The 144179-nt window shown below is 44.2% G+C and overlaps 2 protein-coding genes across 3 annotated transcripts in view; both read left to right on the plus strand.

The window, feature by feature from the left end:
- The first annotated feature begins 36917 nt into the window (after nucleotides 1-36917).
- LOC122935080 (phosphatidylethanolamine-binding protein 1-like) lies at nucleotides 36918-93165 on the plus strand. Its single transcript, XM_044290822.1, has 4 exons — nucleotides 36918-37075; nucleotides 79159-79265; nucleotides 81296-81396; nucleotides 92109-93165. Exons 1-4 carry the CDS (start codon nucleotides 36941-36943, stop codon nucleotides 92324-92326), a joined length of 561 nt encoding a protein of 186 aa, XP_044146757.1. The 5' UTR covers nucleotides 36918-36940; the 3' UTR covers nucleotides 92327-93165.
- Nucleotides 93166-138892: 45727 nt separating this feature from the next.
- Nucleotides 138893-144179, plus strand: part of LOC122924578 (phosphatidylethanolamine-binding protein 1-like) — a 16852-nt gene continuing 11565 nt past the window's right edge. The window contains exons 1-2 of one of the 2 annotated variants that reach the window (XM_044275821.1): nucleotides 138893-139096; nucleotides 142657-142766. In XM_044275821.1, the coding sequence (XP_044131756.1) occupies nucleotides 138962-139096; nucleotides 142657-142766 (245 nt within the window). In that variant the 5' untranslated portion in view covers nucleotides 138893-138961. The remainder of the gene's footprint in view (nucleotides 139097-142656; nucleotides 142767-144179) is intronic. The other variant, XM_044275822.1, reaches the window with a different exon arrangement.

Genomic DNA, 144179 nt, shown 5'->3' on the forward strand with positions numbered 1-144179 from the left:
GTGTCCACAGGTTGGGAGGGGGGGGGCGCAATACATGGCTCGCCCCGGGTGCTGGCAACCCACGCTACGCCACTGCATGTGTGACACTTTTTTGCAGCCTAGGTGCGCAAAGGGGCCCAAATTCCAATGAGTACCTTTAGGATTTCACAGGGCATTTTTATGCATTTGGATTCCAAACTACTTCTCACGCTTTAGGGCCCCTAAAATGCAAGGGCAGTATAAATACCCGACAAGTGACCCCATTTTAGAAAGAAGACACCCCAAGGTATTCCATGAGGGGTATGGTGAGTTCATGTAAAATTGTATTTTTTGTCACAAGTTAGTGGAATATGAGACTTTGTAAGAAAACAAAATAATTGCCATTTCCGCTAACTTGTGACAAAAAATAAAAACTTCCATGAACTCACTATGCCCATCAGCGAATAACTTAGGGTGTCTACTTTCCGAAATGGGGTCATTTGTGGGGTGTTTCTACTGTCTGGGCATTGTAGAACCTTAGGAAACATGACAGGTGCTCAGAAAGTCAAAGTGCGTAATTATTTTTTTTTTGCACCATAGTTTGTAAACGCTATTACTTTTACCCAAACCAATAAATATACACTTATTGCATTTTTTTTTATCAAAGACATTTAGAACAATACATTTATAGAAAAATGTATATAGAAATGTAGTTTCATTTGAAAAATTTTACAACAGAAAGTGAAAAATGTCATTTTTTTGCAAAAATTCTGGTAATTTTTGATTAATAGTCAAATAAAGTAAAAATGTCAGCAGCAATGAAATACCACCAAATGAAAGCTCTATTAGTGAGAAGAAAAGGAGGTAAAATTCATTTGGGTGGTAAGTTGTATGACTGAGCAATAAACCGTGAAAGTAGTGTAGTGCAGAATTGTAAAAAGTGGTCTGGTCATTAAGGGGGTTTAAGCTAAGGGGGTTTAAGCTAGGGGGGCTGAGGTGGTTAAAACAGATAGTGATACCTCCTAAAATAGTTATCTCTTTACATTTCCCATATGTCTACTTCATGTTTGGATCATTTTCTAAATGACATTTTTTTGGGGGGTACGTCAGAAGGCTTAGAAGTTTAGAAGCAAATCTTAACCTTTTTAAGAAAATTTCCAAAACCCAATTTTTAAGGACCAGTTTATGTCTAAAGTTACTTTGTGGGGTTACATAATAGAAACCACCCATAAATGGCCCCATTTTAGAAACTACACCCCTCAAGGTATTAAAAACAGATTTTTACAAACTTTGTTAACCCTTTAGGTGTTCCACAAGAATTAAAGGAAAATGATTTTCCATTTTAATCCAAAGCAAGGGATAACAGCCAAATAAAACTCAATATTTATTACCCTGATTCAGAATTTTACAGAAACGCCCTACTTGTGATCATCAACTGCTGTACGGGCACACGGCAGGGCGCAGAAGGAAAGGGACGCCATGTGGTTTTTGAAGGGCAGATTTCACTGGGAATTTTAAGCTGCCATGTTACATTTGAAGACCCCCTGATGCACCCCTAGAGTAGAAACTCCAAAAAAGTGACCCCATTTTGGAAACTACGGGATAAGGTGGCAGTTTTGTTGGTACTATTTTAGGGTACATATGATTTTTGGTTGCTCTATATTGCACTTTTTGTGAGGTAAGGTAACAAAAAAGTTGTTTTTGTACCGTTTTTATTTTTAGTTTTTTTACTGTGTTTATCTGACCACTTAGATCATGTACTATTTTTATAGAGCAGGTTGTTACGGACGCGACAATACCAATTTTTTGGTTGTTTGTTTCAGTTTTTTGGTTGTTTGTTTCAGTTTTACATACTGCAGCACCGCTCAGCACCGCATTCTTTTCGTAGATTCTCCATATTCTGAAAGCCATAGTTTTGTTTTGTTTTTGGGAGCCATTGTCTGATGTAGGGTCTAATTTTTTTCGGTATGAGATGACAGTTTGATTGGTACTATTTTAGGGTGCATATAACTTTTTGATCGCTTGGTATTACACTTTTTGTGATGTAAGGTGACAAAAAATGGCTTTTTTTTACACTGTTTTTATTTAAAATATTTTACGGTGTTTACCTGAGGGGTTAGGTCATGTGATATTTTTATACAGTAGGTTGTTATGTACGCGGCAATACCTAATGCATACTTTTTATTTATTTAAGTTTTACATAATAAATACATTTTTGAAACAAAAAAAATCATGTTTTAGTGTCTCCATATTCTGAGAGACATATTTTATTTTTTGGGCAATTGTCGTAAGTAGGGTCTCATTTTTTGCAGGATGAGATTACGATTTGATTGGTATTATATTGGGGTGTGTAAGACTTTTTGATTACTATGTATTATGCTTTTTGTGATGTAAGGTGACAAAAATTGATTTTTTGACACAGTTTTTATTTAATTTTTTTACGGTGTTGACCTGAGGGGTTAGGTCATGTTTTTTTTTATACAGCAGGTTGCTACGGACGCGGCAATACCTAATATGTATACTTTTATTTATTTATTTAAGTTTTACACAATAATATCATTTGTGAAACCAAAAAGAAATCATGTTTTAGTGTCTCCATATTCTGAGAGCCACAGTTATTATTATTTTTTTTTCGGCGATTGTTTTATGTAGGGGCTAATTTTTTGTGGGATGAGATAACGGTTTGATTGGTATTATTTTAGGGGCATATGCCTTTTTGATCACTTTTTTGTGATGTAAGGTAACAAAAAATGATTGTTTTAGCACAGTTTTTATTTTATTTTTTCTACAGCATTCAGGTGAGGGGGTGGATCATGTGATCATTTTATAGAGTTGGTCGTTACAGATGCGGCAGTACCCAATATGCCTGGTTTTCTTTTTTTTCTCTTTTATTTTTACAATTTTATCTGTTTTATTTTGGGAAATTAAATTTATTTTTTACCTGAAACTTTATTTTTTTCTATTATGAAAAACTTTTTTTTTACTTTTATTTTTGTCCCACTCTGGGACTTCAATTTCTGGGGTCTGTTCCCCTCTAAACGCCGGCATCAGTGTTTTAACTGATGCTGGTGTATGCAGCAGGGGCCCGCAGTCAGGGCCGGGTCCGTGCCGCTAACCGGGCGGGTGCAGGAGCTGCATGTACGGCTCTGGTCCTTAAGTGACCTCCACCAGCGCCGTACATGTACTGTGCGGGTCCTCTATGGGTTAAAGGCAGCTAGAGTGTGGGATAGAGCTGTCTGTGTTAAGGTATGAGGCTTGTGCCTGGATGAAGGTTTGTGATCTGTTTGGGGAAGACAGGACGACTACATCCTGGACTTAAACTTTGGCGTGGACTTGATTGGCAAAGTGTGAACACACGCCTTGACTTGGACTCTTTATGCAGAAACTGCTACATGGTGTGAATGAACACCAGGACTTTCAACTATGGTGTTAAAACTGCTTGTGTGAATAAAACAGTTTAATCAAGAACTGTTCTTGTTGCCACTGTTCTGTGTCCGCTCACCCTGCCTACCAGAGCAAATTCCCACAATATATAGTTTGACACTCTCTTGAGTATATGCACAGTACATCCAGAAGAGTAGCAAGGTTTTCCTTCCCCTGGGGCAAATATTCAGTTTGCAGCAACCACAGGGAGTGACTTCGGCCAGGGGGGTCCCTTTAAGATGTTGTCAGTGCTTAAAAGTTTGTTGTGACGCCAGTTGCATTTCAGCAACAAGGGACTGGGTCCCCCTAAGTAGATGGCACTGGTGATACCCAGGTGTAGGAATTCCAGACTGGTGTAAGGGTTGCTTATGGTGTCCCTTTGGGTGTGGCTGTGCATGTGTTACAGTGCTCTTACCTGGATAATCTGGAACCCCAGGTGTAGTCGTCCGCAGTAGTGCAAATAAAGGGTGGTTAGTTGAGGTATTTTTAGAATGAGTCCAGACTTGCATTAACGTTGAAAACAGCTTTACTTGAATAAACTTTCATCAGAGAAACAATCTTCCAAACTTTATCTTGGTCACCAGCAAGCTTTGGCATAAGTTTTGGCAGACAAACAGTTTTGCTACACATGTCACTCTCTTTAGCTCTGTTGTGCTATCAGATTAAATAGAAACTTTTCCTCTCTGCTGTACTTAGCTTTCTGTAGTCTGACTATCTCTATTTCTTTGTCTTGATATCTTTAGCTTTATCTTTAGCTTTATCTCTGTATCTTTAATTCTGTCTTTATTCAGGGAATCTTTGCTCTCGACTCTAGAGGCATTCAGCTTTGGCCTCCGGGCCTCTGCTGGCTGGAACACAGCCTTCCCCTTCCAGGGAACTAGACCTTCACTAACTAGAACTCCTCCATCTCTATAGAGGGGGGCTAGAATGGAAAGTAGGTTCCATTCCAGACAAACTAGCTCTGCCAAGACTGCTGCCATCTGCTGGTGAACCAGGCACATTACACTTAAACATAACATTTACATGGAAAAGAATATGCATATGATACAGGACCTGGAAATTATTATATATGATGACATTATATTAACCATAGGAGATAGTGGGGAGCACAAAGAGGTGGTAATACCACTCTGGGGTATTACAAGTTTTACTGCCCCAGACTTGTATTCAGATACCCTGAGCAAGGGAAAACACTTGGTTTTCCCTCAGTCACCCAGGGCACATGCCCATCCAAATTTCAAAAAGGCCCTATTGCTGCACCCCTAATGGCTGAATAAAGCTATACTTTTCTCACTTGTATTCCTGGATTGTGGCCAAATCTTTATTTAAAATATATCTATGCGGAACCTGCAATTGGTGTACCTGTGGCTTGTACCCTTCTATATCCTTCTGCCTTTGGACTTGGTATTCTGCTGCTATTTTGTGGTGATTAGATACAGTAGATAGACAGACAGACAACTACAGCAGATACAGTGTGTGTGTGTGTGTGTATATATATATATATATATATATATATATAGAAATGGAAGACACCGCAGCACATCCGTTGGTGAAAAATAGTGGATCTTTATTCACCCAAGCGACGTTTCAGTCCTCTTACTGGGACCTTTCCATTTCTATACCATACACCTTGGTAAGGTGTTTTTTCCGCTGGCACCCTATTTTTCCTATTTGGAGTGCTGCCCTGAATTATCGTTTATATATATATATATATATATATATATATATATACTGTATATATAGAGCAAAAATCTGGCAGCACTTAATCAAAGCTTAAACAAAAAAAGGGTGCACACCTCAGGAGACTAGACTATTGCCCAGTAAACAAAATAGCAAAAAGGCAGCACAATAGCAAAAAGCATTTGGAGTGCTGCCCTTTGCTAATATATATATATATATGTACACTGCCTGTCCAAAAAAAAAAAAGTCGCCATCTGAATTTAACTAAGCAAATAATTATGAGCCCCCTTTTGGATAAGAATTGGATAATTCTCATTTCTTAAACAACCGTGTCGAAAGACACATCTCGTGGTCGTGGAAAAGATGTTAGTCTGTTTGAGAAGGGTCAAATAGGTGGCATGCATCAAGCAGAGAACACATCTAAGGAGATTGCAGAAACTACTAAAATTGGGTTAAGAACTGTACAACACATTATTAAAAACTGGAAGGATAGTGGGGACCCATCGTATTCGAGGAAGAAATGTGGCCGGAAAAAAGTCCTGAATGATCTTGATCGGAGATCAATTAAACGTTTGGTGAAATCAAATCGAAGAAAAACAACAGTAGAACTCAGGGCTATGTTTAATAGTGAAAGTAAGAGCATTTACACATGCACAATGCAAAGGGAACTCAAAGGATTGGGACTGAACAGCTGTGCAGCCGTAAGAAAACCACTAATTGGTAGGGCAAACCAGAAAAAAAGGCTTCAATTTGCTAGGGAGCATAAAGATTGGACTCTGGAGCAATGGAAGAAAATCATGTGGTCTGATGAGTCCAGATTTACCCTGTTCCAGAGTGATGGGCGCATCAGGGTAAGAAGAGAGGCAGATGAAGTGATGCACCCATCATGCCTAGTGCCTACTGTACAAGCCTGTGGGGGCAGTGCTATGATCTGGGGTTGCTGTAGTTGGTCAGGTCTAGGTTCAGCAACAGTATGTGCTCCAAGAATGAGGTCAGCTGACTACCTGAACATACTGAATGACCAGGTTATTCCATCAATGGATTTGTTCTTCCCTGATGGCACTGGCATATTCCAAGATGACAATGCCAGGATTCATCAGGCTCAAATTGTGAAAGAGTGGCTCAGGGAGCATGAGACATCATTTTCACACATGGATTGGCCACCACAGAGTCCAGACCTTAACCCCATTGAGAATCTTTTTTTTTTTTTTGGTGGCGACTTTTTTGGACAGGCAGCGTACATATATATATATATATATATATATATATATATATATATATATATATATATATATGTATATATTTGCTTAGAGGTTACCGTGTGTTCCTTTGTGACCTTGCAAACTACTGCACACCTTGCTCTTTGTGTGAACTTTGTTGGTCAACAACGCCTGGGGAGGGTAAAGCCTGTATTACACTGCCCTATTTTTCGGCAGTTAAATGCAAACGAGGGTTTGCATGAACGCTCGTTAGCAATCATCCGCCGACTGCCCGATGAACAAGCAAATCCAAATATTTTTATAACAAGTGAGAGTGAATCTGGACTGCACATCCTCAATACTATGCTTTTGATATAACAACAGTTTTTCAGCATTATAAAACATGGCTTCTTGGCACAATAATAATAATAAATATAACCTTATGCTATGCACTAAAAGGAAGCATTAGTATACAGTCTGATCAAAGAGCATAGGCCCTCTTACCGCAACAAGGTTGCCTCTTCAAGTGGGGACCTACTCTAACTTTAGCACGGCACTGCGCAGTGACCTCCGGCACCTCCGCACTGCGACCCAGTAGCCACACAGCACCCTCACTGTGCGGCAAAGCCACCTTGGCCCTGGGTCCCATCGCTCCACCAGCACAGCACAATAGCAGCAATGGCCACCACTCAGCACCGCATAATGTGAACAGGTGCAAAAGGCTAACCTGTTCACAGACTCTCAGGGACTCCAACTGAGAGATCGTAGGAATTTATAGACCCTTAGCAGAATCCAAATATTTTGACATGTTAAAAAAATTATCATTTACAGGTGTCAGATTGTGGTGTCTAATCACGATATGCAGCCTGCAAACCATTATACTGCAATGGCATAGCGATCGCTCCTCCCCATGATGCGGAAGAGATCACTACATGTAATAGCAGTGGTCTCCTCCGCTAGAGAGCAGGTGAATGCCGGGAGGGAAGACTTCCCTCTTGACAAACATCTGCCACACCGGGCTGTTTAATGATGAGCATCAACATGTCTTATGTCCTTGATATAATTTCACAAACGTGTTGTGAACATCAAACTTTCATGGGTCTTAAAGAATTAAATAAAACACTTGACTCTAATTTTACTGTCAAATTATCCACTAATCCTAAAGGTTCACATACTTTGGCCATGCACAGACATGATATTGGCTCATTTTCACCTGGTTTCTGTTATAATAAAAAGTTTTCATGTCATGATGAGATTGCATTTCTGCTATGTCAGTCAGTAGTAGTACCTCGCAGTTGTATGAATATTATGCCAAGTATACACAAGAAAGAATGAATCCATATTATCTTGGCCCCCTTCCTAAACACAGATGGGTGTATTCATTTTCATGCTGAAGCTAAACAAATATTCAAATTACTCATTGTTGTAGCTCCTTACAGTTTAAGGCTTCCTTTACACACAAATTTGCTCTAGCTTCTTTATTATTAGGGGAAAAAAGCCATAAAAACCCAAGATTCAGATAGAGGATACAACTCACTCTTTGGTTTATATGTGTCCTCTGTTTACAATCTGTTTTTGGCTTTGGCTTCTGCATCAAAGAACCCCAGTGTGTAAACCCAGCCCAATCAGGTTTATCTGTTCATTCCTTTGAATGGGTTTGTTTTGGTGGAAAGCACATGGATTTCTGCAAGCCCAAAAGATTTTCAGTTGCAAAAAATGTCATCGAAAATTTGCCACACGTGAAGGCACCCAGAGTTGTCACAAAATCATCCATCACTCTCATGACCATATAAAAAGTGTGAGGCTGCAGGAACTCCAAGGTAACCTATGCTGCAAGCAGTTTAGCAGAAGGTACATTAAAATACACACATCAGCTGCATAATAGGTGGCGATCATTTTCCACCCTTGATTGAAAGTGATTGTTCAGCAGATCTTTTTTGTTTTAACACTTTGCTGTCATTCATGCACATGTAGGGCAGAAGATTGGAGTTTAAATATAGTGCGGCCTCAGGAGCAGGGCTAGTGCCGTAGCTGTCGGATGATTTTATTATTTTTTTACAGCAGACAACCACAGCCAGTAGACAACTCTAATCATCAACATTCAACCCCTCTGATGCTGTTGTCAATTGTAACCATGGCATCTAAGAAGTCATTTACAGCTAGGGGTCCCTCTCACAACTGAATCCCCCACTCCCCAGGCAGGATTGCAGGAGCCATTCAGTTACTATGGCAGCCAGTAGCCTTGTCAAGGCTCCGAGGCCTGCCATTGTAAGGTTCCTATTAAGCCCTACCTCAGGCAGAGCTTAAAGGGGTTGTCCATTATATATATCTATCTATATATATATATATATATATATATATATACATATACACATTTCTTTCATGTTCCCTCCCTTGATTACAGTAACAGCTTTTTCATTCGTACTTATTAAATGTTGCTTACCAGGCCAGTGCTGCGCTCCTGCTCCTTAAATGCTACTTGCACTTCTGGGATCACATGTCGTACATAGTGAATGTGTAAGAATGAATCTCTCGCTAGACCTGTGGTGAGAGATTCATTCTCACACCGTTGTGGGTTGAAAGGATTCTCACACATGTGCTGTGGTGTGCTAGGATCATGTGCACAATGTATGGCACATGATCGCAGAAGTGCAAGGTCTGGGCATGTAAGGACCTGGAGGGCAGCACTGGCCTGGTAAGCAACATTTAATAAACCTGAAAAAGTTGTTACTGTAATCAAGAAGGGGTGACATGAAATAAAAATATATATATATTGGATAACAGGATTTTTACCATAGACTGCAATGCAATTTTTTGCCATCTATAGTATACAGTTGCAAGAAAAAGTATGTGAACCCTTTGGAATGATATGGATTTCTGCACAAATTGGTCATAAAATGTGATCTGATCTTCATCTAAGTCACAACCATAGACAATCCCAGTCTGCCTAAACTAATAACACACGAATAATTAAATGTTACCAGGTTTTTATTGAACACACCATGTAAACATTCACAGTGCAGGTGGAAAAAGTATGTGAACCCCTAGACTAATGACATCTCCAAGAGCTAATTGGAGTGAGGTGTCAGCCAACTGGAGTCCAATCAATGAGATGAGATTGGAGGTGTTGGTTACAGCTGCCCTGCCCTATAAAAAACACACACCAGTTCTGGGTTTCCTTTTCACAAGAAGCATTGCCTGATGTGAATGATGCCACGCACAAAAGAGCTCTCAGAAGACCTACGATTAAGAATTGTTGACTTGCATAAAGCTGGAAAGGGTTATAAAAGTATCTCCAAAAGCCTTGCTGTTCATCAGTCCACGGTAAGACAAATTGTCCATAAATGAAGAAAGTTCAGCACTGCTGCTACTCTCCCTAGGAGTGGCCGTCCTGTAAAGATGACTGCAAGAGCACAGCGCAGACTGCTCAATGAGGTGAAGAAGAATCCTAGAGTGTCAGCTAAATACTTACAAAAGTGTCTGGCATATGTTAACATCCCTGTTATCGAATCTACGATACATAAAACACTAAGAAAGAATGGATTTCATGAGAAGATACCACAGAGGAAGCCACTGCTGTCCAAAAAAACCATTGCTGCATGTTTACAGTTTGCACAAGAGCACCTGGATGTTCCACAGCAGTACTGGCAAAATATTCTGTGGACAGATGAAACCAAAGTTGAGTTGTTTGGAAGAAACACACAACACTATGTGTGGAGAAAAAGAGGCACAGCACACCAACATCAAAACCTCATCCCAACTGTGAAGTATGGTGGTGGGGGCATCATGGTTTGGGGCTGCTTTGCTGCGTCAGGGCCTGGACGGATTGCTATCATCGAAGGAAAAATGAATTCCCAAGTTTATCAAGACATTTTGCAGGAGAACTTAACGCCATCTGTCCACCAGCTGAAGCTCAACAGAAGATGGATGTTGCAACAGGACAACGACCCAAAGCATAGAAGTAAATCAACAACAGAATGGCTTAAACAGATGAAAATACGCCTTCTGGAGTGGCCCAGTCAGAGCCCTGACCTCAACCCGATTGAGATGCTGTGGCATGACCTCAAGAAAGCTGATTCACACCAGACATCCCAAGAATATTGCTGAACTGAAACAGTTCTGTAAAGAGGAATGGTCAAGAATTACTCCTGACCGTTGTGCACGTCTGATCTGCAACTACAGGAAACGTTTGGTTGAAGTTATTGCTGTCAAAAGAGGTTCAACCAGTTATTAAATGCAAGGGTTCACATACTTTTTCCACCTGCACTGTGAATGTATACATGGTGTGTTCAATAAAAACATGGTAACATTTAATTCTTTGTGTGTTATTAGTTTAAGCAGACTGTGATTGTCTATTGTTGTGACTCAGATGAAGATCAGATCACATTTTATGACCAATTTGTGCAGAAATCCATATTATTCCAAAGGGTTCACATACTTTTTCTTGCAACTGTAAGTGATCCAATGATTGCATGTTCAAGTCCCCTAGGAGGAGCTAAAAAAAAACCCTACAGACTGGAGAAAACATGATGCCATTAACTGTAATTGATAAAGCTGGTCGGGGGCTGATTGATACGGGGGCAGTATAGGACTGGGGTGCCAAGGGCCCACCAGTAGGTGACTCTAGGAGCCCACCCTATAGTTTCATACAAATATTGACACTTAAGGGGGTTATCCAATTTGCATCAACATTCTTTAAAATAATCCTTTATATAGGAAGCTGTAGTGTAATAGCGCACATGACTGCTGCAGCTAATCACTTGGCTTGGTGCTGTACACCACTAAGGCCAGTCATTAGTTACAGCAGTCAGGTGCAGGTACACAGGCATTTTACCGCGGCAGCCAAAACATTATGTCCCAGCTGCAGCCCGACGGAGAGAACAGAGTATTGGTGCTGGATCAACTAGTGATCAGGATGGTGAGTTTTGTTTTTTTCATTTTTATTTTAACAGCATCCCTGTAGTTTGGCCTCAAAAATTTCTACTTAGGCATCCCCTTCAAGCTCAGTACTTAGATACCATAACAATACCAAGCTCAGTACTTAGATACCATAACAATACCAAGCTCAGTACTTAGATAAGGTAACATAACCAAGCTCTGTGCATAGATACACACACATACTTCTACACATGCTGGCACTATTTCATACACACACTGTCATACATGCAAGCACCCTTTGATGCACACACTGTCCTACATGCAAGCACTCTTACATACACACACTGTCATACATGCAGGTACTCTTACATACACACACTGTCCTACATGCAAGCACTCATGCAGTCATACATGCATGTACTCTTACATATAAACACTGCCATACATGCAGGTACTCTTACATACACACACTGCCATACATGCAGGTACTCTTACATACACACACTGCCATACATGCATGTACTCTTACATACACACACTGCCATACATGCATGTACTCTTACTTACACACACTGTCATACATGCAGGCACCCTTTCATACACACACTGTCATACATGCATGTACTCTTACATACACACACATACTTCTACACATGCAGGCACCCTTTCATACACACACTGTCATACATGAAGGCGCCCTTTCATACACACACTGTAATACATGCAGGCACCCTTTCATACACATACTGTCATACATGCAGGCACCCTTACATACACACACTGTCATACATGCATGTACTCTTACTTACACACACTGTCATACATGCAGGCACCCTTTCATACACACACTGTCATACATGCATGTACTCTTACATACACACACATACTTCTACACATGCTGGCAGCCTTTCATACACACACTGTCATACATGCAGGCGCCCTTTCATACACACACTGTAATACATGCAGGCACCCTTTCATACACATACTGTCATACATGCAGGCACCCTTACATACACACACTGTCATACATGCAGGCAGTCATGTATGGCATTATGTGCACGCATTTGTATGGAATGGGCTGCTGCAGCAAGCCCCTCCCCCAATACAGCAGCCACCTGGCCGCAATGACGGGGAATAACGATTGCGCCAAACCTGTCACTTAATCCTTCAGATGCCGCGTTCAACACTGATAGCGGCATATGTGAGGTAAGACAGAGGGATGTGGCTCCTTGTGCCTTCCGATCTAAGCCCCCACAGTGAAATCGGAGGGTTCCAATCGGTTACCATGGCAGCATGGATGCTTCTGAAGCCTTCTAGGCCTGCCGTGGTAAGTTCCTGGCTGAACTATGCACGAGACACAGCTCAGCAGGGACAGTACCATAATCCTATTGACTCTGATAGATCTCTATTACGGTGAATAGGACAAGGGATCAAAATATGCCAGGTTCAGGCCCCCTAAGGTGGCTAATAGTTAAATAAAATGTAAAACAAAAACAAAAAACACCAAAATATAAAAAGTTTAAATTACCCCTTTTCCCAATTTTAAATATAAAAATATATAAACAATAAAAAAATAAACATATTAGGTATCACTGCTTCTGAAAATGTCTGAACTATTAAAATATATATTTTTTAATTTTCCTGTTCGGTAAATGCTGTAACACAGGATTTACCATGTTTTAGTCGTTTTGTCCCTCTCCAAAAATTGAATAACTGATCAAAAAGTCGTACATTTCACAAAAGTGGTACCAATAAAAACTACAGTTTGCTATGCAAAAAACAAGCCCTCATACAGATCTGTAGACCGAAATATAAAAAAAAGTTATGTCTGTCAGAATATGGCAATGCAATTTAGATTTTTTCAAAGTTATATATTTTTTTTAAGTAATTAAACAAAATAAAAACTATATGAGTTTGGTATCGCCGTAATTGTATTGAGACGCAGAATAAGGCAGTCCACAAGTTGGTAAGGCTGATTAGTCAGCCTGCATTTGTGGGAGGGGCGGAGAATCTATATATATGAGCCACAGCCTCACTCACAGGGGTGTGTTCTCAGGTGCCCCACCCTCCCTCCCTTATCTTCTCATTTCCACAGGGTATGCCCAATTACAGGCCTACCCACGATCATGGCTTAGGGCACACAACAAGCCATTTAGTCAGGTTAGCTAAGACACGCCTAGCTGGGTTAGGTTGTTTCTCTCCTTAGGGTTCTTCGGATATCTCTTGGCCGTAGCTATGACCACAAATAATGTTTTTCCCCACTTTCCAATATAGGACATGGTAAATTAAATGGTGGCATTAAAAATTGCATCTTGTCCTGCCAAAAATAAGCACTCACATGGCAATGTAAACGGAAAAAAAAAAAGTTATAGCTATTGGAACTTGGGGAGGAAGAATCAAAAATGCAATCGGAAATGTGCAGAAAATATTTCTAATATACTTTTATTTATTTTTTTGGGTACTTTTCCTAGTAAAATCAGCACCGCTGTCTATGGGAGTACAGACTCACCTGTAGTCGCACTGAGAGCTGTACAGGGTGGTGCATCGCTGCTCTGCCTATACCAGTGCAAAAAAAAAAATCAAGGGGTCCTGGAAGTGATGATATAGCACCCACAGGACCCTGATCTCAATGTCGAGCCTGTCTGGGATTACGTGAAGAGACAGAAGAATTTAAATGGGTATTCCCATCTAAGACAATGGGGGCATATCGCTAGGATATGCCCCCATTGTCTGATAGGTGTGGGTCAGTGGCGTAGCTAGAAATGACTGGGCCCCATAGCATAGCAAAAAAATGTATGGCCCCTCCCGGATCTGACACCCCACATACCGCTAGGGTCTGAAGACATCTGGGGCACAAGCCCACGTGAAGCCACGCCCCACCCCACGAAGCCACGCCCTCATCCGCATCGGGGGGGGGGGCTTCACAGTAGTTATTAACCCCTTTCAGCAGGCACCCCTTCAGTGAATGGGGGACTGCTGAAAAGGGTTAATAACTACAGTGAAGGTCCTAGCCGTCTGGGCAACCCCACAGATCATCCTAACCTATGGTCAGCCTAATTTAAAATTAAGCAACCCCCCAACTATAAACTAATCACAGAAGTTGGAACCCATCAACCCCCCTTGTACTTGTTCCGCTACTTGCAGGCTGTGCGGGCATGAGTTCAGAACTTAGGACCAAAATGACTGAAGTTCTGAACTCATGCCTACGCAGCCTGCAAGTAGCAGAACAAGTACAAGGGGGGTTGGGGGGATGATCTGTGGGATTGCCCAGATGGCTAGGAATAGCCTTATACAAAAAAAATCACACCAGCATAGGCGTGCGCAGCCTATTGCATTAGGGTGTGCACCCTAAAGAACAAACACACACGCCGCGCGCGTGTACAATATGTATGTATATATTATATACACATATACGCACACACACATATATATATATATATATATATATATACAGTACAGACCAAAAGTTTGGACACACCTTCTCATTCAAAGAGTTTTCTTTATTTTCATGACTATGAAAATTGTAGATTCACACTGAAGGCATTAAAACTATGAATTAACACACGTGGAATTATATACATAACAAAAAAGTGTGAAACAACTGAAAATATGTCATATTCTAGGTTCTTCAAAGTAGCCACCTTTTGCTTTGATTACTGATTTGCACACTCTTGGCATTCTCTTGATGAGCTTCAAGAGGTAGTCACCTGAAATGGTTTTCACTTCACAGGTGTGCCCTGTCCGGTTTAATAAGTGGGATTTCTTGCCTTATAAATGGGGTTGGGACCATCAGTTGCGCTGTGGAGAAGTCAGGTGGATACACAGCTGATAGTCCTACTGAATAGACTGTTAGAATTTGTATTATGGCAAGAAAAAAGCAGCTAAGTAAAGAAAAACGAGTGGCCATCATTACTTTAAGAAATGAAGATCAGTCAGTCTGAAAAATTGGGAAAACTTTGAAAGTGTCCCCAAGTGCAGTCACAAAAACCATCAAGCGCTATAAAGAAACTGGCTCACATGCGGACCGCCCCAGGAAAGGAAGACCAAGAGTCACCTCTGCTGCGGAGGATAAGTTCATCCGAGTCACCAGCCTCAAAAATCGCAGGTTAACAGCAGCTCAGATTAGAGACCAGGTCAATGCCACACAGAGTTCTAGCAGCAGACACATCTCTAGAACAACTGTTAAGAGGAGACTGTGTGAATCAGGCCTTCATAGTAACATAGTAACATAGTATATAAGGCCGAAAAAAGACATTTGTCCATCCAGTTCGGCCTGTCATCCTGCAAGTTGATCCAGAGGAAGGCAAAAAAAAAACTGTGAGGTAGAAGCCAATTTTCCTCACTTTAGGGGAACAAAAATTCCTTCCCGACTCCAATCAGGCAATCAGAATAAATCCCTGGATCAACGACCCCTCTCTAGTAGCTATAGCCTGTAATATTATTACGCTCCAGAAATACATCCAGGCCCCTCTTGAATTCCTTTATTGTGCTCACCATCACCACCTCCTCAGGCAGAGAGTTCCATAGTCTCACTGCTCTTACCGTAAAAAATCCTCTTCTATGTTTGTGTACAAACCTTCTTTCCTCCAGACGCAGAGGATGTCCCCTCGTCACAGTCACCGTCCTGGGAATGAATAGATGATGGGATAGATCTCTGTACTGACCCCTGATATATTTATACATATTAATTAGATCTCCTCTCAGTCGTCTTTTTTCTAAAGTGAATAACCCTAATTTTGATAATCTTTCAGGGTACTGTAGTTGCCCCATTCCAGTTATTACTTTAGTTGCCCTCCTCTGGACCCTCTCCAGCTCTGCTATGTCTGCTTTGTTCACTGGAGCCCAGAACTGTACACAGTACTCCATGTGTGGTCTGACTAATGATTTGTAAAGTGGTAGGACTATGTTCTCATCACGGGCATCTATGCCCCTTTTGATGCAACCCATTATCTTATTTGCCTTGGCAGCAACTGCCTGACACTGGTTTTTGCAGCTTAGTTTGCTGTTTATTAAAACTCCTAGATCTTTTTCCATGTCAGTGTTACCGAGTGTTTTACCATTTAATAAGTACGGGTGACTTGCATTATTCCTTCCCATGTGCATAACTTTACATTTGTCAGTGTTAAACCTCATCTGCCACTTATCTGCCCAAGCCTCCAATCTATCCAGATCCCTCTGTAGTAGTATACTGTCTTCTTCAGTGTTAATTACTATACACAGTTTAGGGTCATCTGCAAAAATTTATATTTTACTATGCAAGCCTTCTACAAGATCATTAATAAATATATTGAAGAGAATAGGGCCCAATACTGACCCCTGAGGTACTCCACTAGTGACAGTGACCCAATCTGAGTATTTACTATTAATAACCACCCTCTGTTTTCTATCATTGAGCCAGTTACTTACCCACTTACAGACGTTTTCTCCCAATCCGAGCATTCTCATTTTATATACTGTACTAACCTTTTATGTGGTACAGTGTCAAATGCTTTGGAGAAGTCCAGATACACGACATCCATTGATTCACTGCTGTCAAGTCGAGAACTTACCTCCTCATAGAAACTGATTAAATTTGTTTGACATGATCGATCCCTCACGAAGCCATGCTGATATGGCGTTATTTGCTTATTTCCGTTAAGATGCTCTAACATAGCATCTCTCAGAAAACCTTCAAACAGTTTACCCACAACAGATGGGTATTCATGGTAGAATATGTGCTAGGAAACCACTGCTAAGGACAGGCAACAAGCAGAAGAGACTTCTTTGGGCTAAAGAACACAAGGAATGGACATTAGACCAGTGGAAATTGTGTCCTAAAACAGGCATAGAAAATGATGAATGAGAACCCCTTCCAGACCCACTTTTTTAGACATGGTGTGAGTGGGGAAAAGTCACACTTTGGAGCACAAATAATCTTTGAGCCACAATCAGCACCAGAAATCTGCCTAAGATTTTAGTTTTTTGCAAATACAAATTGGCATGGAATTTTTTAATAAAATTTTTGTAAACAACTACAGTTGCAAGAAAAAGTATGTGAACCCTCTGGAATGATATGGACTTCTGCACAAATTGGTCATAAAATGTGATGTGATCTTCATCTAAGTCACAACAATACACAATCACAGTCTGCTTAAACTAATAACACACAAAGAATTAAATGTTACTATGTTTTTATTGAACACACCATGTAAACATTCACAGTGCAGGTGGAAAAAGTATGTGAACCCTTGGATTTATTAACTGGTTGAACCTCCTTTGGCAGCAATAACTTCAACCAAACATTTCCTGTAGTTGCAGATCAGATGTGCACAACGGTCAGGAGTATTTTTTGACCATTCCTCTTTACAGAACTGTTTCAGTTCAGCAATATTCTTGGGATGTCTGGTGTGAATCGCTTTTTTGAGGTCATGCCATAGCATCTCAATCGGGTTGAGGTCAGGACTCTGACTGGGCCACTCCAGAAAGCGTATTTTCTTCTTTTTAAGCCATTCTGTTGTTGATTTACTTCTATGCTTTGGGTTGTTGACCTGTTGCAACATCATCTTCTGTTGAGCTTCAGCTGGTGGACAGATGGCCTTAAGTTCTCCTGCAAAATGTCTTGATAATCTTGGGAATTCATTTTTCCTTCGATGATAGCAATCCGTCCAGGCCCTCACACAGCAAAGCAGCCCCAAACCATGATGCCCCCACCACCATACTTCACAGTTTGGATGAGGTTTTGATGTTGGTGTGCTGTGCTTCTTTTTCTCAAAACATAGTGTTGTGTGTTTCTTCCAAACTACTCAACTATGGTTTCATCTGTCCGCAGAATATTTTGCCAATACCGCTGTGGAACATCCAGGTGCTCTTGTGCAAACTGTAAACATGCAGCAATGTTTCTTTTTGGACAGCAGTGGCTTCCTCTGTGGTATCCTCCCATGAAATCCATTCTTGTTTAGTGTTTCACGTATCGTAGATTCACTAACAGGGATGTTAGAATATGCCAGAGACTTTTGTAAGTCTTTAGCTGACACTCTAGGATTCTTCTTCACCTCATTGTGCAGTCTGCGCAGTGCTCTTGCAGTCATCTTTACAGGACGGCCACTCCTAGGGAGAGTAGCAGCAGTGCCGAACTTTCTCCATTTATAGACAATTTGTCTTACCATGGGATGATGAACAGCAAGGCATTTGGAGATACTTTTATAACCCTTTCCAGCTTTATGCAAGTCAACAATTATTAATTGTAGGTTTTCTGAGAGCTCTTTTGTGCGAGGCATCATTCACATCAGGCAATGCTTCTTGTGAAAAGCAAACCCAGAACTGATGTGTGCTTTTTATAGGGCAGGGCAGCTGTAACCAACACCTCCAATCTCATCTCATTGATTGGACTCCAGTTGGCTGACTCCTCACTCCAATTAGCTCTTGGAGATGTCATTAGTCTAGGGGTTCACATACTTTTTCCACCTGCACTGTAAATGTTTACATGGTATGTTCAATAAAAACATTGTGATATTTAATTATTTGTGTGTTATTAGTTTAAGCAGACTGTGATTGTCTATCCTTGTGACTTAGATGAAGATCAGATCACATTTTATTCCCAATTTGTGCAGAAATCCATATCATTCCGAAGGGTTCACATACTTTTCCTTGCAACTGTATATGTTTGAAATAAAAGCCTCATTTAAAGGGAACCTGTCATGTGGATATTTGATTATAATCTAACTAATTATATACAATCATTAACTACTAAAAAGTACCTTAGATGTATTCACTTACTGGTGTGACAGATGGTTACCTCATAATATACACACAAAGATGCCACATGCCGCATGCTAATGAGCTGATTTGAGTCCAGCATGATGTCAGTAAGTCCAGCGTTTTTTTAAATCAGAGCTATAGCCACTCCCCTGCCCACCCGCTGCTGATTCATATGGAAAATAACTGTCAATCAGCAGCAGGTAGGCAGGAAGAGTCAGGAGCTCATGAATATTCAGGACTCATCATTATCAGCTGGAGCTTTTCAATACAAGATGTTGGCAGATTGACTGGGTCAATTAGTTAGGACACCATAAAACTGGTGACAGGTTCCCTTTAAACCAGTGGTTATCAACCTTTTCACACCAAGTACATGCTAGTGACAAGAATTTTGAACTGTCAAGGAGGCGAACAGTGATACCAAAAGAAGACTATTCTCACGCAGCAGTCATAGATTCTGTTTTAAGCCAATGTCAGCAGTTCCTTCATATTTGACAGAAAGAATAGCACAGGATGCAGATAATATCTAATCTTCCTGTCAAAATTACAGACATCACATTAGGATCCATGATGAATGACTAATACTATTGGAATTACATTTCATGCTACAAAACATACATAAAAACACAGCACTACATACCTCTTAGATCCAGTCATGTTTCCTCTGATTATACATATAATTGTGCTACACTATGCCAGGGTGCCCCAACAGTAATAGTGCTCCCAAAAGTCCCACCAATAGTAATAATTCTCTCACAGAGTAGTCTTAGTAGTAACAACACCCATACAGTGCACCCAATAGTAATAATGTCTCCCGCTGTGCCCCAGAAGTAATAATGCCTCCATAGTGCCCATAGTGGTAATAATGTTCCTAGTATTCCCCAGTAGTAATTAAGCTCACTCGCCATAATGCCCCCCCAGTAGTAATAATTCCCACTATTGTGACCCAGTAGAAGTAGAACCCACCATAATGCCCTAAGTAGTACTAATGTACTTGCCCGCATAAGTAGTAATTCCTTCCTTTAGTTTCCTTAAGTAGTACTAATGTCTGCAATAGTGGCCAAAGAGTTATAAAGCCTACAATAATGCCCCCAGTAGTATTAAAGCACCCACTGTGTGCCCTGGGTGGATATGTTCCTTTATAGTGTGCCAAGTAGTACTAATTCCCCCCAGTAGTAATGACACTCACACTACTGTCTTCTAGTAGTAATAAAGCCCTCATAGTATCCACCAGGCATAATAATGCCTGCCTATAGTGCTCCCAGTAGTACTAATGTCCCCAAAATATATCCCAGTAGAAAAAGAAGGCCCCTTATAGTGCTGCTAGAAGTAATAAAGCCCCCATAGTGCCCCCAGTAGTATTAAAACCCCCACAGTGTGCCTGAGTTGGGTATGCTCCCTTATATTGTCCCAAGTAGTACTAAAGCCATCCAGGGTTATTGATACTCATCATACTGTCCCCTAGTAGTAATAAATCCCCAATAGTATTGCCCCATAATAATACTTACATATAGTGCTCTCAGTAGTACTAATGCCCCCATAATGTGTCCCAGTAGAAACAAAATGCCCCCTTCTAGTGCTGCCAGTAGTAATAAAGCCCCACAGTGCCCTCAGTAGTAATAAAGCCCCCATAGTGTTCCCCAGTAGCACTAGTACCCTCCTATAGTGCACTCAAAGTCATAATGGTCACCATAGTGCCCCTAGTAGTAATGAAGGCCCCACATTGTGCCCCAGTAGCAATAATGTTCACTATAGTGCCCCCTGTAGTACTAATAGTGCCTCCAAAAGGAGTAAAGCCCTCCATAGTGCCTCTCATTAATAATAGTAGTGGCCTGACAGTCTGCTTTCCCAATGAAAAATAACAAAATCATGTACTCACCTTACTGCCATTCCATGCCGTCATCCTGAGCTGGTTTCATCCCGGCTTAGACAGCATACCCCACCGCAGTATTTAACAGCAATACTGTTTAATGTGGAGTGGTCCACTAATGAAATACTGCTGTATGCTAAGCCAGCTCTGCGTACCCCTTCATCCTGTGGTGTGTACCCCTTGTGGTACACATACTGCAGGTTGAGAAACACAAATTTTCTGAAAACACTCTCCCTTTAAGACAGAGAAAGCATTAATCTTGATACTTGATAAGCTTATTTGAAATGTGAGAAGCTAGTTTTGTTTGGACAGGCCCGGCTCATTCTTTTTTTGGCAGACCTGGTAAACATTTCAGAGACTGCCTCCTATATTCAGTGTTACGTAAATTGAATTTTAGTAGTGATTTTTGTTCAACTGCAAGAATTCGTAAGCTACATAGTTTATTTGAATACACACATAGAGACAGGATTGGGTTAAGGCCAGCAAGGAGGAAAAATAAATGAGACCCTGCCAACAGGGCGTAGCTGGGTTCATGTAAGGATAAAAATTCACAAATGGCAAGGATAATGGGAAGGGCTCAAACATGGAGCAGGACCAAGTGAAATGTAGTGTTGAGATCACAGATGCTTAGAGGGAATACTCTAAATCTCTGGTATCTTCTAAAGCATTTATCAGCCTGCAACACAGCTGTAAAGTAGTCTACTAATACTATAGTATGTAAAAACACAAAATGCAATCGCACACTGCAACCAGCACTCTGCCCTGCCTTTATGCTGGATGTTGAATAAGGCATTGGTGTACATTTTGGCCAAAGCGTAATAAGCCACTCACCACGTCAAGGTCGCCTTCATGAGTGGTCCCTAACACTAGTTCCTACCTTTTATGGGCCATGACAGCCACATAAAGTCCAGGGAGCGCAGGTACAGCATGCACGCCAAGCACACTCTGCTTTTAACCCCGTCCGGTGCCATTACAGCTTTGTCGGATCCAGGGATGCAAGTACTCACATGCATGCTGAGCCCACTTTATACTTCTCCTGGAGCCTAATGGCTACTGGTAGGTGCTGTATAAGCAGACTCAGTTTTATACTGACTTTAAAACCAGCCTCCAGGGGGCAGATTAACTGGACAGGTGTGCTTGACTGCTTGGAGATCGCCACGCCTCCAATACGTACTACAAAGAGAAAAATATGGAAAATTCAGCCCGCACAACCCCTAGCAGGTGCAGATTGCTATGGCGAAATAGAGATATAAATGTAAAAACACAAAATGCAATCGCACACTGCAACCAGCACTCTGCCCTGCCTTTATGCTGGATGCTGAGTCTGCTTATACAGCACCTACCAGTAGCCATTAGGCTCCAGGAGAAGTATAAAGTGGGCTCAGCATGCATGTGAGTACTTGCATCCCTGGATCCGATGAAAGCTGTAATGGCACCGGACGGGGTTAAAAGCAGAGTGTGCTTGGCGTGCATGCTGTACCTGCGCTCCCTGGACTTTATGTGGCTGTCATGGCCCATAAAAGGTAGGAACTAGTGTTAGGGACCACTCATGAAGGCGACCTTGACGTGGTGAGTGGCTTATTACGCTTTGGCCAAAATGTACACCAATGCCTTATTCAACATCCAGCATAAAGACAGGGCAGAGTGCTGGTTGCAGTGTGCGATTGCATTTTGTGTTTTTACATTTATATCTCTATTTCGCCACAGCAATCTGCACCTGCTAGGGGTTGTGCGGGCTGAATTGTCCATATTTTTCTCTTTGTAATACTATAGTATGTGCCTACAAATACTCCTCATGGCGCTACACTTTCATATTGTATAGTTAGCACTACGAAAACAGACAGATCATGTATCTGTCACCATGAAATTCAATGTTAAAACCAGGCACCATGCTTTGTAGGGCTAGCTCAGCTGAATGTAATGATACCTCTCACTTAGCCATCCATTGCTTCATTCTGGAGAAAAGGTACTTTAAATTCATATGCAAATGATTACTTAGGTGCACCAAGGGTGGGTCCAAGTACCTCTGTGCACCCTCAATCTGTCTTATTGCTGTGCCAGCTCCTCCCTCTCCTTCTTGATTAACAGGGCCAGCCAGGCAAGATGATTATGTAGGTACCTGGCTTGTCAATCAAGGAGTGGATCTAAAAGGTTCCTTAGATCCACCATAGCAATCCAGCTGTAATTATTTGACCTTATGGCCACTGGGATATGTGAACCCAGCATACGGTATAGTGTTAGTTCAAGAAATTGGCATAATGTGGGGGAAGGGGGCTGTTTCAATTTTTGAGTCAGGCAACATGAAGGGTATATGCTTTCCTGCCCCTGGCTATTATTACTGCAATATATGTTGTTAGAAATAAGCTCTTTGCTAAAACATGTTAACGGGTGTGGACAATAAGTAGATGGATAAAGGAGCATTAAAGAAAGGAATGTGTTGCACCTTATGAATACATTGTGTTGCTAAAGACAAACAGAGATTCAGTGTCATGCTCCAAGAGTAAAATTTAAAGGGGTTGTGTCAATAACAACTTTTTTTCAAATTAACCTAATTTACAGTTTTCTCTTATCTCCCATGCTTCAGTTCTACTTCCAGGTTAGTCATGTAACTGCTGCCCCATCATGCCTTAGGGCACTGAAATATGTCCTGACAGCAGATCATATGACCCTAATCATACCGCCAGGGGCGTAGCTGAAGGCTCATTGGATGGGCCCTGATGCAAGAGTTTAGCTTGGGACCCCCTTCCCTCGGTGCTTTGTGGCCAGGGGCAGGGAAGCATATAGCCTTCATGTTGCTTGACTCAAAAATTGAAACAGCTCCCCTCCCCCCCATCATGCCAATTCCTTGACCTAACCCCTTCTCTCCAGCCAGAGGTGTAACTTGACCTGTCTGCACTTTGTATGTATAATACTGGTGTCTTATGTGGCACAAAGGTCTTTGGGCCCCCTCAGGCTCCTGGGCCCCCTCAGTGACTGCTACCATCTGCACCCCCTATAGCTACGCCTCTGCATGCCACTTGTTCTTATCAATGAGGATTCCTACTCCCTACTTTATAAGGCTCCAGTGCAGGACGTAACCAACAGCAATTGAAAATCAAAATGATAGGCTAATAACTTTTGAAAATTGCAGTTTTGATAAATGGTGGTATTTGGAAAAAGTGATATAACAGCGATGCTACCAGAAAACAAGGAGGTATGGTACCATTATGGGGGAACGTTTGGTCAGCCATGTGAGGTGCTGGAGGGTCTGTGCATGTGAAAAGCTGAAACCTGGTCAACTGGCTTGTTCTTCTGCAGTGAGGTAGGAGAGACTGGAAGATGCTTCTGGTCAGGGGCGTTGCTAGGGTCTGTAGACATCCGGGGCACGAGCCCACGTGAAACCACGCCCCCATCCCATGAAGCCACGCCCCCATCCCATGAAGCCACGCCTCCATCCCATGAAGCCACCTCATCGCCACCAAAAGGGGGGGCCTTCACAGTAGTTATTAACCCCTTTCAGCAGTCCCCCCTTCAGTGAATGGGCCCTGAGGGACTGCTGAATGGGGTTAATAACTACTGTGAAGGGCCTAGCCGTCTGGGCAACCCCATAGATCATCCATAACAGTTCCATCCACAGATCCCCCTCCCCATAACAGTGCCATCCACAGATACCCCGGCCCTCCCCATTACAGTGCCATACCATCCACAGATCCCCCAGCCCTCCCTATAACAGTGCCATCCACCACAGATCCCCCTCCCCATAACAGTGCCATCCACAGATCCCCCTCACCTCCACTCACAGGAGTGTACAACTGTACATGATTTTAAACTGGAATAATCCTAGTATAGTGACCTAGTCTTACTGACATCAGAGTCTCAGCTAGTCAGATCCAGGCAGTGCGGGCGGCGCTCACTCACTGACGTCACGCGCCTGCGCCGCCTAGTGGGACTAGCAGGCGCCTGACGTCAGTGAGCGAGTGCCGCCCGCACTGCCTGCTGTTACCGGAGGCGGAGCTGCAGTGCAATCTAGTGAGATGAGCAGCCGGCTGCAGAATCGGCGGATGATTTTTCAAGTTAAGTTAAATCTGCACTCTGCAGGCACAGGGCAGGCGGCGCCGTGGCGGATTAGGATTATTTACACATGATCGGCGGGGCCGGTGTAGTGCAGAAGACTCAGAGCACAGGCCGGCCCTGCCAGTGGCAGCAATACATTCGGGGCACTGGTCAAAACATCCGGGGCTCAAGCCCCGAATGTTTTGACCTAACGACGCCCCTGCTTCTGGTGGTACACGGAGGTCAGGAGATTGTGATGTAGGCCTGTGCAGAGCTGTGGTCACCTACCAAGAGTCAGCAAATCCTTACAGGGATACATTACGGCTACTTTATAAAGCGCAGCCTGCGGTTGTGAGCAAGCAGTTGACCATTAGTGATCTGGAAGCTGTAATACCTGGGATCACAGATAACACCTTTCTCAGCTGTTCAACCCCTTATATGCCATGGTTAATAGCGACTGCAGCATCTATGTGGTTTGGCACAGCTCCCTCTGTCACACGCCCTGCAAAGGCAATCACAAGACGCCTAACAAGTGCTTCCAGGCCTTAATTATTTCAATGATCATCATATCATATTGTGATGTAACCTAGTAGGACTAACTAAATCAATATTATAAATTATTATTAACCCCTTCAGAACCCTGCCATTTTTCAACGTAAGGACCAGAAATTTGACATTATGTGGTAATAACTTTTGAACACTTTTACTTATCCAAGTCATTCTGAGAATGTTTTCTCGTGACACATTGTACTTCATGATAGTGGTGAATTTCAGTCAATATTTTTCATTTTCATAAAAAAATCCCAAATTTACCCAAACATTTCAAAAATTCTCAAATTTCAATTTCTATGGCTTTTAAAACATAGTGATACCTCATATAATAGTTATTACTTTACAGTTTCCATATGTCTAATTTATGTTTGGATCATTTTGTGAATGCCATTTTATTTTTGGGGGACATTAGAAGGCTGAGATGTTTAGAAACAAATCTTGACATTTTTCTGAAAATTTCCCAAACCCACTTTTTTAAGGACCAGTTCATTAATGAAGTTACTGTGAGGCTTATATAACAGAAATCACCAATAAATGAACCCATTTTAGAAACTACACTCCTCAAGGTATTCAAAACTGATTTTACATACTTTGTTAACCCTTTAGGTCAGGGCTGGCCAACCTGCCTTCAGCTGTTGTAAAACTACAATTCCCACCATGCCCTGCTGTAGGCTGATAAGTGTAGGCTGTCTGGGCTGGGAGTTGTAGTTTTGCAACAGCTGGAGAGCCGCAGGTTGGCCATCCCTGCTTTAGGTGTTCCACAAGAATTAAAGGAAAATGTAGATGAAATTTCATAATTTCACATTTTTGGCAGATTTTCAATTTTAATTAAAAAAAATCCGTAAACAAAGCAAGGGTTAACAGCCAAACAAAACTCAATATTTATTAGCCTGATTCTGTAGTTTAAGAAACACCCCATTTGTGATAAATGTGTAAACTGCTGTACAGGCACATGGCAGGAAGCAGAAGGAAAGGAGCACCATATGCTTTTTGGAGGGCAGATTTCACTGGGATCATTTTAAGTTGCCATGTCACATTAGAAGACCCCCTAAAGCACCCCTAGAGTAGAAACTCCATAAAAGTGACCCCATTTTGGAAACTACGGGATAAGGTGCCAGTTTTGTTGGTACTATTTTAGGGTACATATGATTTTTGGTTGCTCTACATTACACTTTTTGTGAGGCAGGGTAACAAAAAATAGCTGTTTTGGCACATTTTTATTTATTTTTTTACAATGTTCATCTGGCAGGTTAGATCATGTGCTATTTTTATAGAGCAGGTTGTTACGGATGCGACAATACCAAATATAACTTTTTTTGGTTGTTTGTTTCAGTTTTACATAATAAAGCATTTTTAAGGCCTCTTTCACACTACCGTATGGCTATTTCAGTGTTTTGTGGTCCGTTTTTTCACGGATCCGTTGTTCCGTTTTTTGTTTCCATTGTGTTTCCGTTTCGATTCCGTTTTTCCGTTCCGTTTTTCTGTATAGCATATACAGAATACAGTAATTACATAGAACAAATTGGGCTGGGCATAACATTTTCAATAGATGGTTCAGCAAAAAACTGAACGGATACGGAACACATATGGATGCATTTTCGTATGCATTGAGTTTTTTTGTGGACACATTGACTTTAATGGAGCCACGGAACGTGATTTGCAGCCAAATATAGGACATGTTCTATCTTTGCATGGAACGGAGATACGGAAACACGGAAATGGAATGCATACGGAGTACATTCAGTTTTTTTGCGGACCCATTGAAATGAATGGTTCCGTATACGGAATGCAAAAAACGGCCCGCAAAACGGAAACAACAACGGTAGTGTGAGAGAGGCCTAAAAGAAATGTTTTTTTGGGCGATTGTCTTAGGTAGGGTCGCATTTTTTGCGGGATGAGATGAAGTTTTTTATTTTTTATGGTGTTCATCTGAGGGGTTAGGTCATGTGATATTTTAATAGATCTGGTTATTACGGACACGGTCAACACAATAAAAGCATTTTAGAAACAAAAATAATCATGTTTTAGTATCTCCATATTCTGAGAGCCATAGTTTTTTTTATTTTTTGGGTGATTGTCTTAGGTAGCAATTCATTTTTTGTGGGATGAGATGACGGTTTGATTGGTACTATTTTGGGGTGTGTATGACTGTTTGATCAGTTAGTATTACACTTTTTGTGATGTAAGGTAACAAAAAATAGCTTTTTTGACACCGTTTTTATTTTTATTTTATTCACTACGTCGTTCAGGTGAGGGGGTGGATCATGTGATATTTTTATAGAGCCAGTTGTTACGGAAGAGGCAATGCCAATATGTCATTTTTTTCTATTTTGTTTTACAATTTTACGTGTTTTATTTTGGGAAAGGGGCTTTTTTTTTTTTTTTTTTTACTTGAAACTTTTCTTTTTTTTTATTAGGAAAATCACTTCTTTTTAACTTTTTATTTTGTCCCACTCTGGGACTTCAACTTCTGGGGTCTGATCCCCTCTGCAATGCATTATAATACATCCTGTATTGTAATGCATTGACTGTCAGCTTGTATCCTGACAACTTGCCTGTGAGACCCAGCCTAAGGGGCTGGATCTCACAGGCTTCCGTAGAAAGCAAGCCCCAATGCATATGGAAGGCATCGGGCTGCCTTCTCTGCCATCGGTTTCCCGTCACTGCAGCGCGGGGACCTGATGGAGATGCGGAGGGCACCTGTACCCTCCGGAAACCCTCTGCATGCCGTGGGCAAAGCTATAAGGGGTTAATATGCCAGCATCGGTCTTTTTACCGATGCTGGTGTATGCAGCAGAGGGCCGGCTGTCAGTGACTGCTGGTTCCGTGTTACTGATCGGGCAGGCACAGCTCCTGCATCTGCCCTATCCTCCCGCCATACATGTACGGCGCTGGTCTTTAAGTCACGTCCACCAGCGCCGTACGACGGGGGTCCTTAAGGGGTTAATATATTAGTTATATGTTTATAACATGTCCAATGTCAAAAATTTTATTTAACCATAAAAAGTGGATTTGTTTAATAAAAGTGGTAAAAGAATAAACATATGGTATTGTTGTGACATAACTACCAGGACAATGCATGGTTAACGCTGAAAAAAAAAAACATAAAATACAGTAGCACATTTTTTTCCACCCCCCTCCCCCCCAAAAAAAAATCATCAATAAGTTCTACTGTATGTACCCCATAATGGCACCAATCAAAGCAACATCTCATCCTGCAAAAAGACAAGCCCACATTCTGATATGTTTCTTGGAATGTGTCACCATAAAAAGGAATTAACATGAGATGTGCTATTATTGTGCAAAAACAGTAAAACACAAAAACAAACAAAAAATATGATTTGGTATCACCGTATTTGTATTGAACCATAGAATAAAAGCAACAGCTTAGATATTCCACATCGTTGGTGAAGTGGGAGCAGGACCTCAGCAGTCCAACACATTTAGCAATATGTGCACCAGTAAACTGACGCACATTACAGCACCACCTGTAGTAAAAATAAATTGCTTTATTAACGTTTAAAAAAAAGTAGATGCCCAGCGTCACAGATAGGTTAAGAGTAGGTTCTGCCTGACGGAGACCACCTTGGTGCGGGTAGTGAAGCAATAAAGAAACAATTGGAAGAATCGGTGAGTGCCGCCTCTTATCTTCATATTTTCATGTTTCTTGGACTGAATTAAGACTGAGCACCACCAAGGTCCGGTATAAGCCTCTAAGGCTACTTTCACACTAGCGTTCGGAGCGGGTCCGTCTGATGTTTCATCAGACGGATCCGCTCCTATAATGCAGACGTTTGCATCCGTTCAGAACGGATCCGTCTGCATTATAACTTAGAAAAATTTCTAAGTGTGAAAGTAGCCTGAGCGGATCCGTTCAGACTTTACATTGAAAGTCAATGGGGGACGGATCCGCTTGAAGATTGAGCCATATGGTGTCATCTTCAAGCGGATCCGTCCCCATTGACTTCCATTATAAGTCTGGACGGATCCGCTCACCTCCGCACGGCCAGGCGGACACCCGAACGCTGCTTGCAGCGTTCAGGTGTCCGCTCACGGAGCAGAGGCTGAGCGCTGGCAGGCGGATGCATTCTCAGTGGATCCGCCTCCACTGAGAATGCATTAGGGCCAGACGGCTGCGTTCAGGGCCGCTTGTGAGCCCCTTCAAACGGAGCTCACGAGCGGGCACCTGAACGCAGGTGTGAAAGTAGCCTAAGCCATCACCACAAGGAATGTTCCTTTTTGAATGTGGAGGAGTGCCGGAGCAGTGCCGTCCTATTACTTGATCTATCCATGGTTATTCAGAAGGCAGGCACAGAAGTGTTTTGATCAAAATATATTGGCTGAGAGTCAGAGTGAGGCCTTAGTCCATATATAATGTTCGCATCTATTGTGTTAGTGCATTATTTTCTGTGATTTTTAAAAAATTTGTGTGGCCATGTACATCAGCATATTTATTTTTCATATTGTGCAGGATGTTTTGTATCTTTTTATGTGATTTTTGATTAGTTTGTAGTATACTTTTGGCACCTTCAAGTGTGAATGCGCTTCTATTTTATCTCGCGAGTAGCATTCTTGTCCATATATAATGTTTGCATCTATTGTGCATTATTTTCCATGATTTTCCTTTATTAAAGTGTAACTGTCATATTTTTATTTTATTTGCTAGTTTATTAGAGCTAGGCATGTATACCTGAGTTAGTCTGTCAATAATTGTCAAAAGATCTGTAATTACCTTATAATAGCAGCTTTTATTAATGGTCCCTGTCCCTTTCCAGTGCTCCCTTAAAAGACAGTTGCTATTGCTTGTCTGTCTCCAGCTAAGAAGACAGGAAGACGGAGGGGCGGTCCTTTACACTGCATGCCTGCATTAGGCTTCAGAGTGAGGAGGCGTGTCTCTCAGTAATCCAATCTGATTGGTTGGCAGGGAGCTGCTGGCTATAGCAAGTGCGTATGTGAAGTGAGGGAAGGCAGTATTGGCCTCAGAGAACTGGCAGAGGAGCCATCTTGAGAAGGTCCTCATATTGTAAATGTTAAAACAGCCATAACTAAGGGAAAAACTCTAATAAAACAGTGGTATGTGAAGAAACTAAAGATTGCTTTATGCATAATGCTGCTGCAGCAACAGTAACATATGTTAAAATATATTTTATGATAAAAACATGACGGTTACACTTTAACATCCATTAAAAACCCCACAACTGGCACTTCTGTTAAATTAACACATAGGAATCCATATTTGATTGGCCAACCCACTTCATAAATGTCTCTCAACAGCTGTTAATTAAAGGGACATTATACAAAACTTCATACAGGATTATTTAAAATGTAAACACTTGCTGACAGCCAGTTGATTATATACGTCCAAGCGGTCGGCATATATCGCTGCACAGACGTTTTAAAATGACCTCACAGAGACCACAGCTGTGCGCTAATCATGCGGCTGCATGAGCAGGGAGTCTGCTGTCAGTGAGAAGGCAGGGATGACTTTTTTTTACCATCCCTTTACCACCTTCCCGATCGCTGCATACACAGTGCTTAACAAGCTCTGTGTGCAGGGAGTCTGTGGAGCTGGTTGGGTTGTAGCAGACCTAGATCATCTCTGTACTGAGGCTGTACTGCGATGTACAACCTCTCTGGGGGCAGTATTCCCGCTGTTACTGGGGCTACTAAGTTAGCTCCAGTTACAGAAGAAATCAGCAATAATTAAAAAAAAAAGACAAAAAATACAGCAGCACAGGTCCTGAGAAGAGATGAGAGCTGGGAAGACAGCCTGACTGGGAGAGGAGCAGCAAAGCAGGAGAGGTAAGTTTATTTATTTTATAGTCTGATCTGGCATCTGAAGGGTCTGATTAGGGGCCTGAAGGGTCTGATTAGGGGTCTTATTGAGGGTCTAAAGGGTCTGACTGGAGGTCTAGAGAGGTCTAATGGGGTTCCAATTGGGGGTCTAGAGGTCTAATGGGGGTCTGAAGGTCTAATAGTGGTCTTATATGGAGGTCTGGAGCTTTAACTGAGGTCTTATCTGAGGTCTGATATTGGAGCGGGGTCTGACATGGAGGTCTAATGAAGGTCTGATATGAGGTCTGACAAGGGTCTAAAGGGGGTCTGGTCTGAGATGTGGGGGGGGGGGCAGGATGGGGTGTTGGGAAGGTGAGGATGATGGAAAAGTAGGAAAGTAAGATGTCTGTTTGTTAAACTCTGCAGATACGATGCGGCTAAAAGAAATCATCATGGCGGTCTAGTCTGAAAGGAGAAGATGAGGAAAGAGAATATCTACATCAGAGGAGACATCGCTGGATGTAAGAGGTACATATGTGGCACTGTATTACCCTGTATTTTCTGTAGCACTGTATGTAATGTTTTCCAAGTATGTCTTTAAAGGGGTTGTCCACTTTTTTTTCGTATGATCACAGCCTTCTCTGCTTTGTTTAGGCCTCTTTCACACTTGCGTTGTCCGAATCTGGCGTGTACTCCACTTGCCGGAATTACACGCCAGATCCGGAAAAACGCAAGTGTACTGAAAGCATTTGAAGATGGATCCGTCTTCAAAATGCTTTCAGTGTTACTATGGCACCCAGGACGCTATTAAAGTCCTGGTTGCCATAGTAGGAGCGGGGAGCGGTATACTTACCATCCGTGCGGCTCCCGGGGTGCTCCAGAATGATGTCAGAGCGCCCCATGCGCATGGATGACGTGCCATGCGATCACGTCATCCATGCGCCTGGGGCGCCCTGACGTCACTCTGGAGCGCCCCGGGAGCCGCACGGATGGTAAGTATGCTGCTCCCCCGCTACACTTTACCATGGCTGCCAGGACTTTAGCGTCCCGGCAGCCATGGTAACCACTCTAAAAAAGCTAAACGTCGTATACGGCAATGCGCCGAAACGACGTTTAGCTTAAGGCCGGATCCGGATCAATGCTTTTCAATGGGCATTCATTCCGGATCCGGCCTTGCGGCAAGTCTTCAGGGTGTTTGGCCGGAGCAAAAAGCGCAGCATGCTGCGGTATTTTCTCCGGCCAAAAAACTTTCCGTTCCGGAACTGAAGACATCCTGATGCATCCTGAATGGATTTCACTCCATTCAGAATGCATTAGGATAATCCTGATCAGGATTCTTCCGGCATAGAGCCCCGACGACGGAACTCTATGCCGGAAGACAATAACGCAGGTGTGAAAGAGCCCTTACCTGCTCACCACTGCAATTGTAGCGGCGAGCAGGTGAACAGAGCAGAGAGCTCTTATATGAGCACTGCCCTCTCTTATAACAGCTGATCTGTGGGGGTGTCAGAAGATGTCCGCCGGTCTAATATTGATGACCTATCTTGAGGATAGGTCATCAGTAGTAAAAATGGGTTAGGGAATGGGTTAGGTTGAGAATTTGGCATGGGGGGGGGGGGGGGCTTTCAATTTTTGCCTAAGGCAGCAGAAAGGCTAGGTGCACCCCTGCTCCTTGCCATAAGGCACAGAGGGAAGGTGGGGGCAAGCTGAACTCTTGGACCAGGGCCCATGAGCCTTTAGCTACGCCCCTGGTGTGGTTAAGCTATGTTAATGAGCTTCACGTCAGATTTATCATCGCAGTCTCATTCCAGTAGCAGGCTGGAGTGGGAAAACTGGAGGAGCTTTTCTAGAGAAATGTGTTAGGTCTAAGGATAAGACAAATTTATCAAACAACATGAGGCATTTCAAATGTGACCATAAAGTAGGCCAACGCAGACTCATTCAAAACTGATTTCAACTATTCCCCTTATAAGAAATTTCCCCCTTTAACCTCATACTTGTTTCTTTCCTCATTATACATCACAGATCTCGTTTTTCGAGAATATTTACAACAACTACGTACACAAGTGTGCTCTACATAACCAGTCATTTACCAGATTCAATGAATGTCGATGACAATTGATGAATCATAATGGACATTAATATAGGAAATAGACTTTAATAGAAGTGGTGCTAGACCTCCTTTGGATGGATGTGCAATCCATACTATTTTCTATTTTTTGGAATTATAGTTGGATCTCCTTTGGACTCTTTACACATATGGTACTCTGGAAGATGCTGAAGGACCGTGCTTAGGGAGTGTTGAGCTGGCATTAGCTATTTATTTGTGATGCCCATTACACCTGAAATGTACTCTAGCTCCAGGCTGGAGTAGATTTCAGCTCTGACGCAGACAGCCTGAAATGTGTCGCTATTGTTAAGAGGCGTATGCTGCGGAAGAATAAATTAACACTGGTGTACACAGCGCCAATCCTAAAAAAAATGTATAGAAATACTATGGTCACCATCTGGAATCACAGTCAGCAAACTCAGAAACTGCTACCAGGGGTTCTCCGGGAATTAAGAAAATGAAAATACATATTACTTTATTATAAATATATTCTCAAATACCTTTCATTATTTATAATGGCTCATTTTGTCTGGGGAGCAGTCATCAGGGGAAACAAAATGGCCACTGTCCCATTATTTCACACAAAACCTTACTGGAGTGCCGATCTGGGCTATTTAACACTTCACATGCCAAGGGCAATGGCGCCTGCCGCATGTAAAGTGCTGACAGAGGGAGCAGACTCCCTCTGTCTCCCATTGGCACCCTGCAAATGCGGGGTCCCGATGTGTGTGAAGCCTGGATGGGGTCTGAGGTAGGCCCCAGATCAGCCTTGAGTAATTTCCAGCAGGCTGCACCTCTCTGGTGCAGCCTGCTGGTCAATGTCAGAATAGCATTGCCATTAAAATGTAATGCACTATAGGGAAGGTGTATTGCATTTTAAAAGCAATTAAAATACTGCCTGTTATAGTCCCTTTGTGGGACTATTAAGTAGTAAAAAAATTAAAAACACATTTATTAAATAAAAAAATTCCATTAAAAAAAAAATGCTTTTTTTTTCTATTAAAAATACGCTTTTTAATTTAAACAATCTCCCCCACATGTTTGGTGTTTCCGCGTCCGTAACGACCAAGACTACATAAATATAATGTAAATTATCCCCTATGGTGAACGCCGTAAAAAAAAAAAAAAAAGCTGAATTGCTAATTTAGTCTTAGTTGCTACCAAAAAAACTTTATAACAAGTGATCAAAAAGCGTCATTTACTCCAAAATGACCTATGAAAAGAACAAGTTGTCCTGCAAAAATCAAGCCCTCACACAACTCCATAGAAAGAAAAAGAAAAAAGTTATGGGTCTTGGGAAGCGGCGATGCAAAAACATTTTTTTTCCTTAAAAAAAGGGGTTTTATTCCAAAAAAGTAGTAAAACATAAAACAAAAACTATATGTATTTAGTATCACTGTAATTGTACTGACCCAGATCATAAATATATTATGTTATTTATACCCAAAAATGAACGCCATAAAATAACGTAAAAACGCAGTGGCAGAATTGCCGTTTTTCACATGTCCCTCGCAGAAAGAGTTAATAAAAGTTAATCAGAAAGTTATGTGTACCGTACCCCAAAATGGCACCATTAAAAACTACAACTTTTCCCACAAAAAACAAGCCCTCATACAACTATATAGACGGAAAAATAAAAACGTTATAGCTCTTGGAATGCGAGGATGAAAAAAGGAAGAAAAACACTTGGTTAGTAAGGCCAAAAACAGGCTGATCACTAAGGGGTTAATGCCAAATAATAATTTGAAAAATCACTAAAATAAAGTGGCCTAAATTGGAGGAAATGCTCCTCCTCCCGATTTATTCAAATAATAATTTGGCATAAAAATGATGTGAATGTTTTCACTCTGCCTGTACTTGGATCTGCACTGAAGCTTACCGGGAAATGCTTTGCTCTGAACATGTGTGATACATTATTCCAATAATGAAGCATTGTTTAATTTGGACAGCGAAACATTCAAACATCTGACATTACACTCAGATGGGTTCACAAGGGGTTACATTAATTAAACGTGGAGATGAGCGAATTTCATGCTATGAAATTCGTTAACGCTTCGTTTGGTGGTAAAAGCAGAATTGCGTTATGGATCCTGTTACCACGGACCATAACGCAATTCTATGATGGAATGCATAACGGAATGCCTCTAAAGGCATTCTACGAAAGATACGACGGCAGCATCTCCAATCCAATAAGGCTTTATTCACACACGGTGCATGAGACAGGACACACGGTCCGGTTACAGCAACGTTTCGGTTACATAGTAGCCGGTTACAGCAACGTTTCAGGTACATAGTAGCCTTTATCAAGCTACTATGTAGCTGAAACGTTGCTGTAACCGGACCGTGTGTACTGTCTCATGCACCGTGTGTGAATAAAGCCTTATTGGATTGGAGATGCTGCGTTCGTATCTTTTGTGGTTGATGACGTCATAACCCCTATGGATCAGGGTAATTGGACTGGCTGATGCATTCCTGACACTCCATAATTGAAGGTATTGTGTGCTGCTCTACAAATATCCTATTTAAAGGCATTCCGTCACAATAGAAGTCTATAGCCTGCATAATGGATACGTCCCGTTTCCGTTATGCAGGAGACGTGGCGTAACCACTCTGAGGGGGCTCATATCTGGCATAACTACTGTGAAGAGGTACATATCTGGTATAACCACATATATCTGGCCATAACTACTGTGAGGGGGCATATCTGGGCATAACTACTGTGAGGGGGCATATCTGGGCATAACTACTGTGAGGGGCACATAATCTGGCCATAACTACTGTGAGGGGGCACATATCTGGCCATAACTACTCTGAGGGGGCATATCTGGGCATAACTACAGTGGGGGGGGGGGGGCACATATCTGCGCAAAACTACTGTGAGGGGGCACATATCTGGCCATAACTAGTGAGGGGGGCATATGGAGGCATAACTACTGTGAGGGGGCACATATCTGGCCATAACTACTGTGAATGTTGGGGCACTAAGGGGACTTCTGTTTTGGGCAGAGTTAAAGGTGTGGCCTAGTATGGAAAAAATTGTGCCACACATAATGTCCCTTTTTGTGTTTTTCTAAAGTTAGGTGGTATGCAGTGGGTTAATATGCGACCGCTACTTCCTAATATGTGACCTGCGCATCCTCTCAGAATTAGGGTACAAGCACAAGGGTGTCAATAGCCAAATCTGTTACCCGTCATGGATGTTGCTGTGGACCCGGCACTTAACCATATGCATTGTAAACTTGGAAATCTGCAGCACACATTGAGGGGCAGCAGATTTACTCCATACTGCTGGCGATTTCTCCTGTGGATGGGAGTTGGGAAAACCTCCTCCTTTGCAGGGAACTGTAATAGGCTGCAGATTGTCCACCTCATGGGCACATGCTCTTCCTGATCATATCCATAAAGTAATACACCAATAGGTCTCTATTTCTGTTCCCTGAGCTGTGCCCTACTCTCTGCCATCCTGAGGGTGAGCCTCAGCTGCGGGCATCAGTCCTGGTAACAGCCCGAGTGCCCGCTGCCAAGCCAAACACAGCAAGGGCTGACAGCCCGCTCCGTCCTGAGCCTGGGAGCGCGGCATCAGCATCCACCAATCACCAGCCAGCCTGGATTCTCTGCGCGTCAGCCATTGGCTAGGGGCAGCGGGTGGGCGTGGCCTTCGCTCTTATACAGGACGCACTGGCAGTGCCAGCGCTACAGCGGAGGAGTTATCGCAGGGCGCGCACCATGGTGTTCAATGTCAGCGAGTGGGACGGACCCCTGAAGCTCAGTGATGTGGACGAGAGACCAGCGTTTCCTCTGACGGTGACCCATGAGACGGTGTGCATAGACCAGCTGGGCAAAGTGCTGAAGCCTTGTCAGGTACGTACATCATTGCCCCATCTGTCCCTTACACAAGTGAGCGGGCGTGCAATGGGGCACTGCAGCTGACAGGAGAGTAATAGTACCATTGTATGGATAAAAGATGCAGTGCCCATGAGGATGCCCACATACCATAGATGCCTATCAGCTATGAGACTCCTATCCAGAGGTGTAGCTAATCTTTCCTGCACCCCAGGCAAAGATCCAGACCCCCCACCCCTTAAGCTTAGAGCTGTTCAGACAAGTTTTAGCAAATACTTGAGTTCCTCATGTGATGACAATTCAGAAGCAGCAATTCTTGCGATGTACCTTGCTTTTACTAATCCAGCTTAAAGTATATAACATTACCAGCAGACTGCTATAAAGGAGTACCCCCCACCAAATGGAGCCCAGAACTTGAAGACTGCCACCTCTCCTGACTAGGGATGAGCATTATGGATTCCGCTAGCACAGACCCTTATGGTCCTTGGTAGCGGAATCCATAACGAAATTCTTAGATAACACGAACCTTGTATGCCGAACTTGAAACGCAAGTTCACTCAACACTACTCCTGACATGTCAGTTTTAGCAGGGGCGTACCTAGAGCATTTGGCACCTGGGGCGAACCCTTTGTTTGGCACGCCCCCCCCCCCCCCCCCCAATTTCCGCTAACTTGTGCCCAAAAAAAATGTCTGAATGGAGCCTTACAGGGGGGTGATCAATGACAGGGGGGTGATCAATGACAGGGGGGTTATCAGGGAGTGTATATGGGTGATCACCCCCCTGTCATTGATCACCCCCCTGTAAGGCTCTATTCAGACGTCCGTATGATTTTTTACGGATCCACGGATACATGGATCGGATCCGCAAAACACATGCGGACGTCTGAATGGAGCCTTACAGGGGGGTGATCAATGACAGGGGGGTGATCAGGGAGTCTATATGGGGTGATCAGTGGTTCATAAGGGGTTAATAAGTGACAGGGGGGGTGTAGTGTAGTGGTGTTTTGTGGTACTTTACACAGCTACCTGTGTCCTCTGGTGGTCGATCCAAACAAAAGGGACCACCAGAGGACCAGGTAGCAGCGTCTAATATACCTGTTAGGGGTTAAAAAAATCACATCTCCAGCCTGCCAGCGAGCGATCGCCGCTGGCAGGCTGGAGATCCACTCGCTTACCTTCCGTTTCTGTGAGCGCGCGCCTGTGTGCGCGCGTTCACAGGAAATCTCGCGTCTCGCGAGATGACGCGTATATGCGTTGCTGTGCGCAGCGCTGCCACCTCCGGACCGCACATCTGCGTTAGGCGGTCCGGAGCTGGTTAATAAAATAAAAACCTGCACCCCCTTAAAAAAAATCACTTTCCATCTGCACCAAAAAGAAAAAAAAATCCAAACCCCCATCAATAAAATGAACAAATCCTGCACCCCCCCCCCCTAATTACACCCTCTCTTCTCCCCTTAATTACACCCCCTCCCTCCCCACCTTAATTACACCCCCTCCCTTAATAACACCCCCCCCTTAATTACACCCCCTCCCTCCCCACCGGCGGCGTACCGCCCATAGAGGCAGACCACGCCACTGCTATGGGGCCCGCGGCACTGGGGGGCCCGTAGCGCAGATAAGGCCCCGCCCACTGATGACCTGCAGCCGGCTATGCGGCTGCTTTTCTCCCCAGGGCCGGGCCCCCCCCATGTTTAGCTGAATCGCCTCCCAGAGGCGCTGCTAAGTCCTCAACACCCGCCCCCCTCCTCAGCGCTGCGCTCTGAAACACCCGATCCTCCTCTCGTCGGCGTCCCAAATCCCGCGCAGGCGCAGTGCCGGCGATTGCCTGCGCCTGCGCTCTGATAATACGGCTGAGGGCAACAGCTTCAACATCGTCACTGGGCTCGGCGCATGCCCAGTGACGATGTTGAAGCTGTTGCCCTCAGCCGTATTATCAGAGCGCAGGCAATCGCCGGCACTGCGCCTGCGCGGGATTTGGGACGTCGATGAGAGGAGGATCGGGTGTTTCAGAGCGCAGCGCTGAGGAGGGGGGCGGGTGTTGAGGACTTAGCCGCGCCTCTGGGAGGCGATTCAGCTAAATGATGGAGGCGTTAGTAGTTTTGATATTTAGGCGGGCACGGCACTAATCAGAGGGGCACCGTTCCTGGGCACCGTGGAGAAAAAAAAACGCCCCTCTGGGCTCCAGTCCTTACAGCGTCATTTGCATGTCCTAAGAATCGATTTTTAGAAGAAAGGACAAGACTGACATGGAAAAGAAGAACACAGATGGAAAAAAGGTACTTTATTAAACATGGATCCATGAGTACCTTTTTTCCATCTGTCTTGTTCTTTTGATTGTGAGTCTTGTCATTTCTTCAAAAAATCGATTCTTATGAGATGTAAATGACGCTGTAAGGAGCCCAGAGGGGCGTTATTCTTTCTCCACTGTGCCCAGGAACGCCCCTCTGAAGTGCCGTGCCCGGCTAAATTTGAAAACTAATAACGCCTCCAAGTTCATCTAAATCGCCTCCCAAATCCGATCCTCCTCTCGCTGGCATCCCAAATCCCGCGCAGGCGCAGTGCCGGCGATTGCCTGCGCTATGATAAGATGACTGACGGCACTGCGCCTGCGCGGGATTTGGGATGCCGGCGAGAGGAGGATCGGGGTGTTTGCCGCAGAGCGGCACTTAGCCGCGCCTCTGGGAGGCGATTTAGATGAACTTGGAGGCGTTATTAGTTTTCAAACTTAGGCGGGCACGGCATTTCAGAGGGGCGTTCCTGGGCACCGTGGAGAAAGAATAACGCCCCTCTGGGCTCCTTACAGCGTCATTTACATATCATAAGAATCGATTTTTTTGAAGACATGACAAGACTCACAATCAAAAGAACAAGACAGATGGAAAACAGGTACTCTGTTAAACATGGATTCATGAAAAAAAAATTGGGGGTAAATTGCTAGTGACAGATTCCCTTTAAGGCTACTTTCACACTTGCGTTCAGAGCGGATCCGTCTGGTGTCTGCACAGACAGATCCGCACCTATAATGCAAACGCTTAGATCCGTTCAGAACGGATCCGTTTGCATTAACATGAACAAAAAAAAAAACAACATATTTTTTTTTTTTGTTCATGATAGTGCAAACGGATCCATTTTGACTTTACATTGAAAGTCAATGGGGGACGGATCCGTTTGAAAATTGAGCCACAGTGTGTCATCTTCAAACGGATCCGTCCCCATTGACTTCCATTGTAAGTCTGGACGGATCCGTTTGCCTCCGCACGGCCAGGCGGACACCCGAACGCTGCAAGCAGCGTTCAAGTGTCCGCCTGCTGAGCGGAGGACAGACGGAGCCATACTGATGCATTCTGTGCGGATCCGCATCCACTCAGAATGCATTAGGGCTGGACGGATCCGTTCGGTGCCGCTTGTGAGAGCCTTCAAACGGAACTCACAAGCGGAGACCCGAACGCAAGTGTGAAAGTAGCCTAACATGGCACCCCAAATAAGGAGACCTGCAGGCTGCAGCAGATATCCCATGTGACAGGTCACCCCCAGGAAACCCCTAACAGTTTCTGTAGGTCATGTATAAATTTATTTAATGGGGGTGTGGCATGGGAGGAGCAAAGTCAGGAAGTGGGAGGGGCCATGGTGGGTAGTGGGCGGGGTTAAGGGGCCCAATTCAGATTTTTGCTATGGGGCCCAGTGATTCCTATGTACGCCTCTGCTCCCCACCTTAATTACACTGTACACCCCCCCTTAATTACACAATTATTTACTTTACTCGTCTCACATTTATTTTGATGATGCCCGTCCGGCCGTCCGACTGCTGGTATAATGCATGGATCCTTCCGCTTCTGATCCGTGAAGGCGGCGCGGCGTCAGCGTCGTGACGTCACGTCATGTTGCACGCCGCCCGCCACCGCAATAATCCTTCCACCGGACCGAAGCCTGCGCCTGGCGGAGTCGTGTCGCGGTGCAGCAGTGGATGGAGCCGGGGACGGGTGACTCAGTCATGGCACCCCCCTTGTGAGTGGCACCCGGGGCGGCCCGCCCCCCCTTGGTACGCCACTGAGTTTTAGTAAATAGTTTTTGCGCCAGATTTTTCATTTTTAATAGGGGTAACAGGAGAAAATGCCAAGCACAATGTGTTATCCATTTTCTCCTGAATACAGCAACGCCCCATCAGGGGCGTACATAGAGAAGTAAGGGCCCCATAGCAAGGATATAACCAGCCATCCCCCCCACCCCCAGGACAGAAGGGTTTCCTCCTAAATCCTTTTCAATGGCCCTTGGGTCACTTTTCCACCAGTTATTTACTGGAGACTGAACTTTTTCCTCTCCAGTCGGAGGCAGTGCCAGTAGTAAGAGTAGGGATGTTTCGTCAAAGTGACAGGTACCACGCCCCTTTTACACGCCCCCTTTTTATATAGTTTTATATAGTTTGATATCAATTTTATATCAAACTATAGACTTTTTATATCTATTTATATAGCTTGATATCAATTTGATATTAAAATATAAAAATTTATAGGACTCGCTATTAAAATTTATAGGGCTCGCTATTATTTATAGGTCTAGCGATTAAAATATTTAAATTTATAGGGCTCGCTATTATTTATAGGTCTAGCTATTAAAATATTAAAATTTATAGGGCTCGCTATTAAAATTTATAGGTCTAGCTATTAAAATATTAAAATTTATAGGGCTCGCTATTAAAATTTATAGGGCTCGCTATTAAAATTTATAGGGCTCGCTATTATTTATAGGTCTAGCGATTAAAATATTTAAATTTATAGGGCTCGCTATTATTTATAGGTCTAGCTATTAAAATATTAAAATTTATAGGGCTCGCTATTAAAATTTATAGGTCTAGCTATTAAAATATTAAAATTTATAGGGCTCGCTATTAAAATTTATAGGGCTCGCTATTAAAATTTATAGGGCTCGCTATTATTTATAGGTCTAGCTATTAAAATATTAAAATTTATAGGGCTCGCTATTAAAATTTATAGGGCTCGCTATTAAAATTTATAGGGCTCGCTATTAAAATTTATAGGGCTCGCTATTATTTATAGGTCAAGCCATTAAAATATTAAAAATTATAGGACTCGCTATTAAAATTTATAGGTCTCGCTATCGCTATTAAAATTTATAGGACTCGCTATTAAAATTTATCGTGTTTGATATTAAAATGTATAATGCATGATATTTTAATATAATAGTATTAAAAATCAAAACAATGACAAATATAATTTGGTTAAAAAGCTTTATTCATTTTCCTTATTTACAAAATCCCCGTAGGGACAGACACGTTTGACTGTAATTATAGCAGCGTATACATAACCGTTTCATGCGTTTTGTTACAAATGATAGCACAATACGGTCATTTTTTCTAAAATCGTTAGTGAACATTTTTAACACATTTTCAAAAGAGCTCCCTTTAGCGAGGCATTGCAAGATATAGATACAGTAATGGCCGCAGACCGTACTAACGGCGTCTTGTATTTGTCTGTTTTGGTACCTTATAGTCTTAGAATTTTTATATAAAAACTGCATAAACTCGCCCGGAAATATTTCATTTTCGGGGGATAAACCATAACTATCAAAAAAAATAGATATATCATTCGGGTATAATATAATTAAAATCCAATGCTTCCCCCGCTGATACGAATTATCCGTATTTACAATGTAGGCCGCGGGCCTGTCGATGATCTTACCCCCCGGTAATAAATCACACGGGAATACACCTTTAAATATGCGCCTGGCGTTAATATCAGCTTTAATAACACATGCAATTTCATAATTATTCATGTCTATTGAAAATCATATAATACCTCACGACGATTATTTATTTCAATAATATTTTCATGAACGTAATATACAATCATATTAATTGTGTTCGCAATCGGCTCGGCAAATCTAATTTCAGCTCGCAGATTGCCAGTTTTTACTAGAGAGAAATGACCGCCGGGCTCCTGATCCGGCGATAAATCAAAAGCGAACAAAGTGTAACCGTTCAAAAACTCGTGTCGATCGACTGATAAAGCGTTGTCGGCCTTGTGTTTCCCCGAAATATGTACTAGTGACATATATTCACGAACAGCTGACTCGTCTTGGAAGTTAGGTTGAAAAGGTTTTGCAGGTATCTGTTGACCATCCAAATATAAGGCTGCATAATTCACATTATAGTGGTTGAAGCACAAAGGGTTTCTTTGGTAACTCCCGGAAAATGATTCGTTATCCACAAATGCTAGTATTACTGTTTTTGGTAGGTTGCCGAGGAAAAGATTCTCGTGGTTACATATGCGAGTACCGGCGGGGACGCTATACACTTTAAGCGACGCCCGATCGATCGAGTACTTTGCGTTAGCGGTTAACAGAGCACGACTGTGACCGATTCTTACAGCGGGCGATACTTGTACTCTTTTGACAAACAGGGAAGCGTGCTGTATCTGTACTTTAAAATGTGCCGCCTCGGCCGACATAAGGCAGAAAGTGTCTTTGTTTCTTGTCAATTTTATCTTTAGATCTAAACCGTTCAGTATTAACTTTGGTTGATTAAATATATCGGCGTAAATGGGGCCCATTAATTCAACACTCCTAGAGCGGGCTGAATACTTTGCTCTCTTGCTGAAGCCGTCATTACGCCCGTCGAGAACCCGGTCATCATGATGTCCCGCTGTGTCTTTATAGAATAAACCGGCTGTAAATTGGGACGCTAAAGTTTGTGAATTATAATTTATTAGGGACTCTATATACGCTCTATACGTATAAAGGTTGTCGCTTCTTGAAATCAACGTGTCGCCGAGCGTTATATCCAGCTGATTAAAAAGACTCGCTATAGGGTAGTTAATAAGTGCAACGCGGGATCCTTCCGGTATGGGGGTGTTGTCAGGACTAACGATTTTGCAAACGACGTGTAACAATGTGTTATTAAGGTCGTAACAATATTCACCGCTGCCCGTGATGTAGAATTCCAAAGGTGCATTGTCAGTTATTGCGGCGATTGGCTGCACCTCTACATAAAGCGATTTTTCAATGCTTGTTTGGGTAGGTGGTATTTGAAAGATATCCAACTCTGATTTGGCGTACTCGGCGGAGGCGTCATGCACGAAAGCCATAGCGTCTAACTAGAAGATGTCACTCGGTGAGCGACTTCTTGTTTTCTGGCGGCGACGTCTCTTAGGTTGTGCTACTTTATTCATAAAAGATGGTAAGACAAAGGCCGCTCGTTCACGTTTTCTTTTACGCGTTTTTTTACGTATTTGAACGACACCAGAGCCCTCCTGGTTCTGCGCCGACCTATTTACACGATCCATAAAGGCGGTCGAAGCCGTAGTAACAACGTCTTTAGCGATGTTACGGGCGGCTGTTTTCACATGTGGTTTTGCAAGCTCCAAACCTCTCTTAAATAGGGGAACGACACGGCGGAACAGACCCCGAAATAACCCGGCGAGTCCAGAACCATGCATGAATTCAGTACCGTGGAAGCCGTCCAAGCCATGACCGGCTTGCGTTATGTAATAATGCGTATAAGCGTCCGGGTCACCGTACACTCTCTGGGACAACATTTTAGTGCGTCGTCACCGCGCGCGGTCTAAAGTGTAATCGCACAATAGTCTTACCGTATTTGAATTTAACAGGTTTAGCCTGATCCGTCAGTATCGATATTGTAACCGTGTCAAAATGATGTTTACAAACGGGTATATAGTCCGGCCGGTGATACTTTTGCGTGACGATATCACCATTCTTGCCGCCTAACTCGACAGTTCTTAAAAGTTGTACGTAACTATCGCCAACAAGTTGATGTTGGACGATATCGGTACACACAAACAATGTATAAAAACCGGCTTTAATATCGGCATTAATTTTTTTCTCTTTTGATGAAACTAGAGCAAGCCCCTTTATACCACCAACATGATGTTCTAAAACAGGTAATCCGGGTCCTTTGTAGCGGAGAGTGATGTGCTCGGTGTCGACATTCTTGAGCGGCGGAGCTTTCGAATACCCCGTAAGCCCCAAAATATTCCCCAACTTCACACAAGGCATGAACTTGTATGCTGGTGAATTCAGTACATAAACGGTTCTGTCAATATCATCGTATCTTAGACGCAATTGATCGGGAGGTATTTTTATAGATTCAAGCTTGCTATTAATGGCTTTGATGAGATCTTGCATATTGGAGTAATAACCCGATTTAACAAAAAGTTCGCTGATCGTCTCGTCGCGCTGGGCGACGTAGAATACACCATCTCCGGGGCCAAAGGTTTCCCACGTATGTGGATACTGAATCTCCACTAAAGCTACTTCGTAAGGGCCGCGAAGATGCACCGCTTTTTCTAACTTAGTGGTGTAATCGGCGATGCTGTTTTCGGGATAAAGTTTGGCGGAGGCGTTGCAAGGCAGCGTGATAAAAAACGATCCGTCCTCCATAGTTTACAGACGCATCAACTGTTTTTCAGGCACCCAAGAGTTAAACTTGTCAGGGTAACCTATCCACTTTACAAAACACAACGTTTTACCCCGAACTTTCTTCTTTTTCAGTATTTTGTCTATCCTGTAAACGCGTCGCTTGTCGAGAGTTACTTTTTGGACTTCTTCCGGGTAGAACGAGCCTTCAATGAGCTCATCGGACAGGTCTTTCAGCTTATAAAGGGGTCTGAGGCCCCTAGTGTTTACAGCATGAATTGTAAATATCTCGTCCGTATAGGTTTGTTCATACCCCTTTGTAAAAACACCCTTATAACGAACAATTCTGACATGGTCACCTATTTTTAATACCTGTTTAACTTTTTTAATAGTATCGTAACACCCGTAGATATTTTTCCAAACGGTTAAAGAGTTCTCTTTTGACACATCGATGGGGCGCCGCCTTATAGTTCTGTGGTATGTGTGGTTATAACTATACACCAAGTCTTGCAACTTGTCGATGTACCTGTACGTGTTTTGTTCTCTAAGATAGCGCCACATTTTAGTTTTCAGCGTTCTATTAAAACGCTCGACCAACGCTGCCTTAACAGCGTTTGTAGTTAAAAAATGATGTATTTTATAGGTTTCACAAAGATGCCGCATAGGTTTGTTTATAAACTCACGGCCCCGATCAGTCTGTAGCTTTTGGGGGGTTCGGCCGCTTAACTTAAATATCTGCTCAAAAGCGGTAGCCACGGTCGCCCCGGACTTATTTGAAAGGCCCGACACCCAGGCATATTTAGATAGAATATCAACGACCGTCAGCAGGTATTTTACACCATTATTTTCTTTAGAAAAATCCATCATCGACACAAGATCTGCCTGCCATTGCGCATCTATATCAGACACCACAACCTTGTTTCTTGTAAAGGTTTTTTTAACAGGTTTGTATAATGTGTAAGTATCCTCGTTACTCAACCAGTTTTTGACAGAGTCTTTTCTTATTCCAAATTTCCGTACTTCTCTGAATAAGGCGTCAACGCCCCCATAAGAGCCGACAGCTTTTGGCGTGTAGTACTGTTTTCGCAATATTTTGCTTTTTGCAGGCATTTTAGCTGTGTTTTAAACAGCGTCTACTCAACAACACGTCCTAACTGTTTATACAATTTTAAATAATCAAGCTATTATATTTATTGTAAAAAGAAAAAACTGAATACATTTTTATTTTAAACAGTTTATGTATAGTAAATAAACATTATAAGACATTACACACAAATACATTTTATATACAGGCACAGTAAAAATTTATGTAAAACAAATAAAAGTATTATAACATGTTTAATACAAACAAAATTTATATACAATCGCCAAAGTAAGAAAATTTACAACGTTAACCAAGCAGCTTGCAACAAGGGCGGTGGCCTCTTTTTAGGTAGTAATGACCCACGCGGCGATACAGTAGGAGCACTTAATAACCCCGGGGGTGTAAAAGGGCTTCGAGCCACGTCAAAGGGCTCACTCAGCGACCGTTTTTTCAAATTATTTTTGGCGCTCTTTAAGGGGGATCTTTCCTTTAAGAATGTTGAGAGCTATCTCGCCAATAGCCGATATCAAATCATTACTGGCGTTACGTAATATTGATTTTCGGGCCTTCAGATTTGATTTGACTAATGCTTTTAAAAGGTCCCAATTACGCCGGATCCTGATCGACATCCTTACAGCACCAGCGCATCTAACAAAAATAACCGTAAAGATGTGCGCTACCTCATTTTAGAGCTTCTGTTTGCACACATAAGCTACAGGCAGATCTGGTGGGAACAGACCGGTTCTGAGTCGCAGGTCCTCAGGCGTGTCAGATCTTAAATCTACAAGTAAATAGCCGTAAGGCTTGTGTGTAGCATCTTCAAAAGCTTCTAAAAAGAAACGTGTTTTACCGGGGTACATCTGCCGAGCCAACGTAATAACCTGTAATTTATCACGAGGGTTCTTAAAAAGGACCATGTATTTAGTGTTTAAATTTATGGTTCGGCTTTTCTTACCCTGACAAAAAACGTTTTGAACGAGATACATAATGCTCAAATTTCTGTGGTGCACGTATTTGGTGAATGCGTTTTGTATTTCAAGATTTTCACAAGCCGCCTCCATAAGATCATCAACAACCGCCAAATTTACCTTGTCCGTCGGAAATAGATCCGCGTCTGTAAAATTTTGCGGGACCCCCTCGATAAACCTGATATTTGTAAACAAACGGGTTAGTTCATCATACAATTTCTGCCAACAGGCGTAAAACCAAATGACATTATCAGGTTTGTGCGACATTAACGTATCCTTGTGCATTAATACATTTTTAACAAAAAAACTCTTTCCGGAATTTGAGGGTCCTGCTAGAATACATGAAAAAGGGTGTTGAAATTGTGCAGTCATATTTAATAGCCAAAAGGCAGCGTTGTAAAGTCAACCGTCAGCTGTCTCTTTGTGTAGACGCACTTTTGCGTTTTACGTAACGGTCTTGTCTCTATGGTCAAGCGCTTCCTATTTCTGATAATTCCGTCTTGCTCGATGCCTATTGTTTTCTGCGTCTCGGGGTCGCTGTTGTGTGAGTAATCCAACACAAGGTCTTTTAAACTGTCAAAATTAACAAGCCTTGTGTTAGCGACATTGAGTGTTATACCCTTAACCTTCAATACGGTTTTGCCGTTGTTAAGTTTGTAGCCGTAAGTCTTTGGGCCTGCGGACACAAACTCGGTAATGTGGGCATCGTCGGGTATTTCACTAGTTAGTTCACCGAGAAAATCACCCAAGGGTGGTGTCCATTCAGTCCCCTTACTCACGAATATGACTGAGTCTGTGTCATGATAAAGGCAACGTTCCTGTAGCCTGTCTAGTAGCGTGTATAATTCGAGTCTGGCATAGGCGGTTGTAAAACAGGCTATAAAAATGTTTGTGTTTGTTGTGGGTGTAGCGCTCTTTTACATAGCGCCAATTGACTAAGGCCGTATCGTCATCGATGAAATTAACCTCGGAGAGGTTGTAGTACGGCACAAAAGCTAATTTGAAAAGCTCGTCAGGGTCCGTGACTATGCTGGTACGTGACAAGTTAGAACGCTGGCCAAACTTACCCCACAAAGAGTTTAGGAACAGTTTTGAAATTTGTCTTTTTGCGGGGTTTACAGCTATCTTATCAGAGCGCAGGCAGACATCTTCTTTTTTTAAAAATGCCTCTATGTAAGCGGCTTTTTCAGAATCCGTTTTACACCAACTGGGATAACCGGAAGCCTCCTGTTTATCTCTGAGGTGTAATTTGATGTATGGGGCGAACAAATTGTCTGTTGTATTCGGAAAATGCCAGATCTCGTAGATCTCGGCAATCCTGTAACCTTTTTCAACAGCTAAAACTAGATCTATGGTGCACCATGTCCCGGTTAGGGACCGCTCATCGTCTGTGTGACTGCAAATGTCTTTCTGACAACCCAAGGCACATGTGTAACATAGCGGAAACATTAGTTTTTTATTTAGCTTTACAGGGAGGACCGGAAAAAATAAGTCTCTTGGCGGGTACACTTTAACTCGTGCAATGCCAAAGTATTTTTTGATGTATCCAAAATGATCATAAATGATTTTTGGGTGCCCCGCAGGGTATGTCTTAGTTTTATTAACAAAAGGGTACAGACTGGTGAAATCGTAATAATGCAATGTTTCATCGGCCTGCACCTTGTGGTAAAGTTTAATGGCGTTAGTTCGCCCGCCGTAAAGCGCGTCACGAGGATCCAAAGGAGCTGGGAATTTCATTTTAATCAGAAAGTCTTTGACCCCCGAATCGTTTGCAATCATTTCCCGCCACTCGTGTTCCCACAGGACGCGGACCGTAAAGCCTTGTCGCTGTAGTCGACTTTTCCTGACTAGGTAAGATTGGTATAGCTGCCCGTAGGTCGATTTAGTAAGCTCGTTGCTGTCCTGCTCGTTATAACACACAGGACACCCATGATAAAAACAGCCCTGAAATTCAAAAGCGGTGTGCTTACCGTTAACTAAAGCATACCCGTCCAAAAAATATTTATCAACCTTTTTTTCACCGCCCTTTAACGCGTGTTGTATAGAAATGCCTTCAGCATGTTCAAGGTACATGAGCCAATGTATAGCGGGTGTTGAAAAGCGTTTCTGGGTCTTGTGGTAATTATCTGCAGGGACAATCGCTATGGTATTTTTGGGTAGAAATTTAAACCGATACATGGCCATGCACACGGATGCCAATGTGATAAGCTGGAGTGGATCAATACATTTAGTGACCGTTCTGTATTTGTTTTCACTTTTAATGTATTGCAACACTTTTTGTTCCGTCATGGCCATAATCGTGTCCCTGTAACACTCACAAGCCCTTCTCAAAACCTCAACATCCTGCTTACAGTAAGCTTTTAACTCTTTTTGAAAATTGAAGGTATCATTTTTATGTTTCTCATACCAATCTGTGAATTCTTTTTTATCACCGGGCATCATGTATTCGACACCATAATACATAGCGGCCGGTAGGGCGCCTATGTAGTTTTGATTTTCAGGCCGTGTTGAAAAAATGCGGGAAGTGCCCCTTGGCGCCTGAAAAACCCATAGCCTCGGGCATCTTGCTGAGTTTCATAGGCATGAAATTCAGAGAGTCTATGAACCTAATTTTTAAGTCCCTAAGGGTAACGCACATTAACCGACCACCTTGATTTATAATATCAATTTTAAATTTTTCATTAATCAACGCCTGTAAAACAAAATAAGCGTCGTAGCGGCCTGCATTGTGCGCTATGAACGTGTAACCCGAAAACTTACCGTCGGCAAAAAATCGCACAAAGTCAAACGTACAGGTTTTTCCGCTAAACTGCCAGGAGTCGGGTCCGTATAGTGTGGTTGCGTAAATGAAATTGGGTACATGCAAGCCTGTTTCTTGCATGCATTCAAAATCGTAAAAGATGTACTTGTCAGTCATTTTTTTGGGGGTGTATGGCTGCATGTAACAAACATGGTCGTCAAATTTGTCAACCTGGCCGCCGCAGATGGGGCATTTTAAACCGTTACATTTGTGCTCCTCGCCGTTGTCTATATATTTGTAACAAAATCCGCAAAAAGTTTTTTTCTTACAAAGAGCTTTATCACTAAGTGACAGGTTTCTATGTGTTTCAAAACATGCAGCTGATCGGCAGTACGTCCTACATATCGGGCAACGTGTATTATTAGACTGCTCCGCACAATTCGGGCTCTGGCACGCTTTACAAAACTGCATGCACCCGTGTCGGTATTTATGACTGTATACAGTGCAACAAACATCGCAAAAATAATCGCAGCCGATAAAGGCTTTTAGATTTTTTATGCCATAATAATGCTTTTCATGGTGCAATATATAGACGGTCTTTTCTTTAGCTGTGCGGGCTGTGTGATAATAACGCCACTGACCCCTATTGTGGTACAAAATTTTAATTGTGATGTTTAATTTTTTTTCAAATTCAGCAACGTCTGTAAAAGACACCAAATACCCCTCAGGTATTTGTAAGTCTCTATGCAGTTGTCGAGCTTTCTCTAACAAAGCAACATCGCCCAAAGCAGCACCCTCCAAAATAGCGTAAACACTAGCGGCCAGACAGACGTTATTATCGTAATTATTGAAATCGTATAAATGTTGTTTTTTACGATCAATAATACGACTATACGCGACACCGCCCAAACGTCTTCGGGCCCCACCACGGCGGCACCTGACAATGATGACAACTAGTTTAAGTGTATTACCGGCTATGCACTCCGCGTTACTCTGTAAAGCGTTAGCGATATTGTTCAAAAATGTTTCGGCGCTAAATCCATCTCTAGAATACCTATTAGAAAAAATCGAATCAAACGTTTCACCGCCGTCTAAACGCAATTGTATGAAATCACCCTGCTCGGCGTCCCGTAAAATCCTATCTAGCAATGTCTGTACAGCAAGCGTGTATTGCATCAAGAGCGTCAACAAATGAACTAATGGCTTCGAGGTTAGCGAATCTGAAGTGTTCCGTGTACATGGTACTGTTAAAATTCACTAAGTCACGCTGTTGCTGATATACACGTTCTAGATAAACAGATCTAACATTTTGTGTTTCAGGGGGGTCGTCTGTAATAGCCGTGTTATATGGCCCGTCGCCTGAATGACGGCGCTTTGATTGTGTGTTAGAAGGTCTATTAGCGGGCTCGCTGTTTGGCCGACTGTGCTCCGCTTGCGCGGGCTGCGGTTGCTGATGTGTTTGTCCAGCGTTCAGACTAGCTGCAGCACCAGTCTTGTTACGACACTCCTGTCTTTTTTTGCTAACTTTGTTCGGACGTGCCGGCGGCCCATTGTTACGCCGGCTACGCCTTTTTTCTCTAGCTCTTTTAGAGCGTTTAACTGAAAAACAGATTTTTATAGCCTTTTTTAACTTTCTAACCCTAGCACTTACAGTTGTTTTTGTGCTTTTAAAAGGGGGTCCACCACCCCCACCAGTCATGACTAGTCAGTCTCGCCGTAGCAGCTCTTTTTCAAGAGCGTCAAGATGCGTAATCAGTCGTCTGCATTTGTCACGCGTAGCGTGTATTTGTCCCTCAGTATTTTTGCTGGGACTGTTAAACGCTAGAGACGTAGAGTCTTTAACGTAACATTTTAAATGCAACGCCACGCGTGCCATTTTGTCATTACATTTCGCGATATCCCTCAACGCGTCGTACGTCTTTCCACCCCGACAATAACAGGAATGGACAAGAGGCGCGTCGCGCTGTTGGGGTTCGCTTATCTGCTGTACGTTGCTGCATGTGTCTGGCGTATCAAATGTGATGCGCTTTTTACAAGGTACTACATCCTGTGTATTGGGTGCTGGTGTTATGTCGCATAAAGCTGTAATATCATTTATTACGCTAGTTGGCTCACCACTCTGTAGACCCGGCAGCGGCGTTGTTAGAACTCCCGCTATCGACGAAAACTGCTCCTGATGCTGTTTACTGGTCGATCGTTGTCTCTCTTTAGCGATTCGGGCTTTGTTGTTTTGTTTTCTTTTGGCTGAAAATTAAAGACAAACATTAAGATATAGTATTAAGAATTTTAAAGCGATATAATTAAAGTGCTATTATAAAAATATTGAAAAATGCTAGAATTTACATAGTTGTGTTATTTAGATGTATAGCTACATAGCTAGATAAATGGGTATATCGATAGATAGATAGACTGATAACTATATATGTCATTATGACTTTTATTAAAAATTTAAAGACAAGCAGCCAGCTGTATGCCTTAAGAACATAAAGCGGCGCTAATTACATCAGAGCACCCCGTGTAATATTAACTTACGGGCATCAGGACAACGGATGACCGACATTGCTGTATTTTCCGCAAGCCAACTGTCGCGGGCGTTAGTGATCGCCTCTGGTGGTTCGGTAAATGAAGCTGTTCTGTTGGTACGGGCGCTACTACCCGGCAGGCGGGCGTTGGTGATCGCCTCTGGTGGTTCGGGGAATGAAACAGTCCTGTTGGTACGCGCGCTACTACCCGGCAGGCGGGCGTTGGTGATCGCCTCTGGTGGTTCGGGGAATGAAACAGCTCTGTTGGTACGTGCGCTGCTACCCGGCAGCTGAAAAACTATAAATTAAAAGGTTTGATTAAACAACATTGTTTTATACCGGTTTAAAAGTTATAGACATTGTTTTTTGAGCCGCTGTAGCTGGATCATTACCCTTTGTGTTAGCTTTCTTTGTTTCCGTTTTGGAGCCGCCAGTCGTGGCCATTTTTCTTTTCAACGCTGCATTTAAAGAAAGTATTAGACTTATAGCCATTGTTTAAAATATATTACAGCCTCAATGCATTTTGATCCTTACGCTGTTTGCCCCGCTTGCGCTGCTTTTGTAGGGCCTCCTCGGATAGTGTCGCGATGTCATCAATTGTATAGACTTTTCTTTCCAGCGCTGTGTTTTTAAAAAGTGTATTAGAAATATAGATAATGTTTAAAACAGCCAACATCAAAGAAGTCGATCGAGCCTTACGGGTTTTGGCTAGCCTGGTCGTCTGTTTCATTTCAGGGCGCCCTGGGGTTGTGAGATCGATAACTCGCGACGGATCGTTCTCCTTTAGCTCGGCAGAATTGTTGTTGCTAGTAACTTCAATGTTTGAATGCACTGTATTTTCAGTATCAAGGTCTCTGGTAGCGATTCCTAAAATGTCGCGGATTTGCGTGTCTGTAATAAATGTACATGAAATATAGCGAGCTCTAAAACTACATATGTAATAAAAGCATAAGCTGGTTATACTTACCGGGTAGGCAAGGTGATGTCGGATTGTAATCGGGGTCGCTTGAAATATAGGTATGAACTAGCCCCATACTGGGCGACTCGTCTGAAAACAATTGCGCACCACCACCGCTAATGTACGACTCATAGTAATCATCGACCGCCATAAGCAGCTGCGCATCGGGCATGTTGTCATCCCCCCATAAATCTTGGTACGAATCCATCTATACGAAAATGTATATTGTTAGTTAAATTACAACTATATAGCTGACACGTTCGAAAGATTAATTGTAGTTGCCGTATTTGTCTGTATGTAAACATAGATGGATAGCTAGGTACCTAGCTAACAGATAGATGTAAAGCTAGATAGTTAGCTAGTTAGATAGATAGATAGATAGATAGAGGGATTGATAGAATTTAGATAGTTGGGGGTCTTTGGCGGTGTGCACACATAGATAAAATGGGTAGATAGATAGATATATAGACGTTACATAGATTCAGATAACATAAGACATATAGAATAGATAGATACATAGATAGATGTATAGATGTATAGATAGATAGATAGATAGATAGATGGATTGATAGAATTTAGATAGTTGCGGTATTTGGCGGCATGTACACATAGCTAAAATAAGACATATTGAATAAATAGTGAAAGATATTGCTAGTTAAAATACAGTCTAATTTGTATGTGGTAAAAGAAAAAAGCCAGTTAGTAAAGCATTACGAATATAAATAAGCAACGTTACATAGCGGCAGCTAAAATAATGCATATTCAAAATAGTGAAAGCTTTAAAAGCACAAGTGCCAATAAATCTTACCTTAAATGTATTATGACTTGCTGGTCTCTGCGTCTATGTGTCCAAGTCTCTCTGTGATAGCCATGCAGAGACTGGACCCCTGTTTATATAGGCGGTCCGTGTTGTAACACTTGTCAGGTGGTAGCGATTAGCATATTGCAGAGTTGCAAAAAAAAATAAAAATAAATAAATAAAATCAAGCTATATAAAAGGATATAAAGAGATATCAATGTGTTTAGCCTTTATATCAATGTTATAAAATTACAAAAAATATTATTTATAATACCTAATTAAATTATAGTAGTTAAATTATGTTTTATAAGAATTTATATGTTTATTATAGGTCTTTTTATGCATTAATCTTAATTTTATATCAATAGCTTCTGGGAGTGCTATAAAAGGACTTGTGGTTTAGCCTTTTGCTTTTATTTAAAATGAAAGTTATAAAATGTATAAAATGATATAATGTGTTTTTGATGTCCCTGACAGGGGGCTATGGCCTTGTAGAGCAACACGATGACAGGGGCTGGGGCAATCTTGAATTGTGCAATGTGTTTGTAGATAAGCCATTTAGGCCCGTATCGATTGAAAATGTGCTTTGCAAGCGGGCGTGTCGATGACAGTGTCTGGGGCACTCTTGAATTGAACAATGTGTCTTGCAAACATTTGTGATCAGCACTTTGAAGGGAAATAAACTTGATATCAAGCTATTTGAAAAATTTGTGATCAGCAGTTTCAATATTGAAAATGTGCTTTGCAAGCGGGCGTGTCGATGACAGTGTCTGGGGCACTCTTGAATTGAACAATGTGTTTTGCAAACATTTGTGATCTTGAATTGAGCAATGTTGAGCAATGTGGTTGCAAACATTTGTGCTCAGCAATTTAAAGAGATATAAACTTGATATCGCACATTTGTGCTCAGCAATTTCAAGAGATATAAACTTGATATCAAACTATATAAAACTATATAAAAAGGGGGCGTGGTACCTGTCACTTTGACGAAACATCCCTACTCTTACTACTAGTGCCCCTTTGTCTTTTGAGGGCATTTTACATGGAACAGTTTTTCACCGTATTTGTTATATGGCCCATTTATATATTTGTATAGGTTAATCATGTTCCCCTTTAGACGTCTTTTCTCAAGACTAAATAAATGTAATTTTTTTAAATCTTTCTTCATAACTAAGACCCTTCATACCCCTTATCAGTGTAGTCGCGCTCCTCTGTACTTTTTCCAGAACTGAACTGCATGTTCCAGATGAGGCCGCACCGACGCTTTGTGAAGTGGTAGCATTACATCCCTGCCCCGCGAGTCCATGCCTTGTTTAATGCATGACAATATCCTGGTGGCCTTAAAAGCAGCTGATTGACATTGTATGCTGTAATTTAATCTACCATCCACAAGGACACCCAAATCCTTCTCTATAAGTGACTCTCCCAGTACTACATAACCTAGGACATATGAAGCACAGGGATTATTACTACCAATATGCATATTACATTTGTCCACATTGAACCTCATTTGCCAAGTTGATGCCCAATCACTCAGAGTCAGCTTGTAGTATGTGGACATCTTCCATAGACTGTACAGTTCTACACAGCTTAGTGTCATCTGCAAAAATAGAAATGGTGCTATTAATCCTGTCCTCGATATCGTTAATAAATAAATTAAATAGAGGACCCAGCACTGAACCTTGGGGTACACCACTTATAACCCAGGACCATTCTGTATACCTATAGGTCTATAATTACCTGTGAAGACCTAGATCCTTTTTTTGAATATGGGCACCAGATTTGCCTTTCGCCAATCACTTGGCACTGTACCAGTACCTAGAGAATCTAGAAATTATAAACAGGGGCACATCAGTGATTGAACTGAGCTCTTTAAGAACTCGGGTGTAATCCATCTGGACCCGGAGCCTTGTTCCCATTTACCTTATTTTATTTAGCTTTGACCATATCTACAGTTAGCCAATTGAGTATATTATTGGATGTACTAACAGCCCCAGCACCACAGATATTAGCTCTTTTTTTTATTCTTTTGTATATACAGAGCTAAAACAAATATTTAGTAACTCTGCCTTTTCCTTATCTTCAGTGTTTAACCCCCCTTATTTAGTGGACTTACCTACTGAGACCTTAGTTTTTTTTAGCTTTTAAATATTTAAATAATTTTTGGGGATTTGTTTTGCTTTCTTTTGCCACCTGTTGTTCATTTTGTATTTTTGCTAATTTTATCTCCTTTTTATAGATTTTATTTAGCCCTTTGTAAACTTCAAAAGCTACAGCTAACCCTTCAGATTTGTATCTTTTTTAATGCCCTTTTTTTTGTCATTTATTGCAGTTTTTACAGTAGTTGTAAACCATGTGGGGTTTACCACCTCAGCTCCCCTAGCTTAAACACCCTTGGGTTTTCTCAACACGCAGGTTTATATTTACCTGCTCCCGGCGCGCCGTCCACTTCCTGGTTTCGGCACTCTTCAGGGGGGCGGGCTCCATCTTGATTGATGTCTTTTCCCGGCCGGGCCGCGCGCTGTACTGAACGCGCACGCCGAATCCATGCATGCGCCCTGGTGACTTCTTCCTGGCCAGTAGTACTGGCCAGGAAGAAGTCACCAGGGCGCATGCACTGACTCGGCGTGCGCGTTCAGTACAGCGCGCGGCCGGCCGGGAGAAGAAAAGAAGACGTCTGCGCACGCGCAGCCACCGCGATTCCTGAGAAGAGCGGTGGCCGTAACCAGAGGAGACAGAAGACAACAGTCAGTTAAGTATAGGTATATTTTTGGGTGGGGATTTGTTAAGGAAATATATTTAGAAAAATGATCACTGTTAAATCATTAACAGATTTAACAGTGATCATTAAGATGATAATACCCCTTTAATGACCAGGCCACTTTTTACACTTCTGCACTACACTACTTTCACAGTTTATTGCTCGGTCATACAACTTACCACCCAAATGAATTTTACCTCCTTTTCTTCTCGCTAATAGAGCTTTCATTTGGTGGTATTTCATTGCTGCTGACAATTTAACTTTTTTTGTTATTAATCAAAATTTATTTAATTTGCCAAAAAATGACTTTAAAATTTTTCAAATAAAACTACATTTCTATATAAATTTTGATCTAAATTTATTGTTCTACATGTCTTTGATAAAAAAAAATGGTTTGGGTAAAAAAAAAAAAAAAAAGGTTTGGGTAAAAGTTATAGCATTTACAAACTATGGTACAAAAATGTGAATTTCCGCATTTTTAAGCAGCTCTGACTTTCTGAGCACCTGTCATGTTTCCTGAGGTTCTACAATGCCCAGACAGTAGAAACCCCCCACAAATGACCCCATTTCGGAAAGTAGACACCCTAAGGTATTCGCTCATGGGCATAGTGAGTTCATAGAACTTTTTATTTTTTGTCACAAGTTAGCAGAAAATGATTTTTATTTTCCTTACAAAGTCTAATATTCCACTAACTTGTGACAAAAAATAAAAACTTCCATGAACTCACTATGCCCATCACAAAATACCTTGGGGTGTCTTCTTTCCAAAATGGGGTCACTTGTGGGGTAGTTATACTGCCCTGGAATTTTAGGGGCCCTAATACGTGAGAAGTAGTTTGAAATCAAAATGTGTACAAAATGCCCTGTGAAATCCTAAAGGTGCTCTTTGGAATTTGTGCCCCTTTGCCCACCTAGGCTGAAAAAAAAGTGTCACACATGTGGTATTGCTGTACATTTTAGGGGCCCTAGAGCGTGAGAAGAACTCTAGAATCCAAATGTCTAAAAATGGTTGTATCCCCGTACTCAGGAGAAGTTGGGCAATGTGTTTTGGGGTGTCTTTTTACATATAACCATGCTGGGTGAGAGAAATATCTCTCTAAAAGACAACTTTAAAAAAAATTTATACAAAGTTGGCATTTGACAGAGATATTTATCTCACCCAGCATGGATATATGTAAAAAGACACCCCAAAACACATTGCCCAACTTCTCCTGAGTACGGGGATACAACCATTTTTAGACATTTGGATTCTAGAGTTCTTCTCACGCTCTAGGGCCCCTAAAATGCCAGGGGAGTATAAATACCCCACATGTGACCCCATTTTGGAAAGAAGACACCCTAAGGTATTCCATGAGGGGCATGGCGAGTTCATAGATTTTTATTTTATTTTTTTGCCACAAGTTAGCGGAAATTGTTTTTTTTTTTTTTTTTTTTTTTTTTTTTTTTTTCTCACAGTCTCCCTTTCTGCTAACTTGGGACAAACATTTCAATCTTTCATGGACTCAATATGCCCCTCAGCGAATACCTTGGGGTGTCTTCTTTCCAAAATGGGGTCATTTGTGGGGTGTTTGTACTGCCCTGGCATTTGAGGGTCTCCGCAATCATTACATGTATGGCCAGCATTAGGAGTTTCTGCTATTCTCCTTATATTGAGCATACGGGTTGAAAGAAAAATGAACGGCACAGATTTCTTCATTCGCATCGATCGATGTGGATGAAAAAATCTCTGCCAAAAAAAAAAGGGAGGGGAAAGGCGTCTGCCAGGACATAGGAGCTCTGCCCAACATTCATACCCACTTAGCTCGTATGCCCTGGCAAACCCGATTTCTCCATTCAAATCAATCGATGTGGATGAATAAATCATTGCCGGGATTTTTTATATACAAAGTGTTTGCTAAAGCATATGAACGCCACCGCCCCCTCAGCTCATATGCCTCGGCAAACATATCTTTTACTGCAGAGGAGAAATCTCGTCTTGCAGCGCCGCATACACCGACTTTTGTGTAATCTGACAGCAGCGCAATGCTTCTGTCAGAATGCACATCAGTGCTGCAGTTGGTTCATCGGTTGGTCCACCTAGAAGGTAAAAAAAAAAAAAACAGGCCGCAACACAATAAATTTATTAACATTATAATAACATTTGGTGATTTTTTTATTTTTTTAATTTTTTTTTTTACCTTTTTTAAAAGACACACCTCTCCTTCCCTATGGGACAATGTGCAAAGCTCAAATCGCTCAGATGTGGCGAAGTACATTATGCACTTTGTCCCAGGTGAAAGGAGAGGTTTGCAGCAGCTCTGTGTGAATGGGCCCTAATAGCCCTATGTGCCTGTCCTGTGAGATGCAATCCCTATGCTAAGTGTACCTGTGTGTGGTACTTCCGGAAACACTCCCCTAAGCATAGGGCAGGGTGGTCAGGGCAGTCAGGACAGAAATGGCGGGTGTCATGCCTTATTCCACTCCTGCTACAGACACGACATCTTTTTCGGGGTGACGCTTGGGTTGAGGTACCAGAAACGACATTGGGGAAATGTCGCTCGTGTAGACAGCTCACTACACTGGTGGATGGGGCCATGGAACCTCCTGGATACAGGAGGTTCTCGATGATCTCTTCCTGAAATTTGAGGAAGGATCCTGTTCTCCCAGCCTTACTGTAGAGAACAAAACTATTATATACAGCCAATTGAATCAAATATACAGACACCTTCTTATACCAGCGTCTGGTGCGGCGGGACACTAAATAAGGAGCCAACATCTGGTCATTGAAGTCCACCCCTCTCATGAGCGAATTATAGTCGTGGACCGAGAGGGGCTTTTCAATGACACTGGTTGCTCATTCAATTTGTATTGTTGTGTCTGCGTGAATGGAGGAGAGCATGTAAACGTCACGCTTGTCTCTCCATTTCACCGCGAGCAGTTCTTAGTTACAAAAGGTAGCCCTCTCCCGCCTTTCAAGACGGGTGGTAACGAGCCGTTGGGGGAAGCTCTGGCGACTAGGTCGCGCGGTGCCACAGCAGCCAATCTGTTCTAGGAACAAATTCCTGAAGAGGGGCACACTTGTGTAGAAATTGTCCACATAAAGATGGTACCCCTTGCCAAATAAGGGTGACACCAAGTCCCAGACTGTCTTCCCACTGCTCCCCAGGTAGTCAGGGCAATCGACCGGCTCCAGGGTCTGATCTTTACTCTCATAGATCCGAAATTTGTGGCTATAGCCTGTGGCCCTTTCACAGAGCTTATACAATTTGACCCGTGCTTGCTTGGGATGTATTGTTTGAAGCCAAGGCGCCCGGTAAAATGTATAAGGGACTCGTCTGCGCAGATGTTTTGCTCAGGGGTATACAAATCAGCAAATTTGGTGTTAAGGTGGTCTATGAGGGGCCGAATTTTGTGGAGCCGGTCAAAAGCTGGGTGGCCTTTGGGACGGGAGGTGCTGTTGTCGTTAAAGTGCAGGAAACCAGGATCGCCTCAAATCGTGCCCTGGACATGGCAGCAGAGAACATGGGCATGTGATGAATTTGGTTCGTGGACCATTATGACCGCAATTCATGCTTTTTGGTTAGGCCCATGTTGAGGAGAAGGCCCAGAAAAGTTTTAATTTCGGAAACTTGGATGGGTTTTCACCGGAAAGACTGGGCATAAAAGCTTCCCGGGTTGGCGGCTATAAATTGAGTGGCATATCGATTTGTTTCTGCCACAACTAATTCCAGCTAAAAAAAAAACAGTTCTGAACTGATCTGAGCTGTCTCAACCCGAACTCCAGACTGGGCGGTGAAAGGGGGAACTACTGGTGCGGCTGAAGTTGGGGGCTGCCAATCAGGGTTTGCCAACACCTCAGGGGCTCTACGGGCCTGTCTGTGCGGTGGCTGCGACGGGGGAACTACGTCACGTGCCACCGTACCAGCTTCAACTGCCCTTCTGGTGCTCGCCTCTTCACCATGTTGTACGACAGTGCAGGTACTAGGTCCAGGATGGGCTGCGCTGCTGGTGTATGCCTCACCATGTAATCCGACAGCGCCAGCCCCACTCTGCTGCCCTTGAAGCGGATCCTGCGCAACCTGTGGTCTAGCAACACAGGGCCGGGTACGCCTGGTGGTATCAGGGACCTCAACCTCCTCGTCCGAACTTTGGGTCAGACTGCCACTGCTTTCTACAGGTTCATATTCTGACACGCTGGATTGGTCAGATGAGGGTTCCCATTCCTCATCCGACTGGGTCAGAAGCCTGTAGGCCTCTTCAGAAGAATACCCCTTATTTGCCTTTTGGACAACTAAATTTAGGGGGTATTCCCTGAGACTACCCAAGAAAAAAAGCAAGCCTGTCTTACAAATGGGAGGCTAGCGAAGTACCGGCGGCCGCTGCGATTGATAAAAAATATCAAAACTGATTTTTTTTTTTTTTTTTTTTTTATCGCTGCAGAGCTTGTAAAGTGATTGTGCAGTGATAAAAAAAAAAAATTGTCGCTGCGGCGGGGCGGGCGTGGGTGAACGCACGTGTGGGCGACCGATCAGGCCTGATCGTGCAAACACTGCGTTTTGGGTGGAGGGCGAACTAAGGCGACACTAATACTATTATAGATCTGACTGTGATCAGGTTTGATCACTTACAGATACTATAAAAGTACAAATGCTGATTAGCGATATGCGAATCAGTGACTGTGGTGCGGTGGGCTGGACGCTAAACGATCGCTAACTACCTAACAAAGGGGCTAAACTATCCTAAAACTATCAGTCAATACCAGTGAAAAAATGTGACAGTTTACACTGATCACTTTTTCCCCTTTCACTAGGTGATTGACAGGGGCGATCAAGGGGTTAATTGGGATGACGAGGGGTGATCTGGGGGCTAAGTGTTGTGTCTTGTGTACTCACTGTGATCTGTGCTCCTCTGCTGAAACCAACCGACGAAAAGAACCAGCAGAGGAGCACAGCAGCCATTTAACACATATTTATAAATATAATGTGTTAACTGGCTTCTGATTTGTTTTTTTGAAAATCAGCCTGCCAGCGACGATCATTGGCTGGCAGGCTGCTGACGAACTTGTCCGATGCGCGGGCCGGCTGTGAGCGTAATCTTGCGTCTCGCGAGATGATGCATAGATGCGTGACTGCCTGAGTGAGCCGCCTCCGGAACACGATCCTGCGTTAGGCGGTTAATTTTAGCCGTTTATTTGTTACTTAGAGGAATAGTGCAATTACTCAATGTGGCTTTAAAGCTCTCCCATTTATCCTCAGTATTATGTGACAGTAGCTGCTCCCAGTCCATGCCCAGAAATTCTGCCCTCAAACCATGGAAAATAGCCTTATTAAATTTAGTGTCTTTGCTCTGCCTGACAGAGTTTGCTTCTTATAATTTAGGGGGAATATAATTATATTGTGGTCACTATTGCCTCGTGTTTCTCGAACAGTAGCATTTCCAACAAGCTCTGCATCATTAGAGATTACCAGATCCAACAGAGCATCGCCCCCTAGTGGGAGCTTCTACAAACTGGCCCATAAAGTGGTCCTGCAGCAAGTTGAGGAATCTTCTCCTGTTTGTGGTTGAGGCAGAACCATGATCCCAGTCAATATCTGGAAAGTTAAAATCTCCCATTATGACCACTGTACCAGCCTGTGCAGCCCGCTCTATTTGGTTATACAGTGGAGCCCATGCTCCTATCTGTCAGACATTTGATGCAGGAAAGCACGACTAAAATAAACACACAGTTTTGTCCCCATGTGGCCGTCGCACAGTGACATGCCTAGGGTGTTTGGCACCCGGGGCGGGTCCTTTCTCTGCCCCCCCCCCCCCCTCCAATATTTTTATTTTTTATCTCACAGTAGTATTGCCCTCATTGTACAACCTTCACAGTAGTTTTGTACAGATGTGTCCCCTCACAGTAGTTATGCATGCCCTCTTTGTGCCCCTTTCACAGTTGTAATGCCCTCTTTGTGCCCCCTTCACAGTAATAATGCCCATTGTGCCCCCTTCACAGTAATAATGCCCATTGTGCCCCCTTCACAGTAATAATGCCCATTGTGCCCCCTTCACAGTAATAATGCCCATTGTTCCCCCTTCACAGTAATAATGCCCATTGTTCCCCCTTCACAGTAATAATGCCCATTGTGCCCCCTTCACAGTAATAATGCCCATTGTGCCCCCTTCACAGTAATAATGCCCATTGTGCCCCCTTCACAGTAATAATACCAACTGTGCCCTCTTCTTTGTAGTAATGCCCTCTGGCTCTGTGCCCCCTCGTTAGTAGAAATGACCATTGTGCCCCTTCACATTAGTAAAGCCCTCTGTGCCCCCTCCATAGTAGTAATGCCGTCTGTGCCCCCAGCCTGCAGCTGTTTAAAGAGAGGGCAGCACTCATATGAGAGCTGCTTTCTCTGCTCTGTTCACCTGCTCGCCGTAGCATTTGTAGTGATGAGCAGGTGAACAGAGCAGAGAAGGCAGTGCTCATACAAAATAAAAAGCAGACAACCCCTTTTAAAGACATACTTGGAAAATATTACATACAGCCCGACAGAACATGCAGGGTCATACAGCGCCACATATGTACCTCTTACATCCAGTGACTTCTCTTCTCTGATGTAGATATTCTCTTTCCTCTTCTTCTCCTGTTAGACCAGACCACCATGGTGACTTCTTTCAGCCGCCCCTCGTCTCTGCAGAGTTTAACAAACAGATATCTTACTTTTCTATCATCCTCCCATCTCAACACCCCTGCCACCCCCAATACTGTGTCCACTGTGCTCCCCAATACTTTCCTGCAGAAACAGTCCCCCTGAAAATACTTGTACCACAGTGCCTCAGTACAAAAACAACCCTTTATATTGTGCGCTAGTAATAAAAAAAACTTCCTTTCAGATCAGACCCCCATATAAACCCTAAATGAGATCCCCCAATCTCAGACCAAACCCCATATAAGACCTCAGTTTTAAACCTCAGATTAGACCCCCACTAGACCTCCATTTAAGACCCCAACCCAATATCAGACCTCAGATAAGACCCCCATTAGACCTCCAGACTCCCACTAGACCTCCAGACCCCCATTAGACCAAAAGAATCCTCAATACAAATGTTTAGCATAGAGGATTCGTTTGTGTCACCTGACCACTGAGTGGGAGTGAACAGCCTGCTATTACTCCCGCTCCGTGGTCTCCTGCTGGCCCGCAATACTCCCGTTTCCATCAGGGGGCCTCCGGACATGCTGTGTGACTTCAGGCCCAGAGCAGCGTGGAACGATGGAGTGTCGGCGGCGCCCCTGCTGGAAAAGTAAGTTGGTGACAGCGAGGGGGTCAGGGCGCGACTAAGGATGCTGTGCACTCCGGGTGTCGGGAGGAGGGCAGGCTGCATGGACAGGCACAGCTCTGGGTGCTGGGACAGAAGCTCTGTGTGGTACCTGCAGCTCCAGCATGCAGGGGGCATGTCCTCGAGATCCCAGGATAATACAAGAAAGAAAGTAAAGGTGCCCATAAATAGTGCCAGCCAGGGTGCCCACAATAAAAAAGGGTGTCAGAGTGCTTCTATGACTAGTGCCAGTTTGTGTCACCATATATGATGGCAGTGTCATGGAACCATGAACCAGACGTACAACAGAGATAGGTGGAATAAGAAGGCTTTATTGAAAATCGAGCCGTAGCTAAAGTCCAAACGGATGGCTAAACCGAAGCAGGGTCTTGCGTAGACGGAGGTCAGGAACCAGGAGGGTAGTCAGACGTAGCCAGGATCAGGAACCAACGGGGTAGTCAGACGAAGCCAGGATCGGGAACCAACGGGGTAGTCAGACGAGGCCAGGATCAGGAACCAGAAGCAGCAGCAGTCTTTGAAGCATGTGCACACAGGAGGACGAAGCAAGGAACTGAAGCCACAGACCTTCTATATATATGAGCTAGGCATCCAGCTCCTCCCAGTGGGAAGGAGGAGCCGCAGGGTGGGAGGCTACAAGAAACCCAGAAACCAAGATGGCCGCCAGCACATGTCAAACGAAGGAGAACAGTGAGAAGGTAAGACCATGACAGTACCTCCCCCTCAAGGGCCCCTCCTCCGCGGAGTAAGGAACGGTTTCAGAGGGAAGCGTGCGTGGAAGGCTCGGAGCAACGCAGGAGCATGGACATCTGTGGAGGGAACCCAGGAACGCTCCTCTGGACCATAACCACGCCAATGGACCAAAAACTGCAACCGACCGCGGACCAGGCGTGAGTCCAGGATATTGCTCACCTCATATTCCTCACGATTGCCCACTTGGACCGGACGGGGCCGAGGAACCGAGGAAGTGAAACGATTACACACCAATGGCTTCAACAGGGAGACATGAAACACGTTGGAGATCCGCATGCCAGGAGGAAGCGCAAGGGCATAGGCTACCGGGTTTACCCTGTGAAGCACTCGGAAGGGGCCAACAAAGCGAGGCGCCAGCTTGGGAGTGGGCACTCGAAGGTTGAGGTTGCGGGTGGACAACCATACACGGTCTCCGACCTGGTAGGAAGGAGCGGGCGCTCGTCTGCGATTAGCCTGGAGTCTCTGGCGTTGCGCAGAGACCTCAAGGGACCTCTGGATCTGTACCCAAGAAGTACGTAGGACGGAAAGGTGATCCTCCACAGCCGGAGTATCCTGGGGAGAGAATACCTCCGGTAACACGGCAGGTTGGAACCCATAATTGGCCATGAAGGGAGACGTCCCAGAGGAAGAGTTCACCGCCGTGTTCCTGGCAAACTCAGCCCAAGGCAGGAGGTCAACCCAATTGTCTTGGTGATCGGAGACATAGCAACGAAGGAATTGCTCCAAGGCCTGATTGGATCGTTCTGCGGCCCCATTGGACTGAGGGTGGTAGGCCGAGGAGAAAGAGAGATGAATCCCCAACTGGGAGCAAAAGGCGCGCCAGAACCTGGACACAAACTGACTCCCCCGATCCGACACAATCTCCTTGGGCAAACCGTGCAACCGGAAGACCTCCCTGGCAAAAATCGAGGCCAACTCTTGTGCAGAGGGTAACTTCTTGAGAGGAACACAGTGGCACATTTTGGAAAACCGATCCACAATCATGAGAATGACCGTATGGCCTCGGGATGCAGGAAGGTCCACAATGAAATCCATCCCCAGGTGTGACCATGGACGCTCCCCGGTGGCTATGGGTTGCAAAAGGCCCAACGGAAGGTGCCGAGGGGACTTACTCTGGGCACAAACGGAGCATGCCGCTACATATGCAGCGATGTCGGAACGTAGAGAAGGCCACCAGAACAGACGTGAAACCGCCCAGGACAGCTGATTCTTTCCAGGGTGCCCCGCGGCCTTGGAGTTATGGTAGGTTCGCAACAACCGAGTGCGCAACTCCTCAGGCACAAAACATCTGCCGTTGGGTCTCCCAGAGGGAGCACCAGATTGAGCCGCCAAAATCTGCTCACCCAGAGGAGAGGTCAGGCTGGTGCGAATAGCAGCCAGGATCTGATTCGGGGGTATGACCGTAGTCGGAATCGACTCCTCCCCGGACAGCTCGGAGTACTGCCGTGATAAGGCATCCGCTCTGATGTTCTTGGAGCCGGGTAGGTAGGAGACCACGTAATTAAAACGTGACAAGAACAGAGCCCATCTGGCCTGACGTGGTGTCAATCTCTTGGCCTCAGAGAGGTAGGTCAGATTCTTGTGGTCCGTCAGGATGAGAACCGGAACCACCGAGCCCTCGAGCAAGTGCCTCCATTCTTTAAGGGCCTGCACGATGGCCAATAACTCCCTGTCACCAATCTGATAGTTGCACTCCGCGGAAGACAGTTTCCGGGAGTAAAACCCACAAGGAAGCAGAGGACCCTCTGGTGTTCTACGCTGAGACAGGAGGGCGCCTACTCCCGTCTCAGACGCGTCCACCTCGAGGACAAAAGGCAACCCAGGGTTGGGATGCGACAGAATCGGAGCCGACACAAAGGCGGACTTTAGAGCCTCAAAAGCTCGGATGGCCTCGAGCGACCAGACCTGAGGATTACTGCCCTTCCTGGTCAGATCCGTGAGAGGCTTGGCTAGCATGGAAAAGTCCCTGATGAACTTCCGATAATAATTGGCGAAGCCCAAAAAGCGCTGCAGGGCACGAAGCCCACTGGGCTGGGGCCACTGTAAGACAGCCGAAACCTTCTCAGGATCCATGGAGAACCCCTCAGCGGAAATGATGTAACCTAAGAAGGTTACCTGGGATCGGTGAAATTCGCATTTCTCAAGCTTACCGAACAGCTTGTTCTCTCGTAAGCGTTGCAACACTCGTCTGACATCCAGAATGTGGGCCTCCATGGATGCAGAATATACCAAGATGTCATCCAAATAGACCACCACACACTGCTGCAACAGGTCACGGAAAACATCGTTGATGAATTCCTGGAAGACTGCGGGCGCATTGCACAACCCAAAGGGCATAACCAAGGATTCATAATGACCGGTCCTGGTGTTAAATGCGGTCTTCCACTCATCGCCCGCCTTGATCCTTACCAGGTTATATGCCGCCCTCAGGTCGAGTTTGGTAAAGACCGTGGCCCCTTTGAGGCGATCGAACAGCTCGGAAATCAAGGGTATCGGGTAAGCGTTCTTGATCGTGATGCGATTGAGACCCCTGTAGTCGATGCAAGGCCTCAACTCACCGCCCTTCTTTTTCACAAAGAAAAATCCAGCCCCTGCCGGGGACGAGGATTTGCGAATGTGTCCGCGTGAAAGCGCCTCCCTCACGTACTCCTCCATGGCCTCATTCTCCGCTACCGACAGTGGATAGACTTTGCCACGAGGAGGAACGGCACCAGATTGTAACTCTATGGCACAATCGTATGGGCGGTGCGGAGGTAGGGCAACCGCGCGCACCTTATCGAATACATCCCGGTACTCCTCGTATTCAGGAGGCAACAGAGAGTCCGAGGAAGTACACAGCAACTTGACAGGCCCATGGATGCAACTAGCCCCACACTGCGGTGACCACGAGAGGATCTCGGCCGATCTCCAATCGAAAGTCGGATTATGCTTCTGGAGCCAGGGGTACCCCAAGACCACCGAGTAGTGTGGAGACGAAATAACCTGGAGACAGACTGACTCTCTGTGAACGGCACCAATGGCCATCCCCACTGGAAGGGTCTCCTGAGTCACGTGTGGCGGCAGAAGGGGTCTGCTGTCTATCGCCTCAAGAGCCAGTGGGGAACCTCGAGGCTGCAGAGGAATGGAATTGGCGGCGGCGAACACACTATCAATGAACAAGCCACCAGCACCAGAGTCCACCAACGCCTGGGTCGTCACCGAGCCCCCGACCCAGGAGAGGACAACAGTAATCAGTGGTTTGTCAACACGGGAAACCGGGGACGAGGAGACTCCACCCAAGATCTGCCCCCGACAGGATGTCAGGTGCGAGCGTTTCCCGGACGGTTCGGGCATGCCAACCGAAAATGCCCACCGAGACCACAGTACATGCATCGGCCCTCGCGTCTCCGGAGTACCCTCTCCCCCTCGGACAGGCGAGCAACCCCCAGCTGCATGGGTTGACCCCCAGACCAGTCATCCCCAGGAGGCGTGGGAGGAGAGGGAGGCACGGGTGGGACAGCAAACGTAGGCGCCAATCTGTTAGAAGGCCTCCGCAGGCTCTCCTTAAAGGAAGGTCTCTCCCTGAGTCTGGTGTCAATCAAAATCAGGAAAGAAATAAGGGACTCGAGCTCCACTGGTAGGTCCTTGGCTGCAATCTCATCCTTCAAGGCATCCGAGAGACCATGAGAGAAAGCAGCGACCAGAGCCTCATTATTCCAGCCCACCTCTGCTGCCAGGGTACGAAACTCAATGGCGTATTCAGCTACGGATCGTGAACCCTGTCTGATGGACATAAGGAGCTTCGCAGCAGAGGCAGCACGAGCCGGCACATCGAATACCTTCCGAAGAGAAGCAACAAAACCGGAAAACTCGGCAACCACCGGATTGTTGTTCTCCCATAAAGGGCTGGCCCAGGCCAAGGCCTTGTCCGAGAGCAGCGAGATCAAGAAGCCCACCTTTGATCTCTCAGTAGGAAAGGCATGTGGCAGCAACTCGAAATAAATGGCCACCTGGTTAAGGAAACCTCGGCACTGAGTTGGCTCTCCCCCAAAGCGCTGTGGAAGGGGGGCAGAACCGGTCATACCCCGAAACACCGCAGGTGCAGCAACAGGTGTCGGGGTAGACTCTGGCGCAACAACCGGAGCGGCAGTAGGAGCGGGCCCAGGAGCGACAACCGACCCATCGGCAACGGAAGCTAAATGAGCCGTGCGTTCAAGCAGGGTTTGTAACGCCACAGCGAACCGACCCAACAGGTGATCCTGCTGATCAAGTCTGGCAACCAGCGTAGGTAGCGAGGATGGCCCTGTACCGTCAGAATTCATGGCTTGGTCCTAATGTCATGGAACCATGAACCAGACGTACAACAGAGATAGGTGGAATAAGAAGGCTTTGCTTTATTGAAAATCAAGCCGTAGCTAAAGTCCAAACGGATGGCTAAACCGAAGCAGGGTCTTGCGTAGACGGAGGTCAGGAACCAGGAGGGTAGTCAGACGTAGCCAGGATCAGGAACCAACGGGGTAGTCAGACGAAGCCAGGATCGGGAACCAACGGGGTAGTCAGACGAGGCCAGGATCAGGAACCAGAAGCAGCAGCAGTCTTTGAAGCATGTGCACACAGGAGGACCAAGCAAGGAACTGAAGCCACAGACCTTCTATATATATGAGCTAGGCATCCAGCTCCTCCCAGTGGGAAGGAGGAGCCGCAGGGTGGGAGGCTACAAGAAACCCAGAAACCAAGATGGCCGCCAGCACATGTCAAACGAAGGAGAACAGTGAGAAGGTAAGACCATGACAGGCAGCTAGAACACCCTTCTGTATAGTGCTGTCACGGCTGTAAGTGAGCAACACACAGTGAATAGCGACTGACTGAAGCTCTCCCTAAGCTGCTATGCTCATGTCCGGATCCATATGGTGGATCGAGACATGCCCGCGTACCTTAGGCTGATGACCACTCAAACCCCTACAATAGTGGAAGGGGCACGGCCACCGGTGCCCTGCTCAGTATATGGACGGAACCGGGGTCGCCTCGGATCCAGTCAGCAAAGAAACAAAAACACACAATGTCTGAACACTTAACTGAAGGGGTTGCGGCTGCAGTGAAAACAGATCCGAAGTCAGCAGACAATATCCAAAGTACTTGCTTCAGCAGAACACAGATCCAGTGAAAAGATATCACACAGGTGAAGTTACTCAAGCGAGAGATACAGCTCAAATGAAAAGTATAATCCACACCTCTACAAAGGAGGAGGGGTGATTTAAAGGCAGCAAAATAAAACACAGGAGAGACAGCTGGGAGAAAGGAAACAGAAAATAAAGACCTCATCACAGGGGCAGAGAAACAGAGCAGAGGGAACTCCTCCAAGCTCTAGTAGTGACATCATCACAGGGGTGGAGAAACAGGGCTGTGAGAACGTCTCAAAGCTCTGGTAGTGACAAGTGCTAACCAGAGTGCTCCCATGAATGGCTCCAACCAGAGAATCACCATGAATAGTTCCAGTCAAAAGGCCACCAGGAACAGTGCCAGCCACAGTGCCCCTATCAATAGTGTCAGTGGCAGAGACGATGGCACAAGGGGGGAGAGAGACAATGGCACAAGGGGGAGTGGAGCTGAAGGAACTGGGGTGGAGGCGAGCTGATGGCACTGAGTGGGGACAGCTGAAGGCACTGGGGGAGTGGAGCTGATGGCACTGGGGGGAACTGATGCACTTGGCAGGGGGTCTTGTGAGTTTTTATAAAGGAAAACCATCTATTAATTCATTTTCTCTTATTAGATTACTCGCTTTCTAAAATAATTGTTTACTGCAGCCCTACTCCAGACCCTCAGTCAGACCTCCTGACCACCTCAGTCAGACCTCCAGACCCCCCATGGACCACTCCAGACCCCCTATTAGACCTCCATATCAGACCGTAAGATAAAGTTGTCACGGATGATCTGCGAGAATATTGAACTGTCCTCCAATATTATCAATATTAGTCTCCCTTATTGAGCAGTAGGTCTATTAAACAGTAATTATTTCCCTAGGCCCCAGAATCTACAATTTGATTACTCAGAGCGTCTTCTTCTGTGTACCCAGAGAACAACATAGTCCTTTTGTTCAAGTCAGTCAATAGATGCCCAGCAGATAACGCAATTACAGCTGGCTTCCTTAGGTTGACAAAAGAACTTCCCTTTCTGCAGAGATATCACAGCTAGGTGTGAAGACTACACCTGGGGGGAGTCATTTGGTGTCGCTGCCATAAGGGTCTGTAAGATAGCTTGCTGCAGACAGGCCGGCACCAAGGTTTCCCAGATTGACACATGAATCTGAGATATGATTTTTACCCTTTTTAAGAGAGACCATGCATCTTACGGACGTAAAAATTACATCATCGTGTCACTCAGAATTCACTGGACATGTACATATGACAAATATAACTCTAGGAGATGCCCAGATAAAGTTATGGTGTTACCCCATCAGAGAACCAGTTATAATAGTCAGATTTGGTATCCCTGAACTCCATATTTTGTGGGGAATGGGAATATGTGCTTGTTACTTGTGTACAGCGGAGACATCCCGCGATATGGCACATGCCATATTTCAAAACTGACATTCACCTCAGGAATACAGCCTTGATTCTGGGACCCTTTTTAACAAAGACCTAGAATCTGCTAAAGGAGTTCTCCACTTTACAACACCTAAAGAGGGCCTCAGCTAGAGAACCCGTGGGCTGTAGGCATATTATACTGGACAAAGGCTTCTTGGACTTTACCCCTGCAACGGACCATTTCACCAACAGACATCTTTTCTGCGGAAACAAAGTATTTTCTTTCTTTTCTCCCTTTTGTTTATTGGACTATACTTTCCTTGATTATTGTGTTATAATTACTGTGCATCGTGATAATTTGTATTGTATATAGATATATAATAAATGACCTCCAAGTCATTTCTCTAGCCATATGCCTGTTTTCAAACACTGCAAAAACGTACCCTAGCCTCTCCGAAGAGAAAGCTACTCTGTTCTGTTATCTAGATAGTGGGTTCCTTGCTCCCATAAATTGCAAGGTGGTGGCAGTTAAACTACCCTGTGTGTGTGGTTCCGGTCCAGTTCGTCACACGCTTACTTGCGGTCAGTCGGCGGTCCACTCCCTGCTCTTTCAGCCCATCGACTGTACGGACTCAAGTTAGACTGTCGGTGTGCTGAAAGTGGCTGGGAGGCCTGTTTGCGGATTGACCACTAGGGGCGCTGTGGCTGTTTCGTGACGTATTGTGGCCGCGGCGGTCGCAGTTCGTCACAAAAGTCACTTACCTCTCCTGCTGCCACTCTCCCTGCCCTGGCTGTCTTCTCTTCTCAGGGCCGGCGCTGCAGTCACCTGACCTTCTGCAGCGTCAGGTCAGAGTGCGCTCTGTTCGTCCTAACGCTGCAGGCAGCCAGGACACAGCAGCGTGGACCCTAGGAAGAGCGAGCAGGAGGATGGGTAAGTACTGTACAGCGCTCACAGCGCTTCTCTCCCCCTTCTCCTGCAGACTAGTGAGCGCTTCCATTATGGAAGTGCTTACTAGTATTCCCTTTACAAGATGCACTGCATCTGGCACCACTTAAAGGGATTGTCCAGGCTGCAGATATTGATGACCTATGTTCAGGATAGGTCGACACCATCAGATCAGTGAGGTTCCGACACCTGGTACCCCCACCAATAAGTTGCTTTGAGCACTCGTAGATCTGTAAGGCCACTTTTACATCTTCGGCATGTCTATTAAGGCAGCTTGTTACGGCATAAATGTTGGCTGTCGGACGGACAAAAAACTGCATTTGCCTAGCCGAAAGCGCAGATCACCACCGGATCCCATTATATAGTCAATGGGGATCTGGCTGTGAACTGTAGAATCCGGCAATGCTGGATCCAGTGAACTATAGCTGGCAGTTCTCACTGGAGATGTGAAAGTAACCTAAACTATTCAGTATATGGAGCGTGAGCAGAAGGCGCGGTACACTGTGTAGTTTCTGGCACTTGCGTACCAAAGCTCAGCTCCTATTCACTTAAAAGGGTTGTCTCATCACAGACAATGGGGGCATATTGCTAGGATATGCCCTTATTGTTGCGGGTCCCACCCCTGGGACCCGCACCTATATCAAGAACGGAGGCCCGAAAGTGTTGGAGGACGCAGTGCACATGCGCAGCCACACTCCATTCATTTTCTCTGGGGCCACCAATATAGCCAAGCCCTGGATCGTCTATTTCCGCCAGGCCCATAGAAGTCAAAGGGAGCGGTGGCTGGTCATGCGCGGTGCGTGCTGGTCATAAGTGATGCGTGAAAATCACTGCTTGTGTGCACAGCCCCATAGAAATGAATGGGTCCAGATTCAGTGCGGGTGCAATGCGTTCATATCACGCATTGCACCCGCGCGGAATACTCGCCCGTGTGAAAGGGACCTAAGTGGGAGCTGAGCTGCAGTACCTCTGCTCGGCCACTACAGTGTATGGCACTGTCTGCTGCCACGTCTGTATACTGCATAGTTTGCAGCATTGTTGGCTGCCTAATACAGCTGATCGGTAGGGGTGTCGGATGTGGGACCATCATTGATATGATATTGATGATTCAGGATAGGTCATCAATATCTGTAGATCCGACAACCTCTTTAACTTTTAGCATCCCGGAGGTGTCAGGCAGTCATTTGTGTCACTGCCCCCTTTCCTCATTCCCTATGGCAATAAAAATGCATGGACAGTTGATCCAAGCTTGCATGTTACAGGGTGAGTTGGGAACCATGGCTATAAGTTTCATTAGTGAATTTTAGACCTTTTGTTCTTCTCCAATATCTTATCTCCATTAACCTTTTTTGCTGTTTTCATCTCTTTAGTTATTTTGTAAATGCTTTTTTTTAAATGCTTTTATTGTGTAAAACTGAGCAAAAATAAAATAAAAATAAAATAATTGGTATTGATGTTCCATAACGACCTGCTGTATAAAAATATTCCATTATCTACCCGTTAGGTGAACACTATAAAAAGTATTCCAGCATTCCAAAACAGCCATTTGCCTCCCAAAAATCATAATATCATGCAATCAAAAAGTCATATTTACCCCAAAATGATACTAATGAAGACATCAACTACTCATTCTGAGAAAAATGAGCTGCCACACAAGACCATTGCCATTAAAATAAAAAAAATATGAAAATGGTGACACAAAAAAAATGAATATTTTTTTCAAAAATGCTTTGTGTAAAAATGTTAAGTTTAAAGGGAACCTGTCATCAACTTTGTTCTGTCCATACTAACGGCAGTATAACGTAGAGACAGGTGAGTTGATTTCAGCGGTCTGTCATTTAAAAGTGGTTGCCAAGAACCGACATCACAATCGTTGCAGACTGGAAAAGAGTCACGGCCACCTGAGAAGAGTCATAGTTGGGGTACTTTCACACCTGCATTGTTTGTTTCCAGCAGGCAGTTCCGTTGCCTGAACTTCCTGCCTGATCAGGCAAACTGTATGCAAATGCATGTCATTTTTTCTGACTGATCAGGCAAACTATGCAAACGCATTTAATTTTTTCTGACTTTAAGGCCTCTTTCACACTTGCGTTGTCCGGATCCGGCGTGTACTCCACTTGCCGGAATTACACGCCGGATCCGGAAAAACGCAAGTGAACTGAAAGCATTTGAAGACGGATCCGTCTTCAAAATGCTTTCAGTGTTACTATGGCAGCCAGGACGCTATTTAAGTCCTGGTTGCCATAGTAGTAGTGGGGAGCGGGGGAGCGGTATACTTACAGTCCATGCGGCTCCCGGGGCGCTCCAGAATGGCGTCAGAGCGCCCCATGCGCATGGATGACGTGCCATGCGATCACGTGATCCATGCGCTTGGGGCGCCCTGACGTCACTCTGGAGCGCCCCGGGAGCCGCACGGATGGTAAGTATGCTGCTCCCCACTACACTTTACCATGGCTGCCAGGACTTTAGCGTCCCGGCAGCCATGGTAACCATTGAGAAAAAGCTAAACGTCGGATCCGACAATGCGCCGAAACGACATTTAGCTAAAGGCCGGATCCGGATCAATGCCTTTCAATGGGCATTCATTCCGGATCCGGCCTTGCGGCAAGTCTTCAGGATTTTTGGCCGGAGCAAAAAGCGCAGCATGCTGTGGTATTTTCTCCGGCCAAATAACGTTCCGGTCCGGAACTGAAGACATCCTGATGCATCCTGAACGGATTTCACTCCATTCAGAATGCATTAGGATAAAACTGATCAGGATTCTTCCGGCATAGAGCCCCGACGACGGAACTCTATGCCGGAAGAAAAGAACGCAGGTGTGAAAGAGCCCTAAGGCATTTTTCAGATTGATCAGGATCCTGATCAGTCAGAAAAATGCCTGATCAGTCAGAAAAATGCATTGCAATACCGGATCCATTTTTCCGGTGTCATCAGGCAAAACGGATCCGGTATTTATTTTTTTCTCATTTGTAAAGGTCGCGCAGACCGGAAGGACGGATCCGGCATTCAGGCAAGTCTTCAGTTTTTTTCGCCGGAGATAAAACTGTAGCATGCTTCTACCTAGTTGTCTCCCTTTCTGTCTAGGGGAGAACTGCCAATCATCAGCAGATGGGGGGGGGGGGGGGGGGAAGAGAGCAGATTATGAATAACCATGACTCTTCTCAGGTAGATTTGACTCTTTTCAAGGCCTGGGCTGCAATGATTATGACCGGCAACCACTTACCCATCTCATTTATCATTTTCTACTCCTGCTTTAGATGTAGAAAATGTTCTAAATCTACACCAGCAAGGAAGCTGGAGTAGATTTAGACTAGTGGTGGATGTGCTGAAGTAATGTAGAGACCGGCTGGTGTAGATTTAGAACATTTTCTGTCTTAATAAATGACCCCCTCTGTTTTCACTTTCTCATTATGGGGCACTAAATGCAAATTGATGGGGGGGGGATTAGAATTTTTTTCAACTTAAAACTAAGGCTAGTTTCTTACTTGCGTTCGGAGCGGATCCGTCTGGTATTTGTACAGACGGATCCGCTGCTATAATGCAAACGATGGTATCCGTTCAGACGGAACCATCTGCATTATATTTTACTAAAGTCTAAGTACAATTTGTATTCAGACGGATCCGTCCAGACTTCCAGACTTTACATTGAATGTCAATGGGGGGCGGATCCGTTTGAAAAATGCACCATATTGTGTCACCTTTGAACGGATCCACCCCCATTGACTTCCATTGTAACTCTGGACGGATCCGTTTACCTCCGCACGGCCAAGCCGAACGCTGCAAGCAGCGTTCGGGTGTCTGCCTGCTGAGCGGAGCGGAGGACAGACGGTGCCAGACTGATGCATTCTGAGCGGATCCGCATCCACCCAGAATGCATTAGAGCTATACGGATCCGTTTGGGGCCGCTTGTGAGCCTTCAAACGGAACTCACAAGGGGAGCCCCGAACGCTAGTGTGAAAGTAGCCTAAAATCGACAAAAATAATCACACAAAAATCTCCGCTATATCTCCTTTTCTAAACCGTTTTTGAAACTGTCTAGTGTGATTCACACTGAAGGCATCAAAACTATGAATTAACACATGTGGAATTATATGCATAACAAAAAAGTGTGAAACAACTGAAAATATGTCATATTCTAGGTTCTTCAAAATAGCCACCTTTTGCTTTGATTACTGCTTTGCACACTCTTGGCATTCTCTTGATGAGCTTCAAGAGGTAGTCACCTGAAATGGTTTTCACTTCACAGGTGTGCCCTGTCAGGTTTAATAAGTGGGATTTCTTGCCTTTATAAATGGGGTTGGGACCATCAGTTGCGTTGTGGAGAAGTCAGGTGGATACACAGCTGATAGTCCTACTGAATAGACTGTTAGAATTTGTATTATGGCAAGAAAACAGCAGCTAAGTAAAGAAAAACGAGTGGCCATCATTACTTTAAGAAATGAAGGTCAGTCAGTCCGAAAAATTGGGAAAACTTTGGAAGTGTCCCCAAGTGCAGTCACAAAAACCATCAAGCGCTACAAAGAAACTGGCTCACGTGCGGAGCACCCCAGGAATGGAAGACCAAGAGTCACCTTTGCTGCGGAGGATAAGTTCATCCGAGTCACCAGCCTCAGAAATCGCAGGTTAACGGCAGCTCAGATTAGAGACCAGGTCAATGCCACACAGAGTTCTAGCAGCATCTCTAGAACAACTGTTAAGAGGAGACTGTGTGAATCAGGCCTTCATGGTAGAATATCTGCTAGGAAACCACTGCTAAGGACAGGCAACAAGCAGAAGAGACTTGTTTGGGCTAAAGAACACAAGGAATGGACATTAGACCAGTGGAAATCTGTGCTTTGGTCTGAGTCCAAATTTGAGAACTTTGGTTCCAACCACCATGTCTTTGTGCGATGCAGAAAAGGTGAACGGATGGACTCTACATGCCTGGTTCCCACCGTGAAGCATGGAGGAGGAGGTGTGATGGTGTGGGAGTGCTTTCCTGGTGACACTGTTGGGGATTTATTCAAAATTGAAGGCATACTAAACCAGCATGGCTACCACAGCATCTTGCAGCGGCATGCTATTCCATCCGGTTTGCGTTTAGGGCTCTTTCACACCTGCGTTCTTCTGTTCCGGCATAGAGTTCCGTCGTCGGGGCTCTATGCCGGAAGAATCCTGATCAGGATTATCCCCATGCATTGTGAATGGAGAAAAATCCATTCAGGATGCATCAGGATGTCTTCAGTTCCGGACCGGAACGTTTTTTGGCCAGAGAAAATACCGCAGCATTCTGCGCTTTTTGCTCTGGGCAAAAATCCTGAAGACTTGCCGCAAGGCCGGATCCGGAATTAATGCCTATTGAAAGGCATTAATCCGGATCCGGCCTTAAGCTAAACGCCGTTTCGGCGTATTACCAGATCCGACGTTTAGCTTTTTCTGAATGGTTACCATGGCTGCCAGGACGCTAAAGTCCTGTTTGCCATGGTAAAGTGTAGTGGGGAGCGGGGGAGCAGTATACTTACCGTCCGTGCGGCTCCCGGGGCGCTTCAGAGTGACATCAGGGCGCCCCACGCGCATGGATGACGTAATCGCATGGACCCGTCATCCATGCGCATGGGGCGCTCTGACCTAATTCTGGAGCGCCCCGGGAGCCGCGCGGACGGTAAATATACTGCTCCCCACTACTACTATGGCAACCAGGACTTTAATAGCGTCCTGGCTGCCATAGTAACACTGAACGCATTTTGAAGACTGATCCGTCTTCAAATGCTTTCAGTTCACTTGCGTTTTTCCGGATCCGGCGTGTAATTCCGGCAAATGGAGTACACAACGGATCCGGACAACGCAAGTGTGAAAGAGCCCTTAGTTGGACCATCATTTATTTTTCAACAGGACAATGACCCCAAACACACCTCCAGGCTGTGTAAGGGCTATTTGACCATGAAGGAGAGTGATGGGGTGCTGCGCCAGATGACCTGGCCTCCACAGTCACCGGACCTGAACCCAATCGAGATGGTTTGGGGTGAGCTGGAACGCAGAGTGAACGCAAAAGGGCCAACAAGTGCTAAGCATCTCTAGGAAATCCTTCAAGACTGTTGGAAGACCATTTCCGGTGACTACCTCTTGAAGCCCATCAAGAGAATCCCAAGAGTGTGCAAAGCAGTAATCAAATCAAAAGGTGGCTACTTTGAAGAACCTAGAATATGACATATTTTCAGTTGTTTCACACTTTTTTGTTATGTATATAATTCCACATGTGTTAATTCATAGTTTTGATGCCTTCAGTGTGAATCTACAATTTTCATAGTCATGAAAATAAAGAAAACTCTTTTTATTCTAGCACATTTTGATTAGTAAATATATCCTATTGTTTCATTAACTGGACTGTTTTAATCTTTATATTTTAGATTAAAAAGAGACCAACCATTGAATGGGAAGGCATGGATCCCAAGAAGCTGTATACTGTAATATTAACAGATCCCGATGTGCCCAGCAAGAATGATCGCTCTATGGCGTAAGAATGAGAAATTATATTGTCACACAGGGGCGGATTGGCCATAGACCTTATAGGGAAATTTCCACACAGCCACACAAGCTGCACTGTGATATTTACGGTAGTTCTGCTGTGCTGCTCTATGGTTTTGCAGGCCCTGGCTACTTCTATTGTCCCTGCCTACTTGTGTTGCCCTGTCTTCTGTCAATTTGGACCAGTCTACAGCAAGGGGCCTCATTTAGGTTTTTACCAGGGCCACTTTAAGTTCCCAATTCGCCAGTTTTGTCACAAATATTAAGGGTATGACTGAACTTTGAGGTCATGTCTTGGAGGTTGCACCAGCCACAGCAGGCTGTAATTAGACTTATGAGACCCGCACTTAGTTTGTCTGCATTGTTAATGGATGTGCGGAACCTGCAATACCATGCAGCCAATAACCATACAGACTGACTAAACGGTGCGCTCCTAATTACTTCATTTACAGCCCACTGTACATTGGTGCCATTAGAAAGTACAACTTGTCCCGCAGAAAACAAACCCTCATACATCTATGTAAATGGCAAAAATATAAAAGTTATGGCTTCGGGAAGGCAGAGAGTAAAATGCTAAAAATCGGAAGGTCCTGAAGGGGTTAGCTCCTGCAAAACATGGATGCCAGCCATGTGTGTTCCACAATTTGCGGAACGGAACGGGTGGCCCATGATAAAAAAGGGTGTCCACAAAAAGAACAATAATAGGACATGTTCTATATATTTTTTTTTTGCGGGGCCATGGAATGAAGCAACGGATGCGGACAGCATTGAAGTGAATGGGTCTGCATTTGATCCTCAAAAAATAGTGCTCGGATGCGTTACCAAACAACGTCTGTGTGCATGAGCCCTAACAGTCACATTAACCCCTCACTTTTTAAATATATTTTGAATTTGTTTTGAGTAAATATACAGTACTATCCATGGAGCATAACTTGTGCATTTTAACACCATAATGTCTGCGTGCCCTATGTTCCAACAGAGTTTGGCTTAAAGGTTTTAAGCAATCTCTGATACGTTGCCTGTAGTGTTAGCGCTGCAGGTCCCAGGAGTGAAGTGGGTAAAATTGTGGGTCAATGTGTTTTTGTAGGACCGCGCTGCCTCAGTTGTTCAGGAAGTAATATTTCCAAATCAAAGCCATCCACATATATGGACATAGGGAAACATCGATCTACACCATCTCAAACATCAATTTAGGGGGAAGGGGTTGGGTAATGGAAAAAAAAACTGCAAAAACCCCCCATCAATTTAGCCGTTGTTTTGAGGATTTATTTTTACAGCATTTACTTGTGGCATGAATAATATGTTCATGTTATTCACGATTATGATGATACCATATATGTTTTTGTAAAGGGGATTTTCCAGGAGTTCGACATAAAGGGGGTTATTCAGTTGTAAAAATGCCCCCCATGATGCCCGGCCCCCTCCTAAAGTTCTTACTTACCCGGCACCCGACGTCACCCGTGATACTAGGCAAGCTGGTAACCATCACAGCCTATTGGCAGCACCCCCCAGTCGCCAGATATTTTGATCCGCACGACGGGGGGATGCAACGGTGGCCGTGCAGGGATCTAGGAGTGACGATGGTGCCAGGGAATAAATATGATCTATAGGAGAGGCCCGAGCATTGTGGTAGCAGCGGCCATGCAAGGATCTGGAGTGATGCAGGTGCCGGGAAGCAGGTACGTATAATGTATACGAGGGGCCCGGGCATTGGTGGGGTCATTATAGAGGTTTGATAACCCCTTTTAGTATTATTGTAATATACATGCAATAAAAATATTAGGTTTTTATCAGGCTGGAGCTGTGTGTGAGGGAGGAAGGGGTTAACAAAAGCCGACTGCAATGCACTCCTGGAGTTGCAGATGCTTGATTGTCACACGGGACAAGCTGCTGCCTGCCCAGTGCACTGCCATTTAAATGTCATCATGTTTCTGACACGTATAGAGTGAATGTATTTGTCTTCCTGTGCACATGCAGTAAGTCAACTGATTACTTTCTCATAAATCACTTTCTCTACAGACAATGGCATCACTATCTGGTAGTAAATGTTAACGGAAATGACCTGAACAGCGGCACTACTCTTACACAATATGTAGGTTCAGGAGCAGGAAAAGATACAGGTATGTGATAGAACCTTGGGCCTCTGCCAATCATTGCAACCACTGGAAATGATCTTCTGTAAAGCTATAGCACCCATGAATAACTGTAGACACTGGTGCCAGACATTTTTATTGAAATGTTTATTCCCATCTGTTGAGATGGAGACTGCTTCAATTTTATATATATATACAGTACAGACCAAAAGTTTGGACACACCTTCTCATTCAAACAGTTTTCTTTATTTTCATGACTATGAAAATTGTAGATTCACACTGAAGGCATCAAAACTATGAATTAACACATGTGGAATTATATACATAACAAAAAAGTGTGAAACAACTGAAAATGTCATATTCTAGGTTCTTCAAAGTAGCCACCTTTTGCTTTGATTACTGCTTTGCACACTCTTGGAATTCTCTTGATCAGCTTCAAGAGGTAGTCACCTGAAATGGTCTTCCAACAGTCTTGAAGGAGTTCCCAGAGATGCTTAGCACTTGTTGGCCCTTTTGCCTTCACTCTGCGGTCCAGCTCACCCCAAACCATCTCGATTGGGTTCAGGTCCGGTGACTGTGGAGGCCAGGTCATCTGGCGCAGCACCCCATCACTCTCCTTCATGGTCAAATAGCCCTTACACAGCCTGGAGGTGTGTTTGGGGTCATTGTCCTATTGAAAAATAAATGATGGTCCAACTAAACGCAAACCGGATGGAATAGCATGCCGCTGCAAGATGCTGTGGTAGCCATGCTGGTTCAGTATGCCTTCAATTTTGAATAAATCCCCAACAGTGTCACCAGCAAACACCCCCACACCATCACACCTCCTCCTCCATGCTTCACGGTGGGAACCAGGCATGTAGAGTGCATCCGTTCACCTTTTCTGCGTCGCACAAAGACACGGTGGTTGGAACCAAAGATCTCAAATTTGGACTCATCAGACCAAAGCACAGATTTCCACTGGTCTAATGTCCATTCCTTGTGTTCTTTAGCCCAAACAAGTCTCTTCTGCTTGTTGCCTGTCCTTAGCAGTGGTTTCCTAGCAGATATTCTACCATGAAGGCCTGATTCACACAGTCTCCTCTTAACAGTTGTTCTAGAGATGTATCTGCTGCTAGAACTCTGTGTGGCATTGACCTGGTCTCTAATCTGAGCTGCTGTTAACCTGCGATTTCTGAGGCTGGTGACTCGGATTAACTTATCCTCTGCAGCAGAGGTGACTCTTGGTCTTCCTTTCCTGGGGCGGTCCCCATGTGAGCCAGTTTCTTTGTAGCGCTTGATGGTTTTTGTGACTGCACTTGGGGACACTTTCAAAGTTTTCCCAATTTTTTCAGACTGACTGACCTTAATTTCTTAAAGTAATGATGGCCACCCGTTTTTCTTTACTTAGCTGCTTTTTTATTGCCATAATACAAAGTCTATTCAGTAGGACTATCAGCTGTGTATCCACCTGACTTTTCCACAACGCAACTGATGGTCCCAACCCCATTTATAAGGCAAGAAATCCCACTTATTAAACCTGACAGGGCACACCTGTGAAGTGAAAACCATTTCAGTTGACTACCTCTTGAAGCTCAACAAGAGAATGCCAAGAGTGTGCAAAGCAGTAATCAAAGCAAAAGGTGGCTACTTTGAAGAACCTAGAATATGACATATTTTCTGTTGTTTCACACGTTTTTGTTATGTATATAATTCCATATGTGTTAATTCATAGTTTTGATGCCTTCAATGTGAATCTACAATTTTCATAGTCATGAAAATAAAGAAAACTCTTTGAATGAGAAGGTGTCCAAACTTTTGGTCTGTACTGTATATTTATTGTGGGAATTCACTCTAGTAGTTAGGATAAGCGGGCGCAATACAGAGGCAAAATACAAGTTCGTAATTCACACTTCAGTGTTTATTCACTCATGATGCCAAAAACAAAGCGTCACTTTTGCAGTGTTGGTGTTACTTCACACCCAATGGCAAGTGTAAGAAGGTACCTGGAATCATCGTGGCTGGAAGGTATGTGTCACCGAGGTTCCTGGCCTCGGTGAAGAAAGAGCTGGTATTTTATGTGTCAGCAGCAGCTATTGCTAATTGACACCTTGAGATTTAGCATGGCTGTCATAGCTGATCCGGGACGGCTCTTACTGGGAGTAGTCAAAGTGCTGGGTGGGTGACTACTCCCCATGTTCCAGGCCGGGTTTTGCCAGGCATAAAAACCCGCCAGCACTGCCAGGTGTGGTGGATTTACCTCCCTCTGACAGTGGAGCTCAGGAGTCTATGTGCTGTGACCTAAATGTATGCGATGCATGATGGCTAGAAACATAGAAACATAGAATGTGTCGGCAGATAAGAACCATTTGGCCCATCTAGTCTGCCCAATATACTGAATACTATGAATAGCCATTGGCCTTATCTTATATGAAGGATGGCCTTATGCCTATCCCATGCATGCTTAAATTCCTTCACTGTATTTGCAGCTACCACTTCTGCAGGAAGGCTATTCCATGCATCCACTACTCTCTCAGTAAAGTAATACTTCCTGATATTACTTTTAAACCTTTGCCCCTCTAATTTAAAACTATGTCCTCTTGTAGCAGTTGTTCTTCTTTTAAATATTCTCTCCTCTTTTACCTTGTTCATTCCCTTTATGTATTTAAAAGTTTCTATCATATCCCCTCTGTCTTGTCTTTCTTCCAAGCTATACATGTTAAGGACCTCTAATCTTTCCTGGTAAGTTTTATCCTGCAATCCATGTCCCAGTTTAGTAGCTCGTCTCTGAACTCTCTCCAAAGTATCAATATCCTTCTGGAGATATGGTCTCCAGTACTGAGCACAATACTCCAAATGAGGTCTCACTAGTGCTCTGTAGAGCAGCATGAGCACCTCCCTCTTTCTACTGGTAATGCCTCTCCCTATACTCCCAAGCATTCTGCTAGCATTTCCTGCTGCTCTATGACATTGTCTGTCTACCTTTAAGTCTTCTGAAATAATGATCCCTAAATCCCTTTCCTCAGATACTGAGGTTAGGACTGAGAACATCAAGAAATGATTCCTATCAGTTGGTTTTGAAAACATAGTGGTAGTAAAATGACCATAACTCCCTCTCCTAACTTCAACATCAAGGAAATGTATAACATCCCAGTCATAACGCAATTGGTACCTGATGGTCTCATGGAAAGAATTCAAATGCTCCACAAAGCGTAACAATGACTGTTCACGTCCCCTCCACAGAAAGAAGCCATTGTCCACATAACAAAGCCATGTGTTCAATTTATCTATTCCCCCTGTTGAAAATACAAAATTGGTCTCAAAAGAAGCCATACAAATATTTGAAAAATGTCCTTCACCAAGCCAGTGGTCAAATGAAGTGTTGTAAAACACTCCATCACTGGACTCTGGAGCAGGAGAAAAGTGTTATATGAGGTGAAGAATCATGCTTTTTTTAATCAGTCTATAGGACAAGTCTGGGTTTGACAAATGCCAGGAGAACCTTACATTATCCAGGGGTTGCCCTTGGCTCTTTAATTCCAGGGAAATCCAAATTCTTCAGCATACTATAAAATTTTGGACAACTGCATGCTTCCAACTTTGGTAACAGTTTGAGGAAGTCCCTTTTGTGTTCCAGAGTGACTGTGGCCCAGTGCACAAAGCAAGGTCCATAAAAGAATGGTTGGTTGAATCTGGTGTGGAAGAACTTGACTTGAAAGGCCTCTTTCACACGGGCGAGATTTCAGCGCGGGTGCAATGCGTGAGGTGCATTGCATCCGGACCCGCTAATTTCTTTGGGGCTGTGCACATGAGCGGTGATTTTCATCCATCTTTTACGCAACGCAGCTGCTTGAAAATCACAACATGGTTATAAGGGAAAATAATAGCATTCTTAGGCTACTTTCACACTAGCGTTCGATCGGATCCGTTCTGAACGGATCCGATCGTAATAATGCAGACGGAGGCTCCGTTCAGAACGGATCCGTCTGCATTATTTTAGCATATAACAGCTAAGTGTGAAAATAGCCTCGTATGGATCCGTCCAGACTTTCAATGTAAAGTCAATGGGGGACGGATCCGCCTGAAGATTGAGCCATATTGTGGCATCTTCAAACGGATCCGTCCCCATTGACTTGCATTGTAAGTCTGGACGGATCCGCACGCCTCCGCACGGCCAGGCGGACACCCGAACGCTGCAAGCAGCGTTCAGCTGTCCGCCTGTCCGTGCGGAGGCGAGCGGAGCGGAGGCTGAACGCCGCCAGACTGATGCAGTCTGAGCGGATCCGCTCCATTCAGACTGCATCAGGGCTGGACGGCTGCGTTCGGGTCCGCTCGTGAGCTCCTTCAAACGGAGCTCACGAGCGGACCGACGAACGCTAGTGTGAAAGTAGCCTAAATACAGAATGCTTAGTAAAATAGTGATGGAGGGGTTAAAAAAAGTTAAAATAATTTAACTCACCTCATCCACTTGTTCTCGCAGCCCAGCTTCTCTTCTGTCTTCTTCTTTGAGGAAAATGACCTTTGGGGACGTCACTGCGCTCATCACACTGTCCATCACATGATCTTTTACCATGGTGATGGCTCATGTGATGAGCGCAGTGACGTCACCAAAGGTCCTTTTCCTCCAAGAAGAAGAGAAGCCGGGTTGCGCGAACAAGTGGATTAAAGCGAGTTTACATTTTTTTTTACCCCTCCATTACTATTTTACTTAGCATTCTGTATTAAGAATGCTATTATTTTCCCTTATAACCATGTTATAAGGGAAAATAATAAAATCTACACAACACCTAACCCAAACTTCTGTGACGATGTCCGGGTTTGGGTCTGGGTACCAAACATGCCGAATTTTCTCACGCGCGCGCAAAACGCATTAAAATGCTTTGCACTCGTGCAGAAAAATTGTGCATTATCCCGCGACGCGCCCGGATCCTATCCGGCCCAAATCCGTGACGCCCATGTGAACCCAGCCTAAGGGGCATTGTCTGGTTAAGAGACGATTTTACAATTACAGTTTTTATAGCTGTTGGTGCCCTATTACTCTGGATGGAGAAAAACATCTCTTGCGCTGAAATACAATTTTTTTTTTCTCTGTTTTTATGTCCTTTTCTTTTTCCTTTACTGTGATTGATGTCCACTAGGATTGTAGCTTGGAATGTTAGAGGGCTCGGAGAAAGGGTTAAAAGGCAAGCGATCATGGACGCATTAAAAAGATATCTCCCAGCAATCATTTGTATAGTTGAAACCCATCTAACTAAAGAAACCCTGTCCCGTCTGACAACGGGATGGCAGTCTCATTCATATCATTCCACCTTTAGTGGCTCCTCTAGGGGTGTCTCGGTTCTTATTCATAATTCCGTAGATTTCACCCTTATAAAATCGCATATAGATGATCAGGGTAGATTTATCTTCTTGCATGGTAAGCTGGATGGGCACAGCTACATTCTTGCTTTTTTTTACATACCTCCGCCATTCTCAATGTATCCACTGCTTCAGCTAATGCTTTTTTTTTAAAAAAGATCAGAATGTCGCTTAATCCTGATGGGGGATTTTAACGCGGTTATGGACCCCAATAAAGATAGATTTACATTAGATGCGGAAAGGGGGAGGAGTTTTCTTAATTCTCCGTTGCCTCAATTTTGTTTAGAGGTGGGACTAGTGGACATATGGGAACATTTTTGCAGAGGAAAGAGAGTATATTCCTGTGTTAGCAGGGGCGGCAGAGCAATGTCTAGGATCGACTCATTTACTAATGAGAGCAACCTGAGTAATATCCGGAAGATGCGATATGGAGTAAGAACAGTCTCGGACCATACACCCGTTCTGGTTGAGGTTGGCAGCGTGGAGAATAAGGACATTAGGGGGCTAGGATTTAAGCTGAATCCATACTGGCTCACTATTATGGATAACCCTCAGTCGATCAAACTACTGATATCCTCCTTTTGGGAGGTGAATCTCCCCTCTGCCAACATCAACATAGTATGGGATGCTTTCAAAGCATATCTGAGAGGGGTCTTTATAAGTGAGATCGCTGCAGCAGAGAACATATAGGAAGAAAGAGCAGGAACTGGACAAGATTGCTGCACTTACAACAGAGCGATATGCTAGCTATCCAACTGAGCACAACAGGGAAGAGATGCAGAAGGCTAGTTGTGCTCTGGGGAAATACGTAATAGAGAAGGCAAACCATAGGGTATTCTTTAAGGGGCTCAATTATTTTATTGAGTCTGGACGCCCGGGTACGCTATTAGCTAGAATAATTTCACAACAAGAAAAAAAAAAAACTTATTATTTTGATCCGTAACGCAAAGGGGGAAACAATAACAGATGCAGAGGGAATTGGGAATACCTTTTTACAATACTTTGCTCAGACATATAGATCCTCCCCAGGTTTGTCATCCGAACTGGCGATGCGGTTCCTGGAGAGAATTCCACTTCCTACTTTAAATGAAGCTCAAAAAGAATATCTGGAGGAGGAGCTGTCTCTTATCGAGCTGCAGGAGGCCCTCGGGTCAATCTCGGGGAACTCATCGCCAGGACTGGATGGCCTTCCATACGAGATCTATCGTAAGTATAGCGATGTGATTCTCCCCCAGGTGCTGCATGTTTTTTCTCAAGCAACACAGGGAGGGCGACTACCATACTCTATGATGGAGGCCCTTATTGTTCTAATTCTAAAAAAGGATAAAGACCTGGCAGAACTGCGCTCATATAGACCAATATCCTTATTAAACACCGATGCTAAGTTATTATCAAAAATCTTGGCTAGGAGGCTCTCGCGGGTTATGCCCACCATTATTCACCCAGATCAAAATGGCTTCATGCCAAAAAGGGGTACTCACAACAATCTACATAGGCTATTTATGAATATTCAGTCCCCGGGGCATGGTGCCCGCTCCATCCTGTCGCTGGATGCTACCAAAGCCTTCGACAGGGTGGAGTGGACCTTTCTCTGGGAGGTGATGAAAAAAATGGGCTTTGGTCCAAGATTTATGGGCATGGTTCAGCTACTGTATAACTCTCCCACTGCTAGGATTAGGATCAATGACTTGACGACAGAAAGTTTCACTTTGGGAAGGGTTGCCCCCTTTCCCCCTATCTATTTAATATTTACATTGAACCGCTAGTGGCCATGATAAGACAGGACTCGAAGGTGGCCGGTTTTGGCATAATGGGGAAGCATGATCGAGTATCCCTCTACGCGGATGACATCTTGGTCTTTATCCATCAAACAGACACTACTCTCCCTCGTATAATGGACCTGGTTGGTCTTTTTTCTGATCCGTCTGGACTTGAGATCAACTGGGATAAGACCGTTCTCCTCCCTATAGACGAGTTGCGAGGCGAAGGGAATAACCAGTTAACGATTTCTGATTCAATAAAGTATCTGGGTATAACAGTTTCTGCCAAACCTCAGGAATATCTACAACTTAACCTGATTCCCTTGTTGATGAAGTTGAGAGCTAAAATTAAGATATGGCAAAAAATCCTGCCAGCAAGAGCAGACAGGATTTCATTAATAAAAATGGTAGTGCTGCCCCAGGTTCTTTATGTCCTGCGTAATTCGCCTATCTGGATTCCAGACAAGCACTTTAGATTGATAGAACGTATGCTCAATGATTTACTATGGGGGAGGAAGCGCGTTAGACTGAAGGCACTCTATTTTTCCATGCCCTACAATCGGGGAGGTCTTAACCTCCCCTATTTTAAGGGCTATTTTGTAGCGGCCCAACTCTGTCTTTTTAACGACTGGGAAAATAGCCCTTTCTGCAGTAGAGTAGTGAAAGATTCAGGTTTTTCGGATTTTTTTTACTGTAATGGAGTCTGATTATTTGTCAAATATCCCGAGTGGGTACTCACTCTTCTGCAGAATGGTCAGAAAGACCTGGCTGGTCATAAGGAGTTGGTGTGGAGTTAAGGCATCACTCACCTGCACCCCATTATGGCATAACCCAAAACTTCCTAACTTAAACGACTTAAGCTGCCGCCAGTATTGGAGGACCAAAAATGTTCAGTATCTACATCAAGTAGACAGTGGGGGACAAATTCTGCCCCTCACGGAATTAAGGGCAAAGCTAGGTGAGGTGGCTTGGTATGCATACTTCCAATTGAGGTCCGCACTTTCTAGCACTTTAAATAGTCACTTCTTTATTATAGATACTCCTGCATTTTACACGAGAATTAAACTATCACACTGTTATAGACACTTAATGGATAATTTTTTTCTGGATGTCTTCTCTCCAGGACAGAGAGCTTGGTCTTCTCTTCTTGCAGAGGTGGGCCATCCAAATTGGGAGAATATAGGGGAAAGCTTAAAGCTGGTTTCACACAATTTTAACCACACTGTTGTTCAGTTCAATATTCTGCACAAAATTTATGTGACACCCATATGGCTACATAGAAGAGGACTCAGGGCCTCCTCTAGCTGCCCACGTTGTGGTGAATCTGAGGCAGATCATTTACATATGTTCTGGGATTGCCCAATGGTGAGTAGGTATTGGAGCTTGGTCCAAAAGAACCTGGCGTGTAGGCTCAAAATTTTTGTTCCATTGTCCCCCAGGATATGGGTCCTGGGAGACTTATCGGAGGTTAATTACCAGCCTATAAATTCCCATCTGTTGATTAAGGTGATATTCTTAGCTAGACTCCTTATTTCCAGAGCCTGGTTTTCCTCTGTCGCCCCAGACTGTAAAAACTGGTTGAGCTTGGTTGAGAAAGTGAAAAGCTACGAGAAGATACTTTACAAACAAAGAGGAGCTCACTTAAAGTGGAATAATCTATGGAAAGAATGGGACATAGACAATTAATTAGGAGTCTACTTCTCTTCGCTACTGCATATAAATTTTTTTATTTATTTATTATTTTTATTTTTTTCCTGCAAGGTGGGAGGGTGGGTGGTTGGGGTTAGATAGGGGGAAATTCCATTTGTCCGGCTTGCTTATATGTATACTATCGGGGAAGAATGTGAAGCTACACTTGAGTACACAAGGATCTCTAGGAATGTTGGAGGATGGGAGGACCTTCCGGCAGTAAAACAAAGGTTGAAATTCGTATTTAGAATAGTGAGTGATATATTGGCGGGGCACTGGGGCTCGGGACCCGGGGACGTCCGGGCGCCGGGCGCGACTCAGGGTACGGCTCCTCCCGTCAGACATGAGGCTCCACAGCAGGCAATGAGACGACACGTGTGGTGGGCGTGCTACTGAGTGCATTTTTAACGACACAGAGTGGGCCTTCGGCCCTGATTCTTGCTTACATCCTCTTTAATTCCTCGAGACTGTCGAGGGATATTCAATTTTAGTTTCTACCATATGAGATCTCTGTGAGGTATGGCGAACTACTGCACTGTTATCTTATTCAAGCATATGGGGATGAGGCAGTAAAATATGCGAGTGGGTTATTCACCACGGTGACAAAGACTGCTGGACCCCCTTCTCTGTCCTTTGTCTTATAAAAAGCTTGAGATTAAAGCTTGCTGCAAGCTCATCTTCTATGCAGTATGTAGCATGCGAGTATTAAGTGATCGGCCACATGAGTGTTGACTCTGTCGATCGTGCCTGCCCGTGTCTGGGAGAGAGCGTGCACGGGGCGTGCTAGTTGCTGGGAGGGCCGTCCGGACTCCGGGCCTCTGCCCACGCCAATTATAGAGAACTTAGGTAAAATGGGCTACCTCGCACAACTCCTTTACTAGGCTTTGGATGCCAGGCGAATCCTGCCATTCTCCTCAGATAGAGTCCTCCACTTGGTTTTTAAATTCTCCATATAAATATGGACATTTGTATGCAATTATTGTTAATTACGTCCACAGACTAGATTAGACGGACTTATGGATTATAAAATATTAGATATGTAACATGGTTATTAATTTTGCATTAAAACAATAAAATATTTAAAAAGGAAAAAAAGAAATACAATGGCCACTGTGCAATGCTTCACTACTCCTGCTGTGGCACCACAAGGAAACTGAACACCAATTACAACTGAATGCCAGGGTCCATGGAGCTGGACACGCTTCAATCTTCTAGTTTGTAAAGTTAAACTTACTGTGAGGAAAGACTACAGCATGCATTATATAAAAAAAAATCTATAAGTTGTTGTGTTTCCTGTGTAAGTAGTCCGCTCCAAAGTACTAGTACAACATTTCTAACCAAAGAGCCACCACGTATACTCGTGTCTGAACCTGGTCATCAAGCAGGGTTTTGTGATGAGGCCAGGGGCATAGCTAGCATTGAAACAGGGAAATGCAGCTACTATGGGGCATGAACTCAGGAAGGGGCCGAGGAGGAGGCAAATGGATTTATTTTCAGCAGCCAGGGAGCAGTGAGTATGGTGTTCCTAGTCGTAGCACTGGTATTACTCATCGCTCCCTGGGCTTGTTCTCCCGGCAACTGTGTGCACTAAAGCCTGGTAGCACACAGATTCAGGACGGGGCGTAGTGTGTGTAGGAGTGCCCTATAACCTGATGCTGTGCGACGTCAGGCCACAGTGCACGCCTACACACAGTACTACACAAAAAGTGGAGTTGCCTGTAGGAAGAGAAGAGAGGTGAATAATATTTTTTTTTCGTCCGGTCTGAGGTCTGTATTGAGGTTTGCTGTGGGGCCCAGTCACTTCTAGTTATGCAACTGGATAAGACCATTAATCTTGATATCCGTCTTTTAGAGGATATTTGAAAATCGTTAGAACTATTTTCTAGATGTCTGTCTGTTTTAAGGCTTTGATGACCGCACATCTAATAAATACTCTTCCTTTTTCTCCTGCAGGTCTACATAGGTATACCTGGCTTGTGTATGAACAGACGACCCCACTCAAGTGTGATGAACCTTATTTGAGTGACAGAACTGCAAAGCGTCGAGAAAAATTTGATGCAGCTGGTTTCCGTAAAAAGTATGGACTTGGTCCCCCAGTCGCTGGTGCTTGTTTCCAGGCTGAATGGGATGAATCTGTTCCTGAACTTTACAAACAGATGGGCGTAGCATAAAACCAGGGGAAGCCACAAACTGTGTCTAATAATATTTATGTATCTCTGTACATGTCTTTAACAAAACAAAGTCAAATCTTGTAGTTTATTTGACACAGACTTTTAAATTCAAGCTTAACATACTTTTAGTTTTCTTTTGATTGTCATTTTAATAATTTCGAAGAAAAACTGTATATCATGGGTTCTTTTTAGTGTTGAGCGAATCGAAGTTAATGAAGTGGAATTAGATCCGAATTTCAGGAAAAACATGATTCTCCGTGAATCTGAATTTCTTGGTGCTTCATTGTAAAGAATAAATTTTTTCTGAAATGGCGGTAAAACCCCCCCCCCCCCCCCAAAACACATACTCTCTTCATCCATTTGATCGTAAAGAGTCCGTCGTGGCCATCTTGATTGAAGAAAAAGCACCAATTCCTGCACACGCTGACGTCATCACATCAGCGCATGAGAATTGGAGTCTTCTCTTCAATCAAGATGGCCACGACGACCTATCTGCAAGTAAATAGATGAATGTGACTCTCAGATGCCGTGATCGCCATTCCCTGTCATTGCGCCGGCTCCATACAATGGAATGTGATTTGTTACGAAATGATTTGTAACAAGTGGAATTTCTTGTTGAAGTTCAGTGAGGCATCTGAATCGAATTTTTGAAAACTTCGCTCCTCACTAGTTATTTTCAGCTGATGCAGTGCAATGATTTACACAAAAGGCAGTCTGATGTATGAAATTGAATGTATGAAATGGAATGTGCAGACTAGATGGGCCAAATGGTTCTTATCTGCCGACACATTCTATGTTTCTACTAAAACTTTATTGGATTAAACCATTGTTTAAAAATAGAGACCATGTCAGACTGGGTTCACACTGCATGTTAGCCCTTCTATAGTCTTTCTGTCATGGGTATATGTTTGAATACAGGAAAACTGCATTCACTTCAGTAATATTCAGGATTCAGAATTTGACTCTATTTGACCAGCTTTCCTTTAGTTTTCATTATTATTATTTTTCTGCACAGGATAATGGGGTAGACTGCCAGGGAGGCCAACTGGAACCGTGACTGAACCTTGAAGGGATTTTCCCACAATACATTCTTTATCCAGCAGAATAAAAGTTAATATTTACACTGCTCCTGAATATAAAACCTCTGCAAAATGTTTGTTCTGCCCTCCTGTGGTCCCAACCTAACACTAGAAGAAGTTTTGCAAGGTCTTTCAATTATCTTAAAGTAAATGGAACCACTTTTATCATTAGTTTATACATGAATTCTAATTTTCTGATATACCGGTATTTTTAATCTTAGAAGGGAAAGTATAGGAGAAATTCAAATTCCCAGTCATTGACCTGCCTTTAACAAAATAAAGGCACCATTTATAGCGGGCTGAAAATTTGTGATCAATTTATGAACACCGTCTGTTGTAAAGTAATGTGGGACATTGCAGGCATTACAGATGACTGGACCGAGGCGAGTTGCTGGATCATATGCTGTATCTTGATTTTTCCAAAGTATATAGTACATAAAATGAGAATGCTTGGACTGGGAGGAAATGTGTGTATGTGGGTAAGTAACTGGCTCAGTGATAGAAAACGGAGAGCATCATAACAGGGGGCTGCCTGGGTGAAATTGTGGGTATGTTCGGGTTCAGCGCTGAACCTGGACAACCCCTTTGATGGTACACACTCAGATTGGGTCACTGTCACTAGTGAAATACCTCAGGGGTCAGTATTGGGCCCTATTCTCTTCAATATATTTATTAATGATCTTGTAGAAGGCTTGCACAGTAAAATATAAATTTTTGCAGATGACACTAAACTGTGTAAAGTTTTTAACACTGAAGAGGACAGTATACTACTTCAGAGGGATCTGGATAGATTGGAGGCTTGGGCAGATAAGGTTTAACACTGATACATGTAAGGTTATGCACATGGCCGGAATGAAATCATTCCGTTCAGTATGCATCAGGATGTTGCATCAGCATGCTGCAGTATTTTCTCTGGCCAAAATTCTGGAACACTTGCCGGAATGTCGGATCCGGCATTAATTTCCATTGAAATGTATTAACGCCGGATCCGGTACCAAGTGTTCTGGAAAACCGAATCCAGTTTACCGGTCTGCGCATGCGCAGACCTTTAAAAATGTGAAAAAATAAAATACCAGATCCGTTTTTCGGATGAGACCGGAGAGACTGATCCGGTGTTTCAATGCATTTGTCAGCTGGATCCGGAAACAAATGCTATACGTTTGCATACGGATATCCGGCAGGCAGTTCCGGCAACAGAACTGCCTGCCAGAATCCAACAGCGCAAGTGTGAAAGTACCCTAACACTCACATGGAAAAGGACTTGATTATGGGTTGCATCAAGATGGCATAGATTTACATAACGAGAACATAGTCCTGACATTTTAGGCTACTTTCAGACTGGCGTTTCTGGGTCCGCTTGTGAGATCCGTTCAGGATTCTCACAATCGGCCCAAAACTGATCAGTTCAGCCCCAATGCATTCTGTTTGAAATCTCTTTTTATTGATCAGCAAGCAAAGATCGTCACATAATGTAAGCATATTTTAACGTGTATCACATCACGTTCACATTTTGAAAGCATCAAAGGCAATGCCTAACAATACAAGCTAGGATGTGACCCCCGCTAGTCTAGGGCTAAATGGCCCTTAAAGCGATCTGTCTTACAGTGCAAATATACACAATATAACAACAGTTACATGTCAATAATGGGAGGGGGAAGAACAAGGCCCAAACATTGTGTCACTCCTAAGTATCAAGTGTATATCGCTCATTTCAGTAATGGATGCCAGACTGTTCTTATTATCTAAAACAATGATATTATGGTATAAACATATATATTGGGTGTGTGTCAACACCAATCTCATTCTGATTCCCATTGCTGGGAATTGAGGAGGTCTGATCTATATTTTAACCAAGGTTGCCATAGCTGCAAAAATCTATCTCTGCTGTGATATGTCCAACCTATCAATTCCTCCATTTGGCACATCTGGTGGACCCTTTCACGCCACATCCCCAGTGATGGTGGGTCGGTTGATCTCCATTTTACTGGAATCAAAAGTTTTGCGGCCATGAGCAGCTGTGTGGCTAAGTTGTTTTTCCCCGGGCAAAAGCCTGTAGTAGGTAACCACAGCAATATCAGCTGGGCTGAGAGTTTCAGGGTTATTGTGCAGATTTCATTAATAGCAGCCTCAATACCTTCCCAGTAGGGTCTGATTGCCGGGCAGGACCACCAGATGTGCGATAGGGAACCGGTCGCAGCAGAACATCTCCAGCAAAGATCCGTGGAAAGTATCCTGATTTTAAAGAGGTATTCAGGCGTCCTATACCACCGCAGTGCAGTTTTAACTGAGTTCTCTTGAATTTTTATGCACTTGGAGAATCCATGCGAGGATTTTTGGATCCACTTAATGTCATCTTCATCAAACTTAAGTTGGAGCTCTCTTTCCCATTCCGCTACCCAAGGTGGGACATTGGAGTCCCTTGAGCTTAGGATCTGTCTGTAGATAAGCGTGACACACTTATGGGGTAGGCTAGGTAATAGAACATAATTCTCCAGCCACGTTGGTTCAGGGGTTGGGATGAACTTAGAGGTCAGAAACTGTCTACCAATACTCTCAAAATCATTTCTCTGAATGAAGTCCCTGTCAGGGGCTGGGTCACCTGAGAGGGCAGTGTACAAGTTAGGTGAGGTTTGGAGCTTTTTCATGTCTCCTATTCTATGGTGTGAAAGTGCTAGCCATATCTCTGATGGGGACTTAATTTGTGGGAATATAAGTGTAGGGATAACTGAGATGGGAGCTAGTGGGGATATCTTACCCTGAGCCGAGGCTAAAGCCATATTCTTATGACATATATTGAGCATACCCTTGGTTAGTTCACTCTCCACCTTGGGCTCCTCTCCTGTCCTCCCAGGTGTCCATAATCTATGAAAAGATTCCTTACCCAGTAGGGCCAGCTCTAAATCAATATACATGCAGTTCGTCTCTTTTCTGGTCAGTTTAAGCCACCTCTCTAGACTGATAGCCTGTATATAAGTCGGTAGATCAGGCAACGAGATTCCCCCATTTTTCTTTCTACGAGAAAGAAGGCGGAAGGACATTCTGGGGTGGGCCTTGTCCCATAAGTATTTGCTCATGGTAGATTGCAATTTATTAATGAAGCTAGTTGGTATTGAGATGGGGAGGGCTCTTAAGGTGTACATAATCAACGGCAAAATATAAGTGGTGAGGACATTTTTCCTTCCTAGCCAGGTCAGGAACGGAGAGCTGCTTTTAGTGAGACCAGCGGTGACCTTGGCAAGCAGTGGGGGAAAGTTAAGTCTGAACAACAGCTTGGGATCCATTGGTATCAGTACACCTAAATATTTTATTGCTTGAGTAGGCCATTTGAATGGTGTGAGAGCTTTAACTTTATTACGCAAAGCGGTCGAGAGGGAAATACCCAGGGCCTCCGACTTATCAAAGTTAATCTTGAAATTTGATATAACCCCGAAGGAATCAAAAATCTGCATAACCTCCGGAAGAGCCTCTTCAGGGTTAGTCATCAGGAGTAGCAAATCATCCGCGAAGGCGGCCATCTTATGGGTGTAATTGCTTATTTTCACTCCTTTAATCAGGGGGGACTGTCGGAACTTAAGAAGAAGCGTCTCAAGGGTGAGAACAAATAGAGTTGGGGACAGAGGGCATCCCTGGCGCGTGCCATTTCTAATTTGGAAGGCGTTCGATAGGGTGCCGTTAACCAGTACTCTCGCAGATGGTGCAGAGTATAATGTATAGATAGCTCCAATGAAGCTGTCCGGAAAGCCAAAAGCATTTAATACCTTATTCATATAGGCCCAGCTGACCCTATCGAACGCCTTCTCTGCATCCGTGCCTAATAGAACAAGAGGGGATTTAAATTTGATGGAGTGAGTGATCGCATGTATGACTCTACTGACATTATGTCTACCCTCTCTACCTGCCACGAATCCCACCTGTTCTTCTCCCACAAGCCCAGAGAGCAGTCCAGCCATCCTACTATTAAGCAATTTGGCCCACCACTTCAAATCTGTATTTAATAATGAAATCGGCCTATAACTGCCGCATATTTCCTTATCCTTGCCTTCTTTATGGATGATTGTTATGTGTGCTTCCTGGGCTTGCGGAGTCAAGGAACCACCCGTGAGAAGGAGATTACACGTATCAACAAAGTGTGGGATTAAAATATCCTTATACTTTTTATAGTAAGAGATTGGGAACCCATCAGGTCCGGGGCTCTTGCCTGTAGGAATAGTCATTAAGACCTTATCTACTTCTTCTTTTGTAAATGGCTGCAGCAGCCGATGCTTATCTTCTATTGAAAGTCTCGGTATGTTGATGGATTTGAGAAAATCTGACATGCGTTCCTCAATTTGCTGAGCGTTGAGGGGTCCTGGGAGGTTATACAAATTCGAATAAAAGGAGCAAAACTCCTGGGCAATTGCTGGGGTATTGATAAGTCGGAGGCCCGAGGTTGATTTAATAGCCTGAATAAAAGATCTGTTCCTCTGACCCTTAATTAGGCTGGATACCAGCTTGGAGCCTCTATTACCATGGAGATATTGTTTAAAGCGCAACGACTTCAAGGCTCCTGCCGCTCTAATGTTCAAAAGATCAGTGACCTTATGTCTTAAGCACTTAAGTGATAGTAAAACTTCATCTGTCCTAGTTTTTTTGTGAAGGGTTTCAAGTATGGAGATTTGCTGTAATAGGGAATCTAGTTGTTTTTGCCTGCGCTTTTTGGCACTGGATCCCAAGCTCCCCTCTGACCACAACTTTATGGGCTTCCCAAAGTGACGTCCCTTTAGCGAGGTTCCCAGTGTTTTCTTGAAAATAATTTTTGAGGCATATCTCAATTGCCTTTCTACTTGACTCTTCTTCCAAGAGCGTCTCATTTAGTCTCCAAACCCAGGATCTCGGAGGCAAGGCGCTGATTCTCACCCCCACACTCACAGGCGCATGGTCAGATATGACCATGTTCCCTATCTTTGCCTCAAAAACCGAGGACAGCAAATGATTAGCAATAAAAATATAATCCAGGCGCTGGTATGAATTATGCGCCTGTGAGTGGAAGGTGTAATCTTTCTCCTCAGGATGGATTAGGCGCCAAACGTCCGAGACCCCCAGGTCCCTGAGAGCAATAAGCAGTCTCCTCAGTTGCCTTCTTGAGGTAGGACGGCCTGTGGAGGTCGAATCCATCAGGGGATCTAGCGTGAGGTTAAGGTCTCCCCCTAAAATGATGTATCCTTCTCTAAACGCTTTAAGACTCTCTAGGGTGCGTAGCAGCCAGGCGACCTGTCCACTATTTGGAGCGTACAGATTCACTAAAGTGTATTTAGTGTTAGCTATTTTACCTTTTAAAAATAAAAAGCGTCCATCAGGGTCAGCTAGCTTGGCTTCTAACGAGAAAGGGACCTTCTGGCCTAAGGCAATAGAGACACCTCTAGCAGCTGAGGAGTAGGATGCATGGTGCCAAACTGCAAAATGTTTATTAACTGTTTTGGGGATATGTAAGTGCCTAAAATGGGTTTCTTGCAGAAAGACTAAGTCTGCACCTTCCCTCCGGAGCATATGATAGATCTGACTCCTTTTCTGTGGGGTGTTCATACCATTTACATTGAGGGACAATATCTTTAAATCAGCCATTAAGAACAAATGTGAACCTGAGCAAAAGATCTAAGTGACCAGGAGAGGGCGACACAGGGCAACTCATAAAACAAATAATACATAAACCAAACATCTGATGAAGTGGGTAACTGGGCAGTTACTAGGCAAGTAATAACTACCTGAGGGGTTATGAACCCCAACTAGGGGGAGATTAGTGTGTAGACACCCTTGAGCCAGGCCTCACACACTAAGCCCAATAGAGAGAACAGGACAGTAGGCATATACAGACATTGTACTATATAAGGACACAGTGTTTATGCCTGTCTCACTGAGTTGCTGTATAATGACAGCGTCATAGGAACAAATACAGACAGGGCAGTAAAGCTCTCCGGACAATCAGCCATGAACAGCCAGACATCAAACCCTACACAACCTATGACAGCTTGTTAATGGGGTACAAAATGAGACAGAAGAAGAGGTAAGGGAAAAAGGGGGGGGGGGGAAGAGTTATAGAGGAGAAAGCGGGAAAGGGTAAGATTGAGCAATCATAACATAAGGTAAGTGGGATGGAAAGGCAAATCGTAGGGACACTGAAGGATCAACTAGGCATTGAGTATATAACCTGAATCCTTAATGCTGAAGCATAATGATCGCTTGAGTCCCTTTTATGGCAAGTTCTGGAACCACAGTTCAGGCACTTCTCAAGGAGTTAAGGGATTCTTTTCTTTGGAGATTTCTTCTTTTGCGCCAGGCGCCAATCTTCTACCTGCGGCAGGTTCGGAAGATCCAATGTCGGGTTGCACGGGAGCCATGATGGAATGTCCAGTGCCTCTGAACCCAGTGCCTCCCATATAGGCAGCAAATCCTCCGGAAGTCTTACTGTGAATTGCTTCCCTCTTATGGCGGTGCTGAGGCCAAAAGGGAACAGCCATCTTACTGGCAGTTTCTTTTCTCTTAGGAGCGCGGTCAGAGGGCGCAAGTTCCTGCGCTTGGCTAGTGTGCTCGCCGCCAGATCTTGGTATAATTGCACTTTATGGCCGTCCAAAGAGGGGTCTCCTTTCTCCCTTGCCGCTTTCAAGAGGGCTGCAGTATCTAAAAAGTTCAGTAGAGCACAAACAACGTCTCTGGGCGGTTCACCCACCGCTGGCTTGGGCCTGAGAGCTCTGTGCGCTCTTTCTATAACGATGGCGGCAGCCTGTTCTTCACCCACGAGGGCGGCAAACAGGGAGCGGACTGCGTTAGTCAGGTCCTCAGCCTGAACCGCTTCAGGTATTCCTCTCAAACGTACATTTTTCCTCCGCCCTCTGTTCTCCTGGTCTTCCAGGTTCAGGAAAGCAGTGTTGATCATCTTAGACATAGTCGTCAAATGATTGTGGATTCCCGCTTCTCGCTGGACCAACAGGTCCTGGTTTTCTTCCAGGCTTTCTACCCTGTGCCCGAGCTGTTGGAATTCGGCCTTAATGTCCGATAGCTCTTTCATGACCGGGCTAAGGGCCTGCGTCAGCGACTGCTGAAGGAAGCTTCTGGTTAGGGGCAGGGAGTCCGGCTCACCTCTGCTGTAAACTTCAGCGTCTGAGCTGTCAGCCTCCGAGTCGGCTCCCTCCCTCTCGGAGAAGTTTCGCGCCTCTCGCGCCATCTTGCCTCCATCAGGGTGCGATGTGGATCGCCTGTTGAGGAACTTGTTCAGGTCTCCCTGAGTCTTCTTTGCCTTTGTAGTGGCCCCTGAGGCACCCTCTTTGTCTCTGAGGGTTTTCCCCATCTTTAGTATCCGTGTCCGCTGATTAAAGCAAATAAAGCTGGGCTAGCTGTGTGGAGCTCTGGTGAAGTCGACCTACACCATGGCTTGCCGGCTCCGCCCCCCCCCCAATGCATTCTGAATGGATAAGGATCCGTTCAGAACGCATCAGTTTGGCTGCGTTTGGTCTCCGTTCCGTTTTTGAGGCGGACACCAAAACGCTGCTTGTAGCGTTTTGGTGTCCGCCTGACGATGCAGAGCCAAACGGATCAGTCCTGACTTACAAGACGAATCTGTTTTGACTTAGACTTTTTTTTTAAAAAGAATAATGCAAATGGATCCGTTCTGAACGGATACAAGCGTTTGCATTATCTGTGCGGACGCCAGTGTGAAAGTAGCCTTACAAATCACTAGTCAGACCACACATGGAGTATTGTGTACAATTCTGGGTTCCTGTAAACAGGGGTGCACCTAGCCTTCTGCTGCGTGAGGCGAAAACTGAAAATCTTAAACTTAACCTCTTCCCTCCAGCCCTACTGTTAAAGACATACTTGGAAAACATAACATACAGCACTACAGAACATACAGGGTAATACAGCGCAACATACCTCTTATATCCAATGATGTGTCCTCTGATGTACCATGTTAATCTTTCTTTATCTTTTCCATTCCATAACGTGGATTTTAGTGCAGAAATGCACTGAAATCTACAGTTTTGGATGATGAGCAGCCAAAGTTTTCCAGCACGGCAGTTTGCTTTTTTGTTGGTGAACGCACGTTCAAGCTAGTTTTTCAAACGACAGCCCAGTTTAACCCCTTGACGCATTGTATGTCATACTGTGTAAAGGGATGTATGGAGCGGGCTTCTGCAGCTGGCCCGCTCCACATACGGAGGGTGCTAGCGGTATGATACAGCCAGCACCCACTCGCACTGACCGGAAGTGGCGATCACGCCAGCCCTGTCATTTAACCCCTCAGGTGCCATGATTAACGCTGATCGCGGCACCTGTAAGAGAAGGCAGAAGGATGCGGTTCTCTGTGCCTTCCAATCAGAGCCCCTGCAGTGAAATTTCGGGGCTCCGATCTGTTGCCATGGCAGCCTGGACGCTGCTGAAGAGATCCAGGCCTGCCATGGCTTTCTCCATACTGAGCTATGCACGAGGCAAAGTTTAGAATGGAGAGTGTAAAAATCGTATTTAACCTAATAGATCTCTATTAGGGTGAATAGGAGAGGGAATAAAAAGATCCTATGTTTTAAAAGTTTAAATGACCCCCCTTTCCCACTTTTACACATATAAAAATAAACAATAAAAAAAATAAACATATTAGGTATCGCCGCATCCGAAAATGTCTGAACTATTAAAATGTAAAAAAACTGAAAAAAAGGAAAAACATGCGATTAGCCTTTTTTTTTTTGTCATCTTGTCCCTCCCAAAAATTAAATAACGGTGATCAAAAAAATGAACACACAAAAATTGTATCAATAAAAAATACAGTTCGTTATGCAAAAAAAAGCCCTCATACAGCTCTGTAGATCGAAATATAAAAGAGTTATGCTGTCAGAATATAGCAATGCAAACCTTTTTTTTTTAAGTAGTAAAACAAATAAAACCTATACAAGTTTGGTATCGCCACATTCGTATTAAGCCGCAGAATAAGGATGTCAGGTCATTTTTTAGTGTGCAGTGAATGCTTTTTATGTCAACACCCCAAAAACCTTGGCGGAATTCTTTATTTTTTATTTTTTTGCCACAAAAATAATTTTCTTCCCGTTTTCCAATACGATATATGGTAAATTAAATGGTGGCAATAAAAAATGTTTTTGAGAATAATTTTCCACTCTTACTTACCTGTCAATGGTTTTTACACTAGGTTTCTACTTTCAGGATTTTTTAAGCAGTTTTTGAAGTCCATAGATAAATCATACATGGAGAACATGTGCAACGGGCCGCTCCCATTCCAGGGGCCTCTTCTACAGGTGTTATAAGAGTTTTCGTTGTGACGCCAGTTGCAATTCGGCAACAAGGAACTAAGTTCCCCTATGTAGAAGGTGATGGTGGAACCCAGGTTTAGGACTGCTAGAGTGGTGTAAGGGTTACCTATGGTGTCCCTTAGGTGTGGCTTTAGCACTTGTCACGGTGCTCCTACCTGGATATCCGGAACCCCAAGCGTGGCGGCCGAAGCAGTGATAAAAGGGTTAACAGTTGAGGCATTTGGTAGAAGAAATGGAGTCCAGACTTTTATTAACATTGAACACAGCTTTACTTGACAAACTTTCATCAAAGAACAGTCTTCCAAACTTTATCTTGGTACTCAGCAGATTTAGTCTTAACTTCTGGCAGGCAAACACGTTCAGCCCTGCTACATCTGTACTCGCTCTATAATCTGACTGTCTTTATCTTGATCTGTCTCTTTCTCTTATATTTGTCTTTAGTTCTGTCTCTCTATCTTTATCCAGGGGACCTTTCTTCCTGGCTTAAGAGGCACTTGGCTTAGACCTCTGGGCCCAGCAGAACAGACAGTGCTCTGCTGGCTGGAACACAATCTTCCCCTTAGGGTACTCTAGGCTTCTGCAGGCTCATCCAGGAGGGACAAAGGCCTGCTGCTTCCACTTACAGGGGGTAAGCTACTCACACAACCTGTCCCCAAGGAGGGGAAGGCTAGACTGCAGAACTAAAACGGAATGGAACTAGAAGGTTCATCTCCAGGAAAACTAACTCTGCCAAGATTGCCGCCAGGCACATTATACTTTAACAGTTGCAAAAATCAGGAAATACATACACATTGTACAGGAAATGAGATTATATGTATAAAATGACACTGGATGCACCATTGTAGCTAGTGGGGGCTAGAAAAAGGTGGTAAGGCCGCTCTGGGGCGTTACACATGTATAAAGGAAATATGGTATCTTCTCCCTTGTGGAATCCTCTCCTAGCTTTGGCTTCAAAAACTGCATAAAAGAAAACTGAACGGCACTGAAATGCTCTATAGTACATAGGATACCAGGGTCCAGATGAGACTGTAGCATCTGTACTAATCTACAGTAGCTATACCATTGAGCACACCTTGTGTGTTATTATAAGGGGACTGTAACACCAAGCCATATAAATAATGAAAGCAAAAATATCTATGTTAAAAGTATCTAACGTTGATTATTTCATGGCAATAGCACCTGTCAAGGGGTGAGATATGTTAGGCAGTGTCTGACAGAAGGCCAAATTGTAATGGTTAAACTGGGTCAAAGAATCTCCATAACAGGAAGTCTTGTGGGGGTGTTCCTGGTATGCAGTGGTGAGTACCAAACGTAGTCCAAGAAAGAACAATCAGTGAACTGGCAACTCCCATGCATTGCAATGGGAGATACTGAAACAACAAAAGCCTGTGCGCTCTGCTGTTTTCTGTCCAGCTGGTAGTCAAGACTGTGTCTCACCTTAATAATGGCGAAACGAGACTACCCCTTTAAATACGACACCCCAATGGCTTCAAAAAGGTTATGCTTTAGTGAGAAAGAGGTGTAATCTAAGGCCCCTTTCACACGGGCGAGATTTCCGCGAGGGTCTAATGCGTGAGGTGAACGCATTGCACCTGCACTGAATCCGGACCCATTCATTTCTATGGGGCTGTGCAGATAAGCAGTGATTTTCACGCATCATTTGTGCATTGCGTGAAAATTGCAGCATGCTCCTCTTTTTCACGTAACGCAAGCCCCATAGAAATGAATGGGGTTGCGTGAAAATCACAAGCATCCGCAAGCAAGTGCGGATGCTGTGCGATTTTCATGCACGGTTGCTAGGTGACGATTGGGATGGGGACCCGATCATTATTATTTTCCCTTATAACATGGTTATAAGGGAAAATAATAGTATTCTGAATACAGAATGCATAGTACAATATGGCAGGAGGGGTTAAATTTTTTATTTTTAACTCACCTTAATACACTTGTTTGCGCAGCCCGGCTTCTCTTCTGTCTTCTTTCTTCAGGACCTGGTTAAAGGACCTGGGTAAAGGACCTGTGGTGACGTCACTGCGCTCATCACATGGTGAGGAGCCATCGCTATGCCGCTGCCAACTGGAAATCGCAGTCCGGCTGCTTACTAGCACTGCGATCTCCCCTTAGCGGTGGGCCTCTATACCTCTTGAACATTTACTCTTCCATGAATATGTAAACAGAATGAAGAATAAAAATTCACAAAGAACAGGAATATGAGTCACATATAGGTCCACATTGATGCGGTACATCTACAAACCGGATTCCCAAAAAGTTGGGACACTATACAAATCGTGAATAAAAACTGAATGCAATGATGTGGAGGTGCCAACTTCTAATATTTTATTCAGAATAGAACATAAATCACGGAACAAAAGTTTAAACTGAGAAAATGTACCATTTTAAGGGAGAAATATGTTGAATCAGAATTTCATGGTGTCAACAAATCCCAAAAAAGTTGGGACAGGGCCATTTTCACCACTGTGTGGCATCTCCCCTTCTTCTTACAACACTCAACAGACGTCTGGGGACCGAGGAGACCAGTTTCTCAAGTTTAGAAATAGGAATGCTCTCCCATTCTTGTCTAATACAGGCCTCTAACTGTTCAATCATCTTGGGCCTTCTTTGTTGCACCTTCCTCTTTATGATGCGCCAAATGTTCTCTATAGGTGAAAGATCTGGACTGCAGACTGGCCATTTCAGTACCCGGATCCTACGCAGCCATGATGTTGTGATTGATGCAGAATGTGGTCTGGCATTATCTTGTTGAAAAATGCAGGGTCTTCCCTGAAAGAAATGACGTCTGGATGGGAGCATATGTTCTAGAACCTGAATATATTTTTCTGCATTGATGGTGCCTTTCCAGACATGCAAGCTGCCCATGCCACACGCACTCATGCAACCCCATACCATCAGAGATGCAGGCTTCTGAACTGAGCGTTGATAACAACTTGGGTTGTCCTTGTCCTCTTTGGTCCAGATGACATGGCGTCCCAGATTTCCAAAAAGAACTTTGAATCGTGACTCGTCTGACCACAGAACAGTCTTCCATTTTGCCACACTCCATTTTAAATGATCCCTGGCCCAGTGAAAACGTCTGAGCTTGTGGATCTTGCTTAGAAATGGCTTCTTCTTTGCACTGTAGAGTTTCAGCTGGCAACGGCGGATGGCACGGTGGATTTTGTTCACCGACAATGGTTTCTGGAAGTATTCCTGAGCCCATTCTGTGATTTCCTTTACAGTAGCATTCCTGTTTGTGGTGCAGTGTCGTTTAAGGGCCCGGAGATCACGGGCATCCAGTATGGTTTTACGGCCTTGACCCTTACGCACAGAGATTGTTCCAGATTCTCAGAATCTTCGGGTGACGTTATGCACAGTTGATGATGATAGATGCAAAGTCTTTGCAATTTTTCGCTGGGTAACACCTTTCTGATATTGCTCCACTATCTTTCTGCGCAACATTGTGGGAATTGGTGATCCTCTACTCATCTTGGCTTCTGAGAGACACTGTCACTCTGAGAAGCTCTTTTTATACCCAATCATGTTGCCAATTGACCTAATTAGTGTTAATTGGTCTTACAGCTCTTCGTTATGCTCAAATTTACTTTTTCCAGCCTCTTATTGCTACTTGTCCCAACTTTTTGGGGATTTGTTGACACCGTGAAAATTTGAATCAACGTATTTTTCCGTTAAAATTATACATTTACTCGGATTAAACGTTTGATCTGTCATCTACGTTCTATTACAAATAAAATATTGACATTTGCCATCTCCACATCATTGCATTCAGTTTTTATTCACAATTTGTTTAGTGTCCCAACTTTTTTGGAATCCGGTTTGTATATGAATGTAGACATATTTTCCCTCCAGACGGCAGAGTAAACATTTATGATATATTATTTTGTATTTTATTCTATTTCACTTTATTTTATTCTTGGGAGAAAAAATTTATTACAGTCTCATTGGAGATATGGAGCAAATTGTAGACAAAAAAACGCATAAAAATACAAATAACGCAAAGAAACCACAAGAGAGCCATAAGAGAAGGAAAACTGGAATTTTGGTTCCATCCCAGATTTTCCTTTCAAGCAGACAGACTAATAAATAGCCAAGAGACTAAACACGAGTGTAACCACTGAGGAAGGAGTGAGTGTACACTCCGAAACGTGTATGGTATCTATTGCCCACTCATGAGGTTCAAGACCCAAACAAATCCATAGATAGATACTTTTTATGGATCCCCCAAAAAATTTCGTGAACCAATGTGAAGCGCTTCACAACAAATGGACATATAAAGATGATGCGGTCTTGAGATTTATTTGCCGACTGGAGACAGACACAGCTACCGTGTGACTGTGTATGTAGAAGACTGAGTGAATTCCCAAATAAACGTGGGACGCCAAGCGAAATCCCAGTGAATTTCCAAAGACACATGGGACGCCGAGCAAAATCCCAAAGATGCTGAGACACGTGGGATGCTGAGCAAAATCACAAAGACGCGTGGGAAGCTGAGCAAAACCCCAAAGATACGTGGGACGCCCAGCGCACGCTATCCATACACTCCAGCCGTATGTACCCGCTCCTATCGGTGATATTTTATCTCCCAAGTTAAACACTGCATGAACGGAGGTAAGCACACACTAGCAATAGCTACGTGGGACGTCACTAGTGGAATCCCGCCCTGTTCAAACAGTGAGTAAGGACTCTTAAGCTAACCAAAACCATTACTCCCTTATCCTTATTATTAAATCATCATATTAGATTGCACAGCCAAACAATACGCAATTAAACTGTGAACATTATTATATGTTGTTTATACCATCATCTGGGACTACATAGTCAAACAGCAAATACACTATGAAGAAATACATGTGCTCCCAATTGTGCTTAATTGTACTTTACTGTATTGAATAGCGCCAACAAAGAGCGCCCCTTGGGAAGGAATTAATAATTGGAAGTCCCTACAATTCCTTTAATTCCACCATATATAGTTGGACCAACTTTGACCCCCCTTTTTGGGACCTTATACCAGATACAGTTTGTCTCAGGATTTCATATCATCCGCATGAAATTTACACAATTCCATGTGATGGATTTTGTGAACTTATACTTCAAATATTAGAAGGGTAGTCAAACTTGATCTATGAATATATATGTGTACTGAGTGTTACTATTGTATATATTTGTATTATTATTTTTTTATATACCTGAGATACTTATTATTATTTTATCTTTTTTATTTTGATTGACTATTTTAATTATATTAAAAATGTTTTATTCTGGATGGGACTTCTATGTGATCCCGGCTGGTTGAGTGCCTGTCTAAAAATTATTTGCTGCGTATTTCAATTTTGGAGAGGGTGATCCAAATAGACAAGAGCACCAAACCATAGTAACAGAAGGTGAGCCTCCCCTGAACTAATCTTTGATTATAACAGGCTTACGTGTGCCCATGGCTCATTGATTCCCATCCAATCCATGTAGACCCAAAAGGGGTATTCCGGTTGGTTAAATTTATCCCCTATAGGATAGGGGCTAACTATTAGATCGTTGGGGGTCCTACCACTGGTACCTATAACAAGAACGGGGGCTCTACCCCCTGTAGCCCCCCTTAAAAGAACGAGCAACCGGTCGTACAAGCGTGTGACAAGTCCATTCAGTACAGCTATCTCCAGAACTTCCATAGAAATCAATGGAGCGGCCACGCGCATGTCCAAAAAACGGCTCCATTCATTGCAGGTGGCACGGGGCCATTATTCTCATGATCAGTGGGGCTCTTCGTGGTAGGACCCCCACTGATCTAATACTAATCCTCTATCCTATAGATACCAGCTGGAATAGCCTCAATTCTTGAGACATAAAAAATCTGCTGCTAACATCTCGTTTCCAGATATCACAGGACATATACAGAGGTCTTGTGAAGTTCATGTCTTGTGCAGTTTTTTGTTTTTTTTCGTGGCACAGGGGCGCCTTACCCAAAATGAGGCACACTGTTTTAAACCTATGTCTGGCTGACAAGTGTGTGTGTATCTATATTTTTTTTAATTTGACATAGTAAGTATCATACAAATGATAATGTCAATGACACTTCATCTCCACCGCACACTACACTGTATATATGTATATACAATTAGTTAACCATATTTAACTAGTTTCATAACACATCATGAACTCCTATATACCTGGGTGAGTGATTGCTTATGAAATAAATTATTTAGTAACCCCTTTAGTAGATAAACACTGACAGTAGTCAGAGCTTTCTTTGCGATTATAACGATCACCTCAAGATGGCGTACATGCGCTGCAGAGTTCACCTCTGCTCAGGATGTACTTGAGATGTATATCAAAGAAATCCATAGGAGATCCTATGACATCAGAACAGAGACATCATTACACATTTGGAAGCCCTCAGCGTTTCACTGTCGCTGTAATACTGGAAATAAAAGAAATTAGCGTTTCAGATCAAAGGGTTAACAGCTGTACTGTCTATTAGTTTGAATTACATTTCTCATAAGTATTAATATTTCTTAGTTTGACCTGTTTCTGGTTAAGCTGGGTAACAACAAATATTTCCATCTTTAGAGTTTCCACAGGGGGTTGTAGTCCAGCTGTTACACACTGATGACTGATAAAGCGGACTAGGTCTTCAATGTCACATCCTCTAGTCCAGTATTCCGTAGAAATAGGCAAATTGATTATTCAGTCCTTTAGTAAAGCTGGGTGACGCCATCTGGGAGAGCTAATGTATCTTCTAATAGCATCTTCTAATTTTCCCATGGGACAAAACATTATTATTTTTTTATTAAATCTTTTTTACTATTATTGACAAGGATATTTTACATTATGTACAATGAAACATATCAAAGAAAAATAAAGCTCTTGGTACATTCTTTTTGCATTGTCAACTTCTCTTTACACAAAGATATATGTAAATATATTTATCCCTATTAACCCCCCCCCCCACCCCAAATAACACCTAGAATCCACTCCTAAAAGTATCGAACATTGATTATTTCATGGCAATAGCACCTGTCAAGGGGTGAGATATGTTAGGGTACTTTCACACTTGCGGCAGAGGATTCCGGCAGGCAGTTCCATCGCCAAAACTGCCCGCCGGATCCGGCAATACGGATGCAAACTGATGGCATTTGTCAGACGGATCAGGATCCTGAACCGTATGACAAATGCATTGAAATGTCGGATCTGTCTTTCCTGTGTCATCCAGAAAAACAGATCCGGCATCTATTTTCTTCACATTTTTTTCGGTCTGAGCATGCTCAGACCGCAATGCCGGATCCATTTTGCCGGAACACTCGGAGCCGGATCCGGCATTAATGCATTCCAATGGGAAAAAATGCAAGTGTTCCGGACTTTTGGACGGAGATAAAACCGGGAGGGGATTGCAGAAATTCATGACCAGCCAGGACTCTTCTCAGGTAGATTTGACTCTTTTCAAGGCCTGGGCTGCAATGATTATGATGCTGGTTCTCGGCAACCACTTACTTTTAGCTGATGAGTGACACACCGCTGACATCAGCATTTCTGTCACTATTTTATACTGCCCTCAGTACGGTCAGCATAAAGTTGATGACAGGTTCACTTTAAAGGGGTGTTCCAGGCTTTTAAAAAAAATCATCAGCCTTCTGACCTGTTGTGAGAAGATAGTCCATAGCTGCCAAATGTCCCGAAATTGCCGGGACTGTCCCTGCTTTCCGGAAACAGCCCCGGAAAACGGGTGGGGCTAACAAAAGCCACACCCACAAATGGTTGTTTCTATGCTAGCCTGGTGTTCCCAGGGGGCAGGGCTTATATGCCACGATTTTACCAACTTACTTACTTACCCTTCCGTCAGGTTACCAATTCTTCGGTCTGTGCTATGTTCAGACTGGCTGGTGTTACCGGATGTGTTCCTGCGTCTTCCTGTTCAGTTGCATACTGTAAATACAGCTGAACAGTGAGACTCAGGAACACATCCAGTCAGGACCTGAGTGGAAGAGCCCACAGCCAGTCTGAGAGCCCCATGGAATCAACAAAGGGGTAAGTACTGACCAGAATATCTTCCCACAACAGGTCAGAAGGCCTGGAGAAGTACCCCTTAAAGGGAATCTGTCACCCTGATTTTGTGTCAATTTTTATTTTATTTTTTAAGAAAAAAAAATTGAAAACCATATAACAAACGCAAATAAATGCAATTTCTATCACAGATCATATTTTCCTTTACATTAAATCAAGATGTTATAATCTCTCATATATAATCTCATATCATATGATACAAGCCTTAGTAGTACAATATTTCCCTGTGACAACATCCTTTTCTTAATACAATTGGATCTTAAAAAGCATAGACCTTTCTTGAAACAGGGTCATGTAGGGCACCCTAATTGGACTATTTTCTAAAGTAATACTTGTGTAGTACTGTACTGCAGATAAGGAGTCCAGATTACAGTTTTTGCTGTGCTGTTCTAACATAATGGAGTGGGGGCCTGTGCGCAGATTGAAGTGTTAACAGAAGGGGAAAAGGGTTCAGTAGGAAAATAACAATTTGTGATCTGGACTCCATAGCTGCAGTACTACACATGTATCACTGTAGGTAATGGTCCAAAATCAGGATGACAGATTCCCTTTAAGTATAAGTGCTCATATAATTGCATGTCAAGTATCATAGGGGGTATTAAAAAAGAAGAAAAACGGTATTTGGTATTACAGAGTTCTAAAATGTCAGAACTTGTAAAATATAAATGTATTTATCTGCCACATGTAATACTGTAACAGGAAGAAAAATCTAAATGCCCAAACTGCCGTCTTTGGTTACCTCGCCCCCTGAAAATATTTTATATAAGTGATCACAAAGTGGTATGTACCCCAAATTAATACCAATAAACACCAAAGCTTGCCCTGAAAAACGCCCTCCCACAGTGTCAAAATATGGTAAATCAAGAAAATTTTGATTTGTTTTAAAGGTTGTTATTTTTTAAAGAAGTAAAACATAACAAAAACGATATAAGGCTACTTTCACACCTGCGTTTTTGCTGGATCTGTCATGGATCAGCAAAAACACTTCCGTCATGATAAAACAACTGGCTGCGCCCGTTATGAATGGATCCGGTTGTATTATCTCTAAAATAGCCATGACGGATCAGTCACTAAAACCACTGTAATTTAATGGCCGCCGGATCCGTTTTCTTTTTTGTCTGAGAAAACAGATCCGGCATCATTGACTTGCATTGTATTTAATGCTGGATCCGTCTTGCTCCACATCCCATGCCGGACAGAAAAATGCTGCTTGCACCGTTTTTCTGTCCGCGATGGGGACGCAACCAAACAGAACGGAATGCATTCTGGTGCCCTCAGTTCCCTTAAGTTCAGTTTTTTTCCCATTGACAATGAATGGGGACAAAACGGAAGCGTTTTCCTCCAGTATTGAGATCCTATGACGGATCTCAATAGCGGAAAGAAAAACATTGATGTGAAAGTAGCCTAAATTTGGTATAGCCATATTTGTACTGACCCACATAACAAGGTCATCATGTCATTGTTACCGCGCACAATGCAAGCTGTTAAAACCCAGAAAACAATGGCTGAATTGCATTATTATTTTTTTTATTTCCCCCACAAGGAGTTTCCCCACCTTTTTTTAAATACAAAATATGGTAAATTGACTGGTGACATTGAAAAATAGAATATTGTTCTTAAAAAAATAAAAAATAAAAAAAAAAGCCCTCATATGGCTATGTGCGCGGAGAAAGTAGACAAGTTATGGCTCATAGAATGTGGAGAGGAAAAAATGAAAACCAAAAACTGAAATTGGACTGGTCTTGAAGGAGTTAAGTTATACATCTGGCTGCTTATGTTGGTGACAAAGAGACCTTTCTGCTCATCTGAAGACCTTGTAATTGTAGGTGGCACTCCCTTCATTAAAGATTAATCTAAGGCTACATAGAGAGTTGTAGAATTGCAGCAGACTAAGGCCTCTTGCACACGAACGTTGTGTGCCCGTGGCTGTATTGCGGCCTGCATACGGCGGGTCCGCAATACACGGGCACCGGCCCGTGTGCACTCCGCATCACGGATGCAGACCTATTCACTTCAGTGGTGTTTCTGTCCGTGTCTCCCCACTGCAATAGAACTTGTCAAGTTAAATAGGTCTCGATCTGCCCCGGCCACCGCACGGACGTTGCCTGTGCATTGGGGACCGCAAATTGCGGTCCCCAATGCACGGAACGGATGCACAACGTTCTTGTTCAAGAGGCCTAATGGAAACACCTCCAACAAACCTGGTAATGTGATCCCATGTGGCCCGCTCTAATCTGTATCTGTAGTATTTGTCACTAAATATTTCAATACACCTTTGTGCATAGAATATATCACTTATTATGACCTTGAAACACTAAAGCCTGTATTATACTGGCCAACTGTCGGCTAGTTTATCGTCAACGAGTGTTCGCTGAAATGCTCGTTTTAATGCCGGATCCAGCACTAATACATTCCTGTGGAAAAAAATGCTGGATCCGGAATTCAGGCAAGTCTTCAGTTTTTTGGGCCGGAGATAAAACCGCAGCATGCTGCAGTATTATCTCTGTCCTGAACAGTCAAAAAGACTGAACTGAAGACATCCTGATGCATCCTGAATGGATTACTCTCTATTCAGAATGCATGGGGATAAAACTGATCAGTTCTTTTCCGGTATGTGACGGAACTCTATGCCGGAAAAGAAAAACACAAGTGTGAAAGTTCCCTTACCAGCACTCAGGACTCCTTATGCAGTATTGCCGGTAATAGTTTATACATATGTGGCTTCTCCCTGTGTGTACTTTCCTCTCTGAGACTGTGTCTCCTCGTCAGTCTCTGCACTCGTGCTGGCACTTTTGTTTAGGTGCATGCGGGTTAGGAATAATGGGACGCCAACTCCGCTGTGTAACATGTGCTTTTCTCAATGGAGGATCTTTAATTTTCTAATTACCGCTATCTTAGCTTTCTTTTCCAAACGCGTTTCGAAACCCGCAGGTTTCTTCTTCAGTGGTCAAAAGTTTCTGCTGGCAAACAACTAGACATCATTGGGACGAGCAATGGCATAATGATCACCCCTCACCATGATGTGGACGTGATCACTACATGTAATAGCAGAAGTCTCCTCTGCTAGCGAGCAGACGATTTCTGGAAAAAAAATTGCTTCCCTCCCGACAATTACCTGCAGAATCAGGCTGTGTAATACAGCCTTAAAGGGGTTGTCTGGGTTCGTGCTCCGATGCTCTCCTTTGCCCTGCACTAAATCGCGCAGGGCAAAGGCATTATCAGGAGTTCCCGTGACAAACCAGGCTCTCTATGGGGCTGTCAGGAAGTCCGGTGACATCACTTGCACTAATGGGCTAGCTTCTTAATGAATAGGTTGCATATTTGCCTGTCCACAGGGGCGTAGCTATAGGGGGTGCAGAGGTAGCAGTCGCTACCGGGCCCAGGAGCCTGAGGGGCCCAAAGACACTTGTGCCGCATGTGAAGACAATGGTATTATAGAAAGTGCATGCTGGTCAAGTTACACCTCTGGCTAGAGGTAAGGGGTTAGGTAAAGAATTTGCCGTTTCAATTTTTGCCTCAGGCAGCACAAAGGCTATGTGCTTCCCTGCCCCTGGCGACAAAGCGCTAAGAGAAGGGGGGCCCAAGCTGAACTCTTGCACCAGGGCCCATGAGCCTTTAGCTACGCCCCTGCCTGTCCATACACCAGAAAATCAAATCTAATACAGTTATAAGCGGCCAGCTATTTAAGCTGATTGTGACTTTTTGGGTGCTTTAACAAAAAAATGGACAGGAGCACAAATGGACAAACGGTATGCAATTTTGGCATATATTTTCTCTAAAGAAGCCTATGTATCATTTAAAGAAATGGTGCACAACCTTATCTGCTTTGAGGGCCACTGTAATGATCAGTGGGTGTGAAACCGCTATGTCAACCAACTAGTGTGACTTTTAGCTAAACCTAAGAGCATGATCATGGCAGTCCCCTGGTATTCACTCTTTAACCCTTATACAGGGATTTAGACTTTGATGCAGGGGAGCCACCAGGCTGATAACTGCAAAATTTATCAGTAACAGGTCGAGGTCGGGACAGACAGAGTTCGTATGAATCTAAGAAACAAGCCAAAGGTGAGGACAGGCAGCACAGGGTCAGTACGGTGATCAGGCACTGGTCAGGTCAGGCAGCAGGGGATCGGAATCTGGTAATCAAGCAGAAGTCAGTACTCAGGCAGACAAGCAGATTATAGCACCTTAGCAGGATCTAGCAAGCTAGTACACCTATTGCTCAGGCAGTGAAAGAGGTAAACCACACAGCATATATAGGAGAGCTGATTAACACATTTGAAGCAGCTACACCCATAGGATGGTTAACCCTTGCAAAACTGCAGAATGAGGTTCGGTTTAATAAAAAAAAAATCTCCAATAGACACAAAGGACACAAGCATCTGTACATACTGACAGAGCGCTGGAACTGCAACAACCACAGAGTGAGTGGAGCGGCACTCCTTATCCGTCTGAAGTAGCAAAGCAATGGTGGACACGGGCTGCCGACATAACTGCCACCTTCCCAACTAGCTACAATCGTTTTGAACCGCTTTCTTAACAAAAAGGAGCATTCCTTTTAAATGTTATCCTCTATCCACAGAATAGGGGATGACTATCAAATCAGTAAAGGTCCTACCACTGTGGCCCCTACCAATCACAAGAATGGGGACCCCATACCCCTCAGAGTGCTGCACTAAGGTATTTCCAGGACTCATTTAGAGATAAATGGAGCGGCAGTTTGCAAGCCCAACCTGCTGCTCCATTCATTTTGAGGGGCTCAGTTTAGTTCAGGTGCCCCATTCTCATGATCAGTGGAGGTCCCAGTGATCTAAAGCTATCCCCTTGCCTGTGGATAGTGTATAACTTTTAACAACTGGAAAACCCTTTTAAATGGGCATTACCATCATTTATGGTATATCAAAAGTATGTGCCATAAATGTCTAATAGTTGCTGACTCCACTTTCACCTGTTGGGGGAATATGTGTCACCTTCTAACCATATCGGCATTACACGTCCAATTCTTGTCTGGAATAAAGAATCAAGATTATGAAGATCCTTGGTATCTGGCTCCCATGTATTTAACTCCATCTATTCGCCTGACAAGTTTGATGTCTGGAAGTCATCCAGGACATGAAAACCGCACTGGCAGCCATCCAAATAACCCTCAAATGCAAGCATAGTGGTTGTGACTGTTCACAATCACAAAAGGTGAGAGCAATACCTTTAGCTCCATGATTTCCATATTTATTTTTGGGTCATACTGTACTACTCTATGTAACGCTCAGCGCTGTTTATATTTGTCATTTCAGTGAATCTACAGCCTAGGAAACTGAAAGAGAAAAAGTTAGAAGGTCCGGAATCTGCAAGGCTGTGCACTGGAGTCAGACAGCAAGGTTTTATGTACATTTATGGCATAGAGACTTTGCTGCTGTGAGGCAACATTGCTAGTGTGCCTTTTCACACTTTGAGATGGTTTGGCCAGCCGTATGTTAAATCTGCACCCCGCAGCCTGGGAATTAGAAAAACATTTACAAAGAACCTAATTTAATGCCTAAGGTTCTGCTGAGCGACTAGAGACACAAAGAGCATGAGTACTACAACCCCCATCATTGCTGCTGTCAATACGTTGCTATTGGGGAAGAACTGCACTGTGAACTATTTGGAATGGTACCTTGTCTGTTGATGTCACTGACCAAACAGGAGAGGAGGTCCCTGATGACACCTCAAAGGCTGTGAATTCCTCCCACACCTAAATACTGACCAATAGGAAAAGTATTGAAATGAAGGACGTATTTGTCCCATGTTTTTAATTGCCTGTATCATCTGATTAAGAACTTAAAATACTTATCTTTTTTGGTTTGAGTTAAAATATTAGTTCTTATCAACAAATGGATCGAGCTTTATTTATTGTTCAAATACATTTTCAAAGGGAAAAAAATATAATTATTTTTATATTGATGACGGTAATCTTATGGTCCTCAAAGGTTTAAGCGGATTCTTCCTACTCCTGCTCCATAAGGCCTCTTTCACACGAGCGTGACGGATTAGGTCCGGATGCGTTCAGTGAAACTCGCACCATTTTGCAAACAAGTTCAGTCAATTTTGTTGAGAGTGCAATGCGTTTTGATGCGTTTTTCATGCGCGTGATAAAAAAACTGAAGGTTTACTAACAACATCTCCTAGCAATTATCAGTGAAAAACTGAAGCCCCATTCACTTCTATGGGGCCAGGGCTGCGTGAAAAACACAGAATACAGGGAGTGCAGAATTATTAGGCAAGTTGTATTTTTGAGGATTAATTTTATTATTGAACAACAACCATGTTCTCAATGAACCCAAAAAACTCATTAATATCAAAGCTGAATATTTTTGGAAGTAGTTTTTAGTTTGTTTTTAGTTTTAGCTATTTTAGGGGGATATCTGTGTGTGCAGGTGACTATTACTGTGCATAATTATTAGGCAACTTAACAAAAAACAAATATATACCCATTTCAATTATTTATTTTTACCAGTGAAACCAATATAACATCTCAACATTCACAAATATACATTTCTGACATTCAAAAACAAAACAAAAACAAATCAGTGACCAATATAGCCACCTTTCTTTGCAAGGACACTCAAAAGCCTGCCATCCATGGATTCTGTCAGTGTTTTGATCTGTTCACCAGCAACATTGCGTGCAGCAGCAACCACAGCCTCCCAGACACTGTTCAGCGAGGTGTACTGTTTTCCCTCCTTGTAAATCTCACATTTGATGATGGACCACAGGTTCTCAATGGGGTTCAGATCAGGTGAACAAGGAGGCCATGTCATTAGATTTTCTTCTTTTATACCCTTTCTTGCCAGCCACGCTGTGGAGTACTTGGACGCGTGTGATGGAGCATTGTCCTGCATGAAAATCATGTTTTTCTTGAAGGATGCAGACTTCTTCCTGTACCACTGCTTGAAGAAGGTGTCTTCCAGAAACTGGCAGTAGGACTGGGAGTTGAGCTTGACTCCATCCTCAACCCGAAAAGGCCCCACAAGCTCATCTTTGATGATACCAGCCCAAACCAGTACTCCACCTCCACCTTGCTGGCGTCTGAGTCGGACTGGAGCTCTCTGCCCTTTACCAATCCAGCCACGGGCCCATCCATCTGGCCCATCAAGACTCACTCTCATTTCATCAGTCCATAAAACCTTAGAAAAATCAGTCTTGAGATATTTCTTGGCCCAGTCTTGACGTTTCAGCTTGTGTGTCTTGTTCAGTGGTGGTCGTCTTTCAGCCTTTCTTACCTTGGCCATGTCTCTGAGTATTGCACACCTTGTGCTTTTGGGCACTCCAGTGATGTTGCAGCTCTGAAATATGGCCAAACTGGTGGCAAGTGGCATCTTGGCAGCTGCACGCTTGACTTTTCTCAGTTCATGGGCAGTTATTTTGCGCCTTGGTTTTTCCACACGCTTCTTGCGACCCTGTTGACTATTTTGAATGAAACGCTTGATTGTTCGATGATCACGCTTCAGAAGCTTTGCAATTTTAAGAGTGCTGCATCCCTCTGCAAGATATCTCACTATTTTTGACTTTTCTGAGCCTGTCAAGTCCTTCTTTTGACCCATTTTGCCAAAGGAAAGGAAGTTGCCTAATAATTATGCACACCTGATATAGGGTGTTGATGTCATTAGTACACACCCCTTCTCATTACAGAGATGCACATCACCTAATATGCTTAATTGGTAGTAGGCTTTCGAGCCTATACAGCTTGGAGTAAGACAACATGCATAAAGAGGATGATGTGGTCAAAATACTCATTTGCCTAATAATTCTGCACTCCCTGTATAGAACATGCTGAATGCAGAACTGATGCATGAAAAAAACTCTCATGTACACAGACCCATTGAAATGAATGGGTCAGGATTCAGTGTGGGTGCTATGCTTTCACATCACGCATTGCACCCAAGCGGAAAACAGTAAATCTGAGGCCTGATAGAAGCAATTATTTTGCATCATCTCTGTCTTCACTGACTCCTAGTGGATTTACATATTTTTACCTAAGAGAGGACGGTCACGGTGCGGTGTGGTTAGATAACTTCACACTGACAACAAGAGGGAAGGGAAAAGGTACTAGGCCTGGAAACTAAGGAAAGGTGAAAGGTCACCACCTAGTGAATCCCTAAACCGAGCCCTGACTACTATAACTATGAACAGACCTTGATGGTAGGAATGTTCATACGCTGGAACCTAGGGCACTATCTGACCCTAAAGGGCCCTGGAAATAGTGTTAGGACAAGAGATGACCTATTCCTTCTCAGCTAAAGGAACAGGAGACTCCCTCAGGCCTAATACCAAAAGGTAGGGGAAAACAACAAACCAGAAATAAAGGAAAGACACTTAACACCGAAGTATGTGGATGAGCAGGAACTCAGAGGAGAACCAACACCAGCACTTCCAACATCCAAAAGGAGCTATCAACCGCATGGCATGATGGGTGCGGCCAAACTAAATAGAGGACTTGCAATGACCACTTAAGCTACACCTGAGACCAGAGGTGTGGTCATACCCAGCAACAAAACAGAAGCAAGTCAAACCAGAGAGACTGTCAGATCACATCACATGCAGCCAGTCTCTTAGATCTTCTGACCCCTGTCACAGGAGAGACCGTGACAACAACAGCCTGGGTGCTAAGGAAGATATTCCAGATAGTGTTTCTGTTGATGAGTTGTATGAGAAAACTCAGTGTTTGTACAGCCATGAGAAGGAGGTTCGGGTGAGAGAATAGGTGTGAGGACTGAAATGTATAGCTGTGTTGGTAGTGGTGGTAGTGGCACCTGTAACCATGATGGCATGCGCTCAGCCTCAAAAGAAGATGACTAGCTGCCATTATTTCTAAAGCCATAGCTGCATAGTATTCTCATATGGTGGAGAAATCTCCTTGCAATTGTTGCTATGTCTTTCACAGAACACTGGGTCAAAATTTGGGCAGCAGTGGTGATGATGCATCACTGCAACAAAGCCAGGTTCTAATGACACCTCCACAGTTGTGCTGGTTTGGTTCCCACACTAGGTGCGTATCCACCTTTTCCACAATGGGCATCTTCCTGTCCCGAACGGTAACAGGGCTGAGTAAGCTAAAGTGCTGCCGTGCTGTTTTACAACTGATGAGCCTGGGCAAGAGCAGGCACACAACGGATCAGTTGCTACTGTGTATCAAGTCACAAATTTCCCACCGGATATCCCCAGCTACAACTGGGCAATGTAGTCAGTGACCAAAACATTGTGGCTGCACTGCATTAGGGGAATATAACAAATGCTCCCTGCATGTCACACCTCATAAAGTTGGTGGTGCAACATTTTTTAAAATATATTGTGGCTTACAGAAGGTGCTGAACATGTCTAGGAGAGTGTGAACGTATTACAGCCTTTCTTATGTGGCTAAGAAGGCCCTCCTGGACTTGCAGCAACAGAACAGTCTGCCTTTGCATTGCCTGGTCTCCAACATTGCTGCCCTCTGGAATCCTACCTTGCATATACTGGACCATGTGTAAGAGCAGTGGGGAATGGATGATGATAACATCATGCACCAGGCCACCACAGCATTTGTTATTTTGAACTCAAGCAGTTTCAACCCATCAGGGACATCTGTTGTTTACTCGGGACCTTTTAAAGGGCCACCAGATTTAAGAGTAGGGACCACAGTGGCATCAATTATGTCATCAACAAAAGGTGGTGGAAGAACAACAGCTAGGACATGAGAATGAGGCTGTACATGTATACTGCCTATACCTATATACAGTCTATACCTAGGTATAGACCATATATAGGTATAGACTGTGTATAGATAGAGGCTGTATATAAGTATATAGACTGTATATAGGTATATCTGTCTATCTATCTATCTATCCTACAGGGGTTATATTGTCCAGCATGGTGTTACCTCCATACATTTGCTGTACAGTATACATTATAATCTATACACCATGCTTGTTCAATATACAGTATAACACCTACACTGTGGGGTTATTATGTATATTGTACGGCATGGTGTATGGATTATAATGTATACTGTACGGCATGGTGCAGGAATTATAATGTATATTGTACAGCATGGTGTATGGATTATACTGGATATTTTACTGTATGGTGTATGGATTATAATGTATATTGTACAGCATGGTGCAGGGATTATAATATATATTGAATAGCATGGTGCAGGGATTATAATGTATACTGTACAGCATGGTGTAGGGATTATAATGTATATTACACAGCATGGTGTAGGGGTTATACTGTATATTGTATAGCATGGTGTATAAACTATACTATATATTGTACAGCATGGTGCAGGGATTAAAATGTATTCTGTACAGCATGGTGTAGGGATTATACTGTATATTACACAGCATGGTATAGGAATTATACTGTATATTACACAGCATGGTGCAGGGATTATACTGTATTATATGGGATGGTGCAGGGTTACACTTTATGCTCTGTGTGACAATCATCTTAGGTTTTCCTATCGCCCACCTTTGATGGCGCTGTTCCCAGCTCAGAGCCGACCCCACTCAGCAGCTGCCAAGGCTTAGAGGGAACACTGCCTGTGATAGCTTGAGGCCATTACAGCCTGGGTCTCCTTGACGAGCTGTCAGTGTAAAACTGACAGTTCTAATACAGTACAATATAGCATGCATTATATTGCATTTTAAAAGGGACCAAACTCTCTAAAGTTGAAGTGGACAAAAATAAAATGTAAAAAAAAGTTTAAAAAAACTAAAAAGTTTCAATGAAAAATGTGCCTCTTTCCACTCATCAAACCACTTACTATAGAAAAAAAATACATACTGTATTAGGTATCGATGTGTCCGTAACAACCAGCTCTATAGAAATATCACATGATCTACCTTGTCATTGAACACTGTAAAAAAAAAAAAGTAAATAAAAACGATGCATGAACAGCCATTTTTTGGGTCACCTCGCCTCAAAAATAATATCAAGCGAATAAAAAGACATATGTACCCTAAAGTGGTATTGATGAGAACGTCATTTCAACCCGCAAAATACAAGACCTAACACCAGACTATTAAAAAAAAAAGAAAAAAAGAAAAAAAAAATTGGCTTCTAAAAATGCTTTTATTGTGGAAGACTGAAATAAAAATAGACATACTAGGTATTGCTGCATCCATAAATACCTGCTTTATAAAAAATATCACATGATCTATCCTGTCAGGTAAATGCTGAAAAATAAATTGAATAAAACCAAAAAGTTTAATATTGAGCGGTCAAAAAGTTGTATGTAACCTATAAGTGTATCAATGAAAACATCATCTCATCCCGCAAAAAAAGGAGAACCTATACAAGACCATAAAAAAAGAATATGGCCCCTTTCACATGAGCGTGACTGATTGGCTCCAGATGCATTCAGTGAAACTCGCACCATTTCATAAGCAAGTTGTCAGTTTTGTCTGCGATTGTGTGCAATCAGTTGTTGGCTACATGCACACGACAGTTGTTTTTTGCGGTCCGCAAATAGCGGATCCGTGTTCCTGTTTTTTTTACATCCACATCAGTTTGTCTGCAAGTTTTGTAGGTTGTGTTTCTGCGGTCCGCAAAAAAAAAAACTGAAGGCTGTAATTCTTGAAATTTAATATATACAGGTTTCCCAGCAACCATCTGCACAAAAAAAAAACTGATGCGGATGACATACGGATGGCTTCCATTGGTCATCCGCATTTTTTGCGGACCCATTGACTTCTATGGGTCCGCAAACCGTTTTTTGCTGACAAGAATAGGACATGCCATATTTTTTCTGCGGACGCATTTTTAACGGATCCATAGAAAAAAATGGGAAACCATCCCCATAGAAAAAAATGGGAAACCATCCGATCCGCAAAAGAAAATAGAACGGAGGCCGCAAAAAAAAAAAAAAAACTGCCGTGTGCATGTAGCCTTGGTAGTCTATGGTGTCGCACTGCAACATGCGACATGCTGCAACTGCGACAGTAGCAGAAAAATCCATCTCGAATGGATTTTTTGTGACTGTTGCGTAGCAGTTGCAGCATGTCGCATGTTGCAGTGCAACACCATAGACTATCATTATAAAAATTGTCGCGCGAATTTGGTGCGACAAAATGTCGCGCTACAAATGTCGTCGTATAGACCTAGCCTTAGCAACCATCAGTGAAAAATGTATTGCATCCAGATGCAAAGCGTTTTTCACTGAATCCCCATTTACAGTTAGGGAGGAAGACTAATGCATCTGTTGATGCATGTGTCTTTACAGAGGAGGAGGTTCTAAGTCAGCTGTCTAAAATTAATACAAATAAGTCACAGGGGCCTGATGGGATACACCCAAAGCTATTAAAAGAGCTCAGCCGCGAACTAGCAAAACCATTAACAGATTTATTTAACCAATCACTGGCAACAGGAGTCGTCCCAGAACATTGGAAATTAGCAAATGTTGTGCCCATTCACAAGAAAGGTAGTAGGGAGGAATCGGGCAACTATAGGCCAGTAAGCCTGACATCAATAGTGGGGAAATTAATGGAAACCATACTTAAGGAGAGGATTGTGGAACAACTAAAATCCCATGGATTGAAAGATGAAAAACAGCATGGGTTTACTTCAGGGAGATCATGTCAAACGAATCTTATTGATTTTTTTGATTGGGTGACTAAAATAATAGATGGCGGAGGTGCAGTAGACATCGCTTATCTAGACTTTAGTAAGGCTTTTGATACTGTCCCACATAGAAGGCTTATCAATAAATTAGAGTCTTTGGGCTTGGACTCCCATATTGGTGAATGGATTAGGCAGTGGCTGAGGGACAGGCAACAGAGGGTTGTAGTCAGAGGATTATATTCAGACCAAGGTCTTGTTACCAGTGGGGTACCTCAGGGACAGGGGCGGATTAAGTGCATGATAGGCCCGGGGCTGTCTACCCAACTCATTCATTTTTCATTCAAACCCCTAAAACCTTTCATTTTAGTTTTAGGTTTTTTTTTCTGTATGAAGAGGCTGCGGTGCTTGGTAAGGCCATATGACATATGACATCGTTCACATGGTCTAGGTGCAGCTCTGTCCCATCTGAGTGATTGGTCTGAGCTGCAATTCCAAGCACCAGTGGCATACCGCCAATATAGGCAGACCACGCCGTTGCTATGGGGCCCGGAGCGTACGGAAGGCCCCGCCCCCTCCATCTACTCCGCGCAGAAAATTATTTAGCGAATCATAGTTAATATGCGGCAGGCAGCGGCACGTGTGTTATCCCCCCGATGATCTGGGCTGCGGGAGTGCTGCATTTCACACTGGCCAATCAGCATTTCGCAGCACAAAGATCCTGCTGCTGATTGACCAGTGTGTATCGCTGGCAGGTGCCGCCCAACTTTTCAAGTACACAGAGAGGCTGGTGTAGCATCCTCTCTGCACCCCGTATACACTGCTGTACCCCATATACCTGTATACACAGGGCCGGCCTTAGGTGTTCAGGCGCCCTGTGCGAGATAACCTTGTGGCGCCCCCCCCCCCCCCCCAAAAAAAAAAAAACACTGCTTGTTGCTGGCATCATGGCATAGGCTGGCTGACTATCCAACCAAGTAGTTACCAGCCCTCACACCCCAAAGGCCGGTGTAATGTTATACTTCCCTAGTTCGTGAGATTTCCCTACCCTCGTCACTTCCGGTCGCACCGGACATGACGTGAGGAGGTGTGCCGCGCAGGCGCACAACGACAGGTTAGGGAAATTTCACAGCAGAGTGCGCATGCGCCAGGAGCCTCGCCGGCGGTTAGGGTAGGGAAAAACTATGGGCCAATGCGCAGGCGCAGTGATCGGATGGATGTTCTCAGCTGAACACCGGCCGACACTGCGCATGCATCGGGAGCCTCACCAGCGGTTAGGGAAGGGAAAAATTACGTACGGGCCAGTGCTTTTTCCCTACCCTAACCGCTGGTGAGGCTCCCAGCGCATGCGCAGTGTCGGCCGGTGTCCAGCTGAGAAAATTCGTTTCCAATGTAGTATTAATAACTAAACAATTAAATAATAAACATATTGCATTGTCTACTTACCACCAGGACAATAAGATGATCTGGACTCTGGCTGCAGTCTGGCTCTGGGGACTCCATTGTCACTCTCTTCCCCCCCCCCCTCCCTCTCTTGTCACTCTTTCCCCCCCGCCCCTTCCCTTGTCACTCTCATTATCCCCCCTCTCCCTTGTCACTCTCATTATTCCACCCGCCCTCCCTTGTCACGCTCATTATTCCCCCCCCCATCACTCTCATTATTTCCCCCCCCCCATCACTCTCATTATTCCCCCCCCCATCACTCTCATTATTTCCCCCCCCCATCACTCATTATTTCCCCCCCCCATCACTCATTATTTCCCCCCCCCATCACTCATTATTTCCCCCCCCCATCACTCATTATTCCCCCCCCCCATCACTCATTATTTCCCCCCCCCATCACTCATTATTCCCCCCCCCATCACTCATTATTCCCCCCCCCCATCACTCATTATTCCCCCCCCCCATCACTCATTATTCCCCCCCCCATCACTCATTATTCCCCCCCCCCATCACTCATTATTCCCCCCCCCATCACTCATTATTCCCCCCCCCATCACTCATTATTCCCCCCCCCATCACTCATTATTCCCCCCCCCATCACTCATTATTCCCCCCCCCCATCACTCATTATTCCCCCCCCCCATCACTCATTATCCCCCCCCCCATCACTCATTATTCCCCCCCCCATCACTCATTATTCCCCCCCCCCCCATCACTCTCATTATTCCCCCCCCCCATCACTCTCATTATTTCCCCCCCCATCACTCTCATTATTTCCCCCCCCATGTCACTCTCTTTCTTTCCCCCCCCCATGTCACTCTCTTTCTTTCCTCCCCCCTCCCCCCTTGTCACTCTCTTTCTTTCCTCCCCCCTTGTCACTCTCTTTCTTTCCTCCCCCCTCCCCCCTTGTCACTCTCTTTCTACTCCCACCTCCACCTCTAGTGTAGCGTGGCCGAGCTCTGTTAGGTCCGCGGTACAGGAGCATTTGTTTCCTGTACCCGGCCGGACTGAAAGGAAGTGCACACTAAGTGAGCACTTCCTGTCAGTCCGGCCGGGTACAGGAAACAAAAGCTCCTGTACCGCGGACCTAACAGAGCTCGGCCACGCTACATTAACAGGCGCAGGATTCTTTAGAGCGGCAAGCGCTCAGCCTCAGCCACTCAGGCGGCGCAGAATGAGGGGCGCCGCCAGCCGCCCCCAACTTATATAAGTAACTTTTTTTTTTTTAAACCGCAACGGGCGCCGGGCGCCCCCTGCTGAATATAGGAGGGGGGGGGGGGGGAGAAAACATAAGTGCCGCCTCGCCTGCCCATATTACATTGCGGGCTGTCGGCCGCCCGGCGCCCCTGTTGCTATGGCGCCCTGTGCGGCCGCACAGCCCGCACACCCCAAAGGCCGGCCCTGTGTATACATGGACCCTGCACCCCGTATACACTGCTGTACCCCATATACCTGTATACATGGACCCTGCACCCCGTATACACTGCTGTACCCCATATACCTGTATACATGGACCCTGCACCCCGTATACACTGCTGTACCCCATATACCTGTATACATGGACCCTGCACCCCGTATACACTGCTGTACCCCATATACCTGTATACATGGACCCTGCATACACTGCTATACCCCATATACCTGTATACATGAACCCTGCACCCCGTATACACTGCTGTACCCCATATACATGGACCCTGCACCCCATATACCTTTATACATGGACCCTGCGCCCTGTATACACTGCTGTACCGCATATACCTGTATACATGGACCCTGCACCCTGTATACACTGCCGTTACCCATATACCTGTATACATGGACCCTGTACCCCATATACACTGCTGTACCCCATATACCTTTATACATGGACCCTGCACCCTGTATACACTGCTGTACCCCATATACCTTTATACATGGACCCTGCACCCTGTATACACTGCTGTACCCAATATACCTGGACCCTGCACCCTGTATACACTGCTGGTATCCATATACCTGTATACATGCACCCTGTATTCACTGCTGTACCCCATATACCTGTATACATGGACCCTGCACCCCGTATACACTGCTGTACCCCATATACCTGTATACATGGACCCTGCACCCCGTATACACTGCTGTACCCCATATACCTGTATACATGGACCCAGCACCCTGTATACACTGCTGTACCCCATATACCTTTATACATGGACCCTGCACCCTGTATACACTGCTGTACTCCATATACCTGTATACATGGACCCTGTATACACTGCTGTACCCCATATACCTGTATACATGGACCCTGCACCCCATATACACTGCTGTACCCCATATACCTGTATACATGGACCCTGCACCCAATATACCCCACTTTTAAGGGGTAGTCCGGTTGTTTGAAGTTATCCCCTATCCACTGGAAAAAGAGGGCGTCGCGGGGGAGGAGCCAGGGCAGTTAGTGGGATGGACAAAAGGTGGTAGTGTGCGGGGGCCCTATTCAGACTCTTGCTATGGGGCCCAATGATTTCAATGTACGCCCCTGCCAAGCACAGTGCTATCAAATGAACAGCGCTGTGCTTGTTAAGGAGCAAAGAGGTTGCGGCGCTCACTGGGACATCGCGGTCTCCTCAAACAGCTGATTGGTGGGGGTGCCAGAAGTCTGACCCCCACCATCTCATAACTCTCTGAGTACAGATGTCATAGATGTTATCTGCAGTCCAATGTAACCCCCACATAACACAGTGAACTATTGTGTTATGTGTAGTGTTACATAGGACTGCATGGAACATCTACATTAGATGTACACAAAAAAGTGATCACTGTTATCTGGGCTGTTACATAGGACTGCAGGTGACAAATTAAAATTTTAGTTGCCAAATTTAAAATACATATGATTATGATAAAAAAAAAAAAGACTTGGAGGAGAGACAGATCACAGTAGTGAGCCAGCCCTACATATAGGAGAATACAGCACCGCATACCTGTTACCTCCAGTGACATCTCCTGTCATGAAGATCTTCTCTTTCCTCTTCTCCCTGACCCAGACTGCCATGACTATTTTTTCCAGCTGCATCTCGTCTACAGAGTTTGTTACACAGACATGTTAGATTTCTCATAATTGGGGTAATTTATCAAACTGGTGTAAAGTACAACTGGCTTAGTTGCCCATAGCAACCAATCAGATTCCACCTTTCATTTTCCAAAGGAGCTGTCAAAAATGAAAGGTGGTATCTGTTGCAATGGGAAACTAATGTCCCTAGAGTCCCCCCTGTAATAACACCCTATATTGTGCTCCAGGTAATAATGCCTATATAGTGTCCCCTAATAGAAACGCCCCCACACTGCCCCCATATAGTAATTCCCCCCACATTGCCCCCATATAGTAATTCCCCCCACACTGCCCCCATATAGTAATTCCCCCCACACTGCCCCCATATAGTAATTCCCCCCACACTGCCCCCCATATAGTAATTCCCCCCACACTGCCCCCATATAGTAATTTCCCCCACACTGCCCCATATAGTAATTTCCCCCACACTGCCCCATATAGTAATTTCCCCCACACTGCCCCATATAGTAATTTCCCCCACACTGCCCCATATAGTAATTTCCCCCACACTGCCCCCATATAGTAATTTCCCCCCACACTGCCCTGCCCCCATATAGTAATTTCCCCCCCCACTGCCCCATATAGTAATTTCCCCCCACTGCCCCATAGAGTATTTCCCCCACACTGCCCCATATAGTATTTCCCCCACTGCCCCATATAGTTAGAATTTCCCCCACACTGGCCCCATATAGTAATTTCCCCCACACTGCCCCATATAGTAATTTCCCCCCACTGCCCCCATATAGTAATTTCCCCCCCACTGCCCCATATAGTAATTTCCCCCCCCCACTGCCCCATATAGTAAAGTTCCCCCCCCCCACTGCCCCATATAGTAATTCCCCCCCCACTGCCCCATATAGTATTTCCCCCCCACTGCCCCATATAGTAATTTCCCCCCCCACTGCCCCATATAGTAATTTCCCCCCCACTGCCCCATATAGTAATTTCCCCCCCACTGCCCCATATAGTAATTTTCCCCCACTGCCCCATATAGTAATTTCCTCCCCCCCCCCACTGCCCCCATATAGTAATTTCCCCCCCACTGCCCCATGATAGTAAAATTCCCCCCCTGCCCCATATAGTAATTTCCCCCCACTGCACCATATAGTAATTTTCCCCCCCCTGCCCCATATAGTACTTTCCCCCCCCACTGCCCCATATAGTAATTTCCCCCCCACTGCCCCATATAGTAATTTCCCCCCCCCACCTGCCCCCATATAGTAAATTTCCCCCCCATAGTATTCCCCACACTGCCCCCTAGAGTAAATTCCTTCCCCCCCCCCACTGCCCACTATAGTAATCCCCCCCCCCACTGCCCACTATAGTAATGGCCCCCCCCCCCACTTGGCCCCATATAGTAATTACCCCTTCACCTGCCCCATAATCCCCCCCACTGCTCCCCTATAGTAATTCCCCCCCCACTGCCCCCTCTAGTATCTCCCCCCCCACTGCCCCATATAGTAATTTCCCCCCCACTGCCCCATATAGTAATTTCCCCCACCACGGCCCCATATAGTAACTTTCCTTCCCCCCACTGCCACCATATAGTAATTTTCCCCCCCCCACTGCCCCATATAGTAAATTTCCCCCCACTGCCCCATATAGTAATTTCCCCCCACTGCCCCATATAGTAATTTCCCCCCACTGCCCCATATAGTAATTTCCCCCACTGCCCCATATAGTAATTTCCCCCCACTGCCCCATATAGTAATTTCCCCCCACTGCCCCATATAGTCCCCCACTGCCCCATATAGTAATTTCCCCCACACTGCCCCATATAGTAATTTCCCCCACACTGCCCCATATAGTAATTTCCCCCCCCACTGCCCCATATAGTAATTCCCCCCACTGCCCCATATAGTAATTCCCCCCACTGCCCCATATAGTAATTTCCCCCCCACTGCCCCATATAGTAATTTCTCCCCCACTGCCCCATATAGTAATTTCCCCCACACTGCCCCATATAGTAATTTCCCCCCACTGCCCCATATAGTAATTTCCCCCCACTGCCCATATAGTAATTTCCCCCCACTGCCCCATATAGTAATTTCCCCACACTGCCCCATATAGTAATTTCCCCCACACTGCCCCATATAGTAATTTCCCCCACACTGCCCCCATATAGTAATTTCCCCCACACTGCCCCCATATAGTAATTTCCCCCCCCACTGCCCCCATATAGTAATTTCCCCCCCACTGCCCCATATAGTAATTTCCCCCCCCCACTGCCCCATATAGTAATTTCCCCCCCCCACTGCCCCATATAGTAATTTCCCCCCCCCCACTGCCCCATATAGTAATTCCCCCCCCCACTGCTCCATATAGTAATTTCCCCCCCACTGCTCCATATAGTAATTTCCCCCCCACTGCCCCATATAGTAATTTCCCCCCCACTGCCCCATTATAGTAATTTCCCCCCCACTGCCCCATATAGTAATTTCCCCCCCCACTGCCCCATATAGTAATCCCCCCCCCACTGCCCCCATATAGTAATTCCCCCCCCACTGCCCCCATATAGTAATTCCCCCCCCCACTGCCCCCATATAGTAATTCCCCCCCCCACTGCCCCATGTAGTAATTCCCCCCCCACTGCCCCATGTAGTAATTGCCCCCATGTAGTAATTTCCCCCCCACTGCCCCATATAGTAATTTCCCCCCCACTGCCCCCATATAGTAATTCCCCCCCCACTGCCCCATGTAGTAATTGCCCCCCATGTAGTAATTTCCCCCCCCACTGCCCCATGTAGTAATCCCCCCCCCACTGCCCCCATGTAGTAATCCCCCCCCACTGCCCCCATGTAGTAATTCCCCCCCCACTGCCCCCATGTAGTAATTTCCCTCCCCCACTGCCCCCCATGTAGTAATCCCCCCCCCACTGCCCCCCATGTAGTAATTCCCCCCCCACTGCCCCCCATGTAGTAATTTCCCCCACACTGCCCCCATGTAGTAATTTCCCCCACACTGCCCCCATGTAGTAATTTCCCCCACACTGCCCCATGTAGTAGTTTGCCCCCACTAATTAATTTGCCCCCCACACTGCCCTGTCAAGTAATTTGCCCCCACAGTATTAATTTCTCCACACTGCCCCCACAGTATTAATTTCCCCCACACTGCCCCCCACAGTATTAATTTCCCCCACACTGCCCCCACAGTATTAATTTCCCCCACACTAGTAGTTAGCCCCCCATGTAGTAGTTTGCCCCTCACTGTAATATTCTCCTGTGCCCCCCAGTAATGTCCCCCAAAGTTGGCACACAAAAAAAAAATATATAAAAGCTAATACTAACCTGTGTCCCTGTCGGCGCTCACTCGTAGATGCTGCAGGAGAGCTGCGCACACACGTCAGTGTGCTGTGTCCTGGCACAGGTGCGCAATGACGTCATCATGCCTGCCTGCGCCGGTATTTTACTACCGCATAGGCTGCAGGGCCTACTAGGCCTAATGCCTATAGCGGTGATCGGGAGGCAGGGAACTATCTCCTAGCATTGATTGGGAGGCAGGGAACTAACTCCTGTGCCCCGCTGTAGTTTGTGGGCGTTTGGGTCGGCATTGGGCCCCCCAGCTATGCTGGGCCCGGGGCTACAGACCCAAACGCCCCAATTATAATCCGCTACTGCTCAGGGATCTGTTCTGGGACCCATATTGTTTAATATCTTTATCAGCGAAATTGCAGAAGGCCTCAATGGTAAGGTGTGTCTTTTTGCTGATGACACAAAGATTTGTAACAGGATTGATGTTCCTGGAGGGATACACCAAATGGAAAAGGATTTAGGAAAACTAGAGAAATGGTCAAAAATCTGGCAACTAAAATTTAATGTTGATAAGTGCAAGATAATGCACCTGGGGCGTAAAAACCCAAGAGCAGAATATAAAATCAGTGATACAGTCCTAACCTCAGTATCTGAGGAAAGGGATTTAGGGGTCATTATTTCAGAAGACTTAAAGGTAGGCAGACAATGTCATAGAGCAGCAGGAAATGCTAGCAGAATGCTTGGGTGTATAGGGAGAGGCATTACTAGTAGAAAGAGGGAGGTGCTCATGCCGCTCTACAGAGCACTAGTGAGACCTCATTTGGAGTATTGTGCTCAGTACTGGAGACCATATCTCCAGAAGGACATTGATACTTTGGAGAGAGTTCAGAGAAGAGCTACTAAACTGGTACATGGATTGCAGGATAAAACTTACCAGGAAAGATTAGAGGACCTTAACATGTATAGCTTGGAAGAAAGACGAGACAGAGGGGATATGATAGAAACTTTTAAATACATAAAGGGAATCAACAAGGTAAAAGAGGAGAGAATATTTAAAAGAAGAAAAACTGCTACAAGAGGACATAGTTTTAAATTAGAGAGGCAAAGGTTTAAAAGTAATATCAGGAAGCAATACTTTACTGAGAGAGTAGTGGATGCATGGAATAGCCTTCCTGCAGAAGTGGTAGCTGCAAATACAGTGAAGGAGTTTAAGCATGCATGGGATAGGCATAAGGCCATCCTTCATATAAGATAGGGCCAGGGGCTAACCATAGTATTCAGTATATTGGGCAGACTAGAGGGGCCAAATGGTTCTTATCTGCCGACACATTCTATGTTACTTTTATGGGACCAGGGCTGCGTGAAAATGCAGAATATAGAACACGCTGCGATTCTCACTCAATGCAGAAATGATGCGTGAAAAAAACGCTCATGTGCACAGACCCATTGAAATGAATGGGTCAGGATTCAGTGCAGGTGCTATGCGTTCATGTGATGCATCACACCCGCGCTATAAACTTGCTTGTCTGAAAGGGGCATATGGCTTTTCAGAAAATGGCAACACAATAACATAAAAAAAATGCTTTTATTGTATTAAACTAAAAATAAAAAAGACATATTTGGTATTGCTGCGTCCGCATTAACCTATTCTATAAAAATATCACATGACCTACCCCACATCTGAGCAAAATACTTTGCATGGTCCACTGCACATTCATTTCTGCAAAATATCTGTTGCATCAAAATGCTCACTCCACCCCTTAATACTTTGAAGGGTGTAGCTTCCAAAATGGTGTCACTTCTCAGGGGTTCCATTTATTACTTCACTCCAGAGCCTCTACAGCTGTCAGAACAAAATGCGTAAGTGACCACATCGAGCCTCAAACTCCTGAGCCCGCTAACACATTTAGGCAAAAGATTACAGCCACATGTAGGGTGTTTCTAAAACCAGAAAACACAGCATAATAATAAGGGGGCTAATTTTTCACACTGGAAAACGATAGGCACAAAATATTGGTCACAGCAATGACATATCTGTGGAAAAACTGCAATCTTCACTTTGCACCATCTGCACTGGCGCACTAAATACCTTGAGAAGGGTGTCGTTTCTCGGGGGATCCATTTATTGCTTCACCCCAAAGCCTCTACAGTTGCCAGCACAAGTGGTTTAAATTCCCACACTGGGCCTCAAAAGGTGCTTCAGCCCTCTCATACATTCAAGCTCATGCACACAACCGTACGTATTTTGCGGGTTGCAACCGCATTTTTTGTGGACCCATTGACTTTAATAGGTCCATGGTCTGCATTTTGCTGCCGAGTACAGAACATGTTCTATCTCCTTACGGAATTTGCTGCAGAGTACAGAACATGTTCTATCTCCTTACGGAACCAACATTTGGATGCGGAAATCAAATGGACCATCCATATGTCCGTTTTGTATAAACAAAATCTGCATAAGTTATCTTGTCGTGAATTTGCATTGCAAATGGTAAAATCTGCAGTGAAAATCTGCACAATTGACACGCTGTGGATTTCAAAATCCGTACAGTAGGTCAATTTCCGCTCAGAAAATATCCGCACTATATAGGTGAGATTTTGAAAATCTCATCTACTTAACTGGTACTGAGTTACACTGCAGATTTTCAGCACGAAAATCCATGTGCACCCAGACCATGTGCATGTAGCTTGGCTGGAGTAGTTTTTCGCCAACATTTATGCCCGTTTCCAGTCATAAATGTTATTAAATTTGCCGGCCATGACACGCTCCTGTCCAACTGTCAAGCACGGCATAAAACTGGCCATGAGAATAAATATTGTCACATGGCTGGTCAAAAAAAGGACTTGCGACTTTTTTTATGACTAAAATAGTCACAAGTCCCTTGATAAATGACCCCTAATGGGTTTTTACAGGTGAAGCATGTTATAGGGAACCTGTCCCCTCTACTATGCTACTCTAAATGTTCATTGTGTTACCCTAAACATATAATAGACACTTTTAATTTCATTTGCAGACAAATTCAATAAGTATTATGCCTTTTTGTACTTCCTGACTTTTATGCAAATTAACATAAAAGAGTCATATCTTACTTGTGTGACCAGAGAAGAGTCATATTTTCAAGCTCTGACTCATCTCAGGTTAATTTGCATATGTATCAAATCGGTTTTTTGACACAATAAAAGCACACAGAGCTATGGGGACTGGATATTGCGGATGTGCTAGCGGCCATCTAGCAACCCATGTCCTCAGCTCTATACACAATATCCCGGTGACAGGTTCCTACCAGGGACTGCCGGGCCCCTGCAGTGATCGGGTGCCCACCGCTCCGGTGCCCGCCCGATCAGCATGACATACTATTATGTCAAATTGCGGGAACGCAGTGGTTTCCATGACGTAATAGTACGTCATGTGTCAGAAGGGGTTAACAAGAATAATACCAAACACCAATGACCTAAAAATGGATCTACTGTAGATATATTTCATTCTAAATTTAGCACCGTGTTTTGTCCAAATGCTGTAAACCAGGGGTGCACAACCTTTTTTGGTCCGAGGGCCGCATTGTCACATCGCTCTATTTCAAGGGACCGCAAATAAATAAAAAATGTTGATCGACGTCCATTTGCATCGGCCTATTACACAGGCCAATGTAAAGTGACTGATCAGTCATTCAGGCTTCATTCAGTTGTATTGATTATCGGTAGCAAATCCCTGTGTCACACTTCGTGTGGGAGGGAAACACCACACCGAGCATAGGAGGAAAAGGGGGAACAGGGAATCAGGCCTGAGAACTAGGAAAGGAAGATGAACACCTCCTAGTGAAAATCGTAACCAAAATCCAGACGGACTACAGGTATGAACAGACCCCAAAGTTAGGTGAGTTCATACGCAGGAATACCTGGAGTGTTATCTAGCCCTATAGGACCCTGGTACTAATGGCAGGGACAAGACTACATGTTCTTCCAAAAGGAAGGATGAACAGGAGTCGCCTACAGGCCTAATACAAACAATAGGGAAATGCAACACACAGAACCCAAACAAAATACAAAAGGGAAGGGAAAGACTTAACTTCAAAGGAGCAATGGGAACTCAGCCAAGATCGAACCACAATCTATCCAAAGGTCCAAACAGAAGCTATAAACCGCACAGCATTGTGAGAAAAGCAACAATAAATAGGGAAGGTTAAATGACCCTAATAGCCACACATGAGGAAAGAAGGTGTGGCAAGCACCAGAAACAACACAGATGTCATTTGATCCAAATGGAAAACATGTCAGATCAAACCACGTGTTGCCAGTCTCACCGATCTCCTGCCACCTGTCGCGGGAACGTCCGTGACACCCTGATTACACAGAGAGATGTGCAGCACGATTATACCAGCCAGTTATCATGAATGAGTGTTCCTATGAAGACTTGTTCCCAGTAAATGACCTGAATAATTTTTTCTCTTTTTCCTTTTTATTTTATTTCCTTTTCTATTTTATTAATATTTTATTGTATTTTTTTTATCACTGGTTTATTACTTATTTTTTAAATATATTTTTGCCACATAATATGTCCCCTAAGAGGTCATAAAAAGATTGTTGGGGGACAGTGAACAACACTTATATTTTGCAATTTTTTTCTTTTCTTTTTATAATTTTCTATTTTTTTGCTACATCATATTTTATTTCTTTTTTCCTTTCATTTGTGTTTCATTATGGGTTTTTTTAAATAGTTTTTTAACTTATTTTTTCCACATAAATTAAACAAACTGAAAGACCTTTGGGAGACAAAAGGAGATTTTTTTTTGCACTATTTCCACTGTAACTGGGGCATCCAAAGGAGTCCCAGTTACAGGGGAACTCAGCCTGCTGTGGGGGGGGGGGGCTGAGCAGGGTCTCCTGACCCTGCAGCTCTGCGCTCCTCTGTCCCCAATCTGATGGTTGTAAGGGAAAATAATAGCATTCCTAATACAGAATGCATAGTACAATAGCGCTGGAGGGGTTAAAAAAAATAATATATAATTTAACTCACCTTAATCCACTTGATTGCGCAGCCGGCATCTCTTCTGTGCTGTGTGCAGGAACAGGACCTGTGGTGACGTCACTCAGGTCATCACATGGTCCATCACCATGGTAAAAGATCATGTGATGACCGGAGTGACGTCACAATAGCCTGAGTGATAGAGATCAGTCACTTTACAAATTCCTAAATCTATGTCAACACGTATTATTTTTAGTAGTTGCTTGCTGTCTAGTTCTTGTGTGAGATGGGGGAAACAGCTCTCTTTGTTGAACACTGTGTGGATTAAATTAAATGTAAGGACTCTTTCACACGGGCGTTGTGTGTGAGGGCCGGATAGGATGTGGGTGCATCGCGGGAAAATTGTGCAATTTTGCCTGCGAGTGGGGTGAGTATTGTATGCGGGTGCGTTGCGTTATTCAGTTTTTTCCGCGCGAGTGCAATGCATTTTGCACGCGTGTGAGAAAAAACGGAATGTGGTACCCAGACCCAAACCCGGACTTCTTCACAGAAGTTCGGGTTTGGGTTAGGTATTCTGTAGATTTTAATATTTTCCCTTATAACATGGTTATAAGGGAAAATAATAGCATTCTTAATACAGAATGCTAAGTAACAGGGATGGAGGGGTTAAAAAAATAAATAAATCATTAAACTCACCTCATCCACTTTTTCGCGCAGCCCGGCTTGTCTTCTTTCTTCTTCTTTGAGGACCTGGGAGAAAAGGACCTTTGGTGATGGACCATGTGATGAACGCAGTGACGTCACCAAAGGTCCTTTTCTCCCTGGTCATCAAAGAAGAAGGAAGACGAGCCGAGCTGCGCGAACAAGTGGATGAGGTGAGTTTAATTATTCTTTTAACCCCTCCATCCCTAATTTACTTAGCATTCTGTATTAAGAATGCTGATATTTTACCTTATAACCATGTTATAAGGGAAAATAATAATGATCGGGTCCCCATCCCAATCGTCTCCTAGCAACCATGTGTGAAAATCGCACCGCATCCGCACTTGCTTGCAATTTTCACGCAGCCCCATTCACTTCTATGGGGCCTGCGTTGCGTGAAAAACGTAGAATATAGAGCATGCAACGATTTTCACGCAATGCACAAGTAATGCGTGAAAATCACCGCTCATGTGCACAGCCCCATAGAAATGATCTATGGATCTGGATTCAGTGCATTCACCTCACGCATTGCACCCGCGCGGAAAACTCACCCGTGTGAAAGGGGCCTAAGCAGGGGCGTAGATATAGGGGGTGCAGAGGTAGCAGTCGCTACCGGGCCCAGGAACCTAAGGGGGCCCAAAAACCCTTGTGCCACATAAGACACTGGCATTATACAAAGTGCATGCTGGTCTATTTACACCTCTGGCTAGAGGGAAGGGGTCAAGAATTTGGCATGAGGGGGTGCCCTTTCAATGTTCGCCTCTGGCAGCAGTAAGGCAATGTGCTACCTTGCCAACAAGCACTAAGGGAATGGGGGCCCAAGCTGAACTCTTGCACCAGGCCCGTGAGCCTTTAGCTACATCCCTGGGCCTAAGGATTCTCGTTGGCTTGCCTCTTTGCCTAGCTGTCATCTCAACCACCCAATGCGTCTATATAATAAGCTGGGTAGTTTGTTACATAATCTATCCAATTCATTATATGGACACATAGGCTGGCTGAGATGCTTGTATGTAGTGTAGTATAGTGAGTATACTATGCCATGGGCACTGCTCAGGGACCTACCCGGGTATTCACCTACTCCCCTGTGGGCTAACCTGACACTGTATAATGTGCCTCCAGCCTCATACAGAGGCACACAAGTTTTTTTTACAGATTTATACAAGGCATTCTCCATTAATGCATTGCTCAGTATTACTGGAATCCACAATAGAAGCGCTTGTTATAATCAGAAACTATGTCCTATTTTTTTTTTTTTTGCAGGGCGAGGGAACGGAGCAATGGATGCCGCCAGCACACGGAGTGTTCATCTTTTGCAGACCCATTGAAGTGAACGGGTCCACATCCAATCCACAAAAAACACGGATCTGATAGGGACCCAAACAATGGTTGTGTGAATGAGGCCTTCGCTACATGTATCGTATCTGGACGGAAAACTCACTCATGTGAAAAAGCCCTAAATTTCCGTAAAGTGCAGGAAAAAAAATGCTCTGCATGAATTACAGCATGGATATCCAATTGAAAACTATGGGAGGAAGATTGAGAGCAGATTCTACTCAAATGTTGCTGGAGAAAACTCTTCCAATTCTGCATTGAGAATCCATCGTGTGAACATGGCCTTACAGTCATAAATATTTGTTGCAGTAGTAAGTTGGGGGCAGGCACTTCAGACATAACCCGTATGATCTACTCTGTGCGACATGATCATTTTGGAGGCTCGTTATGGCGCAATCTGCTGCTCTGCGTTTAGTAATATCTTCATCCTTTTATATGACGGACTCAGGGGATGTGGGATTACTGAACATGTCCGGTTCATGCAGCCACTTCTCCATGCAGAATATAGCCGAGGACACGGTGCAGGAGAGGGAGGAGAATAGCGCACACTGCTGTCTCGCCTCTGTGTGCATTGTGCACGCCTGCCCCATGTGTCAGTACCAGCACTGGTGCGGCTTCTGCAGCGTCCACCGCCGGTGCCCATCCGCCGCGCTGCAGCTGTCACTCCCTGTATGCAGCCCGCGCGCTGACTGGCCCTTCCACACGGGTGATCCCCACCCACCAATAGGATGGTAGCGCCAATCTCCGCCCCTTGTCCTATTGGCTGGAGCAGACGTCGGGGCGGAGCTATCGGAAGCATAGTGTTTGTACGAGTTCAGTAGTGGCGCAGACTTGCACGATGCCTGTGGACCTGTCTCAGTGGAGCGGGGCTCTGGCCCTGGACGAGGTAGAGGAAAAGCCCGCGCTCCCGCTCAGTGTGAGCTACGGTCCTTTGGCGATAGAGGAGCTGGGCCAAGTGGTGACCCCTACCCAGGTAGTGATTGTGTAGGCCTGGCATGAGCGCCACTCCCACTCTGAGGGCACGCTGCTGGGGGAGCGGGTCACGCCTGCCATTACTGGCTGCACGGCTGTGTGCGCTTTATAGTAGCATTGCTCTCGTGTGCCCGCAGGTCCTGTAATGCCCGTGTACACAGCACTGCAATGGAGAGGATTCCGGGACCAGTGGACCCGTGTAGGGTGCATCCTGTCCCCAGCGGCAGGGGATGCACCTGTTCAGGGAAGGACACCAGGTGGACCTTGTAGTGTTCACCGCCATCTTTAATGCAGACACCGCTACGTTGAGCCTTGGGCACATTATTAGATGAGATGTAAGGTCAGACTGCAGACAAGTGTGAATGAGCCCTAGAAAGTCATACAGCAAGAAACTTTCATCAGGCTGTGTTCACACCCGTCTTCTAGGTCTACGTAATCCATGACAGATTGTGACCCCTTTCCCCAGTAGACTCCTGTTTCATACAATGGCGCAGCCTGCCACGCTAAACTGCCGAACAAAACTATTGTGAACAGAGCCTGATCTAATGCGCGCTAAACCTGCTTTACGACGGCTGTGATGCCCGGACCTGCAGCAGGGAGATGACGTTTTACATACATCCAAAGGTCCCGGACCACTGGCATGACAGCTGCTGTTCCTCGCGCCTCTCCCCTAGTTAGGGGACCCACCTAGTTATGTGCACAAACAATTTAAAGGATTTTTCCAGTTGCAAAAAGTTAATCTTTAACCAATGAGTAGGGGATAACTGCTGGATTGGTGAGAGTCCGATTGCTCTTACCCCCCCTCCCCCAATGATCACAAGGGTCCCGCATCCCCTGCTCGAATGTGGCAGCAGCCAAGCATGCACACGAGCACTCGATTCTAACTCCATGGGACTGAGGAGATGGCCAAACGCTGTACAAGGCTATTTCATGCAGTGACCTAGAAATCAGAGCAGTGGGAATGCAGGGTCCCAGCAGTCACCCCACCAGTCTAATGGAGTGCCCTTTTAATTTTTAAATACATTTTATCACCCACAACGTATTCAGTCGCAGTCTGTCACATTACTTCTGGGGTTACGCTAATAGTTCGTGCAAACTAAACGGGGTTGTCCAGATTTTTTTTTATGTTCTCTTTCCCCTCAGTGGGACCTGTTAAGAGAGACACCTGCGTGTTACCTGCTGCTGTGTTGCGCTTCACCATTTACTTGCAGGGACGACTGGCGATATCTTTATTTAAACACTATGTAACCAATTTTTACATTGGCCACTGGGTCTAATAGGTCATGATTTCCTGCTCTCTAGAGACAACTTTTCAGTATCTATTATTACACCTCTTTATAGATGACACAGGATCCACCATTCACAATAGGTGATATCGCAGCTTATCTACTCCCTCCTGACCATTGTGTTTATGGCCCATGTAGCTGCTCTTAAAAGACATAGTGGTCTGAGCAAAAAATGCAGGATTATATATTTTTTTTTTTGATAAATAATCGCCTAACATTATTAAAATAAATAAATAAAATGTTTGACATAAAAACAATTCTGATGACACGTTCCCTTTTAAGACCACTTTCACACTCGGATTTTGGGCGGATCCGTCATGGATCTGCAAAAACGGATCTGTTACAATAATACAACCGCCTGCATCCGTCACAAACTGATCCGTTTGTATTTTTAACATAGCCAAGACGGATCCGTCATGAACTCCAGTGAAAGTCCATGTGGGACGGATCCGTTTTCTATTGTGTCGGAGAAAACAGATCCGTCCCCATTGACTTGCATTGTGTGCCAGGACGGATCCGTTTGGCTCAGTTTCGTCAAGCGGACAGCAAAATGCTGCAGACAGTGTTTTGGTGTCTGCGTCCAGAGCGGAATGGAGACTGAACTGATGCATTCTGAGCGTATCCTTTTCCATTCAGAATGCATTAGGGCAAAACTGATCCGTTCTGGACCTCTTGTGAGAACCCTGAACGGATCTCGGAAACGGAAAGCCAAAATTTGAATGTGAAAGTAACCTTAGTGAAATCACAGGATTAATGGGACTGTCCCTGGAGTTCTTCTCTTCATGACTGGCATAAGGTCTGAGCTTTTTAGCAACATTTCCTCCGATGCCATTGGTTATAAAATCAAGGAACCGTATGGACGCCACCAAATAATGAGATTTTAAAGAATCAACGCAAGGTGCTCTAAATTCTCCTGCTCTCCCAACATAAGAACAAGATGTGAGTTCAAATGAGGCACAATGAAATGTATTATGTAAAAAAAGAATTTTGATAAAAAAGACACAACCACCATACACCAAACATTTTAAAAATAATCACAACTATAACCCCCAAAAAATCACAACATCTCAATGTTTCGCTGCTGAGGGCAGAAAATAAATAAGTTCCTAGACATTGTGTCGCATGTTCTGTATCAGTTGACTGACGTATCAGGAGTTTTATGCGTTTCAGCTGTGTTCACTTTAAGCATGACCTATATTCAGACCTATATTTGTTTTAGCCTTTTAACCAAATCATCAGAAGTAAAGATGAAATTAAAGGGTTTTTCCAGTACTTAGATATTGATGACGTATCCTCAGGATAGGTCATCGCTATCAGATTGGTTTGGGTCTAACACTCGGCAACCCCACCCTGATCAGTTTTTTTGGGCAGTTGAATATGAAACTATACAGTAGACGGGAGGCTTCACTTGGGATGGGAGCTGAGCAGCAGTACCCTGGCATGACTTACAGAATGGACGGAACCTTGTCCTTCTGGCTCTGTCAACTATATGGTTTCTGACGCAGGTGGCTGCCTGAATCAGCTGGTTGGGTGACAGACGCCGACCAGTCTGTGATATTGACGGGCTATCCTCAATATCGGAAGGGTGCCCAGTATAGGCACCCTTAGACTTTTCCAGATGGGCCAAAACCTCCTTTACTTAGATTAGAGTCATTATATATGCTAGGCTCAAAATGCAGCATATCCACAAAATAAGTAGATAAGTATCTCATTAGTGGGCGTCCCACTGTTGGAACCCTCGCCAATCCCAAGAACGAGAATCCAGTGTCGCTGTGTGAGTGGAGCGTCATGGTGTGCATGTGCCTTGTCTCTCTCTGCTGAAGAAGTCAGAGTATAGCGCTCTATTTCTAGTAATGAGAGTGAATGGAGTGGCAGGGTGCCTATCCTAAAGCAATCTGCATGGGGACGTCTGAGATGGTGGTGGCCATCCTGAAAGGAATCTGACAGAGGACCAGAAATGGAGGAAAGGAGAACGCCAGGTATGTTGACTGAAGGGCTGTTTTCAGGAGTTGAAAGGTGTGGTTATAAGAAACGACACTGCAGTTTTCCATTATTTGTTATATTTTTAGGAGCGTAGTGTTGTATTTGAACATGATTTTATATTCTGATGAGTTGAGAAACTCTAGAACGCAGACATTGTCAAAATATCGCGGTATCAAGGTCTCGGGGGTCCTTTTAACCTTTTGTCATTTACCTGTGTGCAGAAGTAAAATCTCCACTGTCTATTCACTGCGTTTAAAATTAATAATGTATTGTTTTTTAATTTGTAAAATAGGTCCAGAACCGTCCAACCACCATTTCATGGGAGGGAATGGATAGTAATAAGCTGTATACTCTAGCAGTTACAGACCCTGACGCTCCAAGCCGGAAAACTCCAAAATTCAGGTTAGATCCATAATATTACAGGGATTATAGTCGCCCCTGTATATTCCCCATTTACACACGTGGTACACCATGTCTGCAACTTCATACAATGTTTGTGAACAGAGTCTATAAACCCCTCTTACCTACTGTACTGTGGATACCATCTGCTTGGCTTAAAGGCGAGATGCAGACATTCAGATCCTCAGCATCTATTCTGCTGCACAAATTTCCTCCAGATTTGCTTCTGCTCTTACCCGTTGCAATGCAGTCAGCAGTGGATTTTAGGCCATCTCTGCAGTGGAAGTTGCAGTTTGGTTTGGTTGCACAAATGGTTTCCTCAGTGAAATCCGCTGGGGGGGGGCGCAAGGTACTGTAAAAAACCTGCAATGTGCAAAGCGTGATATCGTAAGTGCGCCATCAGTGAAACTGCAGTGACTGCTCCAGAGAAGCTGCTGTATAAGAAACCCCCATAGAAGTCCACCCTGTGTAGATTTGGAGTGTGAGCACAGAATTCTGTTATTTGGTTCAGATTTAGCGCATTCTTTTGGGATGTGTTCGCCCATTCATGATTTTTTTTTTAATTTATTTATTCTTATTGATAAAAAAAATATATTGACAATTTGCGAATTGTAAACAGTCAATTCCAAGATATAAACACGTTAACATAGTGGTAATCATCATCTGTATATTAAGAATAGAGAGAGTCAGTCAGTCAATGCAACCCCAAAACTCCCCCACCCTCCCCACTCAAGACGGACTAACAGACAGTGTATATCTTGTAGACAATTATAGCAAAATGGCATTAGTACAAATCAATCATATATGGTTTAAGTACCGAGAGAAGTCATTGAGGCTTCTCCGGGGTATCAATTGCACCCCCCTCCCAGGACACCCACAAAACGAATATCCCTGCACTCACTGTATAACACTTACCTCTAGTAAGAGCAAGCCAAGGACTACATACTCCAGATCTATCGATCCACAAGCCCCAAATGGCCTTGAATTTCGAAATGCAATTTTGCTTAAGATATATCCCCCTTTCCAACTGTATTAAACCATTCAGCCTAGCAATAAAGTCAGTTATGCTAGGAGGAAGCTGCTGGATCCATTTTGCTGCCAGTGTTTTACGTGCCTGATATAACATTCTATTCCGGTAATATTAGGGGTTTGTAAATGATCAGAATTAAGGCTACTTTCTCACCTGCGTTTAGGTGCAGATATGTCTGGTATCTGCACAGACGGATCTGCACCTATAATGCAAATGCTTAGATCCGTACAGAACGGATCCGTTTGCATTACCATGAACAAAACAAAACAAAAAATAAAAAATTTTTTTGTTCATGATGGTGCAAACGGATCCGTTTTGATTTTACATTGAAACTGTGTCAACTTCAAACGGATCCGTCCCCATTGACTTACATTGTAAGTCTGGAC

The sequence above is a fragment of the Bufo gargarizans genome, chromosome 1, assembly GCF_014858855.1.
Source record: "Bufo gargarizans isolate SCDJY-AF-19 chromosome 1, ASM1485885v1, whole genome shotgun sequence".
NCBI classification, from domain to species: Eukaryota; Metazoa; Chordata; class Amphibia; order Anura; family Bufonidae; genus Bufo; species Bufo gargarizans.

Excerpts from the sequence above, each read along its gene's own strand:
- LOC122935080 (XM_044290822.1), top strand. The coding sequence starts at position 36,941 with ATGGTGTTCAATGTCAGCGAGTGGGACGGACCCCTGAAGCTCAGTGAT. Across the intron at positions 37,076-79,158 it reads AAGTGCTGAAGCCTTGTCAG|ATTAAAAAGAGACCAACCAT; the intron begins GTACGTACATCA and ends TTTATATTTTAG. Across the intron at positions 79,266-81,295 it reads AAGAATGATCGCTCTATGGC|ACAATGGCATCACTATCTGG; the intron begins GTAAGAATGAGA and ends CTTTCTCTACAG.